We start from the raw sequence: 123,950 nt of genomic DNA, 5'->3' as shown, positions 1-123,950 counted from the left end.
TAATTTGCACAGCGAAAACATCGCAAATCCATTTTTTATACCATAAATTCCTTGGGATTCCTTCGGGTTCGGTTCATCTACCCATTCCCCCTCAATTGTCGCTTTTTTCCGCTGTTGTTCTGGAACGGATTAATGGATGTGCGAACATGCATATAAAGATGAACCTGGCTCCAGATACTGGTAAGGAAAATCCTTAAAGAGGGAGGACTACCCGTTCTTTTCAATTTGAAAACGGTTACACTTCATCTGGGGATGGTATGTGAAAATGTATTCTACAACCTCTTCTAGTTTTTGGAAACTTGCATTTATTGTAAAATATTATTCATTGATGTTCCTAGTACCATTACATTATATTTTGCTTCTGATATGTACATATATTATTTATAAGCAATCTGACCTTTTATTATATATTTGAAATACTCCCATACTATTTAAAACTATATACAAACGTGCAGACGCATATATACGCCTAATTACTTTTATACACTTGATAGACTTTCCCTCTCGAATGAACTTGTTCATTAGGATTAAATATTTAGACCTGGCCACTAACGCCCTTTCTAATAATCTTTAATTTACACTGTGGTCAGTCATCTGTCTTTATACTTGCCCTGCCCCTGGAAGCCATCGCCCAGTCACTCAATCATAAATATTATTAATAATGTGTGCGGCCTGCGGTCGGCGATAGTTCTTGGAACTCGGAGTGGGATATTCTTGTAGTTCGCCAGTGCCTTTGGCTAATTTATTTAGTTCCGAGGCCGGGGCATACAAGCAAGTTTGGCATCCCAAAAACTTTGGCGAGCACACACACAATCCAAATGGGATTACTAAGACCTGAAAAGGAGGAGGATGGGAACTTTCTGTTTGAATTGGCAAAACTAGAATTTCCAGCGGAAAACTTTCTTCGACTTCAAGACGAGGTTAGCTGCTCCCATTCCGAATTGTGCCGCCTCGAAATGTTAAATATGAAAGCCACTTAGCGGAATTTCTACGCAAATTAAAGTTGTCACATTAGGTAAATGAACGAGAATAAGGGATGTCAGTTGAGAGCTATCCCCACACCCGGTTTTAATCTTGAAGATATAACTTTGGCGTCGGCGATGATAAATCATAAGCGGACCGCCCCAAAAACAAAGGAAAAACCCAGTCGAAAAAACCGCACTCCCAAGCCCAAGAAGACAGGACCAAGGGGATCCAGACACAGACAGCCGGAAAGGGGGGAGTGGGGGCGGGTTTTCACAACAATATGTGAATATGTTATTTGTTCTGGGAATTGTGAAAATCTCAACAGGTCCCCGCACTTTGCATATTATTTTTAATACGCAGGACGCGTCAGCCGGAGCCTTGAATCCTTGGCAGGTCAGAGTTGGCCAATTTCCCGGCTAGCCACAAGCTTCCCGCCTATTTGGTTGCCTTTCCTGTGTCTGCCAAGAAATTAAGGACAAGCCACATTTGACAGGACCGCTGCTTCTTTGTTTGTTAATCATCATGGTATCATATTTACATAATCTCCGATACGTAATAGCTTTTGGTAATTTCAAGTATCCGCTTGATTAGGATCTTTCTCGATTAAATACCAAATCTTTTCTTAAGGATTGAAATACTATAGGGACAAAGAAAAAGCTCTTCACCTTTTGGGATTCCAATTTCTTATTGGGGATCCCCCTCTTCCGCATAGGCTAGTACTCATAAAATCCAGTGCCTTGTGCTGCATTCTTTTGGTTTCATTGATGTTGTTTTATGAATATTTCAGTCAAAGTCCATTAGAATTATTTGCCTGTTTGGCCGGCTGCATTATTCATGAGTGCATGCAAATTGAATTGTGTTGGACACAAAACAGGGGAAAACCGAGTGAAAAGCAGGTGGAACCGGAGTTGTCAGAGCGAATAGGTCGAGCAGCAAGAACTGGTAGCTCCTTTGGCCACAGCTCGCAACTCAGGAATTCCCTGGGTGAACATTCATTCTGATTATGCACACACATCGATATGAATAACACATTCCAATCCACTCGACTCCTTCTCCGTCTGTGGAAACTTCATCTTCGGAGCTGTTTCGGTGGCAGGAAGTGGAGCGAAATGGCGAGGATTCAATTAAACGACCACAATTCAAATGTTGACGTCACAGTTTGGCTCTTATTAAATTATCATTCGATTATGCCATTATGTTTGCCAATGAATTGCCCCTGAATCACCCCGGCTAATGGCACATCCGGCGGAAGTTTAACGATTCCAAGGCCCCGGGGTTGTTGCCAACTTCACTTCTGGCCAACTCAACACAAGAAAACCCTTTTCCTTGAAATTTATCTCCTCTTCGAAGGGCCGAGTTGTGTAAATGGTACGGTGCTGAAAGTATCTTGAGTGCGAAATACATACATCTGGAGAGTTGGCATCCCATTAAATGTAACGATTATTATCTCACGTAGCACCATTTTGGGAATTTTAAATATGAAAACTGCGCAAATTGTCCTCGAAATGGGCATCGAAGAGTGTGCAAAAGCGAGTTTGCATTTTTGAGCAGGTGCAAGGAGTCCCTTGAAGTCTGGGATCCTAAGTACAATCGAAATGATATATGTGAGTACGAAAAGGGGCGATACATTTGAGTGTGAATAGTAAGGGTTTACTTTAAGAGCTTATCAAATAAATATATTGTTTAATATGTTCATAAATATATAGTTATTGATAAAATATATTGTAAAATATGTTGATTCCTAAGGATATTATGCACTTTTGATATATAGTATAGTTAATTTTTTAAAGAATTCAAAAGATCTGCTTAAGGTAACATAACTGAGTAATTTACCTAAAAATCACAAGTAATGTTCCCAGTACTGCTACATCCCCCTGTTGTGCAACCTTTTATTGATGCAATCTCAGCAGGTGTTTCACGTTTTTTTTTGCCACAAATGGAAACACTTTCCCAGTCCAGAAGAAAAACTTCAAATTGCTTTTCTTCCTGTGACACTTTTATTTGCTCACTTGCCAGCACATCACCCATCAGCGCACCACCCAACCACTAAGTTTTCAACCCACCCACATCAATTGCGGCAATTTGCCAATGAATGGACACTTCTAACTGGCAATTTTTATACCAATTCGATGGCCTTGGGGCGGAACTTTGTGACCGCAACCCTTTTTCCCCAGGACGTGCCACATCCCGTGTCCTTTGTCCTTTGTCCTGTGTCCGTCACTTTTTGTATACCTTTGGGTGTTTATCCGGGGGTCCGAGCGCCAATCAAGCGCAAAGCCGTTTTTGACATGTCCGGACATATCGAACGGGGTGATGGGCGCCAAGGCTGACCAACCAGAACCGCAAGGATGTGCAGTAGCAAGGACGAGGACGAGCAGGACCAACCAGAGTGGTCAGTGGTTAGCTGCGTGGTTTTGTCCGCACAATGACAATTCAATTACAGAAATGGAAATAGCGGCTGGCATAAAAATCAAATAAAAGCTTCATAAAGTGCTTCGGATGAGCAAATAAAATCAGTGGGCAATGCCAGTTTGGCTTCGTGATAGCTGGGTGGCTGGGAACTGGCAGTAGACCACTTCCGCCAGGAGTTTGGTTTTTGATTAGAGCCACATACAACACTCACAAAAACTACGCGTTGAAATACCCAAGTAATCTAATAATAAATGCAATTTCGGACTTAATTATGAAAGGGAACCATTATCAATAAAAAGTTTTAATTAATGAATAATTTAAAAAACAATTTTTGATTGATTTCTGCAAGCCTGAAAAGATTTTTTTAAACAACAATAAAAAATACGGTTTTATATATGTACATCAAAAACACAAATGTTGTTTTTTCCCTCTGACTACTTTTCTTTGAGTGTACTGTTGCGATTCGAGCAGCATCGAATGGCATTTATTGGGCCATCTATGGCCCAGCACTCGACCTCTGAGCTTCTGCGGTCATTTGGCAATTGGCGCCATACGCACGTGTCCGCTCCTCCGGCTCCTGGCACCTTTTTCCCCTTTTCCCCCATTTTCCCCGGCAGGCTCGTAAAGTTCCCACGCATTGGGAGTTCGAATCGGGGTCACCACCTCACCATCAGCCGGATGCGGAAGTGAAAATCGAAATGAATTCAATTCCGCTGACCCTTTTGCGGTTGCAATGTTGTTTTTGTGCTGCGGTGACTCACCTGACACCTAATGCCCACCAACTCACCTGCGAGTGGTTGACACTCTTAAAGTCGTGGAACAAATTGCGAACGAAGTTTAAGGACAGGACCGACCGGCTATTGAAAATTCATAGCCAAAAATTTATTCATGGTCTGCCCCACCGACTCCCGGGGCATTAATATTTAAGCAGCGTCGTTCTCTCGGCCGACCTGCTCCTGTGGTGGTGGTCCTCCTCCTTACAGATCCTGGCCTGCTTGGGGTCACCATTTTTTTCCTCCACCTTTACTTTTTTTTTTGGTTTTTGGCGGGCCTGTCGCAAAGTTTGTATTCCTGGACCTGCTCCTTTTCACGTGGCTGTCAGTAACAACGTCTCGAGGACATGAGGGCAATGTTTTTTATGGCGAAAACTTGGCTATGCCGCTGCTGATGCCTATGTGGCATGCTGCACAGTGGGGCAAAGCAGCACAAATTGCACACTCCTGTGGTTGTGGAGTAAATGTGTAAAAATGTAGTTAGAAGCATAAACGTTTTGAAAGTTTATAAGTAAATTTTTAATAGATCACAGCATAATTTCAGATAATTAAGTATGGTGCATTTCTAGAGTATAACATACATATTTTCGATTGACATTAGTTTTAAGATATTTTAGGTTTCCAAACCAAGGTGACCGCCTTTCCTCGCCAAATTTTCCACCCCTCGGCACCTGACTGTGTTGTCTTTGGCTGCCCAATTTGTAACCCTTTAAACCGTCTGACACGCGTATAATGTGACAGAATGTTCCAAACTACACATTAATTTTTGATCAAATGGCTTTCGACTGGCACTGGTACTAGTACTTGGTCCTTGGTCCTTCAGTCCTTTGCTCCTGCAATCCTTGAGCAATTGGGAACTTCCAACTTCGAGGCTGGGCTGTGAAATGTCATTCGGTGAGCAAGTGTTTCAGCCCAATGAAGTTAAGTTATCAAGTCGATGGTTAGCCGCCAAGCTGGAAATTAATGAAATTTTTTACGTTCTTCATGCCCGGAGGCGATTGGCCGAGGTTACTGGCCATTGGGCTAACAAAAATTCATTTATTTTCATTTATTGTTTCACATTTCCCCGAGGACAGCGAGAAGTTGCAATTACCGCAGCAAAGAAAACCAACCCAAAACGGCACGAAAAAAAAATTCCCACTTCTGTCGCCGAGAAAAGTTTGAAAAATATATATACTTTTTTTCTGTTGATTCCAGTTCCGCGAAGCTGGAATTTTATTTACTTTTTTACTGCCCAGGCGTGTTCATAATTCTGTTGACTTGTCCCGTGGATTGTAATTTTTACTGCAGGACAAGCGCAAATACATAATTGAATAAAGCCCCGCTTTTCTTAGGGCAGTTTTCCGTTGGAAAAAGGGGTGATTCGGGGGATCCAAAAGTTTTAATTCAATTCCTTGTGCGTTGTTAACTTGAGACTCTGAAGTTGATTAATTTCGCATTTTTACGCTTGATTATACGACTCCCACCGAAGTTAGACATGCTAGTTCTACAGAAGATTTTCTTTTGGGGGGTTTTCTTCCTTTTTTCGCCGCACACACACGCGAAAAGGGGGGGGGGGGGAAGGTGGCGAGGGAGAGGGAGTCCTGCAAGGATGGAATCTTTTTCGTGGCTGGCAAAAATATGGCGTCAAATCCTTTGGGAAATTTCGATATCACACTTTGTTCCAGCGTTCCACAAGTTCATTACACATTCGCTGGATTCGAAATGAGCAAAAGTAATGGGAAATGCAGTGGGCGCTGGGTTGGGGTTATTTTCCATGGGGAGGGGGGTGCTTTTACTGGCAGGTTGATTAACCAGACTTAGAGACACAACCCCCGAGATGCTGCATGTGTGCCATAAAAATCGCAATTATTATATCCACCATTCGCTTCTGATTTGCGGAGTCGGTTGAAAAGTATCTGACAGTTTTCCATGATTGCGGATGGATGATTCCGATGTAATAAGCTGGGTGTAATTATGAGTGTTCAATTATTCAGCCATTAATTGGTCAAACAGGAATTCAAAGTTTCATAGTACCGAACTCTTACCGATGCATAAAAAAACTACTTGGAATTTAAGAATGATCTTTGGAAAGATATCATATTCTATAAATGGGCGGGAGAAAGTTCTTTAGTTTTGCGATGAAAGCAGACGAAGCAAAATACAAACGAGCAGAGAGACAAAGGCAAACGACACTTTGAAAGATATTCGCAAGAAAGCCGCGAAATGAGGAACGCCATAAATCAAATGTATCTACACACGAGTATCTTTGTATCTGCGCATCCATGTATCCATTGTGGCTGTATGTAAATGCCAGACAATAGTTATGGCTATGCTGGGCTTAATTATAAGCGGCACTCGATTCGATTCGCTGGAAAATTAGCATATGACAAGGCCAGTTAACAGCTAGCAAAACAGTTAGCTAAACTCCGCGGATGGAGTCACAGATGAAGATAGATGCCATGTAATTACCGGAGCAGAAAAAACCAAACAATTAAGATAAAGAATTTTTAAACTATGACTCAAGCGGATTCACCACTGTTTCATTGACTAATTTTGGACATGGGTTTATTGCGGCAATTAGCATTTATAATATTATTATAGTTACGACTACGATTAGGGGGTAATAATTTAGACTTTAACTTTGACTAAGCGGTTGGATCACAAGATCACCTCGAATCGCTGATCCCGGCCAATGGGCTCCGCTTTGCTCTTCACCAGATACTTGGCGAACTCCGCGGGCGATTGGAACGACTTGATGGGAAACTTGCCGAAGCGTCCGTTGGTCTTGGACACCACATAGTAGATGGGATAGGGGCCCGGCGTCATCTGGACGGGTAATACTTGGCCACCGACCTCCACCTGCTTCACCTGCTCCAACTGCTGCCCTGCGGACAAATCGCCAGCCCCCCTAGCGTCCAAGTTCAGTTGCTTCTGCTGCTTGAGTTTCTGCTTGGGAAAGGCTTTTAGTTCGTATTTCAAGGCTGGCTGCGTCGCATCTTCACCACTGGCAGCCACCACATTTCCACCCAGCAGCTTGGCGGGACGAGGACGCCTCTTCCGCATCTGCTTGGAGTCCACGTACTGCCGCTGACTGGATCCGGATCCAGTTGCCGTTGCCGGACGCAGCGTTTGCACCTGGATGAAGGGCGAGTTCATTTGGCTGCCGGTGGTGTCCTTCTTGGGCGGCAGATCGTGCGGATGCACGCGGATCACCTTCTGTGTCTGGTTGGCTATGCTGATCACATCCTCCTCAATGTCCGTGGACTCCTCGATGGCCAGGGATGCCCAGGTCAGTGCTCCCAGGCAGAAGCAGAAGAGCTGAAAGCAATTCAAGACATTAAAATATGTTAGTTAAGGTTAGGAGTATCTTAAGCCACGGACTTAAGTTTGCCTTCTTTTAAAATAAGAAATTTGAAGGACATAAGAGTGGCACTACTTAGACTTTACTTTTGACACTTTATGTATCCACAGAGTATAAATGATACAAACAACTTCAGCATCAGCTTGCAAAGTATTGTACAAATCGCACTTATGAATTTATTTTTAGTGCCGTGGGCGATCAATCACAATTACCATTAGCCGATGATTGCCGAACATCTTGTAAGATCACTCAGGTAACAATGTATCCGCGGATTCTGAGGCTTCTGTGGCTTCCGCAACTAGCGACTGATGTTGGATGCTGCCGTTGGACGACTGAGAAGCACTGGAGCCCAGCGATCGCTGTAAGCTTTTGAGCTGGAGATCCCAGATATGTATGCCCCCCATAGCCCCCAATTTCCCCCCTCCCGAACACGATCTGTTTATAATGAAGTGTTGGTCTTTTTTGTGGCTCGCGCATTTCGTAGGAGCCAGAACAAATAATGAGCCGAAAATTTGTTAGTTTTGTTTCGCCTTTTGTCATTTGGCAGTGCTCGAACCCTCCATCCCGTAAGTTCCCCAAATTAAACGCGCACAGTGGGCCGGACTATGGCGAAAAGTCGACTCAATTTGCGTGCTTAATTCGCGTTGGTTGTCGCCGATTGCCTCGCTGATTAATGTGTTTCCGTCTGATCACCTCGGCTCCCACATCTTCCCCTTCTGAGGAGAATGATTGTATTGTGCATTGTTTGATTTGTACATATTTTTATCCATCGGTGAAGTACACATTCGTGCTTACCAAGAACTCAAATTTGCTTAAATAACATACAATATAAATTTCCTAAATATCATTAAAGTCAAATGATATACATTCATCAAGAATTCTATTTATAAACTATTCAAGTTCGTCTTCATATAATTTTCCCACTTTTATTTCTTTAAAGTACTTAAACTTGTATTTCCCTTTTCGGAAGAGTATTTCAAAGTTGAATTTAAGCTGAATCATTTGTTCCGCAGATCATTAGGCGTGCGTTACTAATTATTGTAATGAAATTATTTATGATAATTGTCAGAGTCTCAGACACTGCACATTGTTGGTCATTCGGCGTGTGCACAAACGATTGAGCAGAAATAAAAATCCGATAAAGTTTGCCAGCGAAAACAATTATAATTCAATTGTATTCAGATGGAAGATATAGAAGTCATGAAGCCGATGACTCAATGTTGTTCTGTTCCTAGTTGAGTTTTCTGGTTTCTAATCTCGGAACTTGACAAGCCACTTAAGTTGGGATTTGAGAGCAGGGAAGTTCAGCTCAATGAATTTAGAGATCTTGAACTTAATGCTCCGAACCTTAATGCGGATTGTAATCTCATAATTAAAGTTTTAAAGTGCCAGCGAACTCTTGTTTTAGTTTATTTACAAACTTTAACAAGTTCATAACTGGTTGATTGTGTCAGCTCATTAATATGCACATCGAAATCATTGACCCAGTCTGCTTAGGTACGATTGAATAACTTCATTAATCAAGCTAGAACCAAGCATCGATGATGATGATTATGTTAATGAAATGACGGCTAAAAGGGGTCAGCGATTTATATGGCCAAAATCCGTGATCTGCTGGCATGCATATTACCGTCGTAAAAATTCACTTTGCCATCGATAGTCGAAATGACAAAAACCATTTACAGCTTTCGAGCATCAGAGGCGGAAAAAATTAGAATGGAGCCGGGGAAATGCAGCCACTCCAGACGGTAATAAAATGCCCAAGGAGAGTTACTAGGACCCAGACAATGGCATCCATTCCATTGCTCCATTGCTACATTGCTCCATCCTCCATCAGTGTCGCGCCATCGATTGTTATTCAAAGCATTCAAAGCCATAATCTGTGCCAAGACGTATAGACAAAGTGAATTTGCGGGGAGAAATCGCTGAAAAAAGGGGTTAGGATGCGGGGACTTGCTTTGGCTTTTTAGTTAGCCAAGTGTTCGGGGAATTGAGATGTAACTCAACAGGTTTTAGCTTTTAAGTCCCTTACCATCCTCGCTGGCTGATGTGCAGGCATTGCTAATGGATTATTTAAAGTGTCTTTAAAGTTGCAGAAATACACACGTATGTACATATATATGATGGCACCCGGGGTGGGCTAGGATATCATGTGCCCGGGGCCTTTGTAATTAGATTGCCCAAAAAGGTCCTGATGTGGGTAGTGTATCTTTTTCAACCAGAGGTGACCAGCACACAAGACAAGTCGAACCCCTTTCTGCCAAAAATCCACCCAGAGGCTAATGGACACCAAATCCGTGGACATTTGTTTTCTCTTTTTTGCGGACAAAGTTTATCCTTTTTTTTTTGTGTTGGTTTGCTGGTTTGTTTTGCGGTCGGAACATAAATTACCTATTAGCTATAGGGATCACATATAATTTACGAGTGGGTAAAAGTCCACAATAATTACACAGGTGAGAGGTTGGGTAGATAAGCACTGGACATATCGACCATCCATCCCCAGGATGTCTTTTGAAAAATCTGCTGACTCAAATAGTTGTTGGGAGCTATCATCCATTTCCAAGGGTGGTATTACACCATTTTTCTCATCACCCAACAAGGCCAAGATACAGAGCATGATTCTCGCTTTTATTACATGACAATTACCTACAATCAGGGGAGCATATGTGAGCCACATTCGCACCGCAATATGGCAATCGTAAAAATGAATGGAGCAGCACTTGGCAGGGCCAATAAACGTTGAGTCCTGCCAGTTGAAAGTTTACCCACAGATATTACCAACCCGAAATGGTTATGTCTTCGTCGACTTATCAGCTCGGAAATGGAACTAGCATTGTCCATTTTTGGCGGCTAAGCGTGTCTTAACGTGGCCATAACAGTTAGGGAAATCTTTTGTCTTTGCGTCAGCAGTTCTTACAGAACAAAGGGGAGAGCTCTTTAAAATCACGAAGTCAGGTTTGTTTCTATTCTTTGAATGCACATTATATTTAAAAAAGTTTGAGTTCTGTTGTAAAAATTTTGAATTTTAAGAACTTTAAACTACCATTACCAAAATTTGCAAAAAATGGCAAAAAATTACATTTTCCTTTTTTGAGCACATGTGAATAGGAAATTTTGTTATTCAACGAGGTATGGCATTCCACTTTTGGACAACTATTTTTGGAAAAAAACGGATTATTTTTTATAAAAAAATTGGAAAAAAGAAAATGTTGTATAAAATCGGATATTTTCAATCCGCGTATTCGCCATAACTTGGCCAAAAAAGGCCGCACAGCTATTAAAATTTGTATATAAACGTTTTAGGTTTATCAATTCAATAGGCTAACTTGTTCGTTAAACACTTACATACTATAAATTATATTAAGAGTGCTTTTTAATACTTTTTGATTTAGCTTTTCAAAATTGAACCTTTTTAAAATGTTCCTTTAACTACTTAATTAATATCATGCTGTGTAAAGTTAGTTATTTTAACACAAAGTATGATAAATATAGCTCAACTTGATTAATTTGATATCAATCATTACGTTTCAACAAGAACCTTTCTTCTTCGAATGAAGGTCCTGCGGTTCTGTATATTAATTTCCAGTATATGCCTTCAATCTGCGGAAAATAAACATTTAAAGGCCAGAAGTTGAGCAAATATTGGTCTTGAATCATCGTAAATTCGTTGCGAAAAATGCTTTTGTTGGCCATTAAAATATTTAACGTATTGCCGCTGATGGACTGGGCGGTGGCCTCCTCCAAGTTTCCCTTGACTCCACGAGGCGAGGAAAATCGGTGATGGGGGTGCTGGAAAATGGGAAATGGGGGAAATCGCAGCGAGCGTGTGTGTATGTGTGTGTGAGTATGTGTGCACCTAAATCCCGACAATCGGTGTAGAAAGGTGCCCGCCAATGCCGCGATGACTCCGCCCTGAATCGTTTGGGGTTCCAACTTGGAAGTTAGACGAGGTCCTTCACTGCGCAGCTGCGGCAATTTCGCCTCGTCCAGTTGGCGCACAGCGTTTGGGATGGGGGGCGTATCCGGGGTGCCAGGAGTGCGAGGAGTGCCAGTGGTGTCAGGAGTGGGAGCCACGTTCAAGAATGTTTCGATTCCAAACCGTTTCCAGCTGCGGGACATAGAGGGGCCAACGAGGAGTGGAAAAGAGGAGTAGGAGAAGGATAAGAAGGAGGCGGACTCTCCAGTGATTTCAAAGAAAATGTTGAAAATGCTATAATTTTCATAATACTGCAGATTTAATATCGGCTCAGTGCGGACCACTCTGTGCGCTCTTTCGTTCCGCTGCAGATACTTTTGTATCTTTTCCACGTACGCCGCACGTATCTGCCACACGCACGGCCAATTAACGCTAATGCAGCACTCATAATTTCACGCCTTATGCTGGAGCCATTAACACCAGGTGAAAACGCAGGTGTGAGGTGAGTTTTGAGTTTTGGCATGCAAATGAACTGGCTACTGGCAAATGGAGCCTGTCAATATGGTGGCTCCCCCCATCCTGGATGGGGAGTCCATAAAAATGGTTTACACACACTTACATTCATACGCATTCGTGTGTGGACCTTGTTCCGAACTGTTTGGCAAGGTGCTGATTATGGCCTTTGATATGCAAATGAACCGGTTTAACAGGCCACCTCCGCCCAGAAACCAGCTTAGCACTCCTGCCAGGGCCAAAACAAATGGCGCTAATGATGGGGCAAGATGACACCTTGTGGCACCATGGCCATGGCCACTCATATGGCCAACTAAAGACTCCGGATTATGCGAGCCCGAAAAAAGGGTTCTTGAGGGCAGTTTCAACCCCAATTAGACTCATTAGACTCATTATGGATACCAGATACCACTCATCCCCCAACAAAACCAACAAATACAACTCGCACGGAGGTGCGAAACGTGGTCGCTGACTTCGGAGTGATTTACGGCACAAATTACGGGCTTAAATGGACAAACATGCCTAGTTTTAATCATAGGATGTGTCCATTAACGCGCCGGCAAAACTATAAAGCAGCCGAGTTACCCGCTGGGATCCCCGAATGAACATTAGGCATGTGCGACATAAATTAATTAACCTTTTCTCACATTCTCTCCACGCATTGTTAGCCAGCATGTTTATGCAAAACTATCGTCCTCGTTTTCGGGCCTTAAGTGCCGCAGAACAGCTCTGTGGGGTAGTATTAGGCATAGGTCCTATGATATCCATAAAACTAACACCTCTCTCCGGAAGTAATGGAAAAATTTTATTGGTGTCGAGTTAATTTGCTTTTACATTTCATAAATGCATAGAGGTTGGTTTATTTTGTATTTTATTCATATTATTGTTGGTACAAGCTGCTTTTGTATTTCAAAGTTAGTATAAGTTTATATTAAAATCTGTGTATACTTTTAGGTGGTTTACCAATTTTAATTGTAAACTTAAATAAGTAGCACAAGTCTGCTGCCTTTTTTTACAACTTAAAGTGGCTTCACAAAATTTTTGATTACCATTTTATTTAAGTAACAATTTTTAGTCTATTCATTATGATAAGAAATCCCTTAAGTAATTAACAAGTAGAGGCATAAATATTTTGAATAATATTTGGAACACTTGAAAGTATATTTATTTTATTGTATATATGGTTCCATTTGGGATTTCCAAAGTCGTTAAATCACTTTGCCTAAATCATTATTATTAGTTTTAACACTTTATTGGGCGCCAGGGGTTTCTGCTTCTCAAACTTACAATTGTTATCAACACTTCTTTATCAGCACTCTTTATTATTAGTTGAAAGTGCTTGAAATAAATACGCATAAAAAGTGAACAAATTGGGTGAAAAATAACGCGGGGACAGAGGACCTCGTTGCTATGTTGCTTAGAAATGGCCCTCCCGGGAAATTATAAATATATATGCCTTTCGACCAAAATAAAAAAAAAAAAACCCCAGCGAAAGAAATATTTAAAACCGTAGAGAATGTTGGGTGCGGGGGACCTTTTTGGAAAAGTTGCGCCTAATTGTAAACGGCCCAGCAATGGATGACACTTTATGAGTACTCGGGGCCCAGCGTTGGAAACGTTGAAAACGTTGCCCTGCACTCCGTGAAATTGAATTAAAACGAAGGACGTAGGACGATGGGTCATTGGGGTGGCCATTGCAGTCCGGGTGGAGTTCAAAATGTTTTCCTCGCCCAGGGCGACGGAACACGGGACTTAAGCGGCATTAATTATGACACCGTATTGGGGGGGAAATGGAAAATAGGCAATGGGCAATGTCCAAAGGCACAGGTACTGCAGACTGAGCTCATATGTATGTACATATGCTCCATACCCCAAAAGCCAGTCCAACGCACATTGCACTGTCAACCTGGCGGCAAACGTAATTGACCAACTCGTAAAGGACAACGCAGCTCGGCAAGGACCAAACACAACTGACACACTGAGCTGGGTGCTGGAAAATCGTATAAAATCGGGTGGAAAATTGCAATCGCATGGCGATAATATGCGTGGCCAGGTTATGACTGCTAGGACCACCGCCTATGCCCGCTCCCGATCCTGATCCCCGAGTGCGGCTGGTCCCACCTGGGAAAGCACATTAAATAATTACCGCAAATGGGCTTGGCGATAATTTTTGCACCAAAGACCCAACAACAAGCGGGCTGCAAAATAAAAACGTAATTGTAATTGCGAAAACAATAAACAAATGTGCCATGCCGAGGACTGCATCCATAGTTGCACTCCGGGAATACAATTTCCGTCAGCATTATAAAAAATGCACCAAGTTGGAATAGACAATCAGAGTTCTCTTTAAAGATTATTACGTTTCAATAAGTTGTTTCTTCGATTTCCCTAAGCAAAGTACAATGAACTTAATCAATAACAAACTATAACTTTTAAGATTTTTACACTTCTATACATAATACAATAAATAAGATGCTAGCTTATAAAATTCTTAATGAGCATCTATAACTTGATTAACTTATGATTAATTACTACACATATCATAGATAAACAATACTATTTAAGCTCTTAAATAGTATTGTAGTGACCAATGGGGTAGAAACACATTATACCCTTCAGCAGCTGCTGCTTAGGGTATTAAAAATTGTATTTAATTAACGCCACCGGCTGCGCTTCGATTCTGTTTTCGATTCCGTTGCATTCCTGTGTGGCTTCCAGGTAATCTGGTTTGGAGTTCGAGGTGGCTGGTGGCTGGAGAATCAGGGTGGTGGCTGGAGGTGGTGGTGGTCCATTTAATTTGCATTTGGCGCCAGTTCGTCGTCGAACAATCGTTTTAAAGCGAGCCAACCCTTGAAACGACAATTCACTCCCAGGCGGGCACTTCTTTCGAGGACCTGAATTATCCATTGCCAACTCCCAGGGCACTGGCTACTTAAGAATTCATGTCCAAGGATGCTTTCTTCGCCCGAAAACCCTTTCGCACCCACCGCCAGTCGCAGCATCATTTAGCAATTAGTTAATTTTTACGCAGCTAGCTGAGAAATCTCTTCGAATTTTGCGAACAAGTGTCTTTTAATTTCTTATTAGCGGTTTATTATCCCCGCGGACATTTGGGCCATTAATATGCAGAGCGGCCCAGGCGGCAACTCGGTCGAAATCATTAATTTTAATGAGCCCGGCACAGCCAGTGAAAGTGGGCCGAAAAAGGATTATGGTGCTGGAGCACTCGGTTAATTACTTAATAATTTGGGCAGGTGTTATTTTTGGAAAGTCAATTCAAAGGGCGCCCGCATAGCAGGCCGTTGTAATTGGATGCTGTGAAAGTAATTAGAAGTTTGGAAAGTGGAAGAAAGGCATTCTCGGATTTGTTTAGCAAAAGCTGTGCCTTAAAACCTTTTTTCCTTTAATATAGCACTAATGTGGATTAAGTAGTATTCTTTTAGCTAGCATCCATCAGTTTAGTTTGGCCACGAATCGTTTATCCCCAAATCGCATCGAAGGTGCAGCCTTTGAGTGCCAGCTGAAACTCGTTCCAAGCCAATCACTTTGGGTGCTGATCACGACCAGAAAACCAGGAGAAGTTGGGGTATATGGGATCACTATGACGTACAGAAAGCGAATGGAACATTAATCCGTAATTTGCTGGCTGGTGAAGTCGGGGAGACTAAGTAATAATTTTTAATGGTTAGCCAATGCCATAAATGGTCAATAGTTGCCACTCAGTTTTTGCTGCTGTCCGACTCTGTATTGTGCAGTTTTTTCTGTTGATTTGGTTGATTTAGTTGTTTTTGTTGCTTTTGGTGTGTGTCTGGTGATTTAGGCCTGATCCCTGACAAAAGACGGGAACTGATTTTGGCTCTGATGGAATGCCAAAATCGATTCGGAAATTCGCGGCACGTGCAGAGTTGGCGATCAGAGGAGCTGTGGCAGCTGAAGTCGAAGTGGCCGAGTCCGAATCCGATTTCGATTCCTAGCCAGGTAATTTATGAACTTTAATTGTTGGCTTTTATAGAAATGGATTGGCGGCTATAAAGCATTAACAGTTAGAGACGCTGGCGACACTTTTAATTGATTTTCTACCCTTTTGATTTAATTTATGATGAACTGCTCGCCATATTCGGCTAAACATTTAATCAATGTTCGAGTATCTCAAATCTGCACTTGCCAGTCCGTCGGTCTTTCAGCCACTCAGCCAGCCAACTCCAGTCGGTTATAAATATTTATAAGCCAGCCCAGCCGAGCTAATGACAAAGTGATAAGGACAATTAAGGAGAAAGCAGCTGCTGTCCAGGGCCAGTTCAGTACTGAAATGTGTCACCAGACTGCTGACTTCGCAGAGAGAATGGTGGTGGAGATCGTGAGTTCTAGTTTAAATAAAGTTGGGCTGGAATAGTAGTATCCGATTTCAGAACATTCTAGGTCTGGAATGGACTGATTTCAGTCCACTTTCATTGGCAATTATTTATCTCGATATATCAGCTACCTAAACAGCTATTTTAGTACTTTTATATATTTAATATATTTTAAAGAGTAGCTTATAAATATATTTATTTGGATTTTTTACAAGTTTTTAGTGCCCTTCGTGTCACGTTGTCATGGCCATTCAATGCTGGGCCGTTCATCAGCGATCAACTTGTAAACACGACGAACAAACTGCTGGCTATAAAATATTGCTGCATTTTTGATCACTTGTCATCCCCGCATGATGGACGATCGGAGCAGAACACGGTGGATCTCATCGTGGCCAGTTCCCCTACAGGTGCCCTCAATTGCAGAGGACCCTTCCCGCCTGGCGGAGCTTGGGAGGATGTGCACTTCTCTCAGGACAGCAGAATTCCGCAGAACCTGTTGACAACACTTGTGCGACAAGCGAAACGATCTCGCTTTTTGCCGCTTTACCACCGCTATTTATTATGTTCACTACTGCCTTCCATCGGCAATTCGATGGCGGAAAAAAGTGCTGGCCGAGGTGTCGATATCGCACAATGATTTTAATGATGGCATCGAACCGAGGCAATCCAAAAAAGCAGGCAAACGAAAAAACATTGGGACGCGGCCAGTTGCAGCAAATCGCTGAGATGCCAATGCTGATAATCAATAATTTTTATATTTTTGCCACATCGCTGGTCGGCTTTGCTATCCAGCTCAAAGGAGCACTCCAGTGGCAGGGATACTTGCTGTGTCAGCCAGCCAAAGGACACGACAATAATCCTTAATTACAGCTCTGCCGAGCCAGCAAAATTGGAATCATAATTGGAAACTGGAGTTCAGTGATTGAAATACAATTGTCGGATATTTGTGCTTACTTTTCATTTGAATGCAGCAGATACAATGTACTTAACACTTAATTTAACATAAAGCAAAGCAACTTAAATTCATATGCCATTATCTTTGAATGAAATAATTTAATGGTTCAGATACTTCTAAAGAGTTCATGAGTCAAGTGTCAAGTGTTTTGATGTGCCAAGTGGCCTTTGAATGTAATCTTTATCAAGCACACAAAAAATAACAATTTCTTCGTTTTTTCCCGTTAAAGTAAGCAAACTCCATTATGCAGTCACAGTCACCTTTGATTCCCGGTTTTGGTATTCCGCATGCAAAGCAAATTGACAGCCAAAGCGAGATTTGCTTTCACGTGTCCTGGCCCAAAGCACTCGATGTTCGATGTTCGATAGTGTCAAGTGGATGGTCTCCAGTGACTACGGCAGACTTAACATAACCCAAAGTCTAGCAGTCCCACATATTCTTTTATTAATGCTGAAAATGCTGAAAAAGCAGGAGAGCAATGGTGAGTTTTTGCGTGGAAAAGTGGCAACATTTCCATCAAAGCTCAACCCTTTGAGTGCCGAAATTTCCTGTCACGTCAAGAGTCAAGAGTGTGTGTGTTTCCCCCCTTTCCTTTCACATTTTCCCTCGAATGGAAACACCGAAATCGCATTCAGCTGATTAGGTTCGAGGTGTCTGGAGTTGGGCACTTGGAGATGCCATTGGTAATGGTGATTGCGAAACCGCTTACGATTGTGCCAGGATAGAATGCACATGGCATGGAGACATGGAGTGGAATCGAGGTGGGCAATTAAAAGCTATGCCCAGAGACTCGAAAATGGAGTGCTGGGGATAGTAGAGCAATTCCTGGAAAGACAACTTGATGTGCAATAAAAGTGCTGGGCTCTACAATTGGGTAAAGGAGACCCCCAGGAAATGGGAGTTGCGAAATTGGATTTCTGTTTCTGACCCTTTGGCCAGCCATGTGTGAAGGTCCTTTGGCCATTTCTATTTGCATCTAATACATAAACATAATGCGTTAATTTCAAAGGAAGCTGGCAAGGAGAAAAAAAGATATATGCAAACAAACGAAAAATATTTCCTTTTTTCTGCGGGTGGTAATCAAATTTGCAATGTGGTTTTTTCCTTCAGTTTTTTCTTCTTTTTTTTTGGACTGCCACATCTTACTGAATTGCTTGGCCGGGTATTCCCACAGGATTCTTTTGGGGGGTGACCGCAGGACAGGACACACAGGACATGAGCAATACAAATAAACAAATGATGTAAATTTCATTTTCCACGACTTTGCATCGCTCAAATATGAAAATATGAAAAGCCAGGCCCTTAAATAAATTACACAAAATTTATTTCGCAGCCGAAGGAGATTCGGACTGAAACTATTTTGTGGCTTGTGTTTTTTTTTTTTGGTTTTTTTTTTGGGGGGGGAAGAAGACCCTTTTCGGAAATATTAGATTCATCAAAGTTCAGCACATTTGCATTTATTTCACATTTGTCAAGGACCAGCTGATGCCAAAGGGTCTTAAATGTCAGCCTCATCATCGAACTGCCGGTGCAGACATTAAAAACCACTTTTCGAAGCCGGAAAATCCTCAAACTGATTGGCATTAGCCAAATATATATGGAATGAAAAATGTCACATAATTCCGAGATTCACGCACAAAATGTCAATTTCAATTTGAGTCTCTGAATGAAATGAATGATTCGGTTTTAATTTCAAAGGAACGTAACGGTAGCAGGTTGTCCTGCGATTTTGTTTTTTTTTTTTTTGGGTGGTATGTCCTGGTATGTCGCCTCAGTGGAAGGTGGAGTTTTCTTTTAGAGTTTGCCTGCCATAAAATACTTTAGATTAGCATTTTAATAGCTTCGATAGCGTTAGTTATTCGACTTGAAAATCAGGAGATCATACGCACATACTCATCCTGCCGCACAGGACACTCGCGGGTGCCATAAAAAATTCACACAACAGCAATTCTGCAGCCCAGAAGCCAGCGATTAAAATTATGCAAACGCATTATATGGTATCCTGCATTCTGGAATGAGATGGTTTTGCCATTGTATCTGGGGAGCCATGGGCCGTAAACACTCAATATTCGTTGCCGCAGGATGGGCTTCTTTCTAAGAGTAAATTGCCTGCAGGATGTCGCTATGCAAATGTGGAAATCGCACCGAGCACCGAGCACTTAAAACAAATCTAGATAGAGACATCTGAAGGACCGGGGAAACCGATTAGTGTTCACTCACCAGAGGATCATAAATCAAGTACTAAATTGGTTTTCGATACGGCAAGATGTTGTACTGTACTTAAAACGTCTTAATTGCTTTATGACGCTTCTTTGAGGTATTTTTTGAAAAAAAGGATTATCGCCGGCAGTAAATCCAAAATGTAAAAAAATTTATGTAATAATTCCTCAGCTTCTATATTTTTATCGTACATTCCCTTTAATGTTTAGAAAACATTTTTATCAATCTTGTCAGGTTTAGTTTCATTCCAAGTAAAAGGAATTTAAAATGTGATGTAATTTAAAAAAAAGTGTTGAACAAATGGGGTTTACATATGTATGTATGTAAGAAGAACTTATTAGATATGCCCTAGAAAATTGAATGTCTACTTAGTAAGTTACTAAGATAGTAAGTTATTGAATTCAGAGCTTCAAAAGGCAAAGAATACTAATCATATACTTTCATAGGCTTTACAAGTTCCCTCAGCCTCACAGCTTTTCGCAGGGCGACGGGAAGGATCATTTGGATGGGGCCAGGATGTTGGTGCCACAACCGCCGGCGAGGAAAGTGCAGCTGTGTGCGATTTGACTATCTTGCTGCCTATTCAAGTGTCCATTTTTAATTAACACTCTGACAATTTGACGCGAAATGCATTTCGAGTGAGTGTGTGACCACCGCGTGCAACAGTGTGCGAGTGTGTGTGAGAGTATCCATGTGTGTGCGGGTGTGTCCGTGTGCAAGGACTAATGTTGCCACTGCGGCGGATGCATGCCGATGAGCCTTTGGTTTTGTGGGGAGCTGAGAGCTCTGCGCCGAATGTTTAGAATGCAATTGACGTGTCAGAGGGCAAATGTCCGGCGGCAGGGGCGTGGAGGGGGTGCGAAAGGGGTGTGGAGCAGGGGTCAGGACATCAGACAATCAGGGGGGTGGTTGATAAATGTTGCATGCGCCTGTGTAACCCAATTACCGTTCTGCAAATTACCCACTCCAGTGGACAAAGGACTCCCGGAGTTGGTGGGCGGAGGGTGGGTCACATTCCTCGACTCGCTTTGCATAATTGATGACAAATTGAAATCATGTTTATGGCATAGAGGCTGGGACATTCCATAAAATATATTTTCAATAGATTTTGATGCGGACAGTGTTCGCCTCTGCCTCGTCAGAACATCAGGACTTTCCCTTTTCCTCGTCTTTCTCGTAGGCCATAAATCCCGGCCTGGCCAAATCAAATGGCCAATGGATCAATTTGCGGTTGATGGAGCTTAGCCGCTCGAGTCTTCCTCACGGGGCTCGTAAATCGCAATGAGTGGGACCCATAAATTTTCAATCGGCCAGTGGGTGAGGAAAGGGGAAAGGACCTTTACAATAGGTATTTAGCATAACAGTCAGTTAGCTAATACAAGAAGAGAATTTTTCATAAAAATTTCCCTATCGATTAATTTAAAGTTCTAGGCAGAATTATTTAAATATTTGCTATCCACTTGGATTTGAGTAATATGGATGACTAAAAAACATTTTACAACTATGAAAATTGCTTTAATGCAGCAAAACCAACAAATCTGTCTAGTATAAGAAAATAAAACAATAGATGAACGTTGTGCTCTTTAACTTGGTAATTTTCCTGAACAAGTCAAATTGTAAGAACTGGGAGCTAAAACTCATCCTGAAATTCAAAGTGTGAGCATAATAACAAAATTTCCAGTTAGCCAGGTCATCTCGCAAATCTTGGCCAGAATATGTCTATCTCGCTGAAGCGGAAAACGGCGATTTCGCCACAGGAGCTGCTGAAGACGCTCGAGCTGTCCGGCGAAGAGGACCTCGATCTGCAGATCAAGAACTGGGTGATGTGGGACCGCAACGAGGCGACGCTGCAGCAGGTGACCGAGGCAGTCAAGGATCAGGATTGGCAGGCGTTGCGGGTTAGACTGTGCCACAGGATCACCTATTTGTCCACTGGCCTGAGGGGCGTGATGCGGGCTGGCTTCGACTCCCTGAACGATGTGGTGATCATCGAAGTAGCCCAGGGCATCTGCGCCTACCTCATCGATGCCTATCCGAGCATCCAGAAGAGGCAAACGCAGGGCGTGGTCATTGGCTACGATGGCAGATACAATAGCAAGCGGTTTGCCCAGCTCATTGCCGCCGTCTTCCTGAACAACGATTTCAAGGTTTATCTCTTCACCCGGATGACACCGACGCCCTTCATACCCTTCACCATCGTGACGCTGCAGTGCCTGGCGGGGATCGTGGTCACTGCCTCCCACAACACCAAGGAAGACAATGGAATCAAGGTCTACTGGACAAATGGAGCGCAGGCGATGGCACCGCACGATCAGCGCATTCATGACTACATGATGAATAACCTGGAGCCGAAGCCATCGTCCTGGGAAACGTCGGTGGTGCTTGACCATCCCCTCGTGGAGGATCCCTATCGCCAGATATACCCACTCTTCTACGAGACGCTCAAGCAGCTTCTTCCCCCAATTTACCTGGAGACCAATGAGTGCAGCCAGCTGAGGTTCATCTACACGGCTCTTCACGGGGTGGGGTATCCCTTCATGAGGGAAGCCTTCTACCAGGCGCGACTCAAGCCGGTGATTCCCGTGGTGGAGCAAAAGGATCCCGATCCTGAGTTTCCCACCCTTATCTCGCCCAATCCGGAAGGTGAGTGAAGATTCAGCTATATGTTCTTGCTCATATGTGGTTAGAAATAGAGGATTTAATTTGAGTCCTTACTTAGAGGGCAGGGAAGCGCTGAAGCTGGCCATAAAGAAGGCGGAAGCGGAGCACTGCACCTTGGTGCTGGCCAATGATCCGGATGTGGATCGCCTGGCTGTGGCGGAACTGGATCCGCGGGGTCGCTGGAAGCTGTTCAATGGCAACGAACTGGGCACCCTGCTCGGCTGGTGGGCACTGGAGAACTACAAGACCAGGACACCCAAGCCAGCCGTGTCCAATTGCATAATGATAGCCTCACTGCTCAGCACACGCATCCTGGCGGCAATGGCGCGAGTTGAGGGTTTCATCTTTGTAGAGGGCATGCCCAGTTTTCCCTGGATGGCGCATCGCGCCTTGGAGCTGCAGAAGTCTGGAAGGACAGTGCTCTTCGCGTTCGAGGAGTGCTTTGGCTACATGTTCGGGATGAGCCTGCCGGATAAGGATGGCATTGGTGCTGCCATGCAGTTGGCCAGCATGGCCTGTTATCTTCGCAGCACGAGGAATGTGACGCTGATCGAGAAGCTGAGGGAGATCTACGATACATATGGCTACCACTCGTCGATCTCATCGGTTTATGTGGCCGAAAGTGCGGACACAATCACCAGCATCTTCGATCATTTGCGCAACTTTACGGACGAAGAGGGCTATCCCAAGGGCATCCTGGAGGATGAATTCGAGGTGATTCATATTCGGGATTTGACCACCGGTCGGGACACCTCCTTCAGCGATGGAAAGGCTCGCATGCCGGTCAATCCAGATGCGCAGCTGATTACTTTTACCTTCACCAATGGCTATGTGGTCACCCTGCGATCGGCGCCCAACGATATCAAGATCAAGCTGAATGCGGAGATCTGTGGCTTGCCGGAGGAGAAGCAGTGGGAGGAGCTGCACGACAAGCTGAACAGGATGACCAATGCCGTGGTGGAGGAGTTCCTTGAACCCGAGGAGAATGGCCTTACGGATGCCTCAACGATTCAATGAACTTGCATCTTAATTTAAAAACTTTGTTAACATGAACAGCTCTTTTATGATCTTTAAAGCGAAAGATAGTAGAGGGTTTAAAATAAAATATAGATGTGTAAATATTAAAAGCTGACTGTAAATGTTTCAGAGTTTAAAGTCTTAGGTAACATTACATTTTTCCGGGAAACCCTTAGTTTCACCTATTAAAGAGCTGTGAAAATGCCTAAGCTGGAGGTGGGGAGCTGGAAAAGCCGCAGAACGCCAATTAAGCGTACAGAGAAATTGCCAAACCATGTGGGTTATGTGAGTCGAGAAGAAGGAGGCCAAACATGGCCATCATCATCATCCTTTGTTTTGCCACCGCACAAACGTATCTGTATCTCTAGCCGAGCGAAAGTATCTGGCAAGACAAACAGTGAAATTTTATAGTTTGCCTGCTAATTGCACTCTGGGGGTGCCTTCACCACCCACACCACCCACACCATCCACACCACCCACACTCCCCTTTGTTTTCAGGCCGCTCCACCCCCCTGATTGTGTGGTAATCGTTTCCGATTGTGCGATTCAGCAAAAGTCAGCTCACATAATGAAAACAGTGATTAAGAGTTGGCCAAGTCGTTTGCAGTTCATATACTCTTATGAGTGAACCAAGTCTCATTGTTTCACTTTTGGTTTTCGGGGCAGCTTTCCACGTATTTGCTTATTTGCTTAGCAGGTCAAACGGAATATTTCAGATCCTTTAAAATGTCGAGTGCCCAGGTAAACACGGCGATGATCCCCGAGGTCGTCGTCAAGTCAAATTTCATTCAAGACAAAAGGTTCGCCTCCCTCCCCAATCCTCCACTTACAGATATCCTCCAGATATCCTTGCCTCTGCCGTGGCCATTAAATTTTCCCTAAAATACATACTCGAACCGGTATCCAAACGCACACGAATTAAATATTAATCCCTGTCGACGAGTGGGTTTCTTGTTTTTTTTTTGTTGTTTTTCATTTTATATCTCGTTTTTGGATGGGTTCCGCCACGTTTTACACGGTTAGTGGCGATGCGCCAAGGTTAGTGCATTATTAAGCACTGTTTATGCGACATTAGGAACATAAAAGGCGACCCAAAGTCGATGTAAATAAGACGCAGGACACAGGACCTCGGCAAATCAACAAAATAAAGCGAATGTCCCACATGTGGGTGGGATTGGCATGGGTATCCGTTTCGGGTTGGGGTTACTCCAAAATTTGTATGCTGGCATCTAAGTAACCGAGGGGTTTTGGGTTGTAAAGACGCAGTTATTGAGTGAGTTATGTTATTTATGGGGATGGATTTTTGGTGAATTGAAGCAGACATATCAGTTACCTACTGAAGCTCAAATTAAACGATAAACATTCGGATAATTTAAGGTACATGTTCTTCAAAAATACCTTATATATTCGCGAGTTTAATGGAGTTTGGGTGAAGTAATATACCATCTATATATTATATATAGTTTATAGTTTGGGTGCTACACATTGAAGAGCAACAATAAATTTATAATCGGCTACATGATATAATAATGTAGCAGCCGCAGAAATTTGATTTTAATCCGTTTGCCATGCACATTGACGCTTGCAACCGCCGCCGTGTTCACCAATTGGACGCTCAACATCCTGGCACATCCTTGTGGCACATATGTTGTGGATATACTGTTACACCAGCTCAAAGTCCGTCGTAATGAGGAGCGACCGTACAACCACCCTCGATTTGGACCTCGAAAGGCTACGAAAGAGGAAAAAATACGGGGTGCCAGCGGCACTGGGACAATGGCATCTTAAATTCGCATTCGAAGTGAAGCGAGCGGTGGTAAATTGATTACGTGCCACTTGCTCACATCATCAATTTCAGTCCATATGCGCGAAAATCCTTTCGACTAACGAGTGCCACAGGACGAAGCACACAGGCACCCACAAATTGTTAGTTGACACTCGAAATTTCTGGTGTTCAGCATCGTTAATTAAGAGCATTTGTTGACTTCCGCTGCGGCGAGTCCTTATTTGCTGTTTGTTTTTCGTTACACCCGATTTCCTGCGGTTCCGAGGGAGGACGTTTCGAGATCATAATCACAGGATTATGCACATCGATAGCGGAGTGACATCAAGTGGTTGTCGCCTAAAGTATTTAGCCAAAGTTAAGGCTCACTAAGTGGAAACAAAGGTAAATTAGATCATGACCATTTTGTATTTGTTAAGCTAGCTTTAAGTTTTTTAATAGTTAACATCTGGTAAGTACAATATATGGATCTGGTATTAAAACTATTCTCAAGAAGTCCCGAAAATAATATTCTTTTAATTTTTATTGAATATTTTTATACATAAATATTTGTAATACCTTTTGAAAATTACAGCAACTTAATAAATATTTTAAAAACGACTTAAGAACGTATTTAAGTCAATTGAACTGTGTTTTTTTATTAAATATATTTTCTAGTTTTCCCTTTCCTTTGCGCAAAGTACACTTTCCAGTGCTTTAATAACTATTAATGCAATCAATAATTCATCAGTTTTGTGGCAGCTGCAAGGATCGTCGTCCTTAGTCCTGCCGCTCACCCCCCTCGCCGCATCTCGTTCTAACAATTTGTTTTTACTGCTTTATTGTTTTCGTTTTTGTCGCATAAAAATGACAACAAATTAGTTTGGCTGCCGGTCGGCGGTTTCACGCTGGGTTTTTCACAGTTTTGTTCGATATCCGTTTGTTTGTATTCCGTTTGTTGATTTTTTTTTTTTTTGCCCATCTTCGCCGACTTTGCGTCCTTGAGTGCTGGCCAATAAATTATGTGAAGGATGCTGTCACTGCAGCGCCTCACTCCCCTAAAAATCTGGCAAATCGGGCGGGTTGAAGGCTAGGGATCGGGGTTTATTTTTTGAATCCGGCGAGAGCGCGACGTGTTTTTGATTAGCTTTATTAAATATGCAAACAATGAAAATGCTGTCCTGTTTTTTTCACTTTGTTTTTGTGCACAAAAGTGTAAAATTCGTCGGAAGCTTAATTGCCGGAACATTTCTATTAAATAACTCCAAAGGTAGATATACATAAAAAAAGAAAAAAACATAATGAATTAAATATGCATTGCTTACAATTTTTTTGTCGAGCAGCCACAACCCTCCAGATTTCACGGTAAACAAATTGTTTGTAATGCATTTTAATTTTGTTTGGTCCAGCAATAAATAACATTTTTTTAGACAAATTTGAAGTGAAAATGTGCTCATAATTTAAAAAGATCCCATTTGCCGAGACTACAAATTTGCATGATTTTTCTATGTGACGCAGCTGTATGAATATTTCAAATAAATATTTTGTTTTTTTTTTACTTTTAATTGCCTTGAGAAAACTCCAAAGTCTATTTGGTCAGTTGGTGTTTTTTTTTTGCTCTAATTTCTTTCGCCAATAAGAAGCAACTGTTGTGGCTAAGAGAAATTTGGCGCGACTAAGAGAACACAGAATTCAAAGAGAACTGAACTGCTTTATCGACGGCATCTGAATGTTTTAGCTTTTTTTTGCTTGTTGATTGTGATAGCTTAAATTCTTAACAGTCATTCTTATTTAATGGGAAAAAATGAATAATAATTATAAGAGCTTTATGTTTTTTAAAATTCTAAAAATGGTTGTGGTCATTATTTTATTTTACGCTGAAGCATACGCTGAAGCATAAATGTTAACTTTTTAAGTGTCACTAAACTTTCGATATATCACGAAAAACTGTCTAAATACGTATGAAAACGTAGATTTATGTTTGTTGAAGGCTGTCGTTGCAAGCCATTTGTGGAGGAAGGGAATTTTCGGGGGAGAGGGTCAGAAAAGTGCGTGGAAAACTGAAAAAGAGTTGCGAGGAAAGCGAATGGAATAGAAAATGCCTCAAGGGAATCGCAACGGAAATCTATGTGTGTCTGGATATGGAGATTCTATTGCTCTTATCCCCGCTGCTGTGTTGTTGCTTTCATTTCTGTTGCCATTATTTTGGGTGGAATTTTCACCCTTTTGCAAGGACACTACCTTCCAATTACCCCCCGCATGTGGAAAAGCACTAACATATGACTGAAGCGGCGGAAAAGTGCACATATTGCATGAAAAAGGGTTCATTAGCAACATCAATTATAGTTGGAGGTCCAAAAAGGTTGGTAAAGGATAATTATATTTCAAAGGTTATTTATATTATATTTATTCTGAAATATTATCAGCAGCCTTCAAAGCTTTAGATACTTGCAGCTGAATATGTAAATATTGCATACATATGTTCAGTATTTCAATGTAGCTTAAATTCGATTCAGCATCGTCTTCTTTAGTCTCATAGATTTCCATCATTTGTTTGCTTTCAGTTTTTCCATCAATTATTCCCAGCGATTCTGTCAATCTCCCGGGGAACGAGGAAAACTCTCCGTTTTCCACTCTTTCGAGTGGGCATTGTTTAACAATTAACGGAACAAGTTGTTTAACTTTACCTAAACGATTTAAGTCAACAGAGCGCTTTACTCTGCCTCCTTCACACAGCTGTATCCTTTATCCTTCATTCCCGCCGTGGACAGAATGTCCTCGTCACTTGGTCAACGGAGGTGGGCGAAGGGGATGCACGGAATCCTGGCGGTGCTTCCGCTTCCGATGACTGCACAAATCGTTGGACTCCTTTTTTGCAGATCCATTTCCATTTTTTTCCATCTTTTTTGCCAGCTTTATCCTCCAGCTTCAGCTCCAGCTCCAGTTGAAATGACAGAAATTTGTCAGGAAACAGTTCGTTTTGTTTGGCTTTCGTTTGACGGCACCCACCTGCACATCCTTCTGCTTCTCGAACCTGTCTCTTCTGAACCTTTTTGTTTGCTCCTGGCATGAATGCCAAAGAGTGCTTAAGACTGCCGCTCTTTATGGAAGCCAAAAAAGGTGGCCCAAATACGAAACAATAAAAATTCGGGCTTAAACATAAGATGCATTGCCGAAAAACTTACAGAGTGTTTAATATATCTATTTTTGGAATGATTCATAATCAAATTATGAATAATAGGATAGAGATATGTATATGTGTATAAATGAACTACTTGATAAAAACAAAAAAACAGGCTAGCACATGATCCACATATAATATATAGAGACTTATTATGAGATAGTATACAAAATGCTTGTTAGAACAATTTAGTTTTCTGAAACAATTTTGGATATACGTTATATGCCAATTGCTGCAAACTATTGTACTTCATCAACCTTCTTCTTATAGTTACATCATCTAGTACCATACTTACCCTCCATTTAGACGACGCCCATGTTCCATGACTCCTAACATTTCTGCCCACCCACAGTCAGAAGGAGGATTCCTGTGGAACTGGCAGCGTGCGGCTTCAATAATTAAATTTGCGACATTTCAACGCTCCAGCGATCAATGGAATGGAATTAACTGTTGTCAATTATCCGTCGCTGCTTTCATGCCTCTAAATAGCAAATACAGCAAAAGCAAAAAGCACGAGCACACAAGCACACGAGCAGAAGCATCGAAAAAGAAAAAGCACAAGGCAAAGCAAGGATTGCCGACAATAAAATGTCACTTGATCGCTGCATTGGCGCTCGTGTCCAACTGAATTTAGGCATCGCCGGTGGTGGTCACTCCGTGGAAAATGCCAATGGGATGGGAACGCTGGAGGAAGGGGTAAGGCACAGGTACACTGAAGAAAATGGAAATTGCAATGATGCCTCGCCGAAATGCAAACATTGCTTTCTTGCATTATTTTTCTACCTTGTTTCTTCGCGGAAGCAAAGGAAAAATAATTAGCTAATCTGTAAATGAACCCATCTTACTGCCCAGCCTTTTTTTAGAGTGTAGCTAGGGTAGATGGAGCAGAGGCAGGCTGATGGCGGTGGTGGTGGTGATGGTGGCTACCTGACCAGGTGGCGTCGATCTACCGCAACGCTTGGCCACACAAGAAGCTTAATTTGTTGCAAGTTGTCCGCTGTCTCCGCTTGACTCCCCATCAATCAGCGGGCGATTCTTCAACTGGAATGGTGCAAGAACAAGCAGAAGAATTGCTTTTTGCGACAGTACCGTTTCATCGAAAATTCAGAGCACGCCAACTGAAACATGTTCTTTCGATTTCCCTCTTTATCTAGCTCTCAAGAATTAAGCTTTCATTGAAGACCGCGAAAGCCACTAATTATTCACTGCTTAAAGCCAGCGATAATTGATTTTTAGTATCTAGCTGCCCTAAGATAAGATAAATTCAAATAATTTGGAAGTGTCTTAAGTATATAAGTGATATGCCATTCCTAAGAATATCTTGCCTAGAGTTTGATTGAAAAGAGTGGCAGAAGAGGATGAGAGATGGCATAATACCTGAAACCTGATTTTAGATTGAAAGAGTGGTAGATGGTTTGGCTAAGATTGAGTCGTGCACTTCAAACTTGAATGAGCCATCAACTATTTTTAGTTATTAAGTATGTTCATTCTACTTAGTTTTCTCAAAGGTAAATATTCTAATGAAGATACCTATTCAACTTGCTTAAATGTTCACCAAGGAACTCCGAATTGTGCTAAAGCAAATCATAATTTATGCAAAGTTGAAAGATTCGTGTGTTTATGATGGAGTAATCTCTCCAACCCCAGAACTCCTTAACCTTTTGGTGGTAGTCCTCCCCAAATTAACCCTTATCCGTGCTCCACACATGCCAACCATGCTCTAATGAAAATCTATCACAGTCAGCGCAGATCTCGCTGAAAAAGTAAATTCATTACACATTCCCAATTATGTGAGATACATTTTAACAAAGCAGCCGGGAAAAACCTCATCTTAATCAAGTAAATTAATAGCGGCGAGAAGGAGCGAGTTTCCAGTCAGAGATCAAAGTAATTAATTATAATAATTAAAAACTTTCCGGCAGTAGCTGCCGCGCTCACTTCATCACACTGAAGTTACCACAAACTTTTCGGCATTTGCATGAATGTGTGAGAGAGATGGAGTGTGTGTTCAAAAGTGCGTGCACCTGTTGAGATTTCGGCAATTCCCCAAGCAAATCTCATATTCACATCTTGTTGCGTATCTCACATCGTGCCTTCTTCTACGCATTATTCCCCATTTTCCCCATTCATATTCTTCCTGGTGAGACTAGTAGTTATTGTCACCATCGCTTTTGTTGTCTTGGAGTGCAGTAGTTTTTTAATCAGCGCTAACAGCCTTGGAGGCTGTGAGGTTCCACTTCGCTGACCTAATACACTAAGAGCATTTACCAACACTGCCTGCCACGCCCCCAAAACACGCCCACCGGCAATTGTTTGTGCTCAGCGTTGCAAGCACTCGGCACATCGCCCATCTCTTTCTAACCGGCAGTGGCGTACGCGGTATAATAGGGGTTACAGGGGTTATTATTTATGTATAGTAGTATACATACATATATGATCTGAACTAAACAATGGTAGACCATTATTTCTAAAATATTCCCACATTATTGCAGATTTCAAACGATCTTAAATAAATTTTGAAAAGGCAACGAAGAGGTTGTAGTATCCTGTCTTGTCTTTTGAGATAGTTTACTTTTTAATAGGTAATATATGCCTTTTTTATTTTGAAAACTATTTTTTCACGATGTTCCAACTCTACTAACTGTACAGTGCATACTCGCGTTAATCCCCCTGAACCAAAGGCCACGTACGCCCCTGGCTCCCTCGAATCATCCATCACTTTTTGCTGCGAGACTAAGCTTGAAGTGAAAGAGGATGAAGGATATAGGATGGAGATGCAGATGCAGGTTACAGGGTAGAAGGATTCATGGATATGGTATGTGGGATGCAATCATATAGAGTGTGCAAAAAAAAGAGCACTTCCAATGCTGAAACCGCAGTGAATAAGCTGAGACATCTGCAAGGGGCGTGGCAGTGCGCCCACTTGGAAGCAATTAATCGAGCAAACGAAATGGTGAGTGAGATAAAAGTAAGTTCTTAGAGAGTAACTGAACGGGTGAGCTCAGAAAATATCCATTTAACAAGCCAACGCCTCTCTTAATTTACATTACTTTAATGTATAAAAGTTTACATTCGAAAAAACCTATGTTCTAACCACTTTAATTGGTTTCGGTCTTCTGGACGTTAAGAACACCGCTGTCATCGGTAGCTCCATGTATGGTGGTCATTTTCTGTTTGCCATTAGCATCGATGGTGGTCAAGGTTTGATGGATTTGGGTGACGGGCACGGCTCCGGATCCGTAGCTCTGCTGTGAGCTACTGAGGGATCCAAATGCGTTGATGGTGTTGATGTTCGAAGCGCTGTTGTAGGCGCCGTTGTTGTACGCGCCGTTGTTGTATGGGCCGTTGTTGGAGCTGGGATTATAGTTTCCAGTGGGGGAGTCCTCGCCAACACGGCTATCAAGGGACACACTCCTGTAAATATTGACACGATCATTAGTAAGCATCAATGGATGTGCTCATTTTTAAGATAACTTACGCAGGCACGGCAGCAGCATTCTGCTGGGTGTAAGAGCTGCCCGCTTGAATGGAGCCATCGGGATTTTGAACAGAGTGCGAGGCGTAGGTATAGGTACCTCCGTTTCCACTGGAGGATGAGGAGGATGATGACGAGGATGACGAACTAAACACCTGGCGACGCAGACGCCTCAGCAGATGGCCATTAACGGGGTGGACATCCGACGGGTGACCCTCCGAGTCCAAGGTGAAGAAGGCACGGGGCAAGAACTGGCCAGCTGAGAACGTAATGAATTCAGAGGTAAGTATCTGAAATGTATCTATATAGTATATCTAAAGCTTGGACTGTATTCAAACCTCTCGGTGATTTACCACGAAGTTGTATTAATGACATATATAAAAACCCATGAATCATAGCATATAGCTCACACAAAAGAAAATTAAACGTTCTATCATCTATCAAAACCAATGATAATCCCAAAAGTATGCTTATACTTATATCTTAAGCAGTCAACAAAGGCAATTTCTTTTCCGAACGTGAAAGTTTGTCCACTCAGCGATCGCGTGAATAATTAAACCTAATGCGAATATGAATAGCCATATTATTCAAATCTTAATAAAATAAAAAACAAATTATTGTGCGGAAAGTTTTGCTGGGCAAACATTGTCGCAAAGCTAATGAGCTAGCGAATTTCACAAACCAGTTTCGGTATCCGGATGGGTCGATAGGTTTTTGGCTATTATTAACATACTCACAGCCGTCGACCGACTTGTTAATTTAATTAATAATAAACACTACAGCAGCACTGGCTAGCGATGATGTAACTGCATAATGTGGCTTAAGCTCTCCTCTAATTATACTTAAATTGCTTTTTTGCTCACCGGAAGAGGCCGAGGCGGCAGAAATCGCAAACAGAGCGATGGCAATCACAGCGTATTTCATTGTTAAGCGGAATGGATCTGTAAGAACACACTTGGGCACTTAGTTGGGGTAATTCGGCGGGGATCTGCAGGGGCTTATCTGTGGCTCACCACTCACAAAGACGAAACGAAACGAAAGACTGAGGCAGCGAACGCGTGAAAAGTTCCAAAACGACTAAGCTCGCGGTGCGACTCCCTAGCGCTTATATATGGAAATTTCGAACGCTGACGCAGTGCGACCCATCAACATCATTATCATCTAAAGCTGGAAGAACAAGCAGAAGCCGTCAAACAAGCAGAAGAGTTGGGCAAATAACTTCACCGGTAGACTCAACAATAAACAAATACAATCAAATAAGAGCCAGCCTTTTAGAGTTCTTGAAAACCTCCGACTGTGGCTCATAAACGTTAAGTTAAGCCACATGATTCATAAGGTTTAATAACATCGCAACTCTCAGTTAATTTTCTCTCTCCGCAGCAGAGTTTATCTCACAAATAAATCCACCCAAAAGTTAATGATTATGAGGAATACATGACGAAGCAGCCAAGCGCCAACTGGGGGATTTCTGTTCTGTTTGTTTTCACTTTATTTGTATTTCGCATTATATGTGCATATATTCATTCGAACGCCTATGAACGAATAACGAGCCAAGCTGTTTTGGCCAGCTCGTGTAAATTGGCCAAGTGCCCTCACTCTTCCTTATTGTTGGTTTCAGCCAGTCTGCGCCTTGAGCTCTGTTTTTGACCCTATTCGTGTTTGGCGATAAAGAACTTCTCAAACTTCTTCTCTTTGCCTTGGGGCAATAACCTGATTACAACGTGGCCAACACCTAGCATACATACATTCTACTTTGCCGAGCATAGAGCTAAACTATGTATTTGCCTTCATTTGTTTAATGGCTGGCATGCGTCCAAAGATTATAATATTTTGTGAATTTTAATAATAATATTATGTCCAGCTCGGTTTTACCGCTCCATCTGTTCGAAACCTAACTGGTTTTGATGGGGTTTTCGATGGATTGTGCTCGACCAAATGAAAACAAATGTTGTTATTTAATTTTACATTATCATACATGTGTATTCCAGGAAATTCGTTAACCGGTTTTTAAAATAAGTTGCTCAATTATTTGCCTAAAATAATGATGCGTTGTTGATAAAATTTATAATAAAACCAAGTTGTCGAACAAAAATTAAACTGCGCATACACATTTTTTACGTGTTGGGGAAACAAAGTAGGGAATTTCTAACAAATACAATTAAATAGACATGTACATGTATGTACATTTATCAGTAAAATATTAGCAATGTTTCACGCACTACTTAAGCCAATACACAACCACCATTCGGTTTTCTTTTTAACACATCAAAAAATTCAATTCCTTGGATTTATATTAATCTAATTGAAACCCACAAATTTGTTGCCACTTTTTGAGCAGAAGTATTTTTGAATTTCGCACACGTTCGTTGGCAAAAATATGTACAAATATTGAATACGAACAAGACAAGGAGAAATTCAATTTTTTTCCGCAAAAATGGTGACAGAGCAAAATGCTGGCCGCCGCCTACTAGGAAAAATAATCCCCAGCCGATTTGAACGATTTATTATTTGGCCCAGCCAACTCGGAGACTGTCCGGCGACCCGGAACCATTAATCATCCGAGTCCAGATCCATGTCCGAATCCGAATCCGAGTCCGAGTCTCAATACGAGTGGTGGACAGGCGGCTGGCACTGCAATTGGTGGGCACTTTGGAGGAGAAGAAACTTTTGCGGAACGTGGCAACGTGTTGAAATTACAAAATGTGTTAAAAAATGAGAGGGCAGGGGGCGGGTAAAAAGCAAAATAATATATTTTGTACACACACACAGACTTTTGTCTCTGCTCGCCGTCCATATAAAAAACATAAATTTCCTTTGAGAATAGAACTGATGGTGGGGGGTGGGGCAAGGTGATTATGTTTGACAGCCGACTTGGGACACGGAGCACCGCCCTCTTTTTCATCGCCAGACAGGACATAGGACATGGGTATTAGATCCTGGCCAAAGTGCCAAAACTGGCTTCGCTGCCCGTCTGATTTACGGCCAACTATTTGGATGTTTTGTTTTAATTTTTCCCACTACCCTGCCTGTGATACTCAACTAACAAGTTATAAAACGAAATATTTAAAGAGCAAATAAAGTACCATTTGATTTTCTTTAGTCTTCATAGATGATTTCCCTGCATCTCTGGGGATCAGCGGAAAATATGAATTGTTGAAACAGCTGAAGGAAATAATATAACCAAATTGGAAGGCCAAATCTGTTTAATGTTTCACATTTTTCGGATTGGGGGCCACATGACAATATGCTTTTTAGCATCAACCTCCCTCAAGCGAAATTGATTTTCAATGTTTTTCAGGTCTTCTGTTTTTCGCCTAAAAATACAGAAAAGAGTCGAAAAAATTTGACTGTGATTGTCACTTGAATGTGTGTGCTGGAAAAACCCACTCAAAATCCACTTCACCAGATATGTCAGCATGGAATCACGAACCTCGCCTGATTTCTCCAGTGATTTTTCGCAATCAGGCTGATGAGGATGTGCAGAGTACGTTGCTCGTGGAGGCTGTGCTATGATTAGTATCCTTTCAGCCAGGTCAAAAGTGACGCTCTGGCATGCCAAGTGGCCTCGGCCAAATGAAACTTTAATGGGGAACGAGGACAAAAGGCTAGGAGAAGCTGACTGATGAACTACGTGATGGTCAGAGGAATTGAAGTTACACTGGAAAATAAGATAATAACTAAGGCTAAAAAGTCAACGCAGATTAAGTAAGAATGTCATTCAATGGCGAACTGTTCATTCTATATCTAAATGTTACTTACAAACATAACTCTCAATATAAATCTCATATTAACAAAGCACAAAAGTATGGATTGAAAGCTTGCAATAAAAAAAATATAAATAAATATATAAATAATATTATTTAAAATGTCAAATTTTGTAAGTATATTATAATCCTCATTGATCTCTTTGACCTTTACTAGAATATGCATTTTATCGCAGTGTATGTGGATAGTCAACGACAAAGTGAAATGCATTGAGGTTGGTGGCGAACAAACGCGACCTGAATCTCGAATATTTGCCAGCCTACTTCGCCCTCTGAGGTTATACAGCTACTGTGACTAGCATATGCCAGATATAGCTGGCGTATCAATTCCGATAATGTACTTGGACCACGAGTATCTTTATTATCCTGGCTGCTGTGCAATTATTTCCGACTGTCTTTCGCTCTTTTGCTGGCCCGCTTTTCCGAGTCCTGGGAAACGCAAACAAAGGATATTTCGCGCACACGCCTTGGACATGATTGCATCCGGGCAGGAAGCCTTGCGCCGTGTCCTTTTGCATCCTTACATCCTTACATTCGCGTGCTTCCTTCCTGGCGATCAGATCCCCTGGCTGGTTTTCATCCGCAATTTTCACGCCCACTTTGTTTGATGATGACAAATCTCGTTGCGTGTTATCAGATTGGCCAACTTTCCGTTGCCATAAACCCCCCCCCCCCCCCCTCCGTGTGGCCTCCGTATGGCATAATTATGTTTATCTTTGGAAGCTGCGCTCCTGCCACGTGTCCTTGCGTTTTGGTTTGCTTCCTGCGATTTGGCTGGCAACGGAACGAGTGCCACGTGCTAATCGGCGGTCGTCTGCAACGCCCATGCACCCCACACACCCACCCCCCTTGTAAATGCAACCCCGCCTTACATGTCCGATAATTGAAATCGCTAAGCTGAACATCGGAATCGGAATGGCTTCATTAATCAGGTCACTTTGATGGCAGCGCATAATGTTCTCCAAAAATTTGAATGGGGGAAGTTCAAAAGGGGGAAGTGGTCTATATAGCACTTAGACCGATTGAATTTGCTCATTTCGTGTTGGATAATTGGGAAAAAATGCTTCGGTTATGAATCAGGAGTGATAGATAGGAGTACAGCTATTGTATTATATATACATAGAACTAAAGGAGTTAAGGGAAAACGTAGTACGTTTTACCTACCCATTCAGCAATATACGCCCGCTTTAAATTAAAGTTGCTCATTTACCTTTAAGGACATCCTCTGCGTAATGAGTGCACTCACGCCCACACTCACTTACAAGCGAATGAGTGTCGCCCTGCGGACGCATAAATTATGAATAAAAGCCTCACACACGTGGAGAAAGAGAGGGTTATATTCATAAGTGCAGAGAGTGAGAGGGACAGTCTGAGGCCAAGAAGTGTGCTAAATATTTAAGTACTTAAAACCATAAACCTGAGTATTTATAAATTGGCTTTAACAAGCTCGAATGTGAGTGTGGATGGGTGTGTCTGTGGGCAGACCCTTTTTTGGGGTACAAGGAGTCAAGCTCGACTCCATTCATTAGAAATGCTCACTAATGTGCCCGACTTAATAATAATCAAATTTATATGCATGGTTATGTCCTTTAGAGCAGGACTGAGCACGAAACTGAAGTTTCGAGAGGATTGGCTTTACTGAGAAACCGTCGAGAATGAGACGAAGACAAGTGTCAATATCCTTGTATATAATTTTCCAAAATGTCTGACCAAAAGTGCAGATGTCCAGTACCGAAACACGCCCAAGGCCTGTACTGTTAGTTCCTTGCCAGTTACCAGTTACCAGTTACCAGTTACCAGTTTCTTGTTTGTTTTTGTTTGTTAGCCAGCTTGTTTGCGGCCGACACTGAGACTAAATGGCCAAAAAGGTCGCACCCTCGGGATTTCCTTAGTCCTTCTGCCAGCTTCCTCATTTCTATTTGGGTCCGATGAGATTTGAAAATTTCACAAAAATTAATTAGGAATGCTGGCATCCATGTTGTGATAGGCTAGTTCCTTTCGCCTACAAACCTTTTCGATTTGACCGCTGAGAATCATCTTTTTGGCCACACCCGAAATCCTCGTTCTGCTCACAAGAAGCGACAATAAAAACAAATTACAATTGCAACAATGGCAGTGACAGCCAAACATTTGAGGCATTTTCTCCAAACACACACACAAACACTTCAGTTAAATGAACATTTGCAGGATCGAGATATTTATTTATTACAGGGGTTGCACTGCAGGAGCATTAACCCCTTGCTGCCCACGGCAGCCTCGAACAACGGAGGACTGAAAAAATTGAAATAAATTACCAAAACTAAAGGCAACAACTGTTCGCATAATGAAGTCAAATTATATTTCTGCCTGCGTGCACTGCTAAAAATATATATGTTATATATGAAATTATTTTTAAGTTGCACGTTAGCTTTCATGCAACTAGATAACCTTGCAGTTCTTCAGTTTCTTCGTTACATTATCATTATTTATTCAAGTTTGTTATCAATAAAGCGTAATTTTTTTCTGTGTATTCGAAGAAGGGGGAGTTGGAACACAGAGATGGGGTGCAGAAGAGATGATCAGGGAAGGAGTGAGTGGTTCAAACTAGCTGGGCGTCGGAATAGCGAAGGGTGCGTCCTTTGCTGGTCCTTGAAATTATGCAAATCGGCTGCACTTCAGTTACTACTACCCCTACTTAAACGCAGTGGAAAGCCCCTACAAACAAACGTATTAGTGTCATCGGGCATTTGCCAAGCCATTTCATTGACACATAGAACACCTTTTCGTCCACTTCGCATGATGTTATCATTTAATTCTTGGGGAATTAACACGGACATTGTCAACCGTAAATGAGCTAATTAATCTAGTAAATGTGTCGCAGCTCATTCCTCCTTCAAACAGGAGTGGGTTCGCGTTTTTGTGGTTCTCCAGAGGATCCCCAATGCTGACACGCTTCTCCAGGTGCCGGAGGTGTGGGAAATGGAAAATGGGAAATGGGCAGGGTTGCCCCTCGGGGAGCTGCACTAAAACACCAAATGAGATGCATGAATTCCTCTCCGACGGCAAGCGGCTCATAAAAGTTTACATCGAAGTGTTTACAGCACATTTTGGGGAAACTTCTACTTGGAATTTAATGCAAAATGCAAACTAAAGAAAAACTATATTGAGGCAACTGCATTACTCAGTTAAATTTGAAATTATATGCAATAATATTGTAAAAATATAAACTAAAGATTTTATAATCATTTAAAAGCATACAACTTCAAAAGTTATATTTTATATTCATTTAAATGCATACTACTTCAGACGTTGTATTAAGATATCTTTGATTTTTATATCAAATTTAAGTTCCCCTTCACTAATTTTTGGATATTTTGGCTAACTACTTTTGGCCACAAACCGATCTTTTGTCGCGCCAAAGTTAATGTACCAGCGGCACTTTTCCAATCTCGCATTTGATGCGTTGGATTCCACATATTTGGCCAGACTGAAAAATAATTTCATGTTTATGGCCACGTTGTTTTCACCGGCCACAAAAATGCTTATCGAACGGCTGAGATCGCCAAGCGAGACTTGTAAATATTTATGATTTTTTGCGATTTTTATTCGACTGATAAACGGGTTTTTCCCATCGCACAGTTGGCATGTGCGAAAATGTTTGTGGGAAGAAATTGTGCACCTAACCCACACGTTTCACCTTCTGTTTGTTGAAATAATAAATCTGAAGAAAGGTTGTTGTGTTTTTAAAGACTCCACCTCTTTTGTTGTTCTTATGTAAACGAAACCTTTTTTTTTCTACATAGACATATAGTGGAGTTACCCTCATGAGAACGTTTAGGCCGAGAATTGGGTAAATATTTAAACTGGTTGCGATTGTTTTGGCAAAAATCGTTGCAGTTGGCCAAACACGTGTTTGAGATAATTTAATTAAATTTACTTGGCTTTTTTACCCGTGCCACGTGCCACTCGAGTCCAGTTTGCTGCCCTCGAAATGGAGTGGCAAACACTTGAGCACTTGCTTCAAAACTGCGGCAAGTGCAGTTGGGTGGGTAGCTTACTTGGTTGGCTGGCTGGCTGGTTGGTGAAAATTCCTAGGAATCGAAAACTTTGGTGGTCTGCGATCGGCAGACAATGCAACAATGTCGTACGTACTTGGATGAATCGCTGGCATCTGTGGATGTGCACAGTCCGTGGAGAATAAACCGAAATTCCCCCGAATTTCCTCACGACAATGATGCGGCGATGATGACTTGTGGAAATCAAGCAATGATTTTCCCTCCATCTGTAACTAAATATGATTTATTTCCACGGTGTGTTAGCCGCTCTCGCCCCTCTCATTAGTCGGGGCCCCGGGTAATTTGCATAAGTGTCCTGGCCCCAGGAACCAGGAACCAAAGGACACACACTTGAGAGTAAGAGCTGGAAACTAATTAAAATGTTCGCGCCTCAAATTTCCTCCGCTCGCCCCTATTTATGACCCTGTGAATGTCTTGCATATGGACGGAGTTCAGATCCTCGCCTGCAGCTCCTTCTCATTTTCCTGCTTTATTTTTTGTTTACGAGTGACAAATGGGACATTTACATGCGACTCAGTTTGCATATTGGAATTATTCATGGTTTCTTTCAAGATGGCGCAGGATGTGAAGTCGCTGGAAAGGGGTGAGGTTTTCCTCAAGGAAATCGGAAATGGAAGAGGTTATAGACATAGTGTAAGTCTCTTCATAGTACCAATATGAAGGCATATAAAAGCGTTTATTTAATGACCTCAATGTAAACATACTCTATTTTGGGATAAGTGAATATGCGTTTCTCCACCTTTTAAGAACTTTGTATGGCGATGTTTAATGTGTTATTTGCAGTATATACATAAGTATCAACCTGTATGTAATCAGTAACTGATTATAAAATCCGTAAGCCGCAAATCCGCTTATTTATGCCAAAGAGTCAAGCCTCCGGCTAATTGACAAAAGTGTAATTGTGGTGATGAGAGTCCTGCCGATTGTCACTTTCCCAACCCTCCGTAATCCCCTATCCATAAGTCACCATAGGGGTTGGGTGAAAATCAAGTCCGGAGAATGTACCAACAAATTATTTAGCAATTGGCTAGTGCTAGTCCAGCGCCATGTAAATCCAATTGTAAACAATTTGATTCAAATTCCGGGGGCATCACCATCAAAAGGGGGTGGCATGGGTTAAGGGGTCACATGGCGTTCCATGACAGCTGTCGCAGCCGGGAAAACTCCACTGAGTCCACTGAGAATTGGGCGCGATAAAAGGGGTTAATCGAACACGCGGACCACGGCATTTGGATCGGGGAATTTTCTTCACCTTTGCGGAAAAAGAAAATTTATTTGTCAAAGGGTGTGGAATTTGCTTCTGGGTATTTTGGTTAATTAGCGATGTCTGGGGACATCTTCTGTCTGCTCTTTTCGCCTCTGATTTACACATAAAGTTGTTGTGCCCTCAGCTCTGGGGAAATGTTTCCAGAACTTCTCAGCTTCTCAAAAATAGACCAACAAGTGTGGGAGTGGGGAAAATTCGGAAATTTCGGAAAAAAGAGTTGCCGTCTTTCGGTTAACGGAGTTTTCGAGCCTTGTCAGAAGTTAATGAGATTACCACGCCCCACAAATTAATTCACGGAAAAGTCAAACAATCTCTCCCTCTCTCTCTTTCTCTCTCTCTCTCTCTCGCTCTTTCTCTTTCCCTCGTTCATTCAATCGGTCACAGGCAGAAACCGCAAATGCGGAAAATGCAAATTGTTTTTCATGTGAACCCAGAACCTCAAAAACCACTGCCATCCCCTGACCTTTTCACCTTTTCTTCTCCTAACGAGGCGTGAAAATTTTGTGGGCGGTCCCGGTAACTAATCCCTTGCTGAAGGAAGAGGAAGGGGCATGTGGAAGGGGAATGTGGAGGGTATGCCTATGGGCACTCCACAGTGTTTGACAACTTCTTCGGCCTGCATAATGTGCGAAAGTCAAAAGGGTTAAACCCGAAAATGATGACTAATCAAGTATGTGCTCACAGCAATAGTAAAACAAAAGTCAAGTTATAAAGGGAAGTACGCTAATATGTACAATAACTAATATTTAATATCAGAAAATGAATTACATAAATGAATTACAAACTTAAACATCAGGTAAATTTTAGAATGTCCTATATACGACCTATTTATTTGTTGGTTTTTTCTATTTCATTTCTCTCAAGTGAATTTAATAATATAATATAATAATATGAATTTTAATAAAAACTGTGACAAAAAAAATTATCAATCATTATTAAACATAAACTTATTAATTTCCTGAAGTTAAGGACTTATGGCTGCAGTTTTTCCATTTTCACGACTGAATATTTCTAGTCATCCAAATATGCAGTTGCAATATCCCTCTACCGTTCCACGTAGCTAGGCGCTGCTTGGCTTTTGAACTGCTTTGCCGACAGCTAAAGAGAATCGCCGCTCTCTCTTGAAGTCGCGCGCTCAACTGGCCAATCAGGTTTGAGCACCGCACACAATGCCATTTGCCTTTTGGGCTCCCCAGAGACTTTGGTTTTTAGTTGTGGGTTTTAGTTACAGTTTCGCTTGTGTGTTTTGCATTTTGGAGCCTTGTGTTTACTGGCTTTGGCTTTGGCTTTGTCTTTGCAGGCGTTGACACTTGGCTTTCCCAAAAGAGCTGAACCGAAGGTGCCTGGGAATAGAGAATAAAGCAAAGCTGAAATGGAGACCCGAGATCCCAAAACCGAGATCCTAGACACACGCCCCCTTCGATTGGGGACGTCGTTGCGTTGCGTTGGTTCCATTCGCACCGTTCCTAGGGGGCTGCTCTCTCTCTCTCGCTCTCGCTCCCGCTCGCTCCCATTAGGATGCCATAGGATGGTGGTGGGTTCTTTTTTCTGCTGACAGCTTTGCGTCTCTCCACGGGATTGGCCATTCGACTGCAGCCACCCCCACCCCCGGCGGCACTCGCTCTCCGCTCTCCCAGTGGCGCAGACTCGTTTCGTTTCCATTTTCAAAACTCTCGTTGGCCTGCCGTGTTACCCTGCTTCCACTGCTTCTTCTGCCACGGCCGCCTATGCGGCTCTGCTGCGTCGCTGCCACTGTTGCCGCTGCTGCTGCTGCTGCGCCGTCGCCGCCGCTTCTTTTCGACTGCTGCAGCAGCATCGCTGGCAAGGATTCAGTTGGGGTTTAACAGCCACTCGGGACGGTAGCGCGCGCCGCTCAAACTTGTTGCGAGACCAATTTTCCGAAAATCCCAAATTCTCTGCGGTGCATTGGCCAGTTCACCCAAAAACACCCACACACACCATCACTGTCTCACTTTCGTTTCGCGATTGATTGCCAGCTCTCCGGAGACCAAGAACCAAAATAATAGAAAAAGGCACCCGATACCAAACCGCAAACCGATCGAGTTACAAAAAAAAACACAAAAATAAAGAAACTAAACAAAAGTAAATCGCCTAGCAAAGAGCCTTCAAGACGGCAGCCACAATTTCCAGCGCAGGATTAGGAGGAGACGTCGCCGCGTACGCTGATCTCCACCAGCACTCGCATTCGCACCATCCGAATCCGCATCCACATCCGCATCCACATCCCCATCCGTTTGCCACCGACGGCTTCAAGCTGCGTTCCGAAGAGCCGGTGCCGGGCTTCAGCTCGGCCTCCCCCTGGCCCACCCTGGAGCTGGGCATGGAGTGGGGCCGGAAGCTGTACCCCAGTGCCGTTTCCGGTCCGCGATCCGCCAGCGGCCTGATGTTCGGCCTGCCGCCCACCGCCGCTGTGGACATGAACCAGCCGCGTGGACCGATGACCTCGCTGAAGGAGGAGCCGCTGGGCAGCCGGTGGGCCATGCAGCCAGTCGTCGACCAGAGCAAGTAAGTGACGGGATAGGGTTAAGTGATGACCCGAAAATGACCCCATAAAGTGATCTTCCCAGTGCCAAGACCAAAAACCTAAAACTATTGGGCAAATCTACAAAAACTGACCCAAAGAGACCAAAATAAGTGATCTTCCATGTGCTTAAGTGTTAAGTCTAATCTAATTGGTCTACTAAATTAAATCTGCGATAAGAGTAGATTTCATAGCTCATTCTTGGTGGATAGTAGTGATGCAGAAGCCTCATAACTTAAATGTAAAATCATTTCATTCTGATTAATCATTCAGTTTAATTAGATTAATTGCTTTTTGATATATCATTGCAAATCAAATGGTATACCGCTGCCAAACGTGCTTTCAAATTAGCAGTAAATAAACTTGGATCAATAACTATCGTATCAACTACAAACCAAGGCAAGATGCCCATTATCCCATTCAAAAACTAAAGCTTGCTACTAGATAAATTAGGCCATGAAATAAGCAGCCACTAAGCCCATAGGAAATGTCGCTTATGATATGGCGCCCAACGAGGGCCCATCAACATTTACTGTTGACATGTAACAAGGTGGGCTTAACGGGAAAGCCCCTTAATCTCTACTAATCTCTCCCCTAATCTCCAATCTCCAAGAGAAAACGCGCCAAAGTGCCCGCAACAATGTTTCAGCAACACACGCACGCAGAGCCCAAACAAAAAGAAGTCTCCAAAAAGGGAAGACTGTGAAAGAAAAAAAAAAAAGTGCGTTTGTTTACTTTTGGCCAAAGCCGGCATCCCGTGTGTCCAAGTCCAACAATATATGGCGGCCCCTGGGGGAGCGATTCCGAAACGTAGTAAGTCAGTCAGTCAGCCGGGGAAGTGGGCGAGTTTTTATGGCCGCCACCCACCCTGTGCGCCATAAGATGAACCCCAAAACAAAGTCCGTCCATTCAGATCCCAGACTCACTCGAAATTCACACTCAAAATGTTTGGGTTCACGCACTTTTTCGGGATGATACTACATGGGGGATAATGCGGGGGACTTTGAGCCGAAAAGGGATGTTATTTGGACTTTGACTTTCACTTTCGCCTCATCCAAATGAAGCGACTCCCAAGAAGTCACTCCACTCTTCACTCTCCACTCAAGGACGAAAAGGACCCCCGGCAGAGGGTTGCTCGGGAAAAGCTTTTATTTTTCTTGGTCCTTGTTTGTTTAGTTGCGTTTGAGATGTTTCTGGCGTGAGATGTTCGCGCCGAGAAGAAGTGCGCGAGTTGCCCAAACGGAAAGCGAGAGCGAAATGACAGCGGGATTTGTTCATTCAGCGGCGGCAAATCAGCACTCCCACCCACACCCACACCCACATCACCATCTCGATAATCACATCCAGAGGCAGGACAATCCCAACCAGAATCATAATCACATTCAGACATTAGACAATAAGACAATGCGCTGTGATACGAGGTAATCAAGTTGTGATTGTATTATAATCTAGTGAAAGTTCTACTAAGAAATTGAAGTTTTAATGCGAGTTATAGAATTCATGTGGTAAACAACCTCAATTTGATTGTGTACAAAAATAAAGTACATTAAAAGTAATCAAAAGTTAATGAGAAAGGAAACATTTTGCTCAACTCGAAACACTTAGTTTATTAAAAAACTTATGATTCTTTGTCGGGAGCCGCAATATTAAGCATGTCAGTCTAGAAAAGTCGAAGTTATAATTTTTGCAATCAACCTAGTGATTTCCAAAGTAATGTTATTTTAAACAATTTTATTTGTGGCCTGAAAGTAATGTTCTAAAAATGATTCGTATCCCTCTTTTCTTATAAATTTAGCTTATATATGAATAAAATACAATCTTTTCAGATTTGATACTTTATGAAATACAAATACAGTTAACAAATTTTACAATAGCAGTTTAACTTCTCCAATCACTAATTTCTCTCACCACCAAGAATATAGAATGCAAACTTTTGTGATTTGAGTTTTGGATTTATTACGCTTTGCACGCAACTTTTGCGACAAATAAATCTGCTCAATTCCGATAATTGCTCAATATGTTTGTGGCAACCCATTTATTTAAACACTTATCAGTACATCTAACTGGAACAGCAGAAACAATGTTATACTATAAACAAAGTGCATAAACCACACACAATGGTGTGTTGTACTTCTTGTCGCTGCTCGTAAATCAGAGGAATATTCGAAAATTTATTTCAACAAAGATTGTCCAGGGAGAAGAAATGGAAGCAGCTACAGCTTCATCCCAGCTTCAGCTCTAGATTGCAACAAATGGCCGTAAAGTGTCCTTAAACAATGAGGATATTTCCAGCCACCAATAAAGTCGCCTTTTTTAAAGGACTCGCATGTGTGGAAAGCAAAATAGACTAAACGTGACCACGAAGGAGTCCAGTTTTTCCACCACTCTGCTATTTTTCCTGCCGGCCACCTGGGCATCGATTTGCGACAATTAAATGTTGGCATAATAAAATCAACAGCAAAACGGCCACAAAAATGTTCTATATCTCTTTTTTAGCTGCTCTGCTCCGTGGCAAATTGGCGGCAAGTGCAAACAAAGTGTCCTGGCAAACTGCCGCAGAACGATTTTCCACAATTTCCAGCCAGTCGAGTTGAAAAGTCAACAGAAAACAAAAAACTGGTAAACTGGTAAAAGAAAAACGGAAAACAGGACTTAGGCGTTTGAGGGGATTGAGGGGGTACTGGCACAAGTTTTTTATTTGCCAGGATGTACTCGGCATTATTGTGCTGCTCACTTTTCGAACACTCGACTCGACTCCACTCCATGGCCATAACAATAACCTTTCACCAGAATGTAACATGTCTGGCATTCGTATGTCGTACACTGGCTGCACCTTCCACCGCTTTTCCGCCCCCCACAAAGGTGACTACTGCTGCCGGTGAAAATCGCATTGAACTTCCGCTTTTCCTCTTTTCCTCTTTCCCAGTTCCCCATGCCAGCAAACAAAGCTGCCTCTTAATTTGATATCACCCTGTGGGTGAATCAACTTTAGCACCGCAAAATGTGTTTGTTTCCTTCGCAAAATTCGTATTCAGATTCACATGAAGTCCGCAAAGGGCATTATCCGCATGTATTTTATGTTATGTTAAGCTCGCACTTCTCATAAACATTCTCGTCACTTAAAGTCTCTTGAATTGCGGTGGGCATCATACACAATGTAGTTTACAATTACAAACATATCTCTTGAGATAAGAAAAACCTAATATTCCAGCTACTTCTTTAGGGAAGTTCAATCAAAGCTCCTTCCACGACTCGCTAAATCGTATCACTCAGCCGTTGAAAGGCAATCAGAACTGATGAAAAGCAGAAAGGCAAATCCAAATGCCGACTGATAAAATTGTCCACCAAATCCACTGGGTATCCCGAGCACTTATTTAATAACTAGGACGCAATTCGATTGCACTTTCGATTGGAGCGAAGAGCTGAGCGGGGGAGGCGGCAGGGAGTCTATCATTAGCTGATGGCGACATTATCCTTTGGCAAATGTGTATATAATTGCAGGACCCCCGAGTCAGTTGGCCAGCGAGGACATGCGGCTCCTTGACATTGCCTGTGCAAACAGGAGCAGCACATAAATAGTGCAGGAAATAACGCAAATACAAAAAATCTGATAAAATCAGCATTTTCTAAATTAAATTGTTCGTTATGCATACAGCGAAGAGAGAACAGGACCCTACCTTAGTCCTTTGCAGTCCGACATTGCTCGGTAATTGTTCGCTGACAGGAGGGCTGTTGATAATGGAAGGAAGGGGGGGGGGGGGGGGGGGGGGGGAGCGGTACAGGGGACACGAAGTCCTGACATTTAGCATATGGAAGGGGAGAGGGGTGGGGCAAGGACAAGCCTTTATTCCGTCTGCGGCTCAGTGTCCACGTGTCCTGCCAGCGATAATTGCCCACTGTCTGCTTGGCCCACATACAGCAAATGTACGAGTATATAAAATATTTCAAGTGTAGCGGGAGGGGAGGGGCGTTCGGCGGACAACAAGGACTGTCATACATCAGGATTATTGTGTCACGTTGATGTTGCTTATGCGCTTTTAATGATAGTTGTCACAATACTGAGCTGCTGCCCGAATGTCACTCTCTAGTCTAATTGAGTTGCCCCTAATTCTGGCCAACTAGACTAAACTAGACTCTCGCTGCCAATTAGAGGCTCTTTAGGCCGACTCCATATTTACCCAGCTAATGGCATAATTACCGCCTCTGTTCGCATGTAATACATTTCACTAATTCACATCATCAATTTCGTTTCTGATCCATTGCAGTTTGGGCATCGGCCGCGCCCACTTTGAGAAGCAGCCGCCCAGCAATTTGCGCAAGTCGAACTTCTTCCACTTCGTGATCGCCTTATATGATCGGGCTGGACAGCCCATCGAGATTGAGCGCACGGCCTTCATTGGATTCATCGAGAAGGACTCGGAGTCGGACGCCACCAAGACGAACAATGGCATCCAGTACCGACTGCAGTTGCTCTACGCAAATGGTGAGTGGAAAGTGCCATAAAGTGGCTATGGAACCCTATATGATCGCATGCTTTGTATTCCGTTCCTAGGAGCTCGCCAGGAGCAGGACATTTTCGTGCGACTCATCGATTCGGTGACCAAGCAGGTGAGTCCAAGAATAATCTACTCTTCGAACTTGCTAATAGTTATAGATGATCTATATGCATAAATGAAAAGCAATGATGCTATACATAGCAGCAGGATGTTATTATTAGATGCTTAGAAATCATAAAAAATATATATTCCTAACAAGTCAAGTTTGAGTCCTTTACACATCTTACAAGAAGCTACAGCCCAGCAACTTATTTGAATAAATTGAGTGATTTCCTTCACAGAAAACCGGAAACAAGCTTTCTAGGGACACAACAACTTCAAAACCACTTAGTGAATTTGCAATTCATCTTGCGATTGCCACTTACATAAATTAAGAACTTCCTGATTACCACGCAGCTCACTGCAAATTAGGGCCAAAGTTAACCAGGCTATGAAAAACCAATTCCTTCCACTTGGCTGCTTCCGTGCATTTCCTCTCTTTTCCAAACACGATGTTTGTTTTGCTGATTCGAGCATAAGTTGCATTCGAAATTGATTGTCATGGCTAATTAAGTGTGTCCTGGTGTTTTCTGGTGTGTCCTTTGGCCAATAAATTGAGCCGTCAAACGAGCAGCTCTTTTTCAACCAGGACTTTTCCAACTTTTCCGCGTGGACAAAAGGGGTGTGACCGGGGCTAACGAGAGAAGCGAGGAAATCGACAGAATCAAGAGAATCGCACGGGGATCGAACATTGTTAATGCGCTTTGTTGTGGGTGCGTGCAGGTCCTGGGGCATTTTTCTAGTCCTTGTAGTCCTTGTAGTCCTGGTGCACCATATGTCCGCTTTTGTGGACCTAATGCCTCGCTAGGCATTCTTTCCTTGCCTCTCCTTTTTCGGCCTTTTCAAGGGCAATTAATTTCTCGAGTGACAAATTTTTATAGACATTGCTCCGCCCGCTCCTTTTGCTCCTTTCGGCGTATCTTCCCCATTAACCCCCTTGCTTTTCCAGCTTTTCTCAGTTTCTCTCCGCTTTTGTGGGCGTTTCTTGCCCATTTAGCCCGTTCGCATCGCATCAGAAACGAGCGCGCAATAAATTTGTCCACAAATTATCGACAGCCTGCGACATCGCCCCCTTTGCTTACTTTATGGTGACAAATCCATTTGTGCGAATGCAATTTAATCGCAAAATTATTTGAGCCGCCATCAATTGAATTTGCTAAAAATATCACACACACAAAATGTCCGTAAGAGCAAAGGTCTGTGTGAAGTTTTTTGCTGAATTTTTGTAGGCTTTGCTGATAAGAAAATGACTTCAGACGATTGTTTATGGGCATTGTTTTAGGCAATTAAAGCTTATCGACAAATTGAATAGCGCCATTTAGAGTTACTTTAATAACGCCAGTGAGTAATTACCAGCCCTTTAATGGGTCTTCAAGGAGACATACGAATTCCCGGGCTAAATGCGACAGATTCCCAGATGGCTACTCATTGTAGATTACCATATTCAAATATGTTTCACAACATTCGCAAATTCGAAATAAGATTTCGAAAGAAATACATATTCACATATCGGTGGTATATTATTTGAGATATAAGTTTAGTTCCTTCCTCTCTGAATCCCTGAATTGCCCATTTCACTTTCGATGTACCTACCCCTAACCTGGGAAAATTTGAAAACTGTCGCAAGCTGGGAAGTGAACAATCATTTGATCGGATTAGGTGGGTTCGGCTGCCTCTTTACAGACCCTTTGTTTCCGACTGCTTGTTTTTGGATTTTTACATTTCGTTAGTCTTTTATCGTTTGTCTCTTGTCGCGTGTCGCTTTTCCTTATCGGATTGCGTAACAGGTAAGGCGGGGATAAGCGAGTGTTATCTGCAGCAAGTGGGATTGCAACTCGAGACTGGGAACTGTGGCGGGCCGAATGCGATTAAGGCGGAATTGTCTCAATCGCAAATGGCAGAAGGCAGGAGGAAGGCAGGACAATTGTCAACTGGCATCCATCCACGTGGCAGGACTCAAATAAAAAACGGGAAAGCAGCAGAGACGCACAACCCTTACAACCCCTTTTTTTGGGCTGGGCGAATGCAGCAGCAAATCATGGTCATAATCATAATTACATTCGATCAGATAACGGGCAAAAACAGTTCGAACGGGAGGCGTCGCAATTGCAATTTGAGCTAACGATGCTAGCACGGAAAATCGCCTCATTTCGGCGATCATATTTCATTTTCATCAGCGGACAGCGGAGGATGGCGCAGTGCTATAAGGGTCCGGCATAAAACAATAGCCAAATCCTTTGGCCCGGTTTTTGTGTTTTGCCAAAATTGCGCTTATCGCGATTAAAACGCACGCACAAATGCACGCACAAAAGCGCATCGAAATCCTAAACCCGAAAGAGATGGATATATGTATGTGGCGTTCGAGGGGCAGAGAGAGAGTGAGAGGGCTGATAACGGGCGATTAATGCACTGCGATAACTGAGACATAAAGTGGTTGAAAGGGGCCCAAAAATCCAGACGAACTGGTGACAAGGATCCGCCAACCGGTTACCCGATTTATCCAACCACTAACGGTTAAAAAAAAAAATCCGAAAAGCAGCATCATTAAATAACCTATAGCCATCGCACACACACACACATGCTCTTGTCTGCGCGTGTTAATTAAGCGATAAAATTAATTTGTATGTCAACACTTAAAAAGCCGAGAGAGAGAATCATTTTCGATTATTAACAAATTGTACGCGCACAGCTCGCTTAATGGCAAATGGTTATTGTTGTTGTCACTGGCGCCGCCGGCCACTCAATAAATTCAACAGATTGCGCGAAATCTCCACATTTGCATGTGCGCCCTCCGTCCGTCCCGCTCGCACCCGCCCCTGCTTGCGACCCCTCCCTCCCCCCACGATAGCTCTCCCTCTCGCACGCAATGCGATTAAAAATGCTTTTATTTCACGGCAAGTGCATTTCTGCGGTCGAAAGAGACGGGCATATGGCATAAAGAGAGCACGAGAGAGAGGGAGCAAAAAGAGGCGGAAAAATGATATCGTCCTCATTATGCGAAATGTGTAATGCACGCGGACTCCCCTTTGAAAATCTTTTGGGTCCCTTGGGGGACCTTCGGTTTTTTAAAGGTGTGCAAAATGCGCACTGCACTGCGTTATGTGGGTAAAATCTTCTTAGCTTTTAATACTTTCGCTTTGTAAAATCTACGTGTTCCAAAATTTGACACTCTCCGCATTATCACAGTAATTTTTTTTTGTAATTTAAAAACATAGAATATTTTAATATTGCCAATAAATAAACGCTGGTTCATTGAAAGGTCACATTTATTAGTATAATAAAATAGCAAACAATCAATAATTCATAACTTTTTAACTGACAAAAAAACCAATGGGAAACATGCCTTTGTTTTTCAGAAAGTGCACATTTCAATATGCTCGTTTATGTCGTTTTTCAAGAAGTTGGCATTACGTTGTTAACCCGTGTCCCTAAAAATATGCAAATATGCAGGAAAAGGGCCCGGCAAAAAAGGCTTTTCACCCATTTCCCTCGACAAAATGCGCGAGTTGCGAACTGAGGATGCACGAGTCCTTGCAGCGGTAACCTTTCTTTCGGTGTCCTTTCTTCTGGGTGGGCAATTTATGCGTTGCCCCGATAAATGTAGCTTTAATAAATTAAGAGCTACCCTCTATGGCATTTTTTATTCGTTTTTTTTATTGTATTTCTTTTTTTATTGTGTGCCCTTTTGCGAACATTTTTTTCAGTCGCCCCTTTGTCCGCGATAATTTATCTTGTTTGGCGAGATTTTTATTTGGCACGTTAAATATGCAGTATGTGCAACATGCAACATGCAGCATGCAGCATTCAAGTGCGTGAATAATGCAGCGAGCGTCGATTCATTTTATTCCAAAAGCGATAATAACAATTTGCAAAAATGCTGGAAAAAATCGACTCTTCGCTCGCAGTTTGATGGGAAATCGTTTAAAATTTAAAAGCTTCCTCGGCTCATCCTGTTTGCATCCCCCCATCCACAGCCCCTTTGTGGAGCCCTTTTTCTGCCTGTCCTGTCATCACTTCATCACTCGCTTTTTTGCGCATTTTTTCTTGCTGTTTTGTTGTCCTGCCGCTGACTCCTGTTCTTTGTCCTGTTGATAAATCGTAGTTTAAACGCTTTTACTCCAGTTTTAGTGGCTTTCGTTTAGTTTGCCGTTTTTTTCATTAGACGAGCCATTTAGCCTCGGATTTCCGCATAAACACGGAGTACGAGGTACAAACTAATTGTTTGTTTCTGCATCCCACCGCAAGGATGATGGATGATGATTCCTGCTTGTATCCTCTTTAGGCAAGTTTGTTATTTGGGCAAGTTAGTTGTTTTTTCTGGGCTAGAGAACTTAGCTTTGCTTGTTTTCATGGACCAATACGATTTGTTAACCATTTTTCTTGGACATTGATATCTTGGCATTACCTTCCTAACTAAAAACTAACTAAATCTGAAGGACATTCCCCCCGCCTTCCTAACGACAAAATAAACAGGTGACAAATACAAGTTGTCACATAAAAAATCGCACTCAAACTTTATGTCCTGTTTGGGAAAACATTGAAAGTCCATTACCCCGGGCTGGGATAAAAAGGATATCCCATGCTAGTCCGGCCTATAATTAGCTGCACTCCGTCCGGAAAAGTTCGAGCCGTAATGCTGAATATCTCGCAGATATTGGACATTGAGCTGGGCCATCGAGGGCTGCCTGATCCTTTACAGGATTCACCATGGAGCGGGGAAATTATTAACCTGACAAACGGGATAATAAGGGATGATCATAATTTTACATGTGCCCAGGCTAATGCCAAAAACAACAGGGGGCGGCCCTATATATATACGTATTTATTCATATACAGGGTGGGATTCTGGAGGACTACTGCTGGTTGCATTAAAATTAATTTCTGATTATCTATCTGGTTGGGCACAGCTTCTGTGCAAGGGCTCATCAATCCGGGATACAGTTTCGCTGCCAAAGGTGGAAACAAATGCATACATATGCCAGTGACGTCAGAGGAACCACTCGTCCTTGACGGCAAGTGGCAGGATTCTGTTCACTTTTTGTTTCTACTTTTTGGTGGATGAACGAACACACACGGCTCAGGTTTTTGGCTTCCTCACTCGGTTATTGTTATTACTTTTGCGTGTATCTGCGTCAGTTGATGAATGATCCTCTCACCCTCCGCAGGACATCCTCGTCCTTCACCCCTCGCATATGCCGTGTTTTTGCCAACTAATTCGCTGGATGAGTGTTGGATTACGGTCAGCGGGCGGGGGGAGGAGGGGTGGCAAGACACCCGCTTTAATCATTTTTAAATTAGAGAACTATGCGCCTTTTTGTCTGACAATCCACCTCATACCCTTGTTTATCTATTTGTTGTTGGAAGTTGGAACTACATGAGAGGCTTGTGGAAATTGCAGCAGATTGCCGAACGCTGCACTTGCGGTTGCTGTTCCTTCCACATGGCACGATTCCTGGCCCAAAACACACCACCCCCTCGAATGAAACGCCGCCTCACTGCCACCACAGCAATGAGGCAACAACAAACAAATAGACAGTCAGTTCGAGTGGCGTTTTCACTGGGCAAACACAAATACTAGAACGCCCCCTCCGAATACCCCTCGGATATTATGTCCATGCAGAGGTAAAAATTGTGGACATTGTCAATATTTGCATTGTGTCCCATATGTCGATTTGCGGACTCAAAGTTTTCGGGGCTCTGTAATTAGCATTTATGAGTGTTTGTCTTAGCCCAAAACGATTGTGCATAGGGGTCAAATTTGTCGAGCGGTCGGGTGTCGATGGCAGAGGGTTAACATCGGGGTCACGTGGGGTTTATTCGAGTGCTGGTGGCAGGTAGTAAAATCCATGAGATTGTAATCTTTCAGCTTTGGTCAAAACAATTAGCCTTACTTGTGTTGTTTTGTCTTAAATCGAGAGAGGAAAGAAATTGCAATATCTAATAGAATAAGTAAAATGTACTAGAAGCCAGTCTTTATATCATAATATAGCTTATACTCTAACCTTCATATACCTTTTCTACATTACATTATTTCCCATTTCAGGCCATCATATACGAGGGTCAGGACAAGAATCCCGAGATGTGCCGCGTGCTCCTAACGCACGAGGTGATGTGCAGGTGAGTGCTTATCTAGTAGTGATTTAATATCCTTTGGCATTCCAATCCACACCTATTCCTTACTGATTTGCGAAACGCAATCGCAAGTCTCGCGGGCATTCGGAAAGCGACTCCCTGGAGCTTCTTAAACTTGCCTCTTTTTTTATCCAAAAGGGATGCTTCTTGCCACAGCCACTCAAATTATAGAGAGACCTGAGCTCTCATTTGTTTTGCCTGTATTTTTTCCGTGATTTTCCCTGGATTTTCTTACGATTTTCCTACGCTTTCCCCCAAGTTTCTGCCAGAAGGGACTGCTTTAATTTTGTTGATTTTTAAGCTCCGTCCGGCGGAGCGGCAGAGTGTCCTTCGTTTTATTTTCACGCTCAAACGCACGCGAGCTGAAACGTATAAATGGTCGCCACCCACAACCACCCACCAACACCCCCAAACACCACCCACCGCTCCATGGGCTGCTGTTCACCCTTCTAGCAGCTTTCTGACAGTTGAAGGTTGCGTAGAAAATAAAAACGGCAGAGCAAAGAAACAAAAAAAACCTCGCTGAAAGAATGCCGAACAACAACAAAAATTACACACAGCCTTAGCCGGCTAACCCCCTTTACCACCCCCCTCTGAGCCTCCACCACCACTGGCCGCATGTTGTTGTCGTTGTTGTTGCTGGGCCGGCCATCTTTTATTATTTCGGATTGGCACCCAGTTTTTATGTTTGCGTAGCATTATCAAAAACAAGGGGACAACGCACACACACACTTACACCCACACACGGGGGTTGCAGACTCCCCCATTAGAGCGAGAGAGGGGAGGTGAGCGCGGAAAGAGCGATAGAGATAGAGATAGAGGTAGTGGCAGGACAACGAGGACGTCTTCTTTATCGTTTTGGCTTTGCGCCCATTTCAGTCATCCATGTTTATGTTATATATGCCCACCGAAGACCCAAACCCCAAAACGCAAAATCCAAAAGCCGAAAGCCGGGTCCAAGCCAAAAATACCACCCCCAGATGACCCACAACCACCCGTTTCGCCCACTCAATCCACCACCCCCAGCCCCCTCTTTATACTCCGATGTGTTTTTTTGTTTTCTACATCTAGCCCAGGGGCTGTGCAGTCGAAAATTACGCAGCCATTGAACTCGATATAGATATACGAGTGCGTATACAGATGCAGATAAGGGATAAGTGCAGAGCAATGACAAATGTCTGACCCCCAAAAATTGTCACATGGCTTTGGCAAGTCTTTAAAGTTTAGTAGAACTGGGTTAAGCTGGAGGAGATGGTATATAGGATGGTTTTCCTATAGATAACCATGATCTATTGGTTTGGAAAAGAAAAATTTGATATGGAAACATAGTAATATAATATAATCATGGGCGTTACCTAAAGCGTTAAATGTGTTTCTTTTGCTTTCTGATTTAGTTAGTATTAATAGATATTGTTTAGTTAATCAGCTCAGTCTAAAAGTTTGAATTGAAATTTATCCCAAACTGTTGTTTCTCTTTCAGCCGCTGCTGTGATAAGAAGAGCTGTGGTAACCGCAACGAGACGCCATCGGACCCCGTCATTATTGATCGGTAAGTAGTCATAGTTCATTCTTCTCTGGCATCACCGCATCCTGTGCAGGACCTCGTCCTGTTGCTCCGCCACACAAAAGATGACATTTTAAGCTGCTTTTCATCATCGTCGCTGGCTTTTTATTTTGTCAGCCTGTTCTGTTCTGTACTGTTCTGTTCTGCGGCCTGTGTATGCGTATCGTTGATTTATTGGCATTATTATCAACTGCAATATAAAACACGATGCGGCAGACATGCAAAGCGCTCGAAAAGCACGGGGTGGTGGGGGGCTTACCCCATTATTCGATGAAGGGAGCTGAAATGAAACAGAAGCTGCAACACCGAGTGGCAGGGAGTCCTCCGAGAGAGAGAGAGAGACCAACCAAACAAAAATTCATCAAAATGGCAGTGGCAAATTCTATTTTCATAAATTGTAAATTGAGACGCGCAGTTCGCGGCGCGGCAATCCGACACTTGAAAGATACTTTCCAGCCGGGGAATCAACCCAACCCCCCCTCCAACGCGACCCGTCGACCGTCGCGTGTCAGGCGAATTATGCTAATTGTGTGCACATCCTTGTGGCCGCCACGCCCCCTGCTCAGCCTTCCTGGCGTGTGCCCGCCCTAATTGGCTTCGGAAATATTATTTGAGTGCAGGCAATTTAAGGAAACCAAAAATGCTAAACAAATTAGGATGCAAGAAGGCGGTTAGCAAAGGCGTATGCTTATATTATAAAAGGATTTCCTTCTTAAAGTCTTTGAAATAGAATCAGCTATCAGCCGACTCTCTACCTATAAAGCGTGCCCCAACCAACTCCATGAACTGAAGCATTTAAGCCAAACCATTCCTGGCCAACGCGCACTGCCATTGCCGCCGAACTCATTGAGTTGTTAAGCAATTTTGTAGTCCCTAGGCCCCATTAAATTGAGGCACACCTTATGCAGATGATAATCAGCGCCCTGTGTGATTCCCCGTAATGCCCGATCCACGGACCTCCGGCGAAGGGTGTCCCCAACTATTTGCCTATGTGGAGTCCATCTCCATCTGCAACTCCAACTCCATTCTGCGTTTCCAGTTGCCATTGCCATTTGTGAGACTGCCCACAATGGTGGGTTTTCTGCGAACAGAGATCTCTGCGCTCCGCTTAATGATTCTATTATTAAAGTGCGACCGGTTGCTGGCAGTCAGCCCCACTGACAATCAGGCCATAATTGGTGTCATAATTAAATTTAATTGATTGCCTCCTCTGGCTCAAACCACCAAGCCTCCCACCCCACCTCACCTGAGCTTGCAAATTAGGAAATCGAAGCTCAAGTGGCAAAAACCAACAAACAAACAAAAAAAACAAGAAAAACAAAAAAACCCAGCCAGTTCTTGCCACACAGCAAAGAGCTGGCTGACAAACACGATCTCGGCAAGATCACAGATCGCCCGCTGCACATTTATGATCTTGTTAAAATTGCTCGGCGTTCTGCTGCTCCAGAATGTCATCCGTTGGAATAACAGTTACACTTGGCCAATCTCCAGCTGGAGATACTACATCCCATCTCTTTTTCTGCCCCACGTGCCCGGGTGCGACACTTTGCGCTTGATATTTACGATTATTAATTCATTTATCCTCTATTTATTTGCCTTGTTAGCCGGGATGGCGGGCATCCAGCTCACACATGGGCTAATCCTACCTAGAGATGGTAGCGTGAAAAGCAAAGCTTAGAAACTAAAGGCTCATGGGAACTTTAGTTTTCTATATGGTAACCAAATACTTATTCGTATAGCTGTCCTCTAAAAATAAGTATTTGCTGATCTCCTAGCTACTTAAAGAATAGTTATATTGAGCTATCGTGACACGCTCACACCTGTGATCCCCGCCAGCTTCCCGTCCACATGTCGCATTTGTCAGGCGGGCTGTAACTTTTGTCGGCATTGCATTCCATTCCTGCGGCTCGGACGCATATCAATCACCAGCTGAAAACACTGCTGACTCCCAGCTAACCAGCTACCAGCTACCAGCTACCATTTACCAGCAAAGCAGCACCCATCTGCAATCAGCTTAAAAGGCGGCATGGATCAGTCGGTGGCCACCAGAGCCAGCCCATCCAGCCCGCTCATTGATATGCCAGTAGATCATGCCGCCGGCGGGAAGACAAAGACCCCGGGATAATCTATCTGTTCGCAACTAAATTTTGCCTCTGCCCGTGCCAGCGAAGGAGTTGGAGGAGGAGGAGGAGGAGGTGGATCCCCAGCTAAAGCGCTAACTTGCCCGGGGGTCCAACGCATTTTGCCACTCAAGCCAGCAAATGCCCCTCCACCGACTCCAATCCATCCGATCCATCCGATCCATCCAATCCGACTCGATCCGGGCGAAACTTTGTCAGCGGCGCGCAACAATTGGAACTGATTGAAAATTCCAAATCGGGGGCATCCAGGGGGATAGCGACTTGCATTTCCAAGTGGCTGACGAAAGCCAAAAACTGATACGATATGACAACAGCAACAGCACAACAACACCACTTTGGGCCCAGAGCAACCAGCTACCAACTGCCAGCTACCAACTACCAACTACCATCTACCAACAGGCATCTCTCTCTTTCTGTTTTGGCCACATACTGACGTTCGGACGTGTGCCGTGAGAGCTGCACAACACAGTGGCCACTATTCAACAGCCAGTGGTCACTGGTCACTGCTCACCAGCCACTAGCAACATTCGCCGGCGATCTGCACATGTTTTATTGATGAATTTCTGTTATTCATGCAACCGATCTGCAGTTGGCCACAAGAGGAGGCTTTGGAGATGCCGAAATTGTGCACACAATAAGCTGCGGCACAGTGGGTCAAGGCATAGGGAAAACAGATCTAAATCAAAGCAGAACGCATTACATTAGGCTTCTCTTTGAAGAAGGAATACCTACCATGACACCTTGTGTGTGCTTACTTGTCACAATATTCTAAATAAATATTAAGCTTTATTAGTGGCAAGTCTGTGAACTCGAAGTTGGTTATGCTTGCACCACAGTGGAATAGATCGGTGCGGGATTTGCAATTACCTGGGGCAGGTGATGAGGGCTTAGTCGCAGTCGCAGTCGCGGTTGCAATCCTGCTCTCTCTTTCTCGACTCCTTTTTTATTTATGATTTGCGAGGACAGTGGACACTGGACGGTGGACAGTGGACACTCGCATTGTCTCCGGATCGACTGCCACGCATTTTGTCTCTGCCCTTTTCCCAGTTTGTTGGCATGCACTTCGTGTGTGTTCCATAATTAAGTGAATTTAAAGCTCACTTCGGCGGTGGTCGTTGTTGTTGTTGTTGCTGCTGCTGTTCCTGTGATGTCCTTGTTGTTTTTTTGTTTTTTCTCGAGGTATTTGTGTTGTTGGTTCTGCGACATGTTCCACGTTTTTGTCACACATTTTCACCGATCTTGAGTGGGTTTTTATTTGTATTTTGGCTCATTTCGCGCATCTCCCACTCCGCTCCATTTGCTGGCTATCATTTCCTGATCCACATCTGGCGTATGCGTAATGACTTGAATTACACTGACAGCCATGCAATTGGCATCGTTATCGTTGGTGGTCATTAAAATGGTTATCGCGTGACAAGCGAAGAGCGTTCGACTTTTTAATTTGGGTAAATGGTGGGGCAATCAAAAAATTGACTACACCACCACTCAAACATCGAAAGCGTTGTAACAAAAAACGAAAAACGGAAAACAAAACATTGAGTGTGGGTGGAAAAAGCTCTCAGGCGAACAATCGGAAATTTGCCACTCTTGCATTTATCTACGTCATTGGTGTTTTCTTCGCTTTATTTCAATTTTCTATATTTGCCAGCGTTTTGTCCACCGCAGCGACAAATAAACTAAGTGCCAACTCCCGGCCAACTACCCTCCAAAAGACCCGCCCCCTTTTCGCTGGCAGCAAATAGAATTGACATTTTGTGGTGTCCAATATGCAAAAACGTGGGGAGAAGAGTTTAACAGACGAGGCAAGAAACAGGGTGCTCTCAGTATCTCAAAAACACGTAAAAATGTTATATTCATTAAGACTTTTGTAAGTATACATAGCAAAACACACGAAAGTGATTGGAATAGTGCAATATAATCCCAGCACCACCGGGGGCGCCAAAAACATTTTGCAGGACTAAACCAAAATTAAACTTAATGTCAACAATAACATATAAAACACTTAGATATATTAATGATGTAAAACAGAATAATGTGATGGCCTTAAACCAGTATTCATAAGATGCCCCTTTTTTATAACCCTCACTGTGCTGCGTGAGGTGAGCCAATGTTTTGGGCCATTATTGCATGCCTTGATAATCGCACTCGCGCTAAAAACGATGACAAAACTGCTGCTAGTTGTTGGCTACAGTTTTTAATTTTCTAAATGCATTCCAGCCACCTGGACGGGCTGGTTGTCGTGTCCTGCCACCCAAAAGGAGGTGGTCATTCGGGGGGAAAACGAGGGAAAGCGTACTCCTGGCTGCCAGTTGGCCTGCTCAAATATTCAAAGCGAGGCAAACACACAAAATGTGAAAAAAGAGAGACGATTTTGACGGCATTTGCGGTCAGCTATCGACAGTACGCCCATGAAATATTGGGCAGACATCCCGCGCAGACAGCCGTGGTGTGAGGGACCATAGCAGTTAATTATCGATAAAGATATGAGAAGCAACGCATATTTCTCGCTTTTTATTGCAGCTACTTCTCCCCCAAATAAATAGCACAAAAAACATGAAAGACCTACGCGTTTGGGGTATTATATTCATAGACTCTGACGATTATCTTTGAAGTGGAAACAATTGAGTTTGCGTTTGAATTTGAGGTGTGCGAAGTGCATTTGATTTGCACCTCGTAAATCAATAGATTTTTAGATGTGGCATGCGAATTGAATTTTTGCATTTCAAAGAACGACTGTAGGTTCGCCGCATTTGCATATTTGTAGTAGACTGTCTATTGAAATTGAATTATTAATGCAAATTTCGAACGCTTTGCATTTCTCCGAACTTTCAATTGGCACTCGCATTTTTGGCAGGCTGAATTTAGGTTTGCTCCTGGGAAATGTAGTTTATTAAATCATAAATAGGTGAATTCAAAAGCTAGCTACGTTTGCCATTGAAATAATAGAACATTTCTACAAAGTGATGAATACATAGATGATTAGACGTATTGCAATATACATAAGGTTTTGGTTTTTATAAATTAAGATAATTGCGACATTGATCAGTGCTGAATTCTCCGCCCATCTTGATAACTTTGTTAACCCTTTAAATAGCCGAATCCATTCCCTGAGGTTAACCCAATGAATTAACCAAGCAACGTCTAATGTGCATAATTGAAATAGCCCTCAAGACACCGGAATGTAGATTAAAAATGCACAGATCCGAACTATACTCGTATCCAATGTGTACATTGTCTTTGTCTCGGCTCATCATCTTGGGATAAACTCATCTATTAGTTGGTGTGCTGGTGTTTGCCTGTGCGATTCTGTTAGCCATTTCCTCGGCCATTTACCCCTGTTGCATAATTAATGGCATTAAAAGCGTTAACTGACAGTCAACACACTCCGGCACACACATGCCAAAATAGTTGGCATAATTCGGGCATTTCAATGAGGTCGATAATTTGATGGTTCGGTGGAGAGCAAAGGGATAAGGTCATACACGTACACACACACGTCGTCGTCTCAGATACATTTGTATCTTTTTGTGGCCATTCTATCTGCGTCTGATGCCAGCTACTTTTATCGTTGTCTGATATCTAACCTCGCACTGCGTGCGTGCGTGAGTGTGTGTGTCTGTGTGTACAAAAATAATCAGTTTATAGATGAAGAAATCCCAAGAACAACAAGCCACCAGCACTCCCCAGAAAAAAAGGAAAACAAGACCATTCAGAAGGTATTTTCCCGGTCCCAGCGGCATGACTTTCGGTCCCAAAGCAACCCCAAAAATATATCTACATATATATATATTTGGACATACGTATATCTGTTGTTATATGTATACAAAATAAAGGCGATGTGAACTGAGCTCGGGCTGTTAAAAGCTCACTCAAATCCATAAGATGCACTCAAAGTATCTGGCACTCACTTTCGCTCTCTGTTTCTCCGCGGAGAGAAAGCCTCCTCACGCACCAAGTGAAAGTGTTTTCAACAAGTTCTCTTCCGGCAAAAAGGATAAGCGTATCCTGCAGACGGCACGCAGCCCGTAAAGTTCGCCATCCCCCGCACAAAAAAGTCTATTATAATACAAAGGAGCCCAAAAGATATAGAAGAAAAAGCCATGAACTTCAGAATGAAACTTGGGGTTGGGACGGATGGTGGAATGGTGAGATGGTGGCAAGGAATCGCAGTCGAAATCCTTGGGCTGCTTGGTCCTGCCAAGCGTGGAGCGTTAAGCCGAGAAGGAGCATAAATAAATAAAGCCCAAGCAACAATAGAAGCCCAAAATGGTGACTTCATCCTTGTCGACGGCCATGTTTTCGTGACGCTCTCGCTTTTTGTATTGTGTACATTTTCGGTGGAGAAAATGCCAAAAGGCATAGAAATGGCGCGAAAGTAAGTTTTCGCATTATTTTCAGGCCTCCTCCAACTCCAGTCGGCTGTCATTGCCCGCCATAGTCATTGGGTTTATGCGACAATAAAGTTGAACATTTTTGAATATTATCGTTAGTGAAAAATTAGAGACAAGTTGCCCCCGGGCAGCCCCACCATTCACCATCTCACCTGAGATCCTTTCTGGTTTGGCGTGCGCCAAAAACGCTCTCGGCTCTGTTCACGCCATGACCAGATAACATCAGCGGGAAAACTGGGTGTTTGGCTTGGATGGGTGGCTTGATTTGGTTTGGTTTGGTTGGGGGGGGGGATGCGGAAGGAGCCTCCTGGCAAAGCGATTTATGTCCTTTTGAAATTCATCATTAAATTTGTGTGCTGTTTGGCGATGCAAAGATAATGCCACAATTTGTTGTTCGCACTCTTGTTGCTTTGCAAATTTACACTTAATCGCCGGGGCTCCTTGCAAAACCATTAACAGCAGCAAACTTTCGCTTTTCGATAAGGATACTGGGAATTTATTTCAATTTTCTGTGCCTCAGATGGCCTGGATAAAGGTGAAAGGCTTAAGCTTAGACTAAGAGTTTAGCTAGCGTAGAAAAACAGAGCTGCAGATAGTTTGAACCAGCTTTGCAACTAATGTTCTAAATACCTGTTAATGCAATTAATTTATTACAATATTATAAAATCAGCCTGAAAGTGAATACATATACATATATGTACATATAAGTTTCACCCTGAAGTTCAAATTTTTTCTAGACTATTTTAGCACCTTCGGTTCAGTGGCATTCTCAGCCAATCGGGCCCAAAACATCGAAGGACATTGCGAACAGCTGAAAAAGAAATCTCCGTCCAATCGAAGAGGCTAACACCGCCAAGGCGCAATCCCCTCGCCCAAATATGAATGACCAATTATGCACTTCGTTGGCGCTACGTGCCTGAGCTGCCAATTTGGGCCCATCGAAAATGCCAAGCGGAGGTGTCCCAATGTCATGTGCGAGCATTTGATGATGCGTAGCTTTTCATTAAATGAAAATTTCGCGTTGCTGGCAAAACAAAGGGACAAAGCAGAGGCCAAAGGCGCTAACTTTGTTGGCAAGTAGAAGGCCAAGATGGGAGACACTTTGATTTATTGACAGCACGCGACTGGAATTTTTAATTGCCACCAAGTGGGTGGTGGTTGTCTATGGTTGGTTGATTTTTCCCGCGGAAAAATCCTTGAATTGGTCAGGACTTGTGTGCTCTGCTAGATTTCCCCAAATGCAACATCGTCTTCTTAAAGACATATGCAAATGGGGGGGGACCTCGTGAATTTATGTGTCCTGTCAGGATATTTTGAAAACATTGTAATTCAAGCATGTGGAGGGGCAGGATGCTTCCGAGAAAGTCAATTAGCTGCCCATAAAAATGCAGAAAAATGCAGGCTGGCCTCGAAGTGATGATGGCTCTGGTGTCTCGGGGATGAAGTCATCGCTGTGGCAAGTGAAATCATTATCCTGGAGGATCCCCATCCTTAGACACTCGATCCGTATTCAAATTTCAAACTGCAGTTGCATCTGTGAGTTTCCACGTTCGTTGCCGCACCGTAATACGATATTGTATCTGACAGATACACGGCTCTCAATTCTCGGGGGATGGCGCACTGGATTGCTTGTGTTAATGATGATGAGCCCGCTCTGATGCTCTTTTTTTCCATAATGGATAACATCCATCCACTCACATCTGTTTTTTCATCGCAAAGTCCAACAAGTTCACAGCCGTTCTCGATAAGCGCCACACTTGGCTTTTAATGCTGAATATACAAGTAATATTATATAAGTTTAGTTTAGTACGCCGAAGTTTATATGCCCTACTACTTCAAAGATAAATAGAATATAGATTACACGGTGACTAAGTAAAATATACTGGCATTTGTTGGGGATACAATATAAATTGTGCTTCAGAAACTTAAAACTACTTAAACAATCTGGTCTTTTTCAATATCTTTATTTAGAATTTTGTCTCGTGCCTACTATAATTTAAAGACCGGTTTTAAGAGTATAAGTCTCGCGCATAAAGCTAAACAATTATTTATAAACACTTTGTGATTGGCTCTTTTTGGATACTACTCATTGGATTAGTTTTATCAGTTTTAATTGAAATTATTGCTTTTAGTGGTTATCTCGAGTGCCAGTTTCTTATCGCACGGCTAAAGATTTATGTACTTAGGAAATTCGATGTCAAGAGCTATTTGGGCTCGTGTTTTTAATAGGGAGACCGATGGAATCAAAGAACAAAAGTGTCGCAAGTATAAACAAATTTGCGACACTCCCATCGGACAAGGACATATGCAGATGCCACCCGCTGCCCAGAGTTCAACCCTCCAGCTCCCTGCTAATTTGTTAAATTTGTCGAGTGGAAAACAACGGGGAAAAAATATGATGAAAATTGCCAGCACAACGTCGCTTTTCCCGTTTCCCCCCGCTGATCGGAAGGGAAAATATTATTTCGGCAAATATAAAGTTGGGAGAGGGGATTCAGATAGGGCGTATCATGTCGCCGGCGGATGCATAAAAGTATTTCACCATTTAAATGCACCGCGCACGGGTGTCAGTTTCCATTGGATGGTATTGAAGTCGGATTGGATTCGGCTGTTAACTAACAGGCTCGCATCCTGGCCGCAGGACATTCGCCGGCTGTCACCCCACTTATCGCAAGGGCACTCACTACAGCCTCGGGCCACACATCTGGCCAGAAAAGACCAGGCAAACTGGCGGCACAAGTGGCAGCAAAAAGGCGCAACCCGTCATTAGCGGCTCGTAAAGTCGCCTTCGTGGACGCGAACATCGTAAAGACTCTTAATTGAAGCTGGCATAAATCCACAACTGATTGATAATTGCCAGCACAATGGGAGAAACGGGTTCGATACCATTTATGGTCCCACATTCTGGCCCTTACGAACAGAGAAGGTGCAGAAATGCTTACTAACCCCTTATAGGTCTTAGCATATAAACAAGTAAAATATTTTATCTTTACTTAAAACTAGATGCTAGAAAACTTCACTAGAGCTTGGAAATATTTTCGGAATGCTATCACTCTTAACAAAATGTCTTTTATTGGGTTAGGGAAAACTTAAGAACTCCACTAAAATGTCAAGATTACACTTTTCTTTATTGTACAACATAGCAGTGCATTAATTTTGGTATCTCCCATTTATTGCAGCTTCTTCCTGAAGTTCTTCTTGAAGTGCAATCAAAACTGCCTGAAGAACGCCGGCAACCCGCGGGATATGCGCCGATTTCAGGTGAGTGAACGCCTACTGCATCCACACCGGTTCAACATATTAATTGAGAATCTCCTAATGCCAGGTGGTAATTTCTACGCAGGTGGCCGTGGATGGACCACTACTGGCCATCTCCGACAACATGTTCGTGCACAACAACTCGAAGCACGGACGGAGGGCCAAGCGGCTGGACACCACGGAAGGTACAGGCAACACATCCCTGTCCATTTCCGGTCACCCCCTAGCGCCCGACAGTACCTACGATGGTCCGTAGCAAAATTCCAATTATTCCGACCAATTTTTTGTTTCACGTATTTCCAAGAAATCCCCCACGTACCCCAAAGAACCCCCCGAATTTTTCGTTCTTTTCGTAGCAATTGGCAATTCCGAAGCGTTAGAAACTGTTACATATATTCAACTAACCCCTGCATATCTGGAATCCATTTGCAGGTCTTTACCCACCGCTGCCAGTGGCCACGCCGTGCATTAAGGCGATCTCGCCCAGCGAAGGCTGGACAACCGGTGGCGCCACCGTGATCATAGTGGGCGACAACTTCTTCGATGGCCTCCAGGTTGTGTTCGGTACCATGCTGGTCTGGAGCGAGCTGATCACCTCGCATGCCATCCGGGTGCAGACACCGCCCAGGCACATTCCCGGCGTGGTGGAGGTGACGCTGTCCTACAAGAGCAAACAGTTCTGCAAGGGATCACCCGGTCGCTTCGTCTATGTCTGTAAGTGATTGCTGCTATATGACTGCCCAGATCTTCTCCATATCTAACCTGTTGATTAACGCTTTAAGCAGCTCTCAACGAACCCACAATCGACTACGGTTTCCAGCGCCTGCAGAAGCTCATTCCCCGGCATCCCGGCGATCCCGAGAAGCTCCAAAAGGAGATAATCCTCAAGAGGGCCGCCGATCTGGTCGAGGCACTATACTCCATGCCCAGGTAAGAGCATTGCTACTACCCAAGTTACGTAGCGGAAACTAATATCCAACCCGTGTTGCAGCAGATCTCCGGGCGGTTCGACGGGCTTCAATTCCTATGCGGGCCAACTGGCGGTCAGTGTCCAGGATGGTACCGGCCAGTGGACCGAGGACGACTACCAGCGTGCCCAGTCGAGCAGCGTGAGTCCACGCGGTGGCTACTGCAGCAGCGCCTCCACGCCGCACAGCTCGGGAGGATCCTACGGTGCCACGGCGGCCAGTGCAGCGGTGGCGGCCACGGCGAATGGATATGCACCTACACCCAACATGGGCACACTCTCCTCGTCGCCCGGCAGCGTCTTCAACTCCACGTCAAGTAAGTTTCTCGATCCTTGGCATATCATTGGTGGCGAATAATTCATGAAAAGTCCTGCCTTCATTGGTCCCAATAAGAGAGATATTAAATAGAATGGATTAATCCAATTTGAACAGTACTATTTTGTCTTAAAAAGTTTCGAAGATTCTCAAAAGATGATCTCATGTTCCCATCATTAATCTAACCCCTGTCTCAGAAAGCCCCGAATTCGTTTAACATCTTAAGTTGATTTTAGCTTCTGTTTGTATAACTCTCACATGAATACCGCCCCACATAAACTGAGAAACCAGTCTCGCCTCCACATCCCGAATCATTCCCACTGCCCTCCAATTCCCCAAACCCAAACCCAAACCCGAACCCAAACAAAGTGAACAAAGTATGCTCAGCAAAGTGCATTTTCGCCATTAATTCCAACAGTGTCCGCCGTGTCGTCGACGTGGCACCAGGCGTTCGTGCAGCACCACCACGCGGCAACGGCCCACCCGCACCACCACTACCCACATCCCCACCAGCCGTGGCACAATCCGGCCGTGTCAGCAGCCACGGCGGCGGCCGTTTAAGCGTTTCCCGGACTCCCCATGCCAGCCAGATGGAGCTGAACGCAGGATGAAGATGTGGAGGAGGATGAGGATGATGTACCAGGTTGAGCCGGACTTTTGGGGCCGAGTAACGACATTTTGTTGAAATTAAATGCCACACGCCCAACACCACCCACAACCACCCACAAACCACCCACAAGTCCGAGCGAAAAGCGCACACACACGGCCAGACACCATCTATCAATCCGAAACTGCAAGGACGCCCACAATTGGCCCTCGGGTGTGTGAATGGGTGTGTGGATGGGGCCGCTGAAGCAAAACTGAGCATTCAAAACACTACTCCACCATCAACAAAACACCACAGACAACACACGATTAACGGTATTTATAATTTCCATTATCCTTTAGACTCTAAATCGATCCAAAAACGACCCCCCCTTTCGGTAGATTTCTGTTGAACTCCCTCTTTCCTGGCAAAAAAAAATGCACTAGAAGTGCTAGTCCTTATAACTGAACTGCACATATGCTCCCATAAAAATGTGCATCAATTTAATATTTGAAATGTTTAACTATTTGCAGGGGTCAGCAGTCTGAGCTTCAATCCCTTCGCCCTGCCCACCTGCAACACACAGGGCTACAGCACCCAACTGGTGACGTCAACCAAATAATATTACTACTAAATGAGGCTATTGGCAGGCCCCAAGTCCCCAAATCTCCCCCTGGAGTCACAGATACCACGCCAATCCACAAGAAGCTCGAAAGTGCAATAAACAGATGAAAATGGTTCCAAAATTCAAAAATCTATTGATATAGTTGTAAATTTTTTGATTGAATCCCGTTTATAACTTATTTTGAATATGCCTCGGTAATAGATTTATAAACATACGCATAGAACACCATATCAAAGTAAAGGAAAACATATGAGAGATGGGAAGGGCATATCATGCAAGGGGCTCAAGAACCCAGTAGTTAAGATCGGGCAGAAATAGTTCTAAAATAGCTTGATAAAATGCATTTTGTAAATATTTATCCCAAAGTAAATAAAACTTAATAATAATCGGAACTGTGAATAGAGGAAATTATACAAAATATTTACCCATGATGATCAATTCTAATACGAATCAAGATATACCAAAACAGATACAATTTGAATGAACTTTTGGACATAACTAAATGCTTGTATACGATACTTTCTTGGATTAATATCGAAAATATTGAAAAAAAAAGTCTTGAAAATACACTCTGCCAGTCGAGAGAACCGAAATCAAAATGTTATATACCTACATAGATATACAAGCCAGATTTGCAGCATATCTAAGCGTAATATTACAACAAATTTATACCAAACTTTTGGCAAACATATCGTGCACTTAGTCCTAATATCCACCTAAAACAAACCCAAACACATCACTACTCAAACATATTTGTATAATGCCCATCATATCCACAATTCGAAATTCATTTTGATCGAACCACTGTCTATCAAAATCAACACCAAATCATCATTAGACATACATTCATACATTTCGCTATTCAAGTCAGTGTTTGATAAACTACCGATTTGTTGACTAGAAGCTAAGCCTAGCATACACCGGGAAATGATATCTGGGGGTGCACATACTATATATATATACATATGTAGGCTTAAGTTTATTGTTTATTGCTCGATTTGTAGGAGTTTTACTGTAATTTGTATTCGTATTGTATAATAATGTACGCTTGCACTCCTAGAACTACAAAATATGGACAACAAAGAAAAAAACAAAATGGTTGGCTTCGCAAATGGGGAGCAGCCAATACAAGCATATCTATAAGAATCGCATAAACAGCAGAACTTAGCCGCAAAATCGATTTGTAAATTACAATACAATAATTTATAATAACAATCTAGCAACGCTCTCTGTTTTGTAAATCTTAACAAGTTATTTAAATAAAATTTATTTAAAATAAACGTAATACGCCATGAAAACGCCGTTTTTCTTATTTCGTAATGCTTTATTTCGTTTTGAGTTTTAGGTAAAAGTTAAATGGGAAATATAATTGAATAATCAAAGTATTTGCACTTAATAGAAGAGCATAAATTAAATGAATACATAACATATGTATAATTATTAACCTAGTTTACAACACGCAGAGATGCCCTGTTGTTTTTGTTTCGTTCCTCGTCTTCTTATTCCCCTGGGTAAATGTATGTAATGGAGCGCCTACTCATCCTTGGCGGGCAGCGAGTCCTCACTCTCCTTGAACAGTATCTCCTGGATCTTTGACCGCACGTACATCTTCCGACTGAGCGAAAGGTGGCGCATCACGGGCACCAAGCTTAGAGCAAAATAGTAGTCGTCGTCCTTGGTGTGCTCCTCGTGATTCTGTTGAATGATGTAGCTGAGCTGTTCGCTGACGGTGGTCAGCCGGTCGATGGACGTCTCCAAGTTGTTCTTCAGCTGCTTGGCCGAGTTGTTGCTGGAGGACGTGGAGGCCACCACAGTGGCTTGTACCCCCGAGCCCACAGCGCTTGGCCTGCTGCTTCCACCGGCTGATGAAGTCGAATGCGTAAGCACGGTCACTTGCTTCTCGGGCTGGTCAAGCCCCTCGTCCTCCATCACGTGTATGGGGCTGTAGCACAGTGGATCCTCACTGTATATGATGTCCTTGATGTCCTCGCTGATCTCATCGTTCTGCTCGTACTCCTCCCACTTTTGCGGCAAAGCACCCGCCTCGCCCAGATAACTGGCGACGTTGGAATCGATCTTCGGCTTGGCCACACGCAGCGGCTCCCTCAGCGTCTTAGCCTTGGTAATCCGCACGGTTTTGTCTGCAAATGCAATGCAAAGGATGGGAGCGATGGTCAATACGATACATATTGGTACAGCTGCCGGATAATAACAAAAATATCACAACCCAGAGATGGGCGCCCGCGATAGTTTCCCGCCGACCCCAGGGGTCGATAGCCCGCCATAAGAGCTTTGTGGGCAGTTGGACTCGCTGGGATTACCTTTCTTGATGATCGGGATCATGCGGGCCTGTGGACGCTGCTGCACCGGACTGACCAGGACCTCGTCCCTGTGCTTGTGTCGCAGATGCGTCCACAAATTGGTCGTATTGTTGCCCTTCAAATTGCTTGCCATGCCACCACGCGATATATTGTTGCCGCAGTAACGGCATATCGCAAAGTTTTCGCACTCCTCGTTAATATCGTAGTGCTGCCACACATTGCTTACGCGACCCTTGGGCATTTTGAATGCTTTTCTTTAGGTATTTATTACGTCAAAAGTGATTTTTCTCCACTAAATTATTTTTTGCGATATTAGCGTTGCTGTCGCCAGTGTTGTCAAGTGCTCTCTGTTGCAGTGTTGTAAAACGCCTGCAAGTAGGAGTGAAAACAAAGGCAACGCAAAAGAAAAGGTGAAAAACCAAAATAAAAGAATGTTTTCATATTTTTTAACAGCGCAAAATAGTTACCAAATAATACAAATTTGAATCGAATTTTTTATTAGCATTTTTGATCATGTACTATAGGTTTTCTGATTTTTTAGAAGCAAAACCACTCATTGGGGAAAATTCTGTACCTATCTTGCACTACTTGGATAGTTTTTTATTCCGGGGGTTTACTGCTTTGGTATAACTATATTTTCTACTTTTCCCGCGCCCAAATGGAGGAGCCTGTACCGATGACCCGTGGATTTATCGCGATGGCATCGGGCACTGATCCGTGCTCGGTTTCTACGGCACGGAGCACGCGTGGCAGTGGATTTCGATTGCGAAGGGCGTGCGTGAGATTTCGGATCCCGAACTTACCGTTACTGCTGCTGCTGGAGTGGAGACATCGGTGACGGAGCAGGGATCCGGTTCCGGTTTTTCCGCTGTAGGATAACAGATCGCCGCAGGTTTTGCAGCAGGCGTACGGCTCTATGTGGTCGTCGCACTGGACGAGATTGAAAAACCTCCAGACGCAGCTCTTTGTATTCCGAGGCTCTACGAGCTTGCAGCGCTTGTCCCCGGATTTTAGTAGGCTACGCAGTTCCGATTTCTTTTCAACGTGCATCGTGGCGGATCAGTAGTTCGGTTTGCTGCTAATTCGGCTTGCCAAAAAGGAAAACAAACCCAAATTATAAAATCTACACAAATACAAACTCACGAAAATTCAGTCACGCACAAAACAGTGCTGGCAAACGCGCACACGCACGGTGCGAAAAGTTCAAGGTGGCATGAACTTGTCACTGATTTTACTAAAAAAGAAACCTTATTTATTAGAAGTTTTTGAGTTTTATAAAGTCTTTTGAATTTAATTGGTTTCTTACACTTTTATTTTACACATTCTTTTAGCTAAATGCCTAAAATTGCTTTTTGACCAGCGTTTCCGATTACCTATGGTAAACAGTCTATCGATAAACTCAATTGAGCTGACCATTGTAAATAAATCTTTCGAATCTCATAAAATGGGTAAAGTTTCGATAGCTTCCTACAGCCAGGACTATATCAAGGCCCAGCTGCACTCCGGAGTTCTGCAATTCAGTAAGAAGCGCAGTCGCGGCAAAGTCTGGAATGTGTTCTCCAGGATCGAGGACCAAGCCGGAAACGCCATACCGACGATTGTGATGTGTCGGATGTGCAACAGCTTGGTGACATACCATGGATGCACTTCCCACATGGAGCGGCACAAGTGCTACAGGACCAAAGCCCTAAGTCCAAAAACAGACGACCCGTTGGCCAGTGGCTGCGAGGATGAAGAGGATTCCCATCGGAATTCAGACGGCTCCAGTGTGGACAAGGCCACCGATAAGGTAACCCAGGCTGTGATGGAGTGGTGCGTCGCCAACTGCCGTCCCTACAGCATTGTCAAAGATTCGGGGCTCCAGAAACTAGTCTCCATTCTTTTGGAAGTCGGCTCCGAATACGGACGCAATGTCTGCATCGACGATCTGTTGCCTGAGCCTGGAGTCGTCGCCTTGAGCCTCGAGAGCTTATATGAACAGAAATTTAAGCAGGCACGCTCAGAGATGTCCCGCATCCGCATAAATGGTTATAGCATTGCGATCGCCGAGGAAAAGCACGGCAGTGCCGACAGTTTTTTCCTTTCCAGCACCGCGCACTACGTGCTGGAGGGTCGCAAGTGCACCCAGTTGATGGGCCTCACAAATGTACCTAGAAACAAGTCATCCACAGGTTAGTGTTATAGTCTTCACCAAGCATTTGTCTTTTATAATGTTTATATACTTTGAAAACTTCAGACAACTACGTCCTTAAACTGATAGAGGGAATGCTTCAGGTTTTGTTGTGTGATCTAGTCGACGACGATCCAATTTTCGTGTACGACGAGCGGACAAGCTTTAAAGCAGTATACGAGAATCGAAAGACGATGTTTTGCATCAGTTCCCTGCTCGATAAAGTGGTGGAGAAGGCGTTCAATGACATCTGCGAGCTTAGCAGTTTACTGAGGAAGGCCAAGGAATTAGTTATCCTGGGTGTGCTGCCCACTCCCACGTCGACGGGTCTTGTTAAAATATTTCACACATTAAAGTCCCTGGAGATCAACTGGAGTATTATTGCAAACGAGGACGAAAAGTTGATTGAGGGCTGCCCATTTAGCGGACTGGTGGCCATCAATAATCTTTTGGCACACTTTGAAAAGTCCTGCCAGATGCTGGAAAGCGGAACGCATCCAACGCTGCACCTAGTCATACCCCACATTCACCGCCTGCGAAAATACTGCGGCGGGGAATCCAGCCATGCAATGGAAATGGATCTCAAGAGGTCGTTGATAGACAACATAGACTGGATGGTGATGCCACACGTCACCAAGTATCACATGATGGCCCACTTCCTGTTTCCGCCCACAAATAGACTGCTGCAATTCAGTCAGGAGGAGCGTGATGAGACCGTCGAGTGCTGTCATCAGTTCATGAAGCGCTACTGCTCGTCGCAGCGCCAGGAAAAAGTAGAGCAAATCCTTATTCAAGGCGAGGGCGAGATGGTTAGTACGCGGGACATCGAACCGGACGACGATCTCTTCTCGGACTTTGTCGCCATTGACAGCCAGGAGGATAAGATTGTCAAAGAAATTCAAGGATACCAAGCCATCCAGATGGCCTATAATGATGGGTTCGACGTGCTCGAATGGTGGCACTCCAATCGGAACCAGTTCCCGCTGCTATACAGGACCAGCTGCCAGATCCTGTCGATTCCCGCTAGCACGGCACCATCCACGTTGGTTCTTTCACAGACCAGAGGCCTGGTCAATGATCCTGCCTGCGGTGTTGACGAACTGCACCGAATGATGTTTCTTAAAACAAATATGGGAGAGTGCATAAATTCGTAGCTGTAACTAACATACGAAATAGTTGTAGATTCAAGTCAACGTTCGAATCGAAATTACCCGTCACGATCAAAAACTATTCATAAAGTATGCGTAAAGAGAATGTAGATACAAAATAAATGCTAAATATTGAATTCTTGAATGAAACTATAATATTAAAAATTTCGTCAATATTCTCGTTTTTAAATTCCGCTATAAATTGAAGCCACAGAGTTGCAAATCGATTTGTTCAAATTTTCATTTCGTTATGTTGAAATATACCAAAACTAATTTGACGGGGTCATACATTTTTAAACAACTAAAAGCTCAGGATACTTTAACTTAATCAAATTACTTTAATTTAGTTTTAAGCAATAAAATACTTTAAATGCATTTATTTATGTATGTGCTTTGGTATTTTTAAAGAACTTTGAGAGCTGGCACACAGAGTATATTTATCGGATTCCTCCACGGTCACACTGTCTACTAATTTTTTCGCCGTCGCCGTCGTTTGTTTTTGGAAATGTCAATTGTTGTGAAAATATCTGCTTAATTCTTAAAACGCCCAATCGGAAAAAGCCCAAATTATCGCAAAAAAATTTGCGCACAAGCAGCACAAGTAAATGTCATTAAAGGCAGTGTGAAATTAATACAACAAAATGCTACATTTTGTTGCGTCTACTCTTGCTGTGTGTGTGTGTGTATGTGTGCGCGTTGTTAAATAAATGAATTAAAAGGCAGAGTTACACATTTTAAATGCGAAATAATGAAAAATGAGCTTATCTAGTACTCTCCTTTTTGCTCTCCCTCTCTTTTTTACTGTTACTGAAGACTAGTACTCCGATTTACACACATGCATACATACGTAAGCTAAGTGAAAATGAAAATCCAGAACAATAAGAAGAAAATATAGTTCAAAAACCGCTGCGGCTAGCAATTAAACATATCGGCTGGGAAAATTGGTGAAAAGATATAGCTGTGGTGCAGTATGTATAGGCGTATGTAAATATGAAATATGTATGTAAAGGCAGCAACAGCAAGCAGAGCAGCATATACACACATGGAGAAATCGCCCAAAAAACTTTCTGCGCAAGCTGCAGAGAGCGTGCGAGACAGAGAGGGAGAGACAGAAGGAGAGTGGGAGAGCGAGAGAGATTGATTCGTTGGTGGAAAATGTATGAATGAATTTTCGCTTTTGCAAATTTTATGTTAATAAAAAAGAAGTGGTCGCATCAAATGGTTGTTTCATACAGCTAAATAAATAAGAACAGAGCACGAGCAAATTTACAATTCCGAATAGTCAGTGTTTCAAACGCTTAGAGAATACGGAGTTGAGCCTCTCCTTCTCTCAATTTTCATCTGTTACATCTTTTGTTGCTTGGAAAACTCCGTGTATGTGTACGCGTTTGTGTGTGAGCGCGAAGTTTTCCACTGTGTTTGTCTACACGCCCACATGAAAAGCGCCGTGTTTGTGTATTTGGGGAAAAGTAAAAGTGATTCTCGATTTATTAAACGCGAAACCCGAAATTAATTATTCACCTTCGCCCACCTTCAATTTTAGTGAATGAATAGAACCCCCCAACTCTTTGCAAAGCCCCGCCCCCCAAAATTGTGCCAAAAAGCAAGGAAAGCAGAGATAAGAATAGAAGAAGAGTACTGGAGATCGCCGAGATATTGCAAGTCGGATAACAACAGTAAAAACAACAACGTGGGATTGGCTCGCCTCAGAATTGCAACTATCTACTGGTGTTGTTGTTGTCGCCCGATTACACTTCTTTCGTTGGAAACGTTTGTGCAGCAGCAGCTCTGAATGTCTTTATGCTTTAATCATGGTGTATTTCGCCACCAACAACAACAACACCGACACTACACGCTGCTATATTAGAATCTTTCTGATAACGAACCATGACAGAAGGACATGAAAGGTGAGTTTCGCCCCTACGTTTCCACATTCAAATAAATAGACTCATAGATCTGTAGAAGGATGGAACACCTTCATTCCTGTATCATTTGACTTGAAACCATCATCTGTTTCGATCTACAGTAGTAAAGTAGTTATATCTAGGAATTTAAAAGCTTTAAATCAGAGCTAAGAACAACAAGCTAATTAAAAAACATTAAAATTCTGACACATGCTGTGTTTTTAAGAATAGCCTAACGTCATTTCCCGGATATATGACAAACACTTGATAACAAAAATTGCGAAATTTTGAAATTTCCCATCATAGTCAACGGGCATAATTCTTAAGTAACTGGAGTCTGTTGAAATTTTTTATTGTAGTTAGTCTTTTTGTAAATTTCAGTTCGATATATAAAACGGAAAATAGTTTAAGACAACGCTTTAATGCTTTGAATGACCTTTAGACAATCTTGTGGACTTTCCTTTGCTCTCAATGGCTTGTATTTAATTTTAATTAAGGCAGCTCACGTAGTGACGAAGTGCGCCACTTGCACATCGTTTTGCCTGCACTTATTTCTGGCTCTTTTGCGCATTTCATGTGTTGCAATTATTTGGCGTGCCTCGCTTAATTGCCATCAATTGAAAGCCGATTGTTGGAAGTCAATTTCAATTTCAATTTGCGAAGCGCTTTTTACTTTTCCTCAATGGACAGCCAAAAGCCAGCTAGCCAGCCATACGAATGAATGAAGAAAGCGTGAGTCATTTGTCTGGCCGAATTGAAGTCTCCGCATTGTCTGTCGACACTTTTAATGAATGAAATGGAACGCCCCCATGTGTGGTTTCTTTTTCCATTCGCCTGTGGGCCCAATAATTGCCGTTGTTACGACTCGACTACTCACCTATTATTGTCTCGCGCCACTGGCGCTCTTTAAATTCTATTCCAAAATGATGTCATTTTGTGTTTGTCCGTTTGCTGGTTGCTGTTTGTTTCGTCCGCAGTTCGTTTCGTATATGTCGAATCGCGATCACTTTCGTGTTCTGCATCGCTTTCCACTGCGTCAGCGTAACGTTTTCTGGCCGCGCGTTTAATTCGGGAGCGAGGCATGTCTAACTTCTTCGGCGATCAAAAACTTAATGTGAAGAACAAATGTTGCAATAATGCGTAGAACCCGAGTCTACACGCAATACCAACACACTTTGGAGACTTACTTCACTCCACATACATTAATACCAACACACATACTGGCAATTTTGTCTATTCCTTGCTCGTCCCGTTATTAGCGGGAATATATCTCTCTCCCTCTCGCTCACGCCCGCGACCAGACTACGTTCGGCAGAAACAGTTATTTGCCACGCTGTTGCGAAGTAGAAAATGCGTGTTCTAAGAACATGCAAAACGAAAGAGGCGAACACAAAGTAGCAGAAAACGGTCGTTATATTTGAAATTAAAAGTAAATCTGCGACACGGCCTTCCTGACCTCACACACGTCCTCGTGGGTTAATAATTCATAACGCATTTTCCTTTCTCAATTCATTTACATCATTATTATTTTCTGTTAATTCTTTAAGCAACTTAACACATTTCTTCCAAGTTTCATTTCTTAGTTTTATCATTTAATTTTAAGCCATGAGATCCGGATTACCACCAACTTTTATTCAGAACATACCATATTCATAGTGCTTCTCTGAGAGCGTTTACATTCTTAGTTCATTACATTACTTTCTTCCACTAGCGCACGGTTCATCAAACCGGCCAGTCTATACTCTTATTAGCCTAGAGCACAGCTTACAACTCGACAAACCGGCCAACATACATGGCACACGGTTGACGCAGTCTATAGGCCAGCCAAATAACCAGCACCAACAATCGTTTCCGGGATTCGAACTAATCTGCAATCAAATGGCGAACCACATTAACTCGGGCACCCATCTGAAGAGAAAGTCGTCTCCCGAATCGATCCGAAGGTTTACAAAATCTTAATCAATTTCAAGGTCCCAGCCCTCACTGGCTTGATCCTCATCACAGCCCTCACTGGCTTGATCCTCATCACAGCCCTCACTGGCTTGATTCACAGCGTCTTTTTCTGCGCCTTCATCTTCAAATTCTGTGGTAATCCCCTTCTCAGGCATACTTCGCAAAAATTCGTGAGAATATTTATAAGTTCTATTATTGTTTAATGCTTTGAGCTTATATCTATCTCCTGGTAGTACCTCGGACACCAAAAATGGGCCTCTAAACTTAGGATCTAGTTTGGTCTGGTGCCGCTCTTCATTTTTGAGTAGGACATGGTCACCAACCTTGTGTCTCACAACAGTAGCTTTATTCTTGTCAAATCTTTCTTTATCAATTTTGGCATTTTTTTCCATGTTACGTTTTGCTATTTCTCTAACTTTTTCCACATCGACAGTATTTTCATTATTTATGATAGGTGTTAGACCAAACGGCCTTGCTTCTTTGCCAATGAGTATTTCTAACGGGCTAACTTTGGTCACTCTATTGGGCGTGCTATTAAGAGCCAGTTGAATTTCACATAAAGAATCCTGCCAAGATCCCTGGCCAGTTTCAACCGCAGTTAGCATGGATTTGAGAGTACTCATAACTCGTTCTACTTGGCCATTGGCACGACTAGCACCTGTGGCGATTAAGTGCAACTCTATTTTCTGAGCAGAGCAGAAATCACGAAACCCTGAACTAGCAAAACTACGTCCTTGATCAGCGATCAATCGAGAAGGGACACCAAATAACGATATTAAAGACCTTACTGCCTTAATGCAACTTATAGTATCTAGCTTTATGGTATGGGATAAGAAGACGAATTTGGTAAATGCGTCTATTAGCACAATTATGTATTCCTTCTGATCATTTTTGCCGCTAAGTTTCCCGGTAATATCGACATGAACTGTATGCCATGGGATGTCAATCTTAGGAATGGGATGCAGTTCGGCTTGTATTTTGCCAGACGGGGGCTTTGACAACCTGCAAGTAATGCAATTGTCCACAAATTTGCGAACGTATTTGGACATTTTATCAAACCAATAAAACTCGTACATTTTCTCGAGAGTTTTCTCCCAACCAAGGTGCATGATTGACTCGTGGACATTGTTGACAGCAGACCACCTAAATGGCTTTGGGATTATAGGCAAACAACGAGACTTTCCGTTTCTTTGGATTTTCCTATACAGAGTCCCAGACCGTAGTTCGTAGCTTTTAGCCAAATCTCCGGGCAATTCATCATTACGTAATTTAGACACAATAAGAGCGGTTTCTTCGTCTCTTTGCTGTTCGGCCAACAACCAACCATCAGATATTTCTGTCAGATTGATATGCTTTTCCACTATACCTGCTGAATTCCTAACACTTTCTGGAACTGGATTCCGGGACAGAAAGTCAACATGGGCCATACGCTGTCCAGGTCTATACTCTATATCAAAATCAAAACATTGCATGTACGACCACCACCTATGAACCCTGGGAGTTAACTCTATCTTTGTACGAGAGGCCTTAAGCGAATTGCAGTCGGTGAACACAACAAAATAACGGCCATGCAAGTAATGACGGAAGTGTTTTATGGAGTTGTATACGGCAAGAGTCTCCAGTTCGTATGAATGGTAACGCGATTCTGCTGATGACGTCATCTTGCTAAAATATTCGATAACTCGAGGCTTCTTTTCAATTCGGTGCAACAAAATAGCGCCATAGCCATCGGCACTAGCATCCGTGTGAAGCTCGATATCAAATTGTGGGTCAAATATAGTGAGAACAGGTTCATTAGTTAAAATAGATATTACTTGTTGCCGGATTTGCTCATGCTCCAATTCCCACACAAATGGTTTGCTCTTTGAAGTTAAAGCGTAAAGAGGTTTGAGCAGTTGTGAAAACTTTGGTACAAATTGGCGAAAATACGAGGCGAGTCCGATAAATTGTCTCAACTGAGTGATGGACCGCGGAAGTGGCAGATTAACAAGGGCTTGAATTTTTCTAGGGTTTGGTCGAATCTCACCTTCTCTAACTTCAAAACCCAAATACTCTACACAAGACTTAAGAAACGAGCATTTTTCAATATTAAAAGAAAATCCTGCTTGAGTGAGTGTTTGCAATACTACTCGTAGCCTATCAAGCGCCTCTTCCTTTGTATGTGCAACTATCATTACGTCATCCATGTAGACAATTGCGTATGAGTGGGTAAGATCACCTAAGGCACGATTAATGGCTCTTTGGAACACAGCAGGGGCATTTTTGAGTCCGAATGGCATAGTTAAATATTCGAATTGGCCTTCTGGGGTAACGAACGCCGTCCGCTCAATTGAATTCGGGTGAATTGGGATCTGGTGAAACCCGCTTGCCATGTCTATACAACTGAAAAACCTGGCACCACTCAGCCTAGCGATCTGATCTGAAATAAGCGGCAATGGATATTTCTCCGAGACTGTATTTGCATTAAGCTCCCTATAATCCACACAGAGGCGGTTTGTACCATTTTTCTTTCGAACAAGCAACATAGGGCTCGCAAAGGGGGAATAACTAGGTCTTATAATGTTTGATTCTAACAGCTGTTGAATTAGATGCCGAACTTTTGCCTTTTCGTCTACACTCAACCTATACGGGCGTCTTTGAACCGTCTTATTTTGGTCGATCAAGCGAATTTCTAGCTGTCCTGTAGACACACGGCTTTGTGGAATTCCACTAATAAATGAACCCGAATATTCTTGCAAAATTGATAACAATTGGTCTCTATCAGATCCATGCACGTCGGTGTCAACAGTAGCCAAATCAGGATTGCATTCAGAAACTTCAATGGGTAATATAGATTTTTCGTTAAACATAGTAAGGGCCTTTGATGTAATTGTCACGCCGATTCCCTGGCTCAGAATATCTCGACCAATCAGAGCGTCATACTTGATGTAATCATTTAACACTACATGAAACAATATTTCAAATGAACGTTCACTAATCATAACATTTGCCAGTATCTGTAAAGTGCTACAAACAGTATTACTACCAATACCCTTTAAAATGACTACGCTGCTTATTCTAGTTCCGGATAGTCTCTGCGAGGCGGCTTCTTTGATGAGTGAGCATTCAGCTCCGGAATCGAAGCAGAATTGGAACGACTCACCAGATTGCGATACAGTTCCAACGGGCTCAAGGACAGTACAGATGTTGACTTCTTTTACGATATGGGTTTTGTTAGATGACGAACGCTCCTGACGATCAGGACACACAGTAGAAACGTGTCCATCTTTTCCGCACTTGTAGCAGGTCACAGAAGACCGATCTCTTCCTCCCATGTAACCAGGGCGTTGTTGGCCGGGTTGCTGGGTATAATCTGCCACTGGTTTTGAGCGACACTCCGCCTTTTTGTGGCCGGTTTTTCCGCAATTATGACACTTGATGTGAGAATAGAGCTTAGCTCGTTTTCCTGGCGGCGCTGATGTATTGTTGGAATGCTGGCTCGGTCTAGCATCAAACGAATAAGCTTTAAGTTCTTGTTGTAATTCGTTCCGAGTGTCGATATTGGTGGTAAAAACTAAACGCCTCAAACGCCTGTCAATTCCAGCTGCATGTGCCAGCGCAACGGAGACTGCAATTTGTTCCACACTCAGCGACTTCCACCTGGCCATAAGCGAAGTAACCATTCGGCTTCCGTATAATGACAGGCACTCTCCTTCCGTAGGGCATCCTTGTAGCAGATTCATAACCGCTGCAGCTAATGTCTCTGTTCCCGCAAAATGTTGCAAAAATAATTCTCGGAACTGAGTCCATGTTATGCCAGGGAAGCACGTCTGAGATAGCCAATGGGACGCGCTCCCTTCCAGCGACTTGCTGAGGGTCATCACAAGAGCGCTGCCGTCCAGTTGATTTTCGGAAAATATATAATCCACCGTTGAGCACCAGGATTGAGCGTCTGAGCCTGAGCGTTCGGGATTAAACTTTGGCAATACGACAGCATTTGAGTTTTTTGGGTCTCTTTGTGAGTTTTGCACTTGTTTTAACAGTTCAGAAAAATGGCGACTTTGCGACTCCAAAATTGTCAGTAAATTATTTTCACTATTGGAAGTAGGAGTAGGCGATCCCACTTCTGATGTCGAATCGCGATCACTTTCGTGTTCTGCATCGCTTTCCACTGCGTCAGCGTAACGTTTTCTGGCCGCGCGTTTAATTCGGGAGCGAGGCATGTCTAACTTCTTCGGCGATCAAAAACTTAATGTGAAGAACAAATGTTGCAATAATGCGTAGAACCCGAGTCTACACGCAATACCAACACACTTTGGAGACTTACTTCACTCCACATACATTAATACCAACACACATACTGGCAATTTTGTCTATTCCTTGCTCGTCCCGTTATTAGCGGGAATATATCTCTCTCCCTCTCGCTCACGCCCGCGACCAGACTACGTTCGGCAGAAACAGTTATTTGCCACGCTGTTGCGAAGTAGAAAATGCGTGTTCTAAGAACATGCAAAACGAAAGAGGCGAACACAAAGTAGCAGAAAACGGTCGTTATATTTGAAATTAAAAGTAAATCTGCGACATATATTTCTTTCAGCAAACGCCAGCCTGCGCAACAAGAACAAAAAAGCGAGGCACTCAAGGTTCCAATAGTTTCATTCATGTCTTGCTCTTTATTCCGTCCTCATAATGAATTGATACGCGGGATGCCCCCACTCAAAGTCGCTTAGAGGGTGCCCACAACTATTGCTATGTGGGAAAACTTGCGGAGATATCATTGATATCAGCGGGCTTAGTTGGTCTGAATAAGCTGAGCTCTGAATTTTAAAATAACTTAAAATATATATTTTAAACGCGTTTTTGTTGTAGAATAGAAACCCATTTTGTAATAGTAGTTGCTTACAATTGCTCTCCAGATCTTGAGAAATCGGAGACAAAATCAGAAGGCCGCCATAAAGTAGGGAACTAAATCTTGTAATATATGTGGCGTGTGCTTTTTATTTGCCCTATAGTATGAATTCTAATGGGATTTAATGGAATCTAATGGGATCAAGGTATTAAGACAACACCTAAAATTAAATAAAAATCGTAAAATTTTTTGATTGCCCACTATTATTGTAAAAGTCACCCTGTTTGCTGCGTTTCTTGCTGCAGCGGAAACAAAATTCGATTTCAATTTTGCATGGTAAATTGATTGGCATGTGAGTAATATAACGGTAAGCGGGACATCGTTACCACACGACATTTGTTGGAGTGTATTTGTGTGTGTTAGACAGTGGGACTATGAAAACTATTCGCCTACTTAAAGAGTGGCTCTGGGTGCTGAAACTTATTATTTTTTGTTGTATTGTGGCGTCGCCTCTCCGTCTCTTCGTGTGGGTGTGCACGAACACTGTCATAGACGTACACGCACACGCAGAGCGTTCATTCATCTTTTCCTGCTGCAGCCCCCGTGTGTGTGTGCGTGTGGGCGTTAGAGTGTGCTTTTGTGTGTGTGGGAGTATCAAAAGCATTCACTTGGCAACAATGTTTGGGGCATAGCACATAACTCGAAAGTTTTTTGTACATAACTATAAGGTGTTTTAAAGTCGGGAAATTGGTTAGTTTGGTTGGACTTAGCTTGGACCCAGATCATTTATGGGCGACAACTCCCACACACACACACATTAGGAAGATAACTGGAGCTCTCTTTTCATCTCTCACATCGTCTGTAACGGTATCTTTCCCACGCATGCGCTGTGGCTGGAAGTGTGAGCTTCCAAATATTGATAGACTTTTAGTTTTGGCTTGGGGCAGGCTCCTCTAGCTTTCCACAAATATACAAATGAGTGTGTATGTTTTTTGTTTGGCGGAGTTGGTTTTATATATACATATACATATATTATTTAACTTCATTTCGACTAGACCCTGGACCGCAGACTCTAGAGTAACTGGGTGGCAACTCTAATGGAGTGAACCGTTAGCTTGGCAGCGTCTCTCTTGCTCAATGAAAACCCGTTATGCGCTATTATTATGCTTTGACCCTGGATAGTTCCGTTGGCTTCCTTTCGCATTTCATTCACGCTGGCTCGCAAAATCCTTGAGGGAGCTGACGTAGCTGAATGAAACCCATGGCGGGACCAGTCCTTGACATGTCCTAGCTTCTCGAAAGCCCGGTGACGTCGCGACAAAAATATTCATTCTGTAAAATCCAGCGAAACTAGGACAAGCATGTGTACATATAACACGCACACCGGTGCACTCACATGCACGTAAACCCCTCCCTTTAAGCACGCACACATACGCATACCCATATACACCCCATTGGCCCAGTGGAGTTTGAACTCCCATTTTGGAGCTTTTTTCATTGAGTAACTCCCTTTTATTTGCCCGGGAACTCTGTCCCTATTCAAGCACATTCAATTTATGCGAAACTTGTGCGCAGGTCGTCAACAACTCCATTTTATGCTCCCCATTCATAAGGCGAGGAAAGTCCTTAGCTCTGAAGTTGCGGCTTCATTTTCAAGAATGAAACCGTATATCATTTGGCACCCCCAAGTTTCACAAAATGCTACATACAAATTCCACATTGGTTAAATACTGATACTATTCATTTGGAAAATAAACTAGGATGGTCCTCATTATAGGATTAGATTAGATAAATATACATATTTTTTCGCACACTTCTATTTTTAATGTCCTGGCTTGGTTTTTGTATTTTTAAAGCGAAGGACTTCCAGATATTTATAGTTTTCATTGGCCTTTTACTTTCGCTCCAATTAATCAATTATTGCTGATGGCAGGTGCTACTAGTATCCTTGCTATGGCTTCCTTGACGGTGCCGAAAAATTGAATTAGCCAAATTAGCGACACTTGTGGGTTATCCTCTCGAGGATATAGAGGCAGCTCTGGTACCTCGATGCCTCTCATTCGTTTTAAACCATTAGCGCGTCCAGCATGGCTTCGGTTTCCTATACCAAACTTGGTCCCAAACGCAAGATAAGCAGGTGGGATTGGCACCGATTCTATAGAGTGTAAACTATAATTAAGTAATATAACCTTAGGTGAAAATAGTTTTCCCAACCTACCTAATGCAACCTACACCTTTTGCCATTTTACAGCGACTTCTTAGTAACAGTACGCGCACAGGTAATGACCAGAGACGAGAGCACCGAGGGCTGGCTTCCGCTGGCCGGGGGTGGCCTGGCCAACGTTTCGATCCGGAAGCGGGCTAGGCTATCCCCATTGGCATCGGGTCATGACTACATCATCTACGGGCAGAGGATATCCGATCAGAGCGTGAGTACAAAGCATTCACTAGACTATGATGTATATGTGATAAATGATTTACTTTCGGCAGGTCATCTTGAGCTGTGTGATCAATCGTGATCTGAAGTATTACAAAGTAATGCCCACATTTCATCATTGGCGCGCAGGGAAGCAGCGGAATGGACTCACATTTCAAACGGCCGCCGATGCGCGTGCCTTTGACAAGGGCGTCCTGCGCGCCTACAACGAGCTGATCGATGGTAAACTCCTGCCCGAATCCTCATGGCTGATCCCAACTACCTAACTACCTAATGTACCAACTAGTTGCATGACCGGCTTGCACATCCCGTCTCTTTCTCTCTCTCTGCTTTCTGTCAGCCCGCTTTAGTTGCCTTTTGATTCCTACTGCTTACCTACTCATGCCAAAGCCACTTGCCTTTCATTCTTCCGGTTCTGCCAAGCCTCTGACTTAGTATTGCTTTCGTTTACTAATATATTTAACTTTTTGTATGTCTTATGCTCTACTTTTGCCACAATACCAAACGATAAACGAACCCAAATATCAAAAATCACCACACACAATCACATTGGAATATTGCAAATTGTTTTAAAATTCAACAAATCAAATGTTTGGTTAAATATATAATTTCAATCAAATTGGTAAGTGTTAAATGAGGCCGTACCTCTAATTAGTTTGCGTGTGCTGTTTGCTTTGAAGAGAAACATTGCGCTCGATCACTTCAAAATTCTCAGCACATATATGTGAAATACTATAGTATAGTCTAGTCCACACTTGTAGGTCACCACGTTTCAATGAGTTCTTTTCGATTTCCTTGCTTACACTTAGCTGTATTCTGATTTTACGCTCGTCAAAATATATCACTTCTTTCTAAACATCTTTAAACTGTTCTCTGCTTTGCGGCTTGCTAAAAACTTTGCTGTTTGCTTATATATAATTCCAAATTTCTGATGACTAATACTCAAACATTTACATTATCTAGGACTGGCCAAATCGAATCCAACGATAATATGCCCACCGCTAACCAAATATGATTCGGTTGGCGAAGATGATGTATTCATGACCCTGGACTTACCTGTGGAAAGCGAGAGTTTACAAAAGATCCATTCAAGCCCCGAGGGCAGCGAGAAAAGTCACAGTAAGTGTTGCTAAATAAGGTAAAAAGAAGTGATAATCCATTGCTTACCTTGCAGAGAGCGTCAGCAACAACTCCGACTCGGAGAAGCTGCCTCCGCCGCCCATTCACTACATATCCACGGACAAAACATCGGCCACCACGTCGCCGCCAGACGGACCGCCCGCATCTGCAGCTCCATCGCCGGCGACTGCCGGCCAGATTGCGGCCAGTGAGAACTACTCGTACGTGACGCTGACGGCGGTGCACCACGACTACAACTATCCAGTGGTGGATCAGCCTGTGGGGGCGCAGGTGCTCAATGCGCGAAGGGAGTCGATCAGTGCGCTGAAGAAGCGCAACGCTTTGGAGGCGGCGCAGGCGATGGCGGCGGCGCAGACGGCGGCGGGTGGTGGAATGGCCTGTCGCGATGGGGGATCGGGAAAGCCACTGCACAAGCCAAACGTATCCGACATCCTGAAGAAGGAGACGCGCCTGCGATGCCGCTACTGCCACGAGCTGTACAGCGAGGACTTCAATCGACGGGGCGCCTGCGAATATGCCCCGGATCCCTTTCGCAGCGGCTACGAGTGCATCTCCGGTATGGGCTGTGCGCGTTGCATGATCTACCACTGCATGAGCGACGCCGAGGGCGAGACGGCGCAGCATCCGTGCGACTGCAGCGCCAGCGAGGCCGGCTGCAGCAAGCGCTGGTTGGGCCTGGCGATCCTCTCGTTGTTCGTGCCCTGCCTGTGGTGCTATCCGCCGCTCCGCGCCTGCCACTTGGCCGGCATCCACTGCGGCCTCTGCGGCGGGCAGCACAAGCCGCATGTCTGACATTTGGAGGCCCGCTTGCAAGGACAGCACGATGATGACCCCAGGCCCAGAAGCGAATTCCACCACCACCACTCCGAGCAGAGCATTATGAACAGCGCTAAGCGTTCGTGGGGCGCCAAGCAAAAGCAGTCGCAGCAATCGCAGTCCCAATCGCAGCGTCATTTTTACAACTGGGAGCTGTCGCACAGCTTGGGTGCTCCCCAGCACCAGACTCCTCCGTATTTAATGCAATCAACAGGCAGGAAGGCACCTCAGAACGACTACGGACGCTTGCTGTTCTAGGCTTTATCCATGACAGCCTGAGGACCCGTTTTGGCAAACTGATTACCAAGAAGTACTGATTATTTTCACCAGATCTAAGAAATCTTAAAGATTTTTGAAAGAAGACAAGGAAATGTTTTTCCGATAGATAGCAAGGAAACGATGTTTTCATACTGTTGAGATGAAATCGCGTAGATCAAAAAGCACAGCTTTTTAAAATCAGGTGAAAGAAGAAAGTGTAAAAGCCAATTCAGCTTGGAAATCAGTTTGCCGAAATGGGTCTCTGGTTCGATTTTAGTATCATTTCGGTATACTCCATTTGAATTGCCATAATTAATTGTATATACAAAAGAGCAGGAAGGATTATGTATCTAATTTTAATATACTTTTAAAATTGTGACTTATGTTTAGTGCTCTCGCTTAATTATAGTTTTGTAAAAACGGGCTATTTGTTTTTATTCGTAACTGAAACACTTTTTTTTAAAAATCAAAATATTATACAATGATTGTTTTAGTTTTAGTTGTTTAGGGTTTTTTGCTATTTTACACTTGCTTGTTTACAATTCGAAATTGGAGAACAGTATTAAAAGGCCGAGGCAAAGGCGAAACGAGAACTAAATATATTTAAATGCGATTTTCTCTGCGCGATTCCAATTTGTTAATTAATGTCACGCGCTCAAAACTCACACGAAAAGTTCAAACAAACGGCAACCTGATGCGCAAATGAATAATTAACTCGACACACGCAACTAGGCAGAAGAATTTGGCGACGACAGCTGTCAAGCCGTTCTTCTCAGAACCTGAAGAAGAATTACAAATTGTATTCGACTCCTCTAGCAAAAGAGTCCGCGGCAATGCTCAAGTTTTGTGCGTTCGCTATGCTCGGCAATTGTTACTTAAGCGAGATTTAGTTCAAAACTATGTATCCATTTGGTTGCCTTATAAAAAGGATGTTTTTGTCTCTTCTTAGGGCTCATGAAGATTCAAAATATTCCTTTTGCCACGAACTCGAAACGTTTGTTTTCCAAATCTTTTGTTCAAGCGTATAAATAGAATGCGAAACCATTTAGAATTAGAGAGCCGTTGGACAAACAAAGACCGCAGCATTGCTCGATTGGAAATCTTTTGCAACTAAATAATTCTAGAATGCGAAGCAATTTGTAATTTTGATTTAAATGCTAAACACTTTGGGCGGTTTATAAAATGGCCGAAAGAAGAGGCATTTGAGCAAAGGGGTAAAAAAAAAACAAAACAATTTAAGTGTTTTCAAAAAGTCAACAAACTCATATATGCAGCTATATATATATATATAAAAAATAATAAAAAACATTAATTTATTTCTTACTATATAATTATTGTTGTACTAAGTCAGTGAGAAAACCCATGAAAGAAAGAAATTCACACGAAAACTAAAACAAAATGCATATTTATTAAAAATAAGCAAAGGTTGTGCAAAAAAACACATTAAAAAGCAACATTATTATTGTAAAAATTAACTAAATACGGCAATTGTTATTAAATGTGCAAAATTCAGCAAACACATTGATACAAACCTCAGAAAACACAAGCCAAGATCTGAAAACGGACATCAATTGAATGGAATGGAAATTTTTGAATTGAAAAACATGGCAAGATGAACCGAGAACGGATCAAACGGAAACAAAACACTCAACAACAAGAAGTACAAAATGTTAAATATGTATCTATAATTTACAATTACGTTTTATATTACTCTCTAATTTACACGCTTACTCAACGGAAAATAGCTAACTATTATTACAATCGTCCTCAAAACACACAATAAAACTAGATCAAAAGGCGAAATTATTACTTTAGCTACAATAAAAGGTCACCTTTTGCAATTATTTTTGTTCTCTCCTTTATTGTTTCACATCGAAATCAGCAAAATGGTTAAAATAGCCGCATATACTCATATTAAATTGAAAAGAAAAGTGTCATTGCAGAAATGGATAAAGAAAATAGTAATATAAATGATATATTTATTCATATAAATGTATTTGAAAATGTGAACAAAAGAATACCAACAATAAAACACAATTTAATAAACAATGTGAAAGTCATGTGTGTGTTTCTCTTAAACAGTTGAAAATACAGTAGCCTTGCAGTAAGAATTACAAAACCCAGAACACACAATTTCGAAATGGAGGAGATCATGAGGCAAAAGCTGCCCAATGGCCACAAATGCGAAAGGCAGGAACTCACCTGCAGCGTTTTATTTACCAAGTGAGTTAATATCACAATAAATATGTTTCTTAGCACCCTCGATTCCTTCTCCTTACAGTCCCAAGTTCAATGCCCGGAAGTCATCCGCAAGTGAGGAAATCAACTCGATTGCACGGCTGGTATCGAAGACGGAGGATCTCGAAGTGGACAGAGTGTTCAGGAAGATTTCTAAGAATGGTGTCGAGGAGACCACCTCTCTGAATCGCTCCCTCTTCGAGTTCGGCCATAATTTCGAGGAAGCCGACGGCTGGCTGCAATTGGAGCAGCCTTCCAAGGATCAGCTGGCCTCGGTGCTGCGCTACATGTTCGAGTCGCATCTGAAGACCACTGTGCAGATAGAAATTAACAAGATGTACTTCAACTGCCACTTCATCGTGTTGCAGGTGTACTCGCGCTTCTTCAGCGAACTGGAGAATATTCCGCTGCTGGTCACCCTGCCCGAGAATATCGTCTCCCAGAAGGCCTTCATGCTCATCTACAAGTGGATGCTGAGCGATGATCCCGTCCTGGAGCTGCCCCATATCGTGGAGGTTTTTGTGGCCGCCACTTACTTGAGGATCAATGAGCTGCAGGTGCATTGCTGGAAATATTTCGATGATGAGGAGTGCTTTAACGAGGATACGGCTTGCGTTTTATATGTGGAGACGAAGGACAATCCCGCCATGGATGTGGTCTGCAATGTGATGCTGACTAGGATCCGCAAGTTTCTGCTCACCTTTGTGGCCACCAAGGATTTCCTGGACCTGTCCTGCTCTCATTTGATCTTCCTGCTCGATTCCGATCAAATCTGCGTGAACACCGAGATTGAGGTGGTGTTTTATATAATAATTATGATTATTGCATTATTTGGGTTCTTTTTAGATTCTTTTTATAGCTGTTCGCTGGCTGGGTCACAATTGGAGACAAAGGAAAGGGCGTCTGCTGCGTCTAGTGTCCTGTATTCGATTCAACCTGATGCCATTGTGGTATCTTCTGTATGTGCGGCGGGAAGAGGATCACCCGTTGGTGAAAGAGTTGATTTCCCAACCGGTGGTGGAGCACCAGATCAACGAATCCATTTCGAAAATAACGTCGCGAATGTACGAAGAGAAAATGACTGCTTTGGATGGCAGTGCCGCACTGAGTGAGGAGTATGCAAATGTTTCGAGACAGCGAAACTGGATTTGCGATAGCTTGTGCACCTACTATCACGACGTGGGCTGTCCGAATACCCGGGAAATTCGCTTCAAACACTTCGAGGATTATCTTTCGCAACTACAACAGAGCTCCAAAGATCACTGGTCCAAGGTCGAAATGCAGGACCCGAGTAAGAAGACTGATTGTTGCAGTTTAAAGAAGACAAAATCAAGCGAATTTGTTGCTGAATAAGAATTCCATTTAAAAAGTAACGGCTGTTTCAAGTTCGCGGGCTTGAGTTTGTGCTAGTATAACAACTTAGCACACTTTTCTGTTATACAAAGTGCTCTACGCACGTTGTCTTCAAGAAACAAAACAAAAAAACTCTCTTTTATTTTGTATTCCAAGTGTATTGTTTTAAAAATATACATAATATATTTATAATATTAATATATAAATTAATAAATATAATTAATAATTATTGTATTATTTTCGCGTATTTAAGTGTGACCACATCAATAACTCTTTTTGGCATTTCGGGCACAAAAAGCGACGTGCACACTTCGCTTTGTTTTGGAAAATAATTAGATATATTTATATGAAAAATGGAAAAACTGGAGGCTCTAAAAATATCCTCAATGCGTCCGCGGAGCAACATCCTGGACAGACCCCTATCCAAGGGCAAAACGGAGGTATCCCAGAGCATAGTGGCGTTGCTCTTCAGCGAAATCGTTCAGTACTCGCAGAGTAGAGTGTTTACTGTGCCAGAATTGCAAACAAGGTGGGGAGTTTCTGTATGTTTTTGTGATTATTTCGTTAAATCTAAAGTAATTTTAAGACTCCATGATTTGGGTCAAGATGTGGGCACACGGATAATCGACCTGTATTTCGTGAGGGAGCGCAGTTCCAAGAGGGAAACGAAATTAACCCAAATGCTGCTCTTTGTTAAGACTACAGTGTGGAAAAATCTATTTGGCAAGGAGGCGGAAAAGCTGGAACATGCCAACGACGATGAAAGGACATACTACATCATTGAAAAGGAACCTCTGGTCAACACTTTCATAAGTGTGCCAAAGGATAAGGGCTCTCTCAACTGCGCCAATTTCACGGCTGGCATTGTGGAAGCTGTGCTCACGAATTGCGGATTTGTAGGTTTCCTGTAGACTCCACTTTAATAATAATAATTAATACAAATGTGTATTTCACAGCCCTGCAAAGTGACAGCCCACTGGCACAAGGGCACCACGTACATGGTGAAGTTCGAGGACTTTGTCATCGCCCGCGACAAGCAGATGGAGGAGAAATAAATGGCATAGCTTCATTACGGTTTTGTTTTAATTCCACTATACGAATCGAAGATCAATTGCTGAATGTATGGCTTAGATGAACTTAAACTGGCGATCCTTGTAGGCCACTTGGCCAGTCCTGTACTTCTCCTCGCGTCCATCGCGCTCCGCCTTCAGAGCCCAGGCGTAGAGGGCAATTGGCAGGACGACGGCGAACAGGCCCGTGCGGAAGGATTTGCCAGTGGGCTTGAAGTGTTCATAGTTGGAGACGCGCATCGCTTGGAAACGGGCCAATCCCGCATCGAACTGCAATGTAAAGCGATTTAATAGCATTTATTCCACAACGTGATGACATAACCAAGCCAAGGATTGGTGCTCCCACTTACCACGGTGCCGCCCTCGCCGGTGGCATGGCGGTAGGGATTGGAGCTCTGCTTGAGGAACTCCTGGCGGACCTTCAGCGTCGCTTCATGCTTGCGCTTGATGAACTCCTGCTCCTCTGCGGACAAAACCATTTTTCTAGTTTTGTATTGCAAACCAAATTTTTAGCAACAGCTGACAGGTGTGAACGTCTCCAGAAAATCTAAAAATACCAAGCAGCTATAAAATATACCAACTTCCTCAATATATTATTTAATTATTAAATTTATATATTTTGGGTACTGACTTATTTAAAATGTTTTTAAGGCGCAAATTAATTGTGCAATAATTTAAATCGTTTACATTAAAGTATCCAAAGTATTTGCTTAAATACATACCATTCGGTTGGCAGCCCTTAGTTTAAATTCTCCTTTCTATTATCGACTTTCGAATTATCGATATGTGTTGTGCCGATTAAGAAAGTTTAAATCTTTCGCTTTCTGGCAATCGCTCTCTGGGGGCTATTTAGGGATTTTGAGCGCATTATCCTTGCACAGAAAGTTTTTTAGTGTTATATTTATATACTCTCATTGGGTTCTCGCAAAGTCTGCTGCTTCGTTGCAGCGAGCACTTTCCACCCCAGACACGGTTTAACTCGTTCTCTTGCTCGCTCTCACTGCGCATGTCCTACAAAGTGTGATGCGCAGATCTCGTGTCCGCATCCTAATTGGCGTCCCTATTCGCCAGATTCCCATCACTAGCCGGGTTTTTTTTTGTAGACAGCAGTGGATTCCCGTTAACCAGTTAAATGGCAAATACGAATATCAAGGGTTTTTCCTGGTGCCTGTTGGAAAAACACCTAAACGCAGGGGGTTAGTAATCAATAACTCCCCCTTGGCGCATGCCTCCTAAGGACGAGAGAGAGCGAGAGAGCTGTTTTGAGCCAACGCGCATGCTACTTCTTAGTTGGGTGGGAAATGCACTTGGCTTAGCCACCGATTTTCCCGAGCGGCGGGGGTATATCCGATGTTTAGGGGTGGATTTCGGGCAATTCGGTTGCCCGCGATTGCGCCGTTCGCCTGGCTCATTTTTCACTCGCCTGCAGACGGAGGCAGCGGCTCCCGGATTTCCATTTTCTGGCCTATATTGATTTTCACCTGTCTACCTGCTCGTTTTCCAGACGCAGTGCAGCAGCCATGAGCCTAAAGTCCAGTGCAAGGATCAAGAAGCGCCGCTCGGAGGCAGCGGCGGCCACCTATCCGGTGCCACCAACTCCGGCTCAGGCGGTGAGCAACGGGACAGCTTCCCCAGCGAATCCCGTCAGTACGACAAGCAATCCAGGAAATGGTGCCCTAAATCCGTGCCAGAGCTCCTCCAAGAAACATAGCTTCGTGGGACGCAATCCCAACTTCGACACCGATGAAACCAAACTGCTCATCCAGTTGTGGGGCGATCCCAAGCTGCAGAGAACCCTAATCACCACGCACAAAAAGCACGCCGTGATCTGTCAGCTGGCCGCCAAGATGCAGGAGTACGGCTACCATCGTTCGCCGGAGGAGATTACCACACGGATCAAAAACCTTAAGTGCTTCTACAATCGCTTGAAGAAGGACAAAGAGTGCGGTGGTCAGTCAACCGATTCGGAGCCCAGTTGGAAACACTTTGCCGAAATGGATGCCATTATGACCAGACCCATTTTTAGCGTGCGACCCAATGAGGTGCCCGCGCCATCGCTCAAATACCAACTGGAGCAGGCCTTGGAGGAGCATGCTGAACGTCGCAAGCGTCGGCTGGAGAACGGAGAGGAGTTATCCGAAAGCGACAACGAGGAGGATGACATGCTGCTCTCCGCCCTGGTCAGCAAAAACAAGGAGACCGGTAGCCGGAAGGAACTGGAAGCTGGCTGCCTAGAAGCCGACACCGATATGAACGAGGAATCGTTCTCAAAGCGTCGCAAGGTGTCGGCTGACGTGGAGGTTGATATTGGAGAGGCTCTGAAGTCGCCCTGCATCAAAAGCGAGCCAGCCCAGGAAGTTGAAACGGCTGCAGCAACTTCCACAGTAGAGCCCGAACTGGAGGAGGATGATGACTGCATGCTTCTCCCGCAGCCCAAGGAAGAACCCATCGATGTGGATGCCGCGGATGATCCGCCAACTGAGAAGTCTTCAAGTACCAATACTACATCCACTTTGGCTGACATGTTACAGCGAAACAAACCGTCGAATCTGCTTCCTTTCACCGGGGCCAATGTCATCATCCCGGCCAGCATTACCACCACCACGGCTAGCATAAGCTCGACCACGCAAAGTTCAACGACCACACCGAGCAAACTTCAAGGGGGTAAAATCTCGTTGGTGCCAACGAATTTCCTGATGCAATCAAAGCTGCCGGCTGCCGCGGGACCAAGTCCCATGGCAAACGGAGCCAAGGGAGCTGCCCCCCAAATCCAGCTGCTGCAGAGTGCCATCAATCAGGGCGCTCGTCTGATGATTAGCGGATCAGCAGCAGCACCGGCACAGCCTAGCAACGCCGGTTTGGTGGCCACAGCCCCCGGAGGAGTCAAGTTCGTGCTGGTCAATGCGGAGCAGGCCAAGGCGGCGGCAGCGGCTGCTGCAGTGGGTAAATCGACAGCCTCCTTGCCCTTGTCCACTGCCCAAGCTCAGGTTCAGGCCGCTGTTCAGCAGCAGCAGCAGAAACTGCAGCACAGTCTCCAGCAGGAGCAGCATCAGCAGCACATTCAGTTGGAGAAGGAGGAGAGTCGCCGCGTTCACGAGAAAGCTAGGGAGGATCTGCAAACGAAGAGACACATGACAAGTGGGTACCAAGTTACTATCATCCTGTCTACATTGTACTCAAATAAATTTCATTTTCAGCAATGAGAATTCTACTTCGTCAGTTGCTGAATTCCCAAAACGAAGCCAACGAGATCCAGCACAATCGATTATCCCTGGAACGCGAGCGTCTGGACTGGGAGAAGTCTATGGGCGAGCGCCTGCTTAACATGTTGCCAAGTCTTATACAGCCGGCTCCTGCAGCCTCGCCATGCTCCACTGCTCAACGTCTGCAGCCGCCCAAGCTGCTCTTCACAACCGCTCTGCCAATGAGCAATGGCACCGTAACCATGCCGCACATCCTAACATCCAACTCGCTGCCCAAAGTTATTACCACTTCAAGTTGCAACAGTGGCGTGGCGGTGGCCGGGTCAGGAGTAGGACTGGTAGCTAGTGTGGCCACCAAGCCGGTGGACAACGACGTCCAGTTGGTCACTCCCAAGCAGGAAAAAGAGGTCTGAACCGAAACGGAACTGGTCGTTATAAGTGATTGATATTAGCAACACATTTCAGTGATCTCAAAGAAATGATATTCTGGTCTTTACTTAAGTATACTCTAATAAAGTATCCTAACAATAAAAAATAAATAAGTCGCACATTTTAGAGCTGATTTCATAGTTAGAATCTTGAACAATGAGCAATAATCAGAAAACTAATTTTTTTTTATATTTGATCAATAACATACTTGTTTGTCTAATCTAAAACTAGATATGGCGTCTAAGAATCTTAAAAAGAAGGGTTACATAATAACCACATATTAATATTTAAATATTCTATTCTAAAACAAAGATGGTTATTATACTGTGTTTCTAGTAAATATTGAGCCTCTCCATATCCCGGATTTCCATGATGTCCGTCTTAAGTCGCTGTTTAACGATCTCCCGCCAAATGGCTTCCCGATCCCGGTTGTCCGTAACGCCCATCCTTTGCAGTGAGGTGTCTGTGATCCGGAGTAGAGCCCTTCCGGTTATATCGTGCTGTCAAAGGTTGAGAAAAACATAGAAAACAAAAGAAACAAGATCAGTAGGCAGCTATAGTGATGTCTAAATTGTAGCGAAAAGTATTCGGGAATTTTCCTGTTTGTGTTTTGAGGTGTTGAAATGACGGAACTGCTGAAGGAAAACCGTGCCAACGAGGATCGACGGTAAGTGAAGTAAATGAAGGATGAGGTTTAGGATTACGATTGTGCACTCAACTCACCTGGGCGAAAAGCTGCTCGTATTGGGTGTATTCTCCGCAGTGGCGTCGATACCACTTCAACACATCGCTGACTGTCCACAGGTACACTGCCTTGGGGCGCGTTGTTTTCGTCCTGGTTTTGTTTTGCGTGGAATTAATAGTTTCTTCACCCATATCTTTTTTAAGTTTCAAAAACAAATCGGAAAATTTGAGATTTGCAAACAAGTAGCAACATAACAAATAGTGACGGAAGTTTGTCGATACTAACTAGGTGTGGGACATAACAAGATATCGATATGATTACAGTAACACGACTGTAATGCTTGTCGTTATGCAGTTTCCTGTTTTAAATAAATTTAAATAAATAAAATAAATAAAATAAATAAAATAAATAAAATAAATAAAATAAATAAAATAAATAAAATAAATAAAATAAATAAAATAAATAAAATAAATAAAATAAATAAAATAAATAAAATAAATAAAATAAATAAAATAAATAAAATAAATAAAATAAATAAAATAAATAAAATAAATAAAATAAATAAAATAAATAAATAAAATTAAATGCGCAACAGCTTTGAGCTAAAACCATTTAAGTAGAAACTAAATCCTAATGAATAAGTAATTAGACCGGTTTTTTTCGATTGATCACGAGCTAAATTCGATACATCGATAGCAAGCACTAGTGCGACCTTCGTGGCCTATCGATGCCCGCTGCGATACGCCTATCGAAATCGCACCAGCTCTAATCGTGACTGGCGCTTAATAACAACGACCGAGAGGTGAAAAAGTCAGCATAAAACACGTAAATACGCAATCAATACACACCGGAACCGATCGAAAACAAAGAAAAAATTGTCGCATTGCAAGTAGCTGAGTTGAGACACGCTTAGTTGATTGATAGATTGTTAAATTCCTGAGTTGACCGCCCCCACATCTCATCTCGTTTCGTCCGAACACAAATTTCAAGTCGCAAGATGGCCGGAGCAACACTTTTCGAGCGTGCCCAGGCACTGTCCAGCGTGAATCGCGAGGATCAGGACAGCTCGCTGCTGAACAAGCTTGTCCGCGACCAGGAGGGCGCAGAGAACGATGAGGAGCGAATCCGAATCAAGGAGCAGGGCATTCTGCAGCAGGGAGAGCTCTACAAGCAGGAGGGCAAGGCCAAGGAGCTGGCCGATCTCATCAAGGTGACGCGTCCGTTCCTCAGCTCGATCAGCAAGGCCAAGGCGGCAAAGCTGGTTCGTTCGCTGGTGGACATGTTCCTGGACATGGACGCGGGCACAGGCATTGAGGTGGGCTCTTATTTCACTCAATGACTAACGTTGACTTACTAAAATGTTCTTTGTTCGATCTCTAGGTTCAATTGTGTAAAGACTGCATTGAGTGGGCCAAACAGGAGAAGCGCACTTTTCTTCGCCAATCGCTGGAGGCTCGTCTGATTGCCTTATATTTTGATACTGCTTTGTATACGGAGGCCCTGACTCTAGGTGCCCAATTGCTGCGGGAACTGAAAAAGCTGGATGACAAGAATCTGTTGGTGGAAGTGCAACTACTGGAGAGCAAAACCTATCACGCACTGAGCAACCTGCCCAAGGCTAGGGCCGCCCTTACCTCCGCCCGCACCACGGCCAATGCCATCTACTGCCCGCCAAAGGTGCAGGGCGCACTGGATCTTCAGTCTGGCATCCTACATGCGGCTGATGAGCGTGACTTTAAGACCGCATTTTCCTATTTCTATGAGGCCTTTGAAGGATTCGACAGCGTGGACAGCGTCAAGGCCCTGACCTCGCTGAAATACATGTTGCTGTGCAAAATCATGTTGGGACAGTCGGATGATGTCAACCAGATCGTCAGCGGAAAGCTTGTAAGTTAATAAGTGCAGTCCAAAATAAGCAAACGGACTTTAACACAACATTTAGAATTAATCAATCTTCCTTATTCATATAATTGTCATTATCAGGCTATTACCTATTCGGGCCGCGATGTAGATGCCATGAAATCAGTGGCTGAGGCTTCCCACAAACGTTCCCTGGCCGACTTCCAAGCTGCCCTCAAGGAATACAAAAAGGAGCTGGCCGAGGATGTGATTGTGCAGGCGCATTTGGGGACGTTATACGACACCATGTTGGAGCAAAACTTGTGCCGCATTATTGAACCCTACTCTCGTGTGCAGGTAATATGGATTGTAACGACATTGTATGTTCACCCTCAATAAAATCGGTTGTTTCCTGTTTGCAGGTCGCCCATGTAGCCGAGAGCATCCAGCTGCCCATGCCGCAGGTGGAAAAGAAGCTGTCCCAAATGATCCTGGACAAAAAGTTCAGCGGCATTCTGGATCAGGGTGAGGGAGTACTGATTGTTTTCGAGGAGACGCCTGTGGACAAGACCTATGAACGCGTGCTGGAAACCATACAAAGTATGGGCAAGGTGGTGGACACGCTGTACCAGAAGGCCAAGAAGCTGTCGTAAGCGGTGTGCGGGAGGCATTATTCAATTCAAACATGATATCAGCATACTTAGCAGACTTTTCATAGTTTCCTTTTGTATTTTCCAAGAACTCCCAATCATTGTTCAAGCCAAACATGTTTTATGTTTTTGCAAAAACGAAATGAAACCCTAATTGGTGAAGATAGCAACAGGAGCAGCAACAACCACAACAAAAATGTAAAACAAAATCCATTAAACTAACATAAGCAAAATTATTAATCATTGAGTGGGATCGAATTGTTTACGCAAGTGCGGTATAATAAGCGAAATATTCAAATAACTACATAATAAAATAAAAGAAAACCGTAAACTGATACGAAAAGCTTATATTTAATTCTGGTTTCAAAATTGATTTACCTATTTTATTGGTGAGTAAACAATTTTTTGTTCATGTTTTAAATGATTAAAAATTTACAGATGGTTTTATCATTATGTTATTCGTTTATTATTTTGATTTAAATAAATTAGTTTCTACACCTATAGCAGATTAACATTTAGCCGAAGTGGTGCGAAAGTCCCAGTCCAGCACCAAAGTTGGGCTTCTGGTTGGCAAACGGTCCACTTGTCCACTTGCTGGCCGATCCAGTCAGATCCAAACGGGTGGCCCGATCCGCCGAGGACCACAGGTTACCACGTCCCTCTAGACCGAGTTGCTGGCCGATTCCTGGGAAGTTGCTGTGCGTCAGGGAGGCACCATGTCCGTTGATGTGGGAGTAATCCAGACCAGCGCCATTACGTTGGAACTCGAAGCCATTGGCCAGTTTGTTCTGGGAGGCGAACACCTTGGCATCCAGGTTGTGCCTGCCATTGTTGAATAGATTGGCGTGGGCCTCCTGCTGGAAGACATCCTTCACTCCGGGGGTGTGTGTCCTGGTCAAAGAAGCACCATGGCCAGCACTGCAAAAAAGAAGAGAATAGGATTAATATATTTTCTAACAATTAATTCGTATCTTAAGGAACTCACTTGTTGTAGGCCAAAGTTCCGCCAGTTGTGACTGGACCGTTTTGAGTGTTTCCAGCGGCGAAAACCTGGCCCACCACATTGTGGTTGGGATTGCCAATGCCCTTGGAGAGATCCAAGCGAGCATCAGCTCCACCAGCTGGGTTGGAGGCTAAGGAACCTCCGAGCACTTGGCGGCGGATCCGAATGGGACCTGTGGTGGGAAATGGAGGAACAGCTTCTGTGATGGCGAAAAGTGCCACGAGGGCCACGATTAGGATGCTTGTCTTGTGCATGTTGCTGGACTGGATTGCTGGAGCTGACTGATGTCCAAGGTGGCTGATGATCCGCTTTTATACGTAATCTAAGGGGAAGAACTTTATCGGTAAATCACTAGATTCATCTGGGTGTCGTTTTCAGCTTGCCTGCCTTATCAGTTAGGACTTCCCCCAGAATTTTCATGGGTGATTTACGTGTGGGAATTTTGTGTGTTTGTAACCATTCTTATTTGGTGACCCAATGACTTTTCCTGCATGGCTCGAAAACATGTCTTTACTTAAATAATAACATGTTTGTGAGTGACAGCAGCAACTTAACTAAATAAATGCAAATTTGTCTGCAATTTAAATATAACAAGAAATATAATTATATGACTATTGAAAACAGAACTTGTAAAGGAAATGCTAGCCAATTCATTTCTTAAACATCACACCAATCTTATACAAATCTATTTTCTAAAAAGATTCGTTTCAGAATTTTAATTAATTGGAGCAAAGTTAAAACTATAGCATTATATTATTTCTCTTAAATATTAAATTAAAACATTATCACTAAGCGATTGTTCATCTCTATGTTATCAGCTTGATGTTGATTAAATCCACGTAATTTCTTATCGTTCCCATGCTGCGCATGTATTTAAATACACAAATGAGTGTCGATTCGCAAAGTTCTCTTTAAATACGTTTCGCTTAATATTTTCGAAAGCGTATCGTAAGTTTGGTTAGAAGTTTAAAACCCGGTGGATAATCCAGTTCTAATCCAATAAAATATGTATATACCTTTTAAATTAATTCCTTTAAAATATGTATGCGCACATAGTTTTCGAAAATAGTTCCAAATGCAGGTATTTTATTGCACTTGTTGGAACGATTTTTATTAAATGAAACATTTAGCTCTGCAAAGTAGAATCTATTTACATAAAACTCTGAATGGACTGTCAAAGAAACAGTTTTTTTGCACTTTTTAAACCATAACAACCATAATTTTTTAAAATAAGATATTTCGATTTTAATATACATATATATTTGTAAATAAATTAGAGTTACGATACAAAGGCTTAGCCGAAATGATGGGATAGCCCCAGGCCAGCACCAAAGTTGGGCTTCTGGTTAGCGAACGGTCCACTTGTCCACTTGCTGGCCGATCCAGTCAGATCCAAACGGGTTGCCCGATCCGCCGAGGACCACAGGTTACCACGTCCCTCTAGACCGAGTTGCTGGCCGATTCCTGGGAAGTTGCTGTGTGTCAGGGAGGCACCATGTCCGTTGATGTGGGAGTAATCCAGACCAGCGCCATTACGCTGGAACTCGAAGCCATTGGCCAGTTTGTTTTGGGAGGCGAACACCTTGGCATCCAGGTTGTGCCTGCCATTGTTGAATAGATTGGCGTGCGCCTCCTGCTGGAAGACATCCTTCACTCCGGGCGTGTGTGTCCTGGTCAAAGAAGCACCATGGCCAGCACTGCAAAAAAAAAGAGAATAGGATTAATATATTTTCTAACAATTTATTCGTATCTTAAGGAACTCACTTGTTGTAGGCCAAAGTTCCGCCAGTTGTGACTGGACCGTTTTGAGTGTTTCCAGCGGCGAAAACCTGGCCCACCACATTGTGGTTGGGATTGCCAATGCCCTTGGAGAGATCCAAGCGAGCATCAGCTCCACCAGCTGGGTTGGAGGCTAAGGAACCTCCGAGCACTTGGCGGCGGATCCGAATGGGACCTGTGGTGGGAAATGGAGGAACTGCTTCTGTGATGGCGAAAAGTGCCACGAGGGCCACGATTAGGATGCTTGTCTTGTGCATGTTGCTGGACTGGATTGGTGGAGCTGACTGATGTCCAAGGTGGCCAATGCTCTGGTTTTATACCTCAATGAACGGGGAAGAACTCTTCTGGTGGTTCACATGATTCATCTAAGTGCTGATCAAGGTCTGGATGCCTTATCAACGCGGTGTTTCCCGCTCAGAAGTGATGGTGGTTTACCTCTGCTGTTTGCTTGTGTGGCTGTGCGACTTGACCTCATCACCTCCCCTTTTTTTGCTACCTATAGACGCCACTTGTTGCGCTATTGTTCCGGTTTCAGCCACGCCGCAGGTCCTCTGTTGGCGTCTCCAAGTGGTTTTCTTTGTGCGTTGATGGAGGAGTGCATCCTCATCTTGCGCAGGTCGGCATTTGACAGTTATAGGGGATTCTCTATCGAATTTCTCACTTGATGTCAGGCTTTATCAATAGGTTTCGCGGGGAGAGATTATCCTGGGGGAGCCGGCAGGGGTTGGCGAGCGAAATAAAGAGCGACGGTGAGAGCGGCAGGATTTGAGTGAAGTTTCAGCCGAATTCTAATTGAATTTTCTGCGCAGGAGCAAGTGAAAAGGATGCGAAAGAGAGCAGAGTGGAAACTTTAACTCGAAGTGTCAACGAAAAGTTTGCACTGAGAAATATAATTTTTAAGCTAATTAGCTTTAAATATTGTTTTTATAAATCCTGTTCTTAAAAACAATAAAATGTATTTTTAAATATGGTAATAATTTAATAAGTGAATGTCTATACACATTACTTTTTGTGATTTATACTGTCTATTTAAAGTATTTGCATATGCAATAATATACGAACAAATCTGTTAGTAAATAATTTTTATAAGGGGCTTGTCAGTTTGTTTGTGAGGTGACAAACCCATTCATTATGATTTGCGACCATCTGGGTATTTGGCTGGAATCTAAGAGATACTTACTATAAAACCGGTTTGTGAATCACAGGAGTCGCGAATTTAATACGCTTAGATTTATTTTCTTTCAAACGTGACTTTTTGTGGTTTTGTATAAGTTTATGTACATTTCTTATCTGCTCCAGAGCTCAGCAGATTCTGTTTAAAAACGCTGATAAGTGAGAGGAACCCCCAAGTTGTTTGTGCCATAATTGAAAACAGATTATGAATTGCTGTCTTTCCTGTGTTTATTATTAATTGCTTGCCAAAAATAAAAATTTAAGAAAATTTGTATAAAGAAACAATTTAACACGAATTTGATCGGATGATCATTTAAGATTTCTTGCGGGATCCACATCTTTAGGCGGGCAGAATGGGTGGTGGCCGGAAGGCGGCTGCAGCCAGGTGATCCTCGGTGGCCAGTGCCTCACGCCTCACTCGAATGGGGCGGGGATGGGAGGTGGGGCGTGGGCTGTAGGGGCGTGGCTTGCCGGGAGTGGCCACAGCCATGGCAAACACGCAGGCCAGCAGCAGGAAAACGATGGTGAACTTCATTGTGTGTGGAGTGGACAAATCGAACTGATATGATTTCAATCAGAGCACTTGGCTTTTTATAGGAGCCATCGATGCGGCAAGATTCGAATGGGAGGCACGTCGTGGCTGCGGTTGCCGGTGGTTCCCCATCTTGGGGACTTTTCATGCCGCCTATAAGCGCATTGGCCACTGAAGGCAAACGAGTTGAACTTTATTATTTTTTTAATGTGGATCTTGGCTGCGTAGTAGTTGAGTAGTTTGCACTATTGAGCTATTCTCAGTGCTTTACATTTTAATTGAAATATATTGTTTATATTACTTAGGTTTGTAATTTTGTTTCTTGTCTACCAGTGAAGAAAGTAGAATTTTAAAACGAACTTTGCCCGCCAAGCTGTCACTTTCACTCGTGTCATCTCTTTTGCTCCGCCGTGACAGGTCAACATTCCCTCTCTTTCGCTCTCTTTGAAGTCCTGCCGTCGTCCTGGCGTCAAATCTCATTACAGTGGATACACACACACAAACAGATTCACGCACACACACACACACACACACACACACCTTAGCGTGCGACAGCGGAACGCGCTTGAGCGAGCTTTTCCGTCCGCTTTTCTGAGCGCAACATTTTCTTTTCGGGGCTCTTTGGAAAAACTCTTGGGCAGCTTGCCAAACGCTCGTATAGAGGCCAGACGCGAGGAAAACTCTGCTTATCGATTACGCACGTAACACATTTGCCCCACAGCCGAATAGTTAAACACACAGTTCAGCAAAGCCAGCCAGCTAAACAATATTTCTGGTGTGTACTATACTTATCGAATCAAAGGTGAACAGTGCTATAAGTTTACATAATAAACAGGATACGAAATAAGGACTTGCAGAGGGCTTTCGCCCCAAGTGTCTCAACCTGTGACAATGGCCTTCAAGAAGTGTGCGAAAATTGTCTATATATAGAGTGTGATATGTACCTCGGATTTGGTGGGCACGTGGGAGCCATTAAAAAGGAAATAAATCTGCAGATTTGCAAAAGGACTTATAGTTAACAAAAATAGATTAACTATTCATGTCGTGTGGTTTAATGCGATTTTTCGAAACCTTGTTAATATAAGTGTATACAATATATTTTTGGTATATTTTGATTTTTATAAACTTTTTAAATTTTACCTTACCACCTTATTATTTAAGAAATCTTGTATTGTCCCAACAAAATACCCCCATATTTGCATACAGCCTTTAGTGGCAACAACAAGTCTGCTCTATATACAGACAATAACCCACATATACACACACCCTCGTACCCATTTACCCACATTTCTTATGTGCCAACGGTGCGTATGTGTGATACCAGTAAACTCAACCAAAAATGTAATAGAAATTACTCACGCTCAAAGCTCACAAGCTGATGCAATTCACTCAACTCGCTTGAGCTCACTCAAAAAACAGAGTGAATGGCAGAGCTTGTTTGTTTTGCCATTTCAAGTATCTGTATCTTACGCTTTTATTTTCAAAAGCCAAGTGGAGGGAAAATGTTTAAATGCTCACTCAAAAATCAAGCAAATGTCAAACGGTAGTAGTTGATATCCGTGTTCATTTGAGTTCCGGAATGAACGCAATGTGAATCGTTTTCCCAAAACCTAAGCCCTGTACATAAGCAGTAATCTGGATTAAATGATATCAAAGAAATATTTTTCAGTAAACTATGAAGTAAGGTGGCTTTAGTGTAGTTTGGGTTGCTTTATTGCATTCTTAGAAAGCAGACGAAGTGAAGAGATATCCAAATCGTTTACCCCTGGCCTTCTGTGTTAGCTAGAACAATGAAATGGTAATGACGGATTGTGTCCTTTGTTTTGTGCAGCTGCCGAATGATAATGGAGATGATAATGAGACTGTAACTGGGACACAAGAGACCAGACCGAAGGGAAGTGTCAGCCAAGAGCGGAACAGCAGAAACCAGCAAGGGTAGGGTTCAGAGGAGGAGCAACCAGGACCATCCAGCAGAGACCATCCGAGTTCAAGGAACCATCAGACAATGAATCCCTACACTGCAGGCGCCGGCGGAGGAGGAGGAGGAGGAGGAGGAGCCAATCCCTTCGGGGCACCCGCCGGAGGAGCGGGATATGGCCAACAGGGCTATGGATACGAGCAGCAGGCAACAGGTGGCTACGACCAGGGCATGAACTACGGCATTGAGCCGCAGCAGCAGGCAGCCGGATACGGACCACCTGGAGCCAGACCACGGGTGGATGTGGAGGCCACTGGCGAGGTGGATCCCAATCTGTAAGTCAAGACGACGATCTATTCGGCAAAAGCAACTAATTGATTCACACTTGTAATAGATATCCAGAGGCGAAGGACTCAACGCACAAAGTTCGCGGCCACTCGGACATCCTGGAGATGTTTTTCGGAGCAAGCACAGAACGCGAACTGATACCCGTGAAAAGCTTCTACTTTTTCTTCTACGCTGCATTTGGATCACTGTTTCCGCTGATGGGCGTGTACTTCAAGCAGATGGGCATGAATCCGGGCCAGTGCGGAATCCTGGTGGGAATGCGGCCCTTCGTGGAGTTTCTGTCGGCCCCGTTTTGGGGCTCCTATGCGGATCGTTGTCGGCAAGGCAAGCGCTTGCTCCTGGGCTCCCTGGCCTGTTGGGTGCTCTTCACCATTCCCTTGAGCTTCATCCGGCCGGAAGCCATTAATTGCATTGAGCGGCGCAATGCCACGGACTTCGTGCTGACCTACACACGCACGAAGCGGGACCTCTCCGCCATGTACGAGCAGGAGCACTTGGATCTGGGCACGGGCACCATGCCAGCGAACGAGGCTTTGGAGGAAGCTGAGGCTGCCCACAGTCGGCACAAGAGATCCCTGCTGCTGCCCAGGATCGATGCGGGCATCTCACCCGTGCACATCAACTTTGTGAGCAACTACGACGAGAAGTACCACAGGGACTATGTGACGCCGATCTTCAGCTCCATGGTGTACAGGACTCCGGTGAGTCGATAGTGCCATTAGTATAGAATTGAAAGCAGGGATAGAAGTAAGCAGAACAGTTCCTTGAGGTTAACTTAGAGACTTCCAAATGTTTTTCATCCATTCTTTAATTGCCTTTTCAAGATCTGCTGGGTATGTCTAATAAATCCTGTATCTTTAATTTAACATATCAGCTGCCAAGAGGATCTTGTATCTTTTAAATGCTTGAAAAATACTTACCTACTTATCTCTGCCCACAGGACATCCAAAAGGCGTTCTTCCTGCTGCTCCTAGTGATCCTCATTGGGGAGTTCTTCAGCGCTCCGGCAATCACCTTGGCAGACTCCGCGGTAATAACTCTGCTGGGCGAGGATGCGGACAAGTACGGCCATCAGCGAATGTTTGGGTCCCTCGGCTGGGGCATCTCCATGTTCCTGGTGGGCATCGCCCTGGATCACTCCACCTCGTTCTCGAATCATCCCTGTGGAGCTGGCAACAAGGAGAAGAATTATAACATCTGTTTCTCCATCTTCTCGGTGCTGATGACATGTGCGATAATCTCCGCCTCGAAGATCACATTCAAGTACGATCCCATCGACGAGCAGCTGGCGGCACAGCAGCAGGCGCAGTTCGTGGATCCCAACAAGCGGGCGGAGGAGGAGTCGATGAACCAGTTGGCGGCCCAGCTGAATCTGCCATCGCTGGCAGTTGGTAGCGGCAGTGCCGCCTCGGGTGCCTGTGCCGGTGGCGTCAGTAGCTTCCTGGCCGCTGGCCATCAGCCACAGCCGCATATTGGGGCCGAGTCCAAGGTGTTCGCCCAGACGGCCAAGGAGTTGCCAGAGTGGATGACCGTGCTGACCCACTTCAAGGATCTGAAAACCGCCTCCTTCCTTTTCGTGGCCTGGTTCATGGGCTTCGGCATTGGCTTGATCTTCACCTTTCTGTTCTGGCATCTGCAGGACTATGGTGGCACCCCCACCCTGTTCGGTGTGGCCTCTGTCATCAATCATGTTTCTGAGATTTTTGCCTACTTCTTTAGCTTCCGTCTGATTACCCAAATTGGCCATGTCAAGGTGTTGTGTCTGGGCTTGATTGGCAATGTTCTGCGCTTCCTATACATTTCCTATCTGACCAATCCATGGATGGTGTTGCCATTCGAGCTGATGCAGGGCATCACCCATGCAGCCGTTTGGGCTGCATCCTGCTCTTACATTGCCCACAATACTCCCAAGCATCTGAGAGCTTCTGCTCAGGGTGTCCTCCAGGGCATCCATCACGGATTGGGACGCGGCTGCGGCGCCATCATTGGCGGCATGTTCGTCACCTACTACGGTACTACTACTACCTTCCGCTGGTACGGCATCGCCTGCCTCTTCGTCCTCGGATTCTTCATCTTCGTCAACTTCTATCGCAAGGAGCAGGGCTTCATCTCGGAGATTCCCGTCACCGAGGATCCGCATCAGGTGAGTAAGGGGGAGCAGATGCACTTCATCCAATCCTTTTATGTTATGAATCGTCGTAATACTTTACTAATATCTTAAACTTAGCTGTTATCATTAGAAAGTATTTCATATCAGTGATTGTCTTAGTAATGCAATAACCCGATTTTGTAGGTGGCCGAGGAGACCTCGCATTTGGCACCACACGGCGTTCCCAGCAATCCGATTCCACGGGCCCTGTCCAACTCGCGGCTGAACGAGATGAATCCGAATGGAGGACCATATGGCACGTACCAGACCACTGGCGGTAATCTGGATATACCTGGAGCCAACCCGCACAATCCTTTCGCTCAGTAAACGGAGACCTTGGTTTCCTTTACGGATTCGGCATTCAGCCCATCTTCATACTCACAGTACTAAAACGAACAAAGTATAACCGCAAACATATCTTGGACATTGGCCTGCAATATGAATTGCATAACTGCATTGCTTTATTTTGATTTGTTGGGCAGTCAACATACGATCTACACATAGCATAGCATATACATACAGCATATATACACATATATATTTTATATAGGACATGCCACATAGCCAGCATAAAGATTCCGTATAAGTTGGATTGGTTCAAGTCGATGGAGTGAGGGGGAAATCGAAACGAATTTTCACATAGCAGCTTAGCAATATATATATAGGGCAATATATGTGTGTGTACGGATAGTTATATATATATATATTGTACCGATCTATAATATTTATAGGCCTTTTTATATTAGTTGCATGGCGCCGGGCAGAGATCGATCTTCCCGGATTTAGTTTTGAGTTATGAGCATGCCGAGTTTGTTGCCTACTATTGGGCGATCACCAAAGCAAATTACTCATACGCATGGGTTACCCGTTCACCCCGAACTACACATAAAGTACCTATACAATCACGAAAAACCAAACGGAGATGGAAGTTGTTGAAACACCAGGAGATTTGAATACGAGGCGTTTCAAGGCTACAGGACATCGGGAAGCAGTGGGAGCTGCTTCGTTTAGCCGCAGTTGATTATGACTTTGATGTTCACTATACTATTTTATAGTATTAATTTAGATTATCCGTTGTCTTATGGCTTTGAAACGCACCGTGTGGATTACCCAATAAATTGGGGCCGTTTCAAGCTAAGAGCAAAATTAGTAGCTCACATTAAGTCCACGTATTCCTCTGTTAAAATATTCACGAAGAGAATAGGGGCGCAGGTTTAAATAATGATCTTTATGTTAGATATTTGCAATATTTCAAAAAATTCAAAGAGACACATTCAATCCCAAAATGGTCCTATGCAATAAATAGCAAACAAATTAAAGTGAATATGAACTATGGAATATAAATGTAGTTGCATTGAAAAACAAATTTAACAAAGCTAAAACATATGCAGCATTGAGAAGAAAACCTGCAAATAAAACAGAAACATTAAACCAAAAGATAAACAAGTGTTGTAACGAATGATATTATGGAAATCCGCCTCATTGCAATCAAATGTTGAATATTTTAATTTTTACACACATAAACTAACAAAATGACATATTTTGACATACCTAAGAAAAGATATAACATAGAAATATATAATATACGTTTATATAGTATATGAAAGTTGACGCACCAAAGTGAAAAGGCAAACTAAACTGTATTTGTACCTAAAACATATTTTCTCCTGATTTCATATAGCAAATCTTTCGCTCGATATACATAAACAAAAATATATATTGAATACTGTAAACATTATATTTAAATATTGTTGATAGCAAATTAAATTGGATATTTTATAGTAACGATACGCCAGCTCTTGTGTACAGCACCATATTTCTGAAGATTTTTCGGGTAGATGAACCTTAGTATTATGCATTCTGTACAACTGCACTCACAGTTATGTTTGTTGAGTCGATATTAAATAAAATTCTCTCTATATATATGTATTGAAAAAAAAAAGAAATACTCATATACGGTATACATTATATAGGAATGTACAAGTATTATACACAATGCGCATACATATGATACAAAGGATACAATACCCAACCCAAAAACCGAGAAACCAAAAGAGAAGTGAAGTAGACGGAAAAAGCAAGAAATCATGTAATTATGTATGTTTAATAAAACGTTTAACTACCGAGTGAAGTCTAAAGACAAAAGGCACAAATTCTTTCGTCAACCATCTGTGTTTATTTTCGGTCTTTATATAGTAACCCATATAAATCGGAACACTCATTCGTGATAAGCACACAAAATGCGACTTTCACTGCTGCTCTTCAGTTCGCTTTTCTGCTTGGCTTTTGGTCACATCAATGGAACACCGGCGTATTCACCACCAAAAGCACCACTGCCTCTGCCGCTGCCGGAGAGTTCCAGGCGTGCTCCACCGCCACCACCACCACCACCAAGACCCATACCCAGACCACCTCCTCCAAGGCCAATACCCAGACCACCGCCACCCAGGCTAACGCCACGACCTCTCAAACCGACTCCACCGCGATTTGTTAGACCTCCTACTGCACCACCCTTCAGGAGGCCAACTATTCCACCACCCAGGCCCACCAGAAGAGTTCCCATCACAAGGCGACCAACCAGGAGGATCACAAAGCCACCAGTTACCCGAAGACCCACCGCCAGGCCAACTCGTCCACCTGCAGTGCGAACCACTCGAAAATTTCTGATCTGGTCACGGGCACCCACTAGATTGCTACCGACCAAACCAAACATAAGGCCCACTCTCTGGACCAGACCTCCAGTGCGTCCTCCATTGCCAACGGTTCGTCCAACGCGCACAAGAGTTGGTCCCACCCTATGGACAAGACCTCATATAAGAGTCACAGTACGACCCACCCACAGACTCACAATCAGACCCACAATCAGACCCACCATTCGAGCCACTCTATGGACACGACCTCCAATAAGACATTCAAGCCCCACACGAGGAGTCACCAATAGACCCACCTTATGGACAAGACGACCCTTAGGATCCACCTTGGCCACAAGGACTCCAGTTAGAGCTACGATTCCCACATTACCGCGATCCACTTTATGGACCCGACCTCAAGTTAGAACTACTAGACGACTGACATTTATTTTCAACGAACCCACAAAAAAGCTTCCCACACCACGACCAATTCGAACCACCAGAGCTCCACATCCGGACATAACTCGATCCACAAGAAGTTTGATATTCATATTTCCCAGGGACACCACCTCTGTAGCTCGACGTCCAAATTGGACTGTACATCCAACAGGGCGTACGAGAACTACTTTAGTAGCTTGAAGCCTTTAGGCTTATAAGCTGGAATAAAACATATATTAACACATATGTATATGTATGTACATATGATCTTTAAGTATTCTCTGCAAGCGCGCGATGTTGAATTTTATATAACCAAGAAGTCAGCTAAATGGCGTAGATGGCTGGCTCATTAAATATATTGAAGGACAGAAAGGCAGGCTTTGTAATAAACTATCTTTTTAAAAATATGACCTCTATCAAATCGAAGTCTGTAAATTCCAAATCCAATTTAACTTAAATACAGCGGGCACCAGACTTTGAATGCTTTTTCCTAGAGTTAATTGCACATAAATAGTAGTTTAAAGTTGAATAAAGTGCCGAATTAGTTTCCAGTTCTGGTTAGAGCCAACTTAAAACTGAGTCTTACGCACAACAAGTTTGGCGGACTTCGTTCTTAACGACCCCATCTCCATGACAAATATCCCTGAAGTGCCGACATGCCCAACCCGAATCCAGGGCAACTGGAGCGAGGACAAAAGTAGCTGTGGCATACCGGAAGCGCTTCAAGTTTGCCGAGCTCATTCGTCTCTGCGATTTGTTGGCATTTCAAGGGACTGACGTGCTGGCTGCCCGTGGGCGGCACGAGGGGGCGTGGCAGGTGGTTGGGCGGCTGGGAAGTGGGCGGTGGGCGTGGTGCAGTGCCTGCTCATGCAATGATAAATGAAATTTTAGCGGCTTTTGACCCATTTAATAAATTGTTAAAGTTGAAGAATGCGCAAGAATATTGTAAACTTGTTGGCCACCATTTCTTTGCCTCAGCCTCTTTTGCCTCGTTTTATTCTCATTCACCACTCACCCACCATTCACATTTTTATTTGTATTTGTTTTGAAGTTTTATATAATTTCTATTTTTATTTTTATTCCCATTTAGTTGCTGTTGGCGCATTCGGAATTAGGGTTAATTTAAAAGTTGCCCATTGCAACACTGACCCATGGTGAGTGAAGTTGTTGCCATGTTGCAAACTTTGCCGCTCACTTTTCATGCCCCACTTCAGAAGTTTCGTAGAAATTTAAATAATTCTGTTAAATTGCATAACGTGCCCAGCTGTCCAGTGCTCTCTCGTTCGGGGAACTTTGGACTGGCTGCTTATTAAGTTAGTGGCGGCGACAGTTTTCAGTTAACGTGATTATGTGCCATTAAAAAATTGTATATTATCCACGGGCCACAAAGGAGTGCAGCAAGAACTTGACTCAAATATCCATGACAATAAATAAGGAAAAGCAGGGACCCAAAAAGGGAATTTGAGCGCGGGGAATCCTCTCCAGTCTTAATAAGCAGCAGCATAAAAAGTCCTGGCAAGGCTCTATTAGAGCCAGGACTAAGCAGCTTGGTCCGTCCTGTCCTGTGTGTCCCTCCCAAAAAAAAAAAATAAAAGGGAAAAGCGTAGAAAATAAAGGATGCGCTGGCAACTCTGCCTCGTAGAATCCTTTGCTGCGCTTCTTGTCAAATATATATTCTCAGCTATATAAACAATTTTCTTTTATGCCAGAATAACAAGCAACAAGAATGGATTTTTGCATAAGAAAGCCCCGAACTGAAGTTGAAGCACGATGGCATAGCGAAAATCCTTGCTGGGAAGCAGCTCCACAAAAGTCGGGCCAAATGCAATCCGAGCTTTATGTTCCCATGAACAATTGGACTGGCAGGCTTGGCTTTTGATTGGGGGATCTGTGGGGACGCTGCGGGGATTCCGCTCCGGGCGGCATCAAAAAGTGGATATCTATGCGTCGCCATGCACCCACTACAACGCTGGCTTCTTGGTGACCTTTGCGAAACCCTTGGCGTGAACCCTTTAACTCACTTTGATTCCAATTGCATTGAGAAACTCTTTAGCTTGTCAGCCTAGTTTTAAAATCAAATAAGTCATTGGAAATGTTTAATGCAGTGATTTGCATCTAATCATAATCTCTGTTGCAGTTTCGTTAATATGGGTTATACCAAGGTATTTTATAAATAACCATAACAAATTCACCATATTTGGATGTGCTCAATAAAATTTGCATTATTTAACAATTTAATAGATGTTATTTGTGTTTCAAATTTATTACCAAATTTGAAATTTCTATTACCATAATTAACAAACCTTTTCCACCTATTGCAAATTCTACTTTACTTTCAGTCGCATTCCTGCGAAATGATCATCTTAAAAGTTTCCACGGTTTTTCATTTTCTACGACGGCTTATGTTCAAGGCAGCATTTGCAAGAGAACCGCAGGGACGAAGCTGGAGGGAAAACTCCCACTCACATGCCAAAAAAAGGGGTGAACGGTGGGGAAAAGTGGGAAACCCGGAGCAGAAAGCAATGTCGACGACATTCAGCCGCAAGAAGTTGTCGCCGGGTGGAAAATGGGGGAAGAGGTTGTGATGGGGATGGTGATGGTGGTGGGGCAAAAAGTGCTGAGCATAAATAAGACATTTGCGTGTGTAAGCAGCAACAACACGCAAAACAACAACGATGGCTTAAAATAACTCCAAAACGCAACATTGAAATGTGGCTAAGAAGGACAGAGGCAGCCGAAAGAGCCAAAGAAGCCAAAGAAGCTGCTGACTCCCAGTTCCAGGATCTGCAATAATTTTCAAACTGCTTTCGCCCGGAGTAACTTGAAAGTTGCAAAAAGTAAATGTAATGCAAAATGCAAAGTCATCGCTCGCCGTTGTCCTCGAGTGGCTGTAGGGCCATCCTTCTTTTTCACCCAATCCCACTAACCTTTTCCTCCAATCATCCATACCCCCGACTTTTCAGTGCACAGAGAAAAAAAAAGTGGGCTTGAATCTATTGAGAATCAAGCACTTCATGTGTGATTAAAATATTATCCCTAAAAAAGTAGTGAGAATCATACTAAATCATATTATTCCTAAGATAATTCCTACACAGACAGTATCATTTTTTTAACATACGTCTTTTTCCATTGCAGCTAGTCTGCAATTGCTGCGATTTTTTCTGCAGTGCCAAACCAATTGTTGTGATTTTTTTCCTGCTCCAACTCGTGCACATGCATTTATTTAAATTCCTTTGTCCTCGTGTCTAGGAGTCCTTCGCCCACCCGCTCATTTCGCCAATGTATTCATTGTCTGTGAAATTGTTGTGTGTTTCCATGCCGTCGCATAATGTCTCTCTTTGCTCCCTACGTGCACCTCATTCCGGTTTGCCCCCCCTTCTTGAGTCCTTTTTGCAACCCCCCTGGGGAGGGGGAGGGGTGGCTGGTACAATCCTTGTTGCGACTGCAGTTTGCGGTTTTTAACTTGTGACAGTTTTAAGTGGCTGCCGTTTGTCTCCGTGGCTGGATTCATTCACATGCACATAAGCAGGATGGCCATCCACATACGTGGGTGCTCCGAGATTTAGCCAAATTGTAATGCTGCTTATTCGCCGCTTATGCATAAATCGTTGGCCATAACGATGCTAAGTAAGCAGCTCCATTTCCCCAGCCCAGCCAGGATAAGCGCCATTTGAGCCTGATTAAATAAATCCGTATTTGCGAAGTTAACTTTTAAAGTAGTTTTTTTTGGCAGAAAATATGGCATAGTTATTCCTTGGTTATGCAACATATTTTGGAGAATACACTGCTTCTCAATGGGCTTCAATGTTCGTTAATAAATGAAACTCTTCGGGATGTCAGTACGCACGTTTTAAATAAACCCATATATGAACCTTCCATGTATTTAAAGATGTGACATTTCTCGTTGATCACTTTCAAAGCTCTTCGGCTGTCGAGAAACCACTTTTACTTGCATTTCGTTGGGGAGGTGATTTTGTTTTTGGACAAAGCCAATGCCTTGCCTTCCGCACATCACTCAAAGTGTCCTCCGCTCCCCTGCCCATTTGGCTTTCGATCAGGCCTTTTCAGCACCAGACGCAGCCGGATTCACCTGCATCTGCCTAGTTGGTTAAAGCCTTAAAATCGGCCACCCATTGTCAATAGGCGTCCTTTTGCTGCCCACATGGCCTGCCACGTCCCGTCCGTTGAATCGCTCCTAAGAACGCACTTAGCTGTTGGCAGCATCATAATCCGTAGCATAGTTTCCCGACGCTGTCAACAACCTTTGGCCTTTGTTGTTGCTCGTCCTGAGTCCTGCGCCCAGAACAAAAGGAAAACAATTTTCATGCGTGCATGGCAAAAATCAAAAGAATGGGCCAGGCCAAGCACACACACAAATACAGGCAAACATAGCCGGGACCAACAATGCCTATTTTAGTGAGATAAGAAAGGAGAAATGGCACGGCAGCATCCGCATCCGCATCCACATCCGCATCCGCATCAGCATCAGCAGCCCTTCAAAGCAATTTCCAAGTGGCCCCGTTCTACGGCTCCAACATTCGTACATAAGTAGCACCACAAAATGCGAGGTGCCTGGAAAAGGTGAGCGTGGCTGTCGAGGAAGAGGACCGAAAAACCGGCGACTCACTTCACTCATCGCTTAAGTGGCTGTTCAGAGATTTTCGTTCCCTGCGTTCCCTTATTGCCAATACCCTTTGAAAGCGCAAGCTTAGATGCTGTGCTACTTAAGAAATGCCTTTGGCATTTTTATTAATTTCTTGCCAATTCAGAATGTTAAACATAACTTGGGTTGATCGTCACATTTAGGCAACTGCGGTTCATTGAAGTGCTTTGTTTATTTCAGCTATTTAGCGTCACTTGCAGATGCTTTTCCCAGTGTCAGAAGACGAAATTCAACGAAAGTAAAGCGAAGATGTATATATAAATGTATGTCGCTAAAGGGTATCATTCAATCGACCTTAGGAAGGCCCAAAACTCATTGTTTGCTTGTTGTCAGGAGCAGAAAGGATCACGGTTTTGCGGCGGGTCGAGCCAAACGGTTTTTTGATGGTCCCGTCGGGGACACGGCTTACCCAGAAATTACGTATACGCAGCGCAAGACGTATTAGCCATCACATTTGCAAACATACTCGGTACGGCCGAGAAGTGTTTTTGGCTCCACAAATCGAGGGCAATTGGGCGGGGTCGAGGCAATTAACGGATGCAAAGGCAACTGGCAATTTCTAGGAGCTCGTTAAGCGTTTAAGCAAAAATGCCAATAGCAGGCTAATTAGTAGGGAAAGGCCAAGAAGAAGTGGGAATAAAGTTGCTGCCGCCGTTGCCCCTGGCACTTGCCATTTGGCACTTGGCAAACCTTGGTCCGGTTTTCTCTCCATCCGTTGGTTTATATACTCGTATTTTCTAGTTTTTTTCCCATTTATTTTCCCCTTTCTTCAACTTATTTTTTGCACGAACACTGGCTGCGTTGCTGGCCCACCTGGGCAAATACTTGTCGAAACTTTTATAATTATGTTCGAGCTATGGCAAAAGTTTCGACGATGTCTCGGACTTCCGACTGAGGAGATGTCTGCTCATTTCTGGCCAAGTTTAGCCGCAGTGAAAGTTGGCTGCGTCCTCCTTCTGCCGCCTCTCAACTGTTTTCCCTGCATTTCATTCATTTTTTCTCGGTTTCTGGTGCTCTTCCTCTTTATTTCGAGTACTGGCAGTGGGTGTGGCAACAAGTTAATTATGCGCCTCTTTGACACTGTTCGACTTTCTTTATGGCTCGTAGTTTTTGAGCGTGACTGTGAGTGTGAGTGTGAGGGCGAGTGTGTGTGTGTGTATGTGTGTGAGCGGCGTACTTCCGGTTTGGCTGACGGCACTTCCGATGTTGCTGAGCACAAAATAAAGGAAATTAAAAATGTCGCTCGGCAAAAATGTCGTCCAGGCCTCGTTAATTAAACGCCGGCGAAAAACAAGGGGAAAATTCGCAGCCACAATGAGCTGGAGTAGCGACAGAAAACTGTGAAGAAGGCACTGCAGCATCACCAATTCTTTTTTAATCAATTTTAAAATGCCACTTGAATGCGCCGGGCGCCTACAAAAATATTCTCATTACCCCATTGGCCACCAGGGCGGAACCATTTATGGAATAAGAGGATTAATTAAAATCTATCTGAGAATTAATTTTTATTTCAGTAAAAATAAAGGGTGAAATATTTTTCTTACATTTTCATATACTATAATTTTTAGTCCCCGTTTTTGGTGGAAAGCGATAAAATTTAAACTTCAAAGTGCATACTCTGCTTGAACGACTTTAATGTAATTATCGGGATCAGCATTTATGATATACTGACTCCGCCCTGTGTCTCATATTTCCGTCGCCGTCATGTCCTTTGGCGGCTCTTCGGTGCATGCAATTATCGAAAATTTAATTAAAGCACCAAGTGTCACAATGTCGATGGCTTAAAATTGAGCGTGTGTGTGTCAGTGAATGTGTGTGTGTGTGAGCGTAAGGATTCACTGTGTTGTGGTGATGCGGCCTATATTAATGTTAACGCTTTAATGCATCATTAAGTGGCAGCATGTCGTGTGCAGCCTGAAACTATTTGGTCGAATCCCAGAGGTTAATCAGGAAGACAGGCCACCATAAATATTGGGATTTACCTGCTTTGCGGATGAAACTATCAATTGTTGAAGTTTTAATTAATTAAAGTCATCACCTCAAATTTTAATGTCGACAAACCACCATATAAACAAGTGATAACGCTATAGTCGAGTTGCCCGACTATCTGATACCCGTTACTCAGCTGGTGAAAGTGCAGAGCGTAGCTCATCGTCTTCACCCTTAATTTGTGACTGATATAACTCATTAAATGGTTTCGTCTTGCGTAAATAAGGTCTCTTTGTGTTAGTTAAACGAGCTGTTAAATAACCCCAGAAACACACAATGCCAAATAGACAAATACCCAAATGCAGACTTAGATTCACCCCCCTTTTTGGGGGCAGACGATTGGGGACCGTGGTCCAAATTGAAATGCAAGTTGTCGCCGCTGCTCCTCTGTGCTTTTCCCGCTTTTCCCGCTTTTACCACTTTGTTGCTTCTACTGCTGCTGTTGACAAATGCAAAACCATTTGCCAAATAAATAAGCAGCTCAACGTAAATAAATATGCTTTCGCCACGCGCATTTACACTTAATAAAGATGCTTCCGAAGAGCTGGCCCCAAAAGACGTGGATGCTGATGCCAATGGCGGCGGAGGTGGCATTGCACAGAGAAAAAAGGGTAGTACAAATGTGTTCTCAATATACCAAAACATTTATATGATTATTTTAGGTAGTTGTAAATGAAGTCTACTATTTAAGAGTGCATTGCAGCAGTAAATTAATAAGAACCAACTGTTTCTTCGTTTACATCAATCAAATGGCAAGACTACAATGCATATTTTTGGGTGTCTGTTATAAAATGTACTTTTGTGTAAATACATCACATTTTGCATCAGTGTAAGGCTGAGATTGGAATGAGCCAGGCACTGGGAATAGCAAGGCGTCAGCGTGAGTCAAAGGATAAGTCTGGCCATGGCGAGCATAAAAATTGTATTTTAATGCCCGCGCATAAATAACGCAAACAGGACACACTCACACATAGACACAGAACGTGGCTGACAGGCAGGACGTTTTATCAAATGGAAAAATCCCAGCAGTTTCCCCGCCCCCAGCTAGAGTCACTGCCACTAATTTAGGTGCCGAAAAATCAACAGGAAACAAACATACCAAGGATGAAGGACCCCTCAAGGAGCACAGGACGCAGCACGCTCCACTGCACAGTCTGCGATGACAACTGACTGGGAATAGAGCGGAATTGGGTGGAATGGGGTGGTGGGCTGTGGAGCGGATAGAGCCGGATCTGGGTGGGAAATCTAATACCCGGGGTGGGAATGAAGCATCTTCATCATCAGCGGCCATGGTGGCGGCATATGTTAGCGTTAGGCGCTGACGCTCATCAATAAAATCATCGGGGTCATTAAGTGGATTAACTGCAGCCATCAGGAGCATGTGGTGCCATTGCCCAGGACGCAAAATGCCAAATACGCACACACACACACACACACACAGCGCCATTCACTCACACACCCACACAAACCAACGCCATCCTGAAGATGGCCGTCATCTTTGGGGTTTGCCTTTTGCTTCCCACTTAGCACTTCATAACACAGCGAAAGATCTGAAAGTGGGATGTGCTCTGGGTTGCAAACAGCCTTGATTTTGCAGATAGATACATTTAAAGTATTTATAGAAATTCTGCGGTTTAATAAATCGTATATAGTGTTAATTTGCCTAACAAAAATGCTGTAGAAGTGCCCTTAGCAGATAGCCTTTAATTTTGTAACAGATGATACATGATAGACAGAATAATTAAGCGAAAAGAACTGCTTGTGTATAAGACATCGGTATTGTAAAAAATATATGTGTATTACATTATTTTACTAGTATATACTTTTTTGAACTTTTGTAGTTGTTAATTTAAAGTTGTGCGCTATTTTGAGCTGCCTTTTCCATTGTGCAACGCCCCCATTTCCATCGCCATTTGGCCAATACAGTTTTCGTGCTCATGGATATGCCTTCCCCCCTCTGTTACCACCATTACTTTTGCTGCTCGGCGGGTTCCTCCTTTCTTTTTCACTCCTGCACATCCGTTAGCTCTTCTTCTTTGTTTTGACATCCTTGGGAGCCAAAGCAAGGCAAAAGCAAAGCAAAAGCAAAGCTAAGCAACGGGAAAAGGCGGGCAGGATGAGGATGTCCTGTCTCGGTTGCTGTTGTTATTGACATGTACGAATTAGGTTAAATTTATTTACTGTCAGTTCAGTGAACTGCAAATGGTTTTAGTTTATTAAATTTAGCCACACACACCTACATGCGCAATATGTCTTAAGTTTGTTAAAATGTTAAATGACGAAAAATCAAAACTGAGCTGTCTTAGGCATCAAAGTTGCCAGCTTTTAATTTGGAACAGTCGTAAATTAATTTCAAAAGACCGAAAACCATCCACAGCCACGAATTGTGGCTTGATTAATCGTTTCTGCATGGCAAACGAAATAGAGGAGTTGACGACTGAAAACCAAGTGGGCGAAGTGCACTGAAAAAAAACTACCTATTTCTTTAAATTATTAGCAAAGAAGATTCGTATATGCGATGAGTTTTATTAAGCTGACATGCTCTATTCAATTATCAATGAAACCTGAAAATATCAAAAATATGCGGAGCTAAGTATAAATATAACTAAGCATTGGTTTCTTCCTGTGTTGCCATAGAACTGCATTAATCAGCACACCTTGAACGCTGCTCATTTATTTGCAAGTGCGCAAAAAACGAAGCCAAAGCCGAGTATGGCTCAGTTAAGTTCAGTTGGGTTGTGTTCGAACGGGGAAAATTAAATGGGGAAAATTAAAAAAAAATGAGAAAACGAAATCCACTTCAACAAATGGCTGTGGCAGTCAAAGTTAAGCTGCAAAAGCGGCAAAATAAAAAATGACTGAGCTTGCCCTTGCTAAAAGCATTTCGTCAAAGTTTGTTAAAAAAGAGGGCGCTGGGGGGCGGGGCTCTACATGGATGTCGGAACTCATCAAGCGGCTGTGCTAGAAATCAATTAAACCGAAATTACGCATACGACATGTGTGCCAATGGCAAACAGCTTTCACTTTTGCGCCGCGCGACTTTTCCGTGGAATTTGAAACTGCTCGTTCCATCTTCGTTCTCGTTCAGCTTTTTCTGGGCTCCAAATGTGCCAAACGTGACGTTTGAAAATGGAACGAACTTGTTTCAATATTTACCAGAAAGCTCATATGCAGGCAAATAAAATTTTACTGCCAATAAACCGCTTTTGATAGTGCGAATGCAATTGCAGCTTAAAGGCATTGGTTTTAAATATTTCATTTAATTGAGTTGTACAGTATAGTCTGTAGTCCAATGAGTTTAATAAAATGTCCTTAATGTGGTTTTCGTGTCATTCGTACCTGCACATTTAAGTTTAAGCTCCTCTATTGCAATTCTCTATACTTAATAAGCCCCATGGAAGTTTTGCAACTTCATTCCGAACTGCAATAAATAAACTTTAGGGTTTTCTAAATTCCCAAATTTAATGATTGAGACTTCAAAAGTTAAGTGGGAATTAAGGACACAAATTGGCAATTAGTTGCACCAGCATGGCTGGTTCACCTGGCCAAATTAATGCTGCTTTGTGCTTAGGTCGACACTTTAATATATTTATATTTGCAAGAGTTGTGCCACATGGCGTATGCGCTATATTCTGATATTCTGGGATGCATACGGTGTGTGCATGATAAACAATAACCAGGAAGGCACAAGCCGAGGATTTATGTTGTCGTTTGAGCCACACCCCTCCACCCACTTGGGCACCCCCCTTCCACCCGCTGTGCACCCCATACCACCCCCTTTCTGCCCTCTTTCACTACATTTCCCCCTTGTCGCTGCCATATGCTGTGTATATGCAATTATGCGACAGCTGCTTGGAATTCTGCGGTTGTCTGAATCGCGGTGCCCGCCTGACCGCAACGAATACCCAAAGAGAGCGGACAAAAAGTGAGTGCAAAAATATGGAAAAAAGGAAGGGAAAAATCCAAGGATGTGTATGCATAAACTGTAGCATACTTTATGGCGCACACCTTACTAACTTTGACTTTGCAACAAGTTATAATTAAGACGGTAGAAGGCTGAAGGGAGCCAACTTTGCTGCTTTGTTGCTGATTCATGGCAAATTTCTTAGTAGCTGCTTGCTGAAAATGCACGACAAGGAAAGCAGCTAAAATACTTCGTGGCTCATTAATTACGAGTATACAACGAAAATATATACACGTTGTATTTTTTACTCAAATCTAAACTAAACTTAAATTCGCTGAGCCTATCTAGCTAGCGATCTGCGAAACAAAGAAAGCATATAATTAGACATATAGTTACAAGCCGGGGGAATTTCTATTTACCATTCAACTTATCCGTCTCAAAGGATCTTTTCGCTTTCTCCCCAGCCGAAAAGTAGAACAAAAACATAACCCGACCGAAACACAAAAAGCGTCGGTGACAATGACATCTTAACCAAGAATCATAATTGCTTTTAATGTTTATTAACTTGGCCATAATGGGACGATGGGAGGAAAGTGGTGAAACTGGAAACATCGTGCCTCGTTTCGCATGCTAAAATAAAATCCAATTAGCGTTTTCTTACCACTTGCGGCTTAGTCGCCCGTTGTGTTTGTTGTTATTATCCTTCGTCCTTGCTGCCGCTTGCCGCTGTTTGCCCTCCACCGTGCAAGCATTTTAATGTTGTTTGATAAACACGCTCGCTTTTCAAATTAAATTACACGCAACTAATTTGTTTCTGAGATTTTCACACACACTTTCTTGGTCCTTGTTGCTTGTATAAGTACATACATATGTACATGTGTATGTGGTTGTTTATTCAAAGACCGCGGAGTTCTTTAGAATAAGGGTGAATGAAAATGTAGATGGATTCGTCCTTTTTATTTCAATGCAAGGGGAACGAACTTCACGGACAGCACAGACAAAGATCAAAATTGGGGAAAACATCAAAACTCTACTCTGCTATTAACCTGAGCAAACTAAAAAAAGTATTATTTAAGTAAAGGATTAAATTGGCAGATTGTTAGTCTAGTAACAAAAATCACCTTGTTCTATCAACCACTTTATTTAAGGATCTTAATAAATTTACTTCAGCTTTTTGCAATCAATCTTGACACTCGAAACCAAAGGACCCGAACTATTGTCGGCGAAAAAACCCTTTAAAACCATTAATCACAGTGGCCACTCGACCGGAGAGCCACTCACACCTTTCACCTGCCAAGGACTCTCACCTTATTAGTTCGAGAGTGAAAGACCGGAAGAGCGGAAGAGACCAGTTAATTAATAGGATTAACTACCAAAAAAGCAAACACAATTGCTGGCGGCTGCCGCTCTCCAAAGTAAACAATAACACAAAGGACTTTGGCCAGAGTTGGGGGAAAATTGGAGAACTTGTGCTCTGCGGGTGGCAAACATCATTGTACACTCAACAAAAGAAAATTCCACAGCATTCGAAATCGATTCAGTTCAATTGCTGACATAATACCCATAAGAAGCTGAGTGCATTTCTCAAAAAAACCGCACGAAGCCATTCCAGCTGCTGCTAGGATCAAGTAGCATATTGCTTTTCATTATTTTTATGTTTTTCTTTAAAGCCACATTTTCTGGCAGTGTACGAGCCAAACTTTTTCCGAGGCTATATGTGAGTCTCAGATGTCGACAGCTAACGCGCTTTAATGCAGGTGATTAATTGCTTTTGAGGTTCCGTCGGCTGCGTGTTGGAAAATTTTGAAAATTTCATTAACTCTTGTGTAGAAGTTTTCCGAGCTTCAGCCTTGAGCCTGGAGCTCCCGCCGAAGTGGAGTTTTTCAGTGGGTGGATGGGTTGGAATCTCTGCCGCTGAGTGACTTTTGTCGGCGAGCATTTCTATTTGGCTTAGTCGCCGGCTAATTAAGTTAAAGTCTCCCGCCTGACAGGTGCCACGCCCACTCGTCCTTCGATACAGAGGCTGTGCTGCTAATGATGCCGGCTGACGGGCCTTAAATTGTTTTTGATTTACTTACTTCCGCTCTGATAAATTACATTTGCCGACGACAAAGTTCACTCGACAGTTGGGCTAATGCGCAAACTTTTCGTGGCAACTGTTGTGCGTGTGTGTGCGTGTGTGTGCGTGTGCCTGTGTGTGTAGTGAAAAGCTTGTTGCGAATTTGAATAATTTATTCATATGTTACGTGGTTGTCGCTGCTTGTCGCCAACGGATTCGCGGGCAAACGCGCAGCTCTAATGCAAATTTAATTAGCCCCCGAGTGTATCAAATTGTCGTCTGTCTGCAGCTCAACTTTCTTAATGCCAAATGCGTTTTCCCATTTTCCATTTTCTTCTCTCCCCTCCCACAGCCACTTTTCCTTTGAGCTGGGCAAACAAATCTAAGCACAAATTTATTTGGCCAAGCAAGAGGAGCTGATCAAATCGAGCACTTCTGTTGGCTGCGAGCAGCTGCAAAAAGGCAAACAATTTTTATAATTTATTTGCTCTGCTTGCAACTGTGCAGAAAATGTCATAAAAATTGTTGAATGCACGTAGAAGGGGACTTTAGATTTGCCAGGATAAAAACCACTTTTGAAGTGAACTTAGTCTTGAGAATTGCATCCTTTGGCTTGTCCTTCACTCAAGTGGACTTTGGCCAATAAAATGTGTTATCTAATCCCCGGAGATAGTTAGTACTTTATCACCCATTTATGCGTCTCTTTTCGAGTCTCAGTAAAATGCATAGAGCTGTGGAATATCCAAGAACCAAATTGTTGTATTAAATATGCATTCTTTGTAGAAACTAGTCAAGTAATAATAAAGTTTTCTTAGTAGGAATTGTGCTTGCGTTGGGCATATTTCAGAAAAAAACCAGTTTTTTAAATTTAGCTTTGAAAATCGTCCTTAAGTTCGAATGTAAATGCGAATACAATAATCAAAACAACCATTATCCAGCTTACAACAAAGATATTAAAGCAATATTACATAACAAAGAGACGATTATGTTTTCCGATTTGCAAGCCTCAATAAATTGTATTCCAACGGGCTTCATCAATAGTTACCTATGGTGCCAAGCAATAATAATGTAATAAAAACTCTTGAACTCCCAGCACATCGCAGTGAAAGCGCATTTCGATTTCAAGAACTTCAAAGATTAGAGCGGCTCCTTGGCAACAGGACCTCTGCCGAGC

The 123,950-nt window shown here is 43.2% G+C and overlaps 16 protein-coding genes and 1 long non-coding RNA gene across 32 annotated transcripts; 10 read left to right on the top strand and 7 right to left on the bottom strand.

The window, feature by feature from the left end:
• Nucleotides 1-6,671: 6,671 nt before the first annotated feature.
• On the bottom strand, nucleotides 6,672-7,849 carry LOC6530446. 2 transcript variants are annotated; one of them, XM_015197186.3, is made up of 3 exons: nucleotides 7,707-7,849; nucleotides 7,136-7,451; nucleotides 6,915-7,079 (listed from the first exon to the last, which is right to left on the bottom strand). In XM_015197186.3, exons 1-3 carry the CDS (start codon nucleotides 7,728-7,730, stop codon nucleotides 7,042-7,044), a joined length of 378 nt encoding a protein of 125 aa, XP_015052672.1. In that variant the 5' UTR covers nucleotides 7,731-7,849; the 3' UTR covers nucleotides 6,915-7,041. The 2 variants fall into 2 exon arrangements, with proteins under 2 accessions (XP_002091362.1, XP_015052672.1); XM_002091326.3 differs by having other exon boundaries at nucleotides 6,672-7,451; nucleotides 7,707-7,848.
• A 13,212-nt stretch (nucleotides 7,850-21,061) lies between these two features.
• On the top strand, nucleotides 21,062-23,238 carry LOC6530445 (glucose 1,6-bisphosphate synthase). The gene is made up of 2 exons (XM_002091325.4): nucleotides 21,062-22,093; nucleotides 22,170-23,238. Exons 1-2 carry the CDS (start codon nucleotides 21,166-21,168, stop codon nucleotides 23,126-23,128), a joined length of 1,887 nt encoding a protein of 628 aa, XP_002091361.1. The 5' UTR covers nucleotides 21,062-21,165; the 3' UTR covers nucleotides 23,129-23,238.
• Nucleotides 23,239-31,107: 7,869 nt separating this feature from the next.
• Nucleotides 31,108-32,642, bottom strand: LOC6530444 (uncharacterized protein DDB_G0271670). Of its 3 annotated transcripts, none has more exons than XM_002091324.4 (4): nucleotides 32,560-32,642; nucleotides 32,410-32,487; nucleotides 31,550-31,805; nucleotides 31,108-31,485 (listed from the first exon to the last, which is right to left on the bottom strand). In XM_002091324.4, exons 2-4 carry the CDS (start codon nucleotides 32,468-32,470, stop codon nucleotides 31,170-31,172), a joined length of 633 nt encoding a protein of 210 aa, XP_002091360.1. In that variant the 5' UTR covers nucleotides 32,471-32,487; nucleotides 32,560-32,642; the 3' UTR covers nucleotides 31,108-31,169. The 3 variants fall into 3 exon arrangements, with proteins under 3 accessions (XP_002091360.1, XP_039228748.1, XP_039228747.1); XM_039372814.2 differs by having other exon boundaries at nucleotides 32,567-32,631; XM_039372813.2 differs by lacking the exon at nucleotides 32,560-32,642 and having other exon boundaries at nucleotides 32,410-32,551.
• Nucleotides 32,643-38,599: 5,957 nt separating this feature from the next.
• Nucleotides 38,600-39,040, top strand: LOC120321144. The gene is made up of 2 exons (XR_005560724.2): nucleotides 38,600-38,864; nucleotides 38,929-39,040. It is a non-coding gene; the product is annotated as an uncharacterized LOC120321144 (long non-coding RNA).
• A 3,408-nt stretch (nucleotides 39,041-42,448) lies between these two features.
• On the top strand, nucleotides 42,449-69,047 carry LOC6530442 (transcription factor collier). 9 transcript variants are annotated; one of them, XR_005560720.1, is made up of 12 exons: nucleotides 42,449-43,158; nucleotides 47,440-47,657; nucleotides 47,727-47,782; nucleotides 53,813-53,886; nucleotides 55,382-55,450; nucleotides 65,177-65,258; nucleotides 65,323-65,503; nucleotides 65,688-65,969; nucleotides 66,038-66,185; nucleotides 66,247-66,539; nucleotides 66,957-67,205; nucleotides 67,658-69,047. XR_005560720.1 is itself a non-coding variant. In XM_039372867.1 (11 exons), the coding sequence occupies exons 1-11, from the start codon at nucleotides 42,974-42,976 to the stop codon at nucleotides 67,744-67,746; spliced, it is 1,674 nt and encodes a 557-aa protein (XP_039228801.1). In that variant the 5' UTR covers nucleotides 42,450-42,973; the 3' UTR covers nucleotides 67,747-69,047. The 9 variants fall into 9 exon arrangements, 4 of the variants coding, with proteins under 4 accessions (XP_039228801.1, XP_039228800.1, XP_039228802.1 ...); XR_005560719.1 differs by having other exon boundaries at nucleotides 66,957-67,459; XR_005560723.1 differs by having other exon boundaries at nucleotides 42,450-43,158; nucleotides 65,323-65,440; nucleotides 66,957-67,459.
• A 5-nt stretch (nucleotides 69,048-69,052) lies between these two features.
• Nucleotides 69,053-71,120, bottom strand: LOC6530441. 3 transcript variants are annotated; one of them, XM_039372870.2, is made up of 3 exons: nucleotides 70,874-70,998; nucleotides 70,071-70,439; nucleotides 69,053-69,890 (listed from the first exon to the last, which is right to left on the bottom strand). In XM_039372870.2, the coding sequence occupies exons 2-3, from the start codon at nucleotides 70,309-70,311 to the stop codon at nucleotides 69,283-69,285; spliced, it is 849 nt and encodes a 282-aa protein (XP_039228804.1). In that variant the 5' UTR covers nucleotides 70,312-70,439; nucleotides 70,874-70,998; the 3' UTR covers nucleotides 69,053-69,282. The 3 variants fall into 3 exon arrangements, with proteins under 3 accessions (XP_039228804.1, XP_015052671.1, XP_002091357.1); XM_015197185.2 differs by lacking the exon at nucleotides 70,874-70,998 and adding an exon at nucleotides 70,645-70,774; XM_002091321.4 differs by lacking the exon at nucleotides 70,071-70,439 and having other exon boundaries at nucleotides 70,874-71,120.
• Nucleotides 71,121-73,831: 2,711 nt separating this feature from the next.
• LOC6530439 (sprouty-related, EVH1 domain-containing protein 1) lies at nucleotides 73,832-87,147 on the top strand. 2 transcript variants are annotated; one of them, XM_039372869.2, is made up of 6 exons: nucleotides 73,832-73,989; nucleotides 74,932-75,295; nucleotides 84,325-84,502; nucleotides 84,564-84,732; nucleotides 85,540-85,629; nucleotides 85,685-87,147. In XM_039372869.2, exons 2-6 carry the CDS (start codon nucleotides 75,276-75,278, stop codon nucleotides 86,440-86,442), a joined length of 1,215 nt encoding a protein of 404 aa, XP_039228803.1. In that variant the 5' UTR covers nucleotides 73,832-73,989; nucleotides 74,932-75,275; the 3' UTR covers nucleotides 86,443-87,147. The 2 variants fall into 2 exon arrangements, with proteins under 2 accessions (XP_039228803.1, XP_002091355.3); XM_002091319.4 differs by having other exon boundaries at nucleotides 85,474-85,629.
• Nucleotides 87,148-87,462: 315 nt separating this feature from the next.
• On the top strand, nucleotides 87,463-90,335 carry LOC6530437. Its single transcript, XM_002091317.4, has 3 exons — nucleotides 87,463-88,947; nucleotides 89,006-89,756; nucleotides 89,809-90,335. Exons 1-3 carry the CDS (start codon nucleotides 88,865-88,867, stop codon nucleotides 90,313-90,315), a joined length of 1,341 nt encoding a protein of 446 aa, XP_002091353.1. The 5' UTR covers nucleotides 87,463-88,864; the 3' UTR covers nucleotides 90,316-90,335.
• Nucleotides 90,336-90,597: 262 nt separating this feature from the next.
• On the top strand, nucleotides 90,598-91,387 carry LOC6530436 (trafficking protein particle complex subunit 5). Its single transcript, XM_002091316.3, has 3 exons — nucleotides 90,598-90,844; nucleotides 90,902-91,211; nucleotides 91,272-91,387. The coding sequence occupies exons 1-3, from the start codon at nucleotides 90,669-90,671 to the stop codon at nucleotides 91,368-91,370; spliced, it is 585 nt and encodes a 194-aa protein (XP_002091352.1). The 5' UTR covers nucleotides 90,598-90,668; the 3' UTR covers nucleotides 91,371-91,387.
• Nucleotides 91,381-91,934, bottom strand: LOC6530435. Its single transcript, XM_002091315.3, has 2 exons — nucleotides 91,736-91,934; nucleotides 91,381-91,655 (listed from the first exon to the last, which is right to left on the bottom strand). The coding sequence occupies exons 1-2, from the start codon at nucleotides 91,862-91,864 to the stop codon at nucleotides 91,443-91,445; spliced, it is 342 nt and encodes a 113-aa protein (XP_002091351.1). The 5' UTR covers nucleotides 91,865-91,934; the 3' UTR covers nucleotides 91,381-91,442.
• An 822-nt stretch (nucleotides 91,935-92,756) lies between these two features.
• Nucleotides 92,757-95,123, top strand: LOC6530434 (uncharacterized abhydrolase domain-containing protein DDB_G0269086). The gene is made up of 2 exons (XM_015196460.2): nucleotides 92,757-94,523; nucleotides 94,583-95,123. The coding sequence occupies exons 1-2, from the start codon at nucleotides 92,906-92,908 to the stop codon at nucleotides 94,999-95,001; spliced, it is 2,037 nt and encodes a 678-aa protein (XP_015051946.1). The 5' UTR covers nucleotides 92,757-92,905; the 3' UTR covers nucleotides 95,002-95,123.
• Nucleotides 95,048-95,979, bottom strand: LOC6530433 (protein aveugle). Its single transcript, XM_002091313.3, has 2 exons — nucleotides 95,741-95,979; nucleotides 95,048-95,517 (listed from the first exon to the last, which is right to left on the bottom strand). Exons 1-2 carry the CDS (start codon nucleotides 95,891-95,893, stop codon nucleotides 95,350-95,352), a joined length of 321 nt encoding a protein of 106 aa, XP_002091349.1. The 5' UTR covers nucleotides 95,894-95,979; the 3' UTR covers nucleotides 95,048-95,349.
• LOC6530432 (26S proteasome non-ATPase regulatory subunit 11) lies at nucleotides 95,576-98,424 on the top strand. Its single transcript, XM_002091312.4, has 5 exons — nucleotides 95,576-95,684; nucleotides 96,693-97,017; nucleotides 97,083-97,589; nucleotides 97,686-97,898; nucleotides 97,964-98,424. Exons 1-5 carry the CDS (start codon nucleotides 95,641-95,643, stop codon nucleotides 98,192-98,194), a joined length of 1,320 nt encoding a protein of 439 aa, XP_002091348.1. The 5' UTR covers nucleotides 95,576-95,640; the 3' UTR covers nucleotides 98,195-98,424.
• Nucleotides 98,425-98,630: 206 nt separating this feature from the next.
• On the bottom strand, nucleotides 98,631-101,284 carry LOC6530431. The gene is made up of 4 exons (XM_043206964.1): nucleotides 100,959-101,284; nucleotides 100,492-100,891; nucleotides 99,177-99,505; nucleotides 98,631-99,109 (listed from the first exon to the last, which is right to left on the bottom strand). Exons 1-4 carry the CDS (start codon nucleotides 101,228-101,230, stop codon nucleotides 98,707-98,709), a joined length of 1,404 nt encoding a protein of 467 aa, XP_043062899.1. The 5' UTR covers nucleotides 101,231-101,284; the 3' UTR covers nucleotides 98,631-98,706.
• Nucleotides 101,285-102,356: 1,072 nt separating this feature from the next.
• Nucleotides 102,357-102,734, bottom strand: LOC6530429 (drosocin). The gene has a single exon (XM_002091309.4). The coding sequence runs from the start codon at nucleotides 102,679-102,681 to the stop codon at nucleotides 102,487-102,489; it is 195 nt and encodes a 64-aa protein (XP_002091345.1). The 5' UTR covers nucleotides 102,682-102,734; the 3' UTR covers nucleotides 102,357-102,486.
• A 565-nt stretch (nucleotides 102,735-103,299) lies between these two features.
• Nucleotides 103,300-109,258, top strand: LOC6530428 (major facilitator superfamily domain-containing protein 6). Of its 2 annotated transcripts, none has more exons than XM_015196462.3 (5): nucleotides 103,300-103,453; nucleotides 104,510-104,931; nucleotides 104,991-105,645; nucleotides 105,885-107,087; nucleotides 107,238-109,258. In XM_015196462.3, the coding sequence occupies exons 2-5, from the start codon at nucleotides 104,684-104,686 to the stop codon at nucleotides 107,418-107,420; spliced, it is 2,289 nt and encodes a 762-aa protein (XP_015051948.1). In that variant the 5' UTR covers nucleotides 103,300-103,453; nucleotides 104,510-104,683; the 3' UTR covers nucleotides 107,421-109,258. The 2 variants fall into 2 exon arrangements, with proteins under 2 accessions (XP_015051948.1, XP_002091344.1); XM_002091308.4 differs by having other exon boundaries at nucleotides 103,318-103,480.
• A 75-nt stretch (nucleotides 109,259-109,333) lies between these two features.
• On the top strand, nucleotides 109,334-110,736 carry LOC26534785 (extensin). Its single transcript, XM_015197356.2, has one exon. The coding sequence runs from the start codon at nucleotides 109,334-109,336 to the stop codon at nucleotides 110,360-110,362; it is 1,029 nt and encodes a 342-aa protein (XP_015052842.2). The 3' UTR covers nucleotides 110,363-110,736.
• Nucleotides 110,737-123,950: the final 13,214 nt, after the last annotated feature.

This window comes from Drosophila yakuba, chromosome 2R (assembly GCF_016746365.2).
Source record: "Drosophila yakuba strain Tai18E2 chromosome 2R, Prin_Dyak_Tai18E2_2.1, whole genome shotgun sequence".
Lineage (NCBI taxonomy): Eukaryota > Metazoa > Arthropoda > Insecta > Diptera > Drosophilidae > Drosophila > Drosophila yakuba.
This window is presented reverse-complemented; position numbering and strand designations above follow the sequence as displayed.

Bases quoted from the DNA above. Each gene is read 5' to 3' on its own strand.
- LOC26534785 (XM_015197356.2), top strand. From the start codon at position 109,334: ATGCGACTTTCACTGCTGCTCTTCAGTTCGCTTTTCTGCTTGGCTTTT.
- LOC6530442 (XM_039372866.1), top strand. From the start codon at position 42,974: ATGGAGTGGGGCCGGAAGCTGTACCCCAGTGCCGTTTCCGGTCCGCGA. The intron at 47,783-53,812 runs GTGAGTCCAAGA...TTCCCATTTCAG, and splicing joins TCGATTCGGTGACCAAGCAG to GCCATCATATACGAGGGTCA. The intron at 53,887-55,381 runs GTGAGTGCTTAT...TTTCTCTTTCAG, and splicing joins ACGCACGAGGTGATGTGCAG to CCGCTGCTGTGATAAGAAGA.
- LOC6530445 (XM_002091325.4), top strand. From the start codon at position 21,166: ATGTCTATCTCGCTGAAGCGGAAAACGGCGATTTCGCCACAGGAGCTG. The intron at 22,094-22,169 runs GTGAGTGAAGAT...GTCCTTACTTAG, and splicing joins TATCTCGCCCAATCCGGAAG to AGGGCAGGGAAGCGCTGAAG.
- LOC6530431 (XM_043206964.1), bottom strand. From the start codon at position 101,230: ATGCACAAGACAAGCATCCTAATCGTGGCCCTCGTGGCACTTTTCGCC. The intron at 99,506-100,491 runs TAAGCCTTTGTA...GATTACGTATAA, and splicing joins GGCTATCCCATCATTTCGGC to AAGCGGATCATCAGCCACCT. The intron at 99,110-99,176 runs GTGAGTTCCTTA...TCTTTTTTGCAG, and splicing joins GGAACTTTGGCCTACAACAA to TGCTGGCCATGGTGCTTCTT.
- LOC6530437 (XM_002091317.4), top strand. From the start codon at position 88,865: ATGGAGGAGATCATGAGGCAAAAGCTGCCCAATGGCCACAAATGCGAA. The intron at 88,948-89,005 runs GTGAGTTAATAT...TTCTCCTTACAG, and splicing joins TGCAGCGTTTTATTTACCAA to TCCCAAGTTCAATGCCCGGA. The intron at 89,757-89,808 runs GTGGTGTTTTAT...GGTTCTTTTTAG, and splicing joins GCGTGAACACCGAGATTGAG to ATTCTTTTTATAGCTGTTCG.
- LOC6530428 (XM_015196462.3), top strand. From the start codon at position 104,684: ATGAATCCCTACACTGCAGGCGCCGGCGGAGGAGGAGGAGGAGGAGGA. The intron at 104,932-104,990 runs GTAAGTCAAGAC...CACTTGTAATAG, and splicing joins GGCGAGGTGGATCCCAATCT to ATATCCAGAGGCGAAGGACT. The intron at 105,646-105,884 runs GTGAGTCGATAG...CTCTGCCCACAG, and splicing joins CCATGGTGTACAGGACTCCG to GACATCCAAAAGGCGTTCTT.
- LOC6530446 (XM_002091326.3), bottom strand. From the start codon at position 7,730: ATGTTCGGCAATCATCGGCTAATG. The intron at 7,452-7,706 runs GTAATTGTGATT...AATTGCTTTCAG, and splicing joins TCGGCAATCATCGGCTAATG to CTCTTCTGCTTCTGCCTGGG.
- LOC6530433 (XM_002091313.3), bottom strand. From the start codon at position 95,893: ATGGGTGAAGAAACTATTAATTCCACGCAAAACAAAACCAGGACGAAA. The intron at 95,518-95,740 runs GTGAGTTGAGTG...AACCTTTGACAG, and splicing joins ACGAGCAGCTTTTCGCCCAG to CACGATATAACCGGAAGGGC.
- LOC6530439 (XM_002091319.4), top strand. From the start codon at position 75,276: ATGACAGAAGGACATGAAAG. The intron at 75,296-84,324 runs GTGAGTTTCGCC...GCCATTTTACAG, and splicing joins ATGACAGAAGGACATGAAAG to CGACTTCTTAGTAACAGTAC. The intron at 85,630-85,684 runs GTAAGTGTTGCT...CTTACCTTGCAG, and splicing joins GGGCAGCGAGAAAAGTCACA to AGAGCGTCAGCAACAACTCC.
- LOC6530441 (XM_002091321.4), bottom strand. From the start codon at position 71,120: ATGCACGTTGAAAAGAAATCGGAACTGCGTAGCCTACTAAAATCCGGG. The intron at 69,891-70,873 runs GTAAGTTCGGGA...TTGCATTTGCAG, and splicing joins CTCCAGCAGCAGCAGTAACG to ACAAAACCGTGCGGATTACC.
- LOC6530432 (XM_002091312.4), top strand. From the start codon at position 95,641: ATGACGGAACTGCTGAAGGAAAACCGTGCCAACGAGGATCGACG. The intron at 95,685-96,692 runs GTAAGTGAAGTA...ACAAATTTCAAG, and splicing joins CGTGCCAACGAGGATCGACG to TCGCAAGATGGCCGGAGCAA. The intron at 97,590-97,685 runs GTAAGTTAATAA...TGTCATTATCAG, and splicing joins AGATCGTCAGCGGAAAGCTT to GCTATTACCTATTCGGGCCG.
- LOC6530444 (XM_002091324.4), bottom strand. From the start codon at position 32,470: ATGAAATACGCTGTGATTGCCATCGCTCTGTTTGCGATTTCTGCCGCC. The intron at 31,806-32,409 runs GTGAGCAAAAAA...TTACGTTCTCAG, and splicing joins TGCCGCCTCGGCCTCTTCCG to CTGGCCAGTTCTTGCCCCGT. The intron at 31,486-31,549 runs GTAAGTTATCTT...CAATATTTACAG, and splicing joins AATGCTGCTGCCGTGCCTGC to GAGTGTGTCCCTTGATAGCC.
- LOC6530429 (XM_002091309.4), bottom strand. From the start codon at position 102,681: ATGAAGTTCACCATCGTTTTCCTGCTGCTGGCCTGCGTGTTTGCCATG.
- LOC6530434 (XM_015196460.2), top strand. From the start codon at position 92,906: ATGAGCCTAAAGTCCAGTGCAAGGATCAAGAAGCGCCGCTCGGAGGCA. The intron at 94,524-94,582 runs GTGGGTACCAAG...TTTCATTTTCAG, and splicing joins AACGAAGAGACACATGACAA to CAATGAGAATTCTACTTCGT.
- LOC6530435 (XM_002091315.3), bottom strand. From the start codon at position 91,864: ATGGTTTTGTCCGCAGAGGAGCAGGAGTTCATCAAGCGCAAGCATGAA. The intron at 91,656-91,735 runs GTAAGTGGGAGC...TTTACATTGCAG, and splicing joins CCGGCGAGGGCGGCACCGTG to TTCGATGCGGGATTGGCCCG.
- LOC6530436 (XM_002091316.3), top strand. From the start codon at position 90,669: ATGGAAAAACTGGAGGCTCTAAAAATATCCTCAATGCGTCCGCGGAGC. The intron at 90,845-90,901 runs GTGGGGAGTTTC...AGTAATTTTAAG, and splicing joins GTGCCAGAATTGCAAACAAG to ACTCCATGATTTGGGTCAAG. The intron at 91,212-91,271 runs GTAGGTTTCCTG...TGTATTTCACAG, and splicing joins TGCTCACGAATTGCGGATTT to CCCTGCAAAGTGACAGCCCA.